We start from the raw sequence: 135,004 nt of genomic DNA, 5'->3' as shown, positions 1-135,004 counted from the left end.
ATTATCTATGCATAGCCACTTTAATAACTCTACTTACATGTACATAATTACCTCGACACCGGTGTCCCCCGCACATTGACTCTGTACCGGTACCCCCTGTATATAGCCCTGCTATTATTATTTACTGCTGCTCTTTAATTATTTGTTATTCTTAGCTCTTCAGTTTTTGGGGATTTTCTGAAAACTGTATTGTTGGTTAAGGGCTTGTAAGTAAACCTTTTACTGTAAAGTCTACACCTGTTATATTCGGCGCATGTGACAAATACAATTTTATTTGAAATTATGTCTGTGTATTGGAGTGAGCCCCTGGCTATCAGTAAATTAATAAAAACAAGAAAATTGTGCTTTATAAGGAATTTGAAATGATTTATACTTTTACTTCTGACACTTAAGTATATTTTAGCAGTTACATTTACTTTTGATACTTAAGTATATTTAAAAGGAAATACTTTTATAATTTTACTCAAGTAGTATTTTACTGGATGACTTTCACTTTTATTTGAGTCATTTTCTATTATGTATCTACTTTGACTCAAGAATTGGGTACTTTTTCCAGCCCTGGTAGTAGGTGCCAGGCACACCGGTTTGTGTCAAGAACTACAACGCTGCTGGGTTTTTCACACTCAACAGTCCCGTGTGTATCAAGAATGGTCCACCACCCAAAGGACATCCAGCCAACTTGACAAAACTGTGGGAAGCATTGGAGTCAACATGGGCCAGCATCCCTGTGGAACGCTTTCGACACCTTGTAGAGTCCATGCCCTGACGAATTGAGGCTGTTTTGAGGGTAAGGGTAACAATATGAGTGAAATAGTTTTCCTTCAAAATAATGGTAATTAAGGTGTGGGTGAGAGAGAAAGAGGCGACGCGAGAGGGTCCACTCCAGTCAAAATCTATCCACATGGGAATAAGGCAATAAGCAGACCAGTAAGCAGACCGCCTGCCTTCCCGCCTTTGGGACAATTACTCCCATTGTTAGGGCGAAGACAAGACCATCTTATTATATACAGCATTTGATGGCATCATCCTCTATGAGGAAATAGCAAGCATTTTTTAAATGTTCTGTTTGAGGTACAAGTCTGAGGTGTGGTTTTAGAAGAGTTTTTTTTCTCTCCAATTTATGCTTTGCCACAAATACAACTATAGGATGAGTCAACAACATTATTTGGGTATGAGTTAACAGAACGTGAGACTTTCTCTGGACAGTTACTTTAACGTTCTATTATTGAAGCTGGACCTAAATAGCACATGGTCTAGGTAAGACGATCCACATGACTTGTAATTGTAAGAAATGTATATTACCTTCATTTTTGACATAAGGAATCAGTCCACACAGACAACATGGAGAAAACACAAAGACACAAGGAGCAGAAGGTGAAATCTCTGTCTGAGAAAGCTATGAACATAATTCACATTTAAAATCACATGTGGATATAAAAAACAAGTTAAGTCAACCATTCAAACCACCACTTTACCTTGAAAAAAGAATGTCCTCCTTGTCTACTACCGCAAACTCAACAAAAATTGTAAAATGGATTAAAAAAAACATCCTCAGCAATCTACACACAACACCCCATAATGACAAAGTGAAAACAGGTTATTAGAAATGTTTGCAAATGTATTAAAAATAAAAAAAACAGAAATAAGTGTTCAAACTATGAGACTCGAAATTGAGCTCAGGTGCTTCCTGTTTCCATTGATCATCCTTGAGATGTTCCTAAAACTTGATTGGAGTCCACCTGTGGTAAATTCAATTGATTAGACAGGATTTGGAACGGCACACACCGGTCTATATAAGGTCCCACAGTTGACAATGCATGTCAGGGAGAACCTTCCAGAAGGACAACCATCTCTGCAGCACTCCACCAATCAGGCCTTTATGGTAGAGTGGCCAGACGGAAGCCACTCCTCAGTAAAAGGCACATGACAGCCCGCTTGAAGTTTGCCAAAAGGCACCTAAAAGGACTCTCAGACTATGAGAAACAAGATTCTCTGGTCTGATGAAACCAAGATTGGAGGAAACCTGGCACGGTGAAGCATGGTGGTGGCAGCATCATGCTGTGGGGATGTCTTTCAGCGGCAGGGACTGTGAGACTGGTCAGGATCGAGGGAAAGATGAACAGAGCAAAGTATAGAGATCCTTGATGAAAACCTGCTCCAGAGCTCTCAGGACCTCAGCCTGGAGTGAAGGTTCACCTTCCAACAGGACAACGACCCTAAGCACACAGCCAAAACAAACCAGGAGTGGCTTTGGGACAAGTCTCTGAAGGTCGTTGAGTGGCTCAGCCAGAGCCCGGACTTGAACCCGATCGAACATCTCTGGAGAGACCTGAAAATAGCTGTGCAGTGACTCTCCCCATCCAACCTGACAGAGCTTGAGAGGATCTGCAAAGAATGCTTGTAGCGTCATACCCAAGAAGACTTGATGTTATAATCTTTGCCCTAAATTGCTTCAACAAAGTACTGAGTAAATGGTCTGAATACTTCTGTAAATGTGATCTTTTTTATTTTTAGTAAGTTAGCAAAAATGTCTAAACCTGTTTTTGCTTTGTCATTATGGGGTATTGTGTGTAGATTGATGAGGGGAAAAAAACAATTGAATCTATTTTAGAATATAGTTGTAACGTAACAAAATGTGAAAAAATGTCAAGGTCTGAATACTTTCCGAAGGCACTGTATGGCCAATATACCACGGCTAAGGACTGTATCCAGGCACACCCTTAGCTGTAGTATATTGGCCATTTACCACACCCCCTCAGGCCTTATTGCTTAAATGTGGAGCCCTCCGCATTGTTACAAAATTTGGGAGGCGCACTGCGATGCAATATGGAGAAAAATTTGGCTTCTGCATGCCTCTGGAGGCTTCGCAATTGCTTCACACCCTCCATAGGGAGCCCCCGACCACATTTTTGGATCAAGAATATATTTCCTTTTAGTAGGAAACAACTTTGCCATCATCTTGTCAAATGTACTTAAGACAGATGGCAATTTCGTCATTAGCTAGCAAAGTTGGTAACAAAAAAAAAATCTAGCAATGCTAATGTTAGCTAGCTGAAATATTAGCTAGGTAGCTAACGTTATACTGTACCGAAAGTTAATGTGGAGAAATCAAAATGACAAAAGGTTTTCCTACTAATTATTGCCTTTAGAAATGTCACAGTATTTTCAAGCCACAGCAATGCACTTTAGACCAAAATCACAGCACAATGAGGATGCATTGAGTGGAATGCTCAGTTGGGCATCAGTCCTAAAACGAATGTTCAAAACAATATTGTGACGCATAGTGCAACTTATTAATAAAATTAAAATGACGCCAATGTACAGTATCCTCTAAACACCAATTGAGGGCATTAACCTTTATACAACAGGTTACCAACATCTTCAAATAATGATTAACATATTTTCATAAACTTTATTTTGATGAATTTATACATTTTATTTCATCCTTCCGCAAGATATTGTCCAGACACAAATCTAGGGTTGCTACCCTTATCTCTTGCTTGCTAGCTAGCCAACTACAGCAAATTTACAGTCAAACAGTGCATCCAGATTAACGGCAAATTAGTGGCATTTGCATTCATTTAAAATGTTTTGAAAACATCCATAACAATGAGCTAATGATGCACGATTTCACCTGGCATAGAAAATGTGCTCTATCTTCAGGACACTGTTCAGAGGAGCTATCCAACTACACAGTTACATTCACAAAAGTAGTGCCATGGGCCTTTAATAGTCTTGTATTAGCAGACCGATATAGACGTCTGCAGCGCAGGCAAAACGTTTTTCCAGATCGAATTTCAATATTGGAAGTATGTTGCAAATGTCGAGAAACAGACAGCAACGTTTGTATACTGAACAAAAATAGATCAGCCTGTCGATTGTTGCCTGTGGAATGTTGTCCCACTCCTCTTCAATGGCTTTGCGAAGTTGCTTGATATTGACGGGAACTGGAACACACTGTCATACACGTCAATCCAGAGCATCTCAAACATGCTCAACGGGTGACATATCTGCGGAGTATGCAGGCCATGGAAGAACTGAGATATTTTCAGCTTCCAGGTATTGTGTACAGATCTTTGCGACACGGGGCCATGTATTATCAGGCTGAAACATGAGGTGATGGCGGTAAATGAATGGCACAACAAGGGGCCTCAGGATCTCGTCACGTTCTCTGTGCATTAAAATTCCATTGATAAAATGAAAGTGTTTATTGTCCGTAGCTTAGGCCTGCCCATACCATAACCCAACCCCCACCATGGGGCACTCCGTTCACAATGTTAACACCAACAAACCGATCACCCACACTATGCCATACACGTGGCCTGGGGTTGTGAGGCCGGTTGTATGTATTACCAAATTCTCTAAAATGATGTTGGAGGCGGTAGAGAAATGAACATTAAATGCTCTGGCAACAGCTCTGGTGGACATTCCTGCAGTCAGCATGCCAATTGCACACTCCCTCAAAAGAGTGGCCTTTTATTGTCCCCAGCACAAGGTGTGGCATGTAATGATCATGCTGTTTAAATCAGGATATGCCACACCTGTCAGGTGGATGGATTATATTGGCAAAGGAGAAATGTTCACTAACAGGGATGTAAACAAATTTGCGCACAACATTTGAGAGAAATAAGCTCTTTGTGCATATGGAACATTTCTGGGATCTTTTATTTCAGCTCATGAACCATGGGACCAACACTTTACATGTTGTGTTTATATTTTTGTTCAGTCTACAAACCCCCATTGTTATAAACCAAATGTTAGGCTAAAAGCAAGGGGAAATAATGTCTAGATGCCTTTTACAGTGGAGATCTTCCCTGTGGCTCAGTTGGTAGAGCATGGTGTTGTGGGGGTTGTGGGTTCGATTCCCACGGGGGGCCAGTACAAAAAAATACAAAATATGCATGAAATGAAATGTATGCATTCACTACTGTAAGTCGCTCTGGATAAGAGCGTCTGCTAAATGACTGTAATGTAATGTAGATCAAGTTAATTCATTGGCTGGCCTGGCTGATGGGACAGTGGATGAGCAGGGATTTCTCAGATGGAACAGAAAACAAGATTCCCATTTTTTGAGTCTTAGGCTTACCCACGCTAAATAGTTTTTTTAGTTTGGGTTAGAACGCGTCTCAACCAATCACAATGCTTGTTTTGACCAACCCATTGTAGAAATATTTTTGGGGCGAGATAGCTGCCAAAAGGTTGAATGTACGTATCATTAGGATCGTAAGAAAATCCATATGTAAATTGTTAGGATCGTAAGAAAAGCCATGCATGAAACGTAAACGTTAAATTAGATCTGTAAACGTACAAACCCTGTTATGACTATGAATGAACATTTACACATTAAGTTCTTACTTTACGTCTCCTTTTACTCGGTTACAGGTATTTTTAATATGTACAAACTTTTGTCAGTAATGTGGCACCTGCAAAGGACATGAACCGAACGAAGCTCGTCAAAGTTAGCTAGTCAATCAAGCAACTCTAGCCCAGACGTTAGAGTTGCTTTACAGCTTCCGGTTTAATTTCCAAAATAAAAGTCTAGAGCTTGTTTTAGAATGGCATACAATAACGACGTTATACCAGCAGATGGCGTAGTATAGGCTTGGGCCTTCAGCAAATGACTTGAATGATACCATAAGAATGATACCATAAAGACACAGAAGAGCCTTGTCTAGAATAACCACCTGAGCTGAAAAATAGAAAGTAAATATGATTTAGGCTAAGCCTATTCCGCTATCTAAATATGCCATGCTGTTGTGTGTTATTTAATGGCCTTATAATTGCATAATTTATTTTTATAGCCGCGTGGGGCTACTCTGCGCATCATGTAACCTAATGAATCACACTTTTTCCCAATATTTGAGAGCACGGACTGCAGGCCTTCTATTACTCATTTTGACTGTTGTATTAGTGAATTCCACTCTTATAGCAATTTGCGTTGCACAACCCCATCACGCAGAGGCTATATCAATATATGAGACAAAACAAAATATTGATTAAGTCTTGGCTATAACCTGTCCTGAGTGAAATAGCCAAGGGGTCCCAAATGGTCAAGACTATCTATAGGCTATTCTTACTGCCAGGTCTGTTTCCCTATCAGCCACTGCACGTGCTTCTTCAACTATTTTGTTTCAAATTATTTAGAGGCTATATAGTCCTGTGAGCTCGGGTCTCTTTTTAAGGGGAGCCCTATGTTAAAAAGTTATAAAACACAAATAGAGTTATATAATGACTATGACTGCATGCCTCCAGAAGGGCATCTCCTGAGGTTGAGGGTCACACCTGTTTAGGAAAAACATGTTATTTTGGCATTAATACATGTCACATATCAGTTTGCAAACAATGTAAAAATATATATATATAATTGAGTTAATAAAGCTGCATACAAACATGGTCTCATTTTTTCTTTCTTGAGTAAGGCAGTTCCAAAACGCAGGTGTTTCAGCCTAGCTCAGTGCTTTTTGTGGTGGTGGGCAGCCAGCGGAAAATACGGAGCGTAGGTGTTGGTAATGTTCTCTAGTTGCACCATGATTGGCTCAATGTCGGGAACACTATGTCACCGCAAAATCTACGGGGAGAGCTCGAAACTTCAAGCCCCTTGGGTGCTGTCATAGATTTACATTAGAAGTGCCCATCCAAGAAGGAAGGAAGGAAGGAATCAGTGGCTAACTGCAAGCATTGCAAACCAAGCCTGCTATTTAGTGGAGTGGATGTGTGGTCCAAGTCTGGGTTTAAGGGTCTCCTTTCCAACCTTAAAAAGATAACCATTCAATATTGGCCATGATGTCAATCCACCATGACTTCTGTATCATTTCAAAACAACTGGAAACTCGGAACTGGGAAATCTCAGACTTCAGTGAGTACAAGACAACTGGGAACCCTGGAAAAAAATCATCTAACTCGGAATTCCAAGTCGGGAACTCTGGCCTCTTTCTAGAGCTCCGACCTGAAGATCACTAATGTCATGATTCAACCTTGTTTTTTGAAAGTTCCCAGCTGTCTTGAAAGTACCATAAATCCAGAGAATGCCAGACTTTGATGATAAAATTTGCAGACGAAGGACCGCCGCACCACCTTCCTTTTCAAGTGAGCAAAACACAACAAGGTGATTCCAAAAATGTATTGTATGCTGCTGCATAAATGATGTAATATGCCAAGGAGACATGTATACTGTAGCTAAAAAAGTAATACTAAGTATGTTGTGTAGTGAGCTGTTATTAGTGCATGTGCCTCACCCTAATAATTTGGTACCTTTTCCTCTCATTTTGCCCACTGTTCTGACTTGGTGGTGCACATGTAGCCTATAGCCTGTTTTAGAGAAATGTCATCATCGAATATTGTAAGAGCTTTCATTATTTATCCTACAGTTCTGTCTTGGTGTACAGGGAGAATACTGTAAGAATGGCCCATGTTCTGAATTCTGTCGCTGTACATTTAAAAAATGCTTAACAAATAGTTATATTGACTACATCCGTCCTAGCTTGCTCATTATTAATGTCTTAATCAAAATTACAGATTGCCTCTTATCCGCTCGTCGTCCCCTTATGTAGTTTCATAGTTTGCACAACTCAATTGTCAGTAGAAACCACATTTGTTTAAGCAAGTCAGCCATATCAGCTTTGTTTTTTTTTAAGTCAGTAAATGAGGCTGAATGAACTGTTTCGCTGCCAGACAAGGCTCTGCTTATAGCCAGGTGTAACAGTGGTAAGGTGTTGGCACTGCTGCTGGGACTCTGCTGTTGGGACAGCTTTATGTAGACCCTAACAGTTTGTGGGCACCGTTTGTCACCGTTGTAGTGCAATTCATATATTGTTTAGTGTGGTGTAGTGGCTTTGCTGGCATGTATCTCAACAATTTACATGCTAAGATCGCCACTGCGTTTAGAACATTTGAGGGCAAGGTGAACTTTGTACAATATGTTGCATATGAGATTACAGAACATGAAAGAGAAGATGTATCAGATGTTGGTGATAACAATGTACATGTTACCATTGGTGTAACTGTGAAAGGTGCACAAGGTATTTACACCTGGGATGGGGCGGGAGACTCAGTTGGCGAGCATGGTGGAACATTGTGATAGAGCAAGTCCTGTTACATACCCAGCAGTCAATACTAGAGGGCCAAGTGTTAGCAGTAGACAACCAGAGAATGATAACAGTGAAGAGTCTCAGAACCCCACAGGGCGGTGAAAATGAAAACCAAACCCAGTTGCGAGTCATAGGAGTTAGCTGTGGAGTCACTCTTCATTTCTTGGTGGTTTTGTGGTACCTATAAAGACCGCTAAATATACTGTTCATTGAAATGACCATTAAACAGAATTAAATATAGCAGATTGTACATCAAAGCAAATGTTATGTCACATGCGGCGAATACAACTGTTACTTACAAGCCCTTAACTCTATTTCTTGAACGGCATTGTTGGTTATGAAAATTGACAAAAAAATAAAATATATTGTAACTTTAGTTTAAGTTAGAATAAACTAACAAGACTATATACAGGGGGTACCGGTACCGAGTCAATGTGTGGGGGTACAGGTTAGTTGAGGTAATTTGTACATGTAGGTAGATGTAAATGTTAATAGTCCAGGTGGCCATTTAATTAATTATTCAGCAGTCTTATGGCTTGGGGGTAGAAGCTGTTAAGGAGCCTTTTGGACCTAGATTTGGCGCTGTGGTACCGCTTGACGTGCAGTAGCAGAGAGAACAGTTTATGACTTGTGTGATGTTCAAGTGCACTTCTTTTAGCCACTGCTATTACTATAGGTTATTGTTATTGCTACCATGGTAATAGTCTCTCTCTCTCTCTCTCGTAGATACCACTTTCACTGTACTGCAATGTTGGTGTGTGGTATGGCAATAAACTTGTGTTTTGTACGTCTTTCTCCTACTGTGTCAACATGCCTCCAACTAAAGACCTCTTTCATCGTCCACTGATTACAAGGTGGAGCTCTTTTCATTAAAGGCCTGTTGCGGACAATTTATGGAATACACCATGGTTCAGCACAGAACACATTTACCAGTAGAGTTTTGATAATACATGTTCACAAGATAGCAAACCCTCTATTTAGCGTGTAAATGTATAATAGCTACAAACCATCTATAACTGGCATTTTGGTCAATACCACCAACATAATCTCACAGTCAATTCTTGCAAATATGTCCAAAAGTAATTAAGCATATTTTGAGTTTTTTAGCATTTTTGTGTGCCTTCATTCGTAGGAAAATACATTTTTGGGGGCAAACTTAGGAACAATATTTTGAAAGTTATTAGAGCAATGGTGTTCTACACTGCCTTTTTCTGTGTCCCACATGTATTTACAGTACCATTCAAAAGTTTGGACAGCTACTCACTCAAGGGTTTTTCTTTATTATTTATACATTGTAGAATAATAGTGAAGACATCAACACTATGAAATAACACATGGAATCATGTAGTAACCACAAAAGTGTTAAACAAATCAAAATATATTTTATATTTGAGATTCTTCAAAGTAGCCGCCTTGATGACAGCTTTGCACACTCTTGGCATTCTCTCAACCAGCTTCACCTGGAATGCTTTTCCAACAGTCATGAATGAGTTCCCACAAATGCGGAGCACTTGTTAGCTGCTTTTCCTTCACTCTGCGGTCCAACTCATCCCAAATCATCTCAATTGGGGTGAGGTCGGGTGATTGTGGAGTCCAGGTCATCTGATGCAGCACTCCAACACTCTCCTTTTTGGTCAAATAGCCCTTACACAGCCTGGAGGTGTGTTGGGTCATTGTCCTGTTGAAAAACAAATGATAGTCCCACTTTGCCCAAACCAGATAGGATGGCATGTCGCTACAGAACGTGTTATTTCACAGCTTTGAGGTCTTCACTATTATTCTACAATGTAGAAAATAGTAAAAATAAAGAATAACCCTTGAATGTGTAGCTGTGTCCAAACTTTTGACTGGGACCGTATATAAAAAATAAAACATGTTGACAACCCAATATTATTTATCAACCAGGTTGTCACCGAAATAATATAATAGTAGACTTTTTTTATTAATGCCAATACTGATTTCTATGCTTGTTTTCCCTTAATACTTTGGGAAACTGGTGCACTTGTAGTCATAAAGGCCCTATTTCGTGTAGGCAACAATAGGCCTACATGATATTCTTCATAAAGTATTTCATATTTCGTGGAGCCTACATTACACAATTTTCTTTCTAATGCATTTAATACAAGGCTCCACTTTTTCGTGTGCATTACACAATTTCTTACATAATGCAGTTTGTACAAGGTTACTTCGAATTTTATGTGGGTTGCCAGATTGTAGAAAATCGATGAAGGTATTTGGATTGGTAATGGGGGAAACATTTTTATGATGGGAAATTATAATACACACCATAATACACTTACACACACACACACACACACACACACACTTTGTTGTACTCATGACTTTTGTATGAATTATTTGTCGTCAAGTATTTATTATCTTTAACTGGTTAAATGTTTGTAGTTTCAGTAATAATTAAACAGTCAGAAATGTCTGCTTGATTTAGCTTTTGGTATATTTGGCACTTTTATACATATTCTGCATTTCCACTGAAGAAAGCAACAATTAAATCAACACTACTGTAAATAAATGGGCACTACAAGTATAAAACAGAACTTGCTCTCTGTAAATAAATGGTGAGAAATGCTCAGTCTGAAGCCATTCGGCTGTGGGTTTCACAGCCCTATAATAATAATGATACAAGTAATATCAGCTTTTAAAAGGTTTATTTACAACCTCTGGGGTATAACATGTTGGGCCTTCCCTGTAGCTCAGTTGGTAGAGCATGGTGTTTGCAACGCCAGGGTTGTGGGTTCGATTCCCACGGGGGGCCAGCACAGAAAAAAAAAAAATGTATGAAATTGTATGAAATGTATGCATTCACTACTGTAAGTCGCTCTGGATAAGAGCGTCTGCTAAATGACTAAAATGTAAAATGAAAAGTGGTATTGGAGAGTCTGACATATAACCCCTAACTTCAGTTCAGTCTTTGCCAATGAGAACCAAGAAGTTCTCCTTCATGACTGGCTTTGTCCTTCATGACTGGCTCCCAGGTGACAACAGTTAGTGCGATTATTCACAAATGGAAGAAACACAAAAGAACTGTCAATCTCCCTCAGCCTGGGGCTCCATGCAAGATCTCCCCCCGTGGAGTTGCAATGATCATGAGAACGGTGAGGAATCAGCCCAGAACTACATGGGAGGATCTTGTCAATGATCTTGTAAAATCTCAAGGCAGCTGGGACCATAGTCACCAAGAAAACAATTGGTAACACACTACACCGTGAAGGACTGAAATCCTGCAGCACCCGCAAGGTCCCCCTGCTCAAGAAAGCACATATACATGCCCGTCTGAAGTTTGCCAATGAACATCTGAATGATTCAGAGGACAACTGGGTGAAAGTGTTGTGGTCAGATGAGACCAAAATTGAGCTCTTTGGCATCAACTCAACTCACCGTGTTTGGACGAGGAGGAATGCTGCCTATGACCCCAAGAACACCATCCCCACCGTCAAACATGGAGGTGGAAACATTATTCTTTGGGGGTGTTTTTCTGCTAAGGGGCAGGACAACTTCACCGCATCAAAGGGATGATGGACGGGGCCATGTACCGTCAAATCTTGGGTGAGAACCTCCTTCCCTCAGCCAGGGCATTGAAAATGAGTCGTGGATGGGTATTCCAGCATGACAATGACCCAAAACACACGGCGAAGGCAACAAAGGAGTGGCTCAAGAAGAAGCACATTAAGGTCCTGGAGTGGCCAGTCTCCAGACCTTAATCCCATAGAAAATCTGTGGAGGGAGCTGAAGGTTCGAGTTGCCAAACGTCAGCCTCGAAACCTTAATGACTTGGAGAAGATCTGCAAAGAGGAGTGGGACAAAATCCTTCCTGAGATGTGTGCAAACCTGGTGGCCAACTACAAGAAACGTCTCACTTCTGTGATTGCCAACAAGGGTTTTGCCAACAAGGGTTTTGCCACCAAGCACTAAGTCATGTTTTGCAGGGGGGTCAAATACTTATTTCCCTCATTAAAATGCAAATCAATTTATAACATTTTTGACATGCGTTTTTCTGGATTTTTGTTGTTGTTATTCTGTCTCTCACTGTTCAAATAAACCTACCATTAAAATTAGAGACTGATCACTTCTTTGTCAGTGGGCAAACGTACAAAATCAGCAGGGGATCAAACACTTTTTTCCCTCACTGTATATACACATAATGAAATTATATCTATCTATATACACACTAAACAAGGCACATTTGTTTTGGAAGCATGGTGTAATTTGTAACCAATTTGAAATGAAACAGATTGAGATTATGATCAAGATGTTTCCTGTTAGGATAATGGCCATGGATACAAAAGGAAACTTTTTCCCATATTTCGTTTTTTAGTGAGGGACATAATTAGCATAGCTTATCAAGTCAAATCTGTAGTCTCAAGGCTGTCAATTTAGTATGGCATAAACACCGTACTATGTAAATTGACAAAGATCTAACAGTCATGTCTGTAGTATTGACCAAAATGTCCGTTGGTTTGTAACTATTTAATATTTCTTACATGGGGGTTTGCTATATTGTGAACATGTATTAATCAAAACTCTCACTGTGCAGTACACATCATATAATTGACCATCAGCCATAGGATAATTAACAGGGCCATATAAGAAGAAAATGAAAGCTCTTACAATATTCAATGATTTCATTTCTCTAAAACAGGGTATAGGCTACCGTTTGCACGTGCACCACCAAGTCAGAACAGTAGGTGAAAAAATATCAAATTATTAGGGTGAGGCACACGGGCTACCAACATTTTACTACACAACATACACTTAGTATTACTTTCTTAGCTACAGTATACATATCTCCCTGGCATATTACATCATTTATGAAGCTGCATACTAGAGATTTTTAGACTCACATTGTTGTGCCATCTTCTTTCCAAACCACTCATTGTTGAATTTGAGATTTCCAACTTGTTGTGTAATGTTAATGTCCAATGGCCGATGAGCACCGATACGTTTTATCTATAATTTCCCTTCATTATTTCTCTTCATATGACAAGGATTGAAAAGGATTTGCCAGTAGATTGTCGACTTGATTCATGATGATAACTGCTAGCTAAGATTTTGAAAGTATGATGTTGACATGATCAGTCCAATCAAAGCTACTGTACATATAACGTGATTTGACGTCATTTTATCTGTGGCCAATGACCTTGAGTCTTCTTGGATGGGCACTTCTAATGTATCTCTATGTCAATACCCAAAGGGCTAGAATTGTTTAGGTCTCCCCTTAGACTTCGCGGTGACATAGTTTCCCCATGAGTGACAGAACACTGAGCCAATCACAGCGCAACGCTCCATATTTTCTGCTGGCTTCCCCCACCACCACATAAAGCACTGAGCTGGGCTGAAACACCAGCATTTTGGAGCTGCCTTCCTCAAGAACAGAAAAAAAGAGACCATGTTCGTGTGCGGTTTTATTAACTCATTGATATGACATGTATTAAATGCCAAAATAAGTATTTTTTTGCAAAAAATGTGGGGCTCAACTGCCCTGAATGACAGGTCACCACTGGCTATGGCCACACTGTGACACTAACACAAAGACATTGTGGTCACAGGATGCAAGTAGACTGAGCTCTGCATCTGCAGCTTTGCATATTTAGGATTTTTGATGAACATCCTTGGGGACCAGAGAGCCTAAGCGTTGCGTATGAGTGATGCCAACGCACATAAACAGTGGTGAAAAAAGTACCCAATTGTCATACTTGAGTAAAAGTAAAGATGCCTTAATAGAAAATGACTCGAGTGAAAGTCACCCACTAAAATACTCCTTGAGTAAAACGTTTAAAAGTATTGTATTTTATATATACTTAAGTATCAAAAGTAAATGTAATTGCGCAAATATACTTAAGTATCAAAAGTAAAAGTACAAATACATTTAAAATTCCTTATATTAAGCAAACCAGACGGCATAATAGTTTTTTTAACCCTTATTTTACCAGGTAAGTTGACTAAGAACACATTGTCATTTACAGCAACGACCTGGGGAATAGTTATAGCGGAGAGGAGGGGGGATGAATGAGCCAAGTGGAAGCTGGGGATGATCAGGTGACAGATTGGGAATTTAGCCAGGACACCGGGGTTAACACCCCTACTCTTACAATAAGTGCCATGGGATCTTTAGTGACCACAGAGTCAGGACACCTGTTTAACGTCCCATCCGAAAGACGGCGCCCTATACAGGGCAATGTACCCAATCACTGCCCTGGGGCATTGGGATATTTTATTTTAGGGGTTCTGTTTTTGTCAAATTCTATATCTGTTTGGGATTCTTGCAGTCAATTTGCAGTGTACAAATGATTTATAACTATTTCACGTCCCCGACCATCGGCCTACGGCTGAATGTAATTGGGGACTTATGCTGTAGGTATTTGACCCAGGTCCATAGTTCATATAAGCTACACTGTGACAAAATGCCATATCATGATACATTGCCTGAATTGATGCAATAATGATAAATACAACATTAAGTTTATAACATGAATGTGCACCACAGTTTAAAATGATCATTTAAACTACTACCACCAACACTACTACCAGCAGTAGTTTGATGGTTGTTGCCATCAATTGTCCCATTAACAATCACCCATACTAGAAAACTTGTTTCATTTCAAACTTCACATTTCTCTAGCATAGGCTACTTATAATGAATGATATCAGCAAAATGCCAGTGATAAGTGACTGTAATTTTCAGTTTATCGTTCCATCTATAGGCTACTACTGTACAGTAGTTAGGTCAAAGGGACTGTGCCAATTCAGACAGTTTCAGCGGCAGATAACAATATACATGATAGGCGCTATCTTCCAGTTGGTTTAGACTTATCCGTCATGAACAGGTCAATATAACTATGTCGCGTGTTATTATCTCTACACTGTGATAAATTACATTTATCAGGAAGGATAAAATGAACAAGGATTAAATTAGCTTTTTCAGTGACCATCCAATCTTGGAAGACTGAAAGAGTATGTTTAAATGCTGTACATAGGACTGTCTTGTTGGCTAAATGAGGAAAGTTGCGAGTGAGAGCAAACATTCCAAGCTGATAGAACGTAGCTCAACGGCAAGCGAAGAAAGGTTCAGAGAAGTTGAACACCGCTGACCCGGCTCGAAAGGGAAGACGAGGACCATGATCTCTCAAGTTAAAACATCATACACACTAATAATTATGGAGACATGGACAATGGTGACAAACACATCTCAGGAAATCCCCTATAATACTGGCAACGACAGCTGGAGTTTCCGCTTTTAAAAACGGCCTTATTACCCAATTTCAGTGTACAGAGCTGGAGGGGATGTTCAATATTATGAGTGCATGGATGATTTTTGTGTTGTGGGGATTTCCTGTACTGAAATCAGCTAATTTAACCAAGTATTGACTTTTCAAATGCACCTATTGCATATAAAATGTTCAGAGCAGAATCTTGATGATTTACACCAAAGATATGGTTTTCCCTTTAATCTTTGTCTACACTGTACTGTATGTCAGCGATCATAAAGTCAGCGATGGGGTGAGAAGAGGGGATATTGTTTATCTACCTATAACCAGTTAATATTGCAGGTGTGAGCGTTATTTATAATAATAACAACGTGGAGAAAATCGGACCTCTCTGAAATGAAAATGGATGGCCCTCCCGCAAAATATATTTTATCTAAACCCTCACCGAACGTTTGAAAAAAAGACCCTCCCCTATACCCAAAATAATAATGACAACTTCTTGGACAGACCAGAGCCTTAGATATACCGTTTTAGAAACTGTTCTCTCTTGTAGGCATTAAATGCAGCGCAGGAATTTGGAGAGCGCAGAGGGGTGTGGCCAGAAGGTTGTGGGTTCACAGACCACCGTGGACAAGAGTAGGGATGGAAAGATCTACTTTATAGTATGAGCATTGCATGCATATATTGTATTTGCAGGTCCGAGAAAAAAAGTGCCTTTTATTTTTTTTAAATCATGCAATTCTAGTAATTTTACATATTAGTAGAATATATTTTAATACCACACACACACACACACACACACACACACACATTACCGAAATTACAGTAATGAGCAGAGAGATGCCTGTGTTCATCTCATATTTCTACAATTCCAAATCTGTGTGTCTTGTTTGCAACGAAACTCCCTGTTTGCAAATAATTACATCTGAGACGTCATTAGGAATCTGAGCATGCTACTTTCAAAAGTTAGGTCTGAGTTTCCACCCCAGACAGAGTAGACCTAACGACGCAGAAAAATGTATGCTGGCTACTCTTCTTCCGTGGCTTAACCTAACGAGAGAAGACCTTCTGTCTGGGTTTAAACATATTTTATTGTACAGAAAGTGAATAGCTTAAATCAATTGATAGACAGAATTAGATTACTTCAAAAGCAAAGTAATTTTTTCTCGGCTATAGAATCTTTTAGCTCAGCCTCTGAATGTTAAAGAAACGAAACAATGATATCTCCACATGCATCGGAGGCACATATTTTTCCCGGTTTATTCTATTTTACAGCTTGTTTGTAGCAGAAAGAATAATGACCAAAGCGCTGTTATAGATCACTTTTTATAAATGGGATCGGTTTTATTTTCTTCAAAATCTTAAACTAACAGGGGGTAGGCATGTGCTTTTTGTTTTGCCATTTTCTTTAACAACAGGAAGGCCTATGGCATACCCTCTCATACCCCCTCAATGTGTATCCTGGTTTTAACTTAACCCTTTACTAACACGGAGGTAGGTTATTTAAAGAGTATATAGCAGCTTATAGCCCAATTTTGTCTGTCAAACTTCTTATTTCTTAAGGAAGAAATAAAGCTCAAAAACAAAGCCCTCTTGTTGTTAGTAAATTCAAATGTGGACGAACTGAATAATGCGTACTCGAATTTGCCCTTTTTCTTTCAGCACCATGAGCTGCCTATTTCTGATTGATTGTGCTGTGGCTTCAAGTTTCAGCACCACAATGCAAGTTAATTAAATCTGGCTTATTGTCAATAACTCTGATAAATACACTGAACAAAAATAAAACGCAACATTCAACAATTTCAAAGGTTGTACGGAGTTGCAGTTCATATAAGGAAATCAGTCAATTGAAATAAATCATTAGGCCCTTATGCATGGATTTGACATGACTGGGAATACAGATATGCATATGTTGGTCACAGATACCTTAAAGAAAAAGGGAGGGACGTGGATCAGTAAAGTAGTCAGTATCTGTTGTGAGCACCATTTTCCTCATGCAGCACAACTTCTCCTTCGCATAGAGTTGATCCAGAGCATCCCAAACTGCTCAATGGGTAACATGTCTGGTGAGTATGCAGGCCATGGAACAACTGGGACATTTTCAGCTTCCAGGAATTATGTACAGATTAGAGGTCGACCGATTATGATTTTTCAACGCCGATGCTGATTATTGGAGGGCCAAAAAAAGCCGATACTGATTAGTCGGTCAATTTTTTTTAAATTGTTTTATTTGTAATAATGACAATTACAACAATACTGAATGAACACTTATTTTAACTTAATATAATACATCAATAAAATCTATTTAGCCTCAAATAAATAATGAAACATGTTCAATTTGGTTTAAATAATGCAAAAACAAAGTGTTGGAGAAGAAAGTAAAAGTGCAATATGTGCCATGTAAGAAAGCTAACGTTTAAGTTCCTTGCTCAGAACATGAGAACATATGAAAGCTGGTGGTTCTTTTTAACATGAGTCTTCAATATTCCCAGGTAAGAAGTTTTAGGTTGTAGTTATTATAGGAATTATAGGACTATTTCTCTCTATACGATTTGTATTTTATATACGTTTGACTATTGGATGTTCTTATAGGCACTTTAGTATTGCCAGTGTAACAGTATAGCTTCCGTCCCTCTCCTCGCTCCTACCTGGGCGCGAACCAGGAACACATCGACAACAGCCACCCTTGAAGCAGCGTTACCCATGCAGAGCAAGGGGAACAACTACTCCAAGTCTCAGAGCGAGTGACGTTTGAAACGCTATTAGTGCGCACCCGCTAACTAGCTACCCATTTCACATCGGTTACACCAGCCTAATCTCGGGAGCTGATAGGCTTGAAGTCATAAACAGCGCAATGCATTGCGAAGGGCTGCTGGCAAAACGCACGAAAGTGCTGTTTTGAATGAATGCTTACGAGCCTGCTGCTGCCTACCACCGCTCAGTCAGACTGCTCTATCAAATCATAGACTTAATTATAATATAATAACACACAGAAATACGAGCCTTAGGTCATTAATATGGTCGAATCCGGAAACTATCACGTTTATTCTTTCAGTGAAATACGGAACCGTTCCGTATTTTACCTAACGGGTGGCATCCATAAGTCTAAATATTCCTGTTACATTACACAACCTTCAATGTTAAGTCATAATTACGTACAATTCTGGCAAATTAGTTCGCAACGAGCCAGGCAGCCCAAACTGTTGCATATACCCTGACTCTGCGTGCAATGAACGGAAGAGAAGTGACAATTTCACCTGGTTAATATTGCCTGCTAACCTGGATTTCTTTTAGCTAAATATGCAGGTTTAAAAATATATACTTCTGTGTATTGATTTTAAGAAAGGCATTGATGTTTATGGTTAGGTACAGTCGTGCAACGATTATGCTTTTTTTTCGCAAATGCGCTTTTGTTAAATCATCCCCCTTTTGGCGAAGTTGGCTGTCTTTGTTAGGAAGAAATAGTCTTCACAGTTCGCAACGAGCCAGGCGGCCCAAACTGCTGCATATACCCTGACTCAGTTGCAGAGGTGACACATTTTCCCTAGTTAAAAGAAATTCATGTTAGCAGGCAATATTAACTATATATGCAGGTTTAAAAATATATACTTGTGTATTGATTTTAAGAAAGACATTGAGATTTATGGTTAGGTACAAGTTGGAGCAACGACCGTCCTTTTTCGCGAATGTGCACCACATCGATTATATGCAACGCAGGACAGGCTAGATAAACTAGTAATATCATCAACCATGTGTAGTTAACTAGTGATTATGATTGATTGCTTGTTTTTTATAAGATAAGTTTAATGCTAGCTAGCAACTTACCTTGGCTTCTTACTGCATTCGCGTAACAGGCAGGCTCCTCGTGGAGTGCAATGTAAAGCACGTGGTTAGAGCGTTGGACTAGTTAACCGTAAGGTTGCAAGATTGAATCCCCGGGCTGACAAGGTAAACATCTGTCGTTCTGCCTCTGAACAAGGCAGTTAACCCACCGTTCCTAGGCCGTCATTGAAAATAAGAATGTGTTTTTAATCTGACTTGCCTAGTTAAATAAAGGTGTAAAAAATAAATAATAATAATAATTTAAAAAAAGAATAATTAAAATCAGCAAATCGGTGGCCAAAAATACCGATTACCGATTGTTATGAAAACTTGAAATCAGCCCTAATTAATCGGCCATTCCGATTAATTGGTCGACCTCTAGTACAGATCCTTGCGACACAGGGCCGTGCATCATCATGCTGAAACATGAGGTGACACAACGGATGAATGGCACAACAATGGGCCTCAGGATCTCTGTGCATTGAAATTGCTATCGATAAAATGCAAATTGTGTTTGTTGTCCGTAGCCTATTCCTGCCCATACCATAACCCCACCATGTTCACAACTTTGACATCAGCAAACTGCTCACCCACACGACGCCATACACGCCGTCTTCCATCTGCCCGTTACAGTTGAAACCGCTATTCATCCGTGAAGAGCACACTTCTCCAACGTGCCAGTGGCCATTGAAGGTGAGCATTTGCCCACTGAAGTCAGTTACGACGCCGAACTGCAGTCAGGTCAAGACCTTGGCGAGGATGACGAGCATGCAGATGAGCTTCCCTGAGATGGTTTTTGACAGTTTATGCAGAAATTCTTTGGTTGTGCATAACCCACATTTCTCTACCATAAGCCGCCTCCAATGTTGTTTTAGAGAATTTGGCAGTATGTCCAACCAGCCTCACAACCACAGACCAGGTGTAAATACACCAGCCTAGGACCTCCACATCCGGCTTCTTCACCTGCGGGATCATTTGAGACCAGCCACCCACACAGCTGATGAAACTGAGGAGTATTTCGGTCTGTAATCTTTAGTGGGGAAAATCTCATTCTAATTGGCTCGGCCTGGCTCCCCAGTGGGTGGGCCTATGCCCTCCCAGGCTCACCCATGTCTGCGCCCCTACCCAGTCATGTGAAATCCATTGATTATTTCCTTATATGAACTGTAACTCAGTAAAAAAAAAAAAATTGTTCAGTATACATTTATCAAGTATGATAAAATTAACAAGGATTAACAGGGATGAGCTTCTTCAGTGACCATCCAATCTTGGAAGACTGAAAGAATATGTTTAAATGCTGTATATAGGAACGTCTTATTGGCTAAATGAGGAAAGTTGAGAGTGAGAGCAAACATTCCAAGCTGATAGAACGTAGCTCAACGGCAAGTGAAGAAAGGTTCAGAGAAGTTGACCACCGGTGACCCGGCAAGAAAGGGAAGACGAGGACCATGATCTCTCAAGTTAAAACATCATACACACTAATAATTATGGAGACATGGACAATGGCGACATACAAACACATCTCAGGAAATTCCCTATAATACTGCCAGACCGCTGGAGTTCTGCTTTTAATACAGCCTCATTCACCAATTTCAGTGTACAGAGCTGGAAGGTATGTTCAATATTATGAGTGCATGGAGGATTTTTGTGTTTTGGGAATTTCCTGTACTGAAATCAGCTGATTTAACCAATAATTGACTTTTCAAATGTTGTGACAGCTAGAGATAATTATAATTAAAAAAACAAACAAAAAAAAACACATGATCTATCGACTGAGTTGGTTAACAACTTCCAGATTGTAATATGATATTATAAGGGGGGGAATATAACAGTAAATTCACAGTTCAGTGTACTGCAGAGAAAGTAACTAAATCTACATGTACGTGATAATGCCAGAGAAGCCACCTACTGGGCACAGAAGTCAGTTCAACATACATTTTTGTCAACTAATGTGAATTCAAAGTGAAATAAACAAACATTTTTACCAGGTCAGTGGATTTAGGTTAAAAGTTGAGTAAAAAAAAAAATGTACAGGAAATCAAATTCCCTTATGTTGATGACTTTTTGCAAATCCAATAAGTTTTCCACGTTGATTCAATGTCATCAGAAGGAATAACATAAAATGGATTTATTTAAATTAAAACGGAAACATTGATTCAACCAGTTTGTGCCTAGTGAGCGGGTTTATAGGATATATTGTCACAGGTGTTGTTAAACCCGAGACAAAGTAAAACGCAATCAGACAACAAACCTTATGCCAAAGCAAATCAATATAACCAACTTAGAGTTGGATAATAACCACAACCTTAGCCAATGTGTCAGGTGAATCCACATATTGGATGTTTGAGTAGCCTACATACAAACTGCTGTCCCTCAGTATCTTTATATGACCCATCTTTATGAGGTGGTACAATGTCCATTGCAGTTACGTTATTGCCTGGTTAGAGTCTGGTAAGGTTCCAGGCATCCCATAATGTAACTTTGTTTGTAATTACTTAATTACTTTTAGTTAGTTTAACCAAATAAAGTGAAACCACAAGTCTTTTGTTAATCTTCACCTTTTCATACATCTGTCCAGTGAGGATGTGTTTGAGCTGAAACATGACATGTAATAATGATAAAAGCATAACAGCAGCTGTGTGACGTGCTTCCTGAGGTTAATTGAGGGACACATTTAGGTGATGCACTGCTCAGGGGTCAGTTATCATACAATCGCAGTTCTTGTAAGTTAACATTTACTGTTCCTGACTGTAAACGTACCCTAGTCTCGAACTTCAGCACTGTGCAATTGAGGTCAACTCTTAAAACACCCTGGCACATATTACACCAATCTCTTTGGTATTACTCTTGCCTTGACAATGTTTCAAAGGGTTAGATACAGTAAATTGTTCTACCAAATATGGCCATGTTTGTACCTAGAAATAATAAAAAGGATATTATAATAACGATAAAACATATTTCATAAAATAAGGATAGGATCAACTTTAATGTCCCTGAAGCATCTTAGAAAACTGGATGAAACTTTAAAAAAAAGTGAGGAACATGATGTTCAAGATGGATATTAGTTCACAAAGTATGCATAATCAATAAAAAAAAAATCCACATTCATTGTCTGGAAACTATAAGCTATATCTCTGAAAATCCTGACACAAATAGCTTGTGTTGTTTTATTAATAAAACAGCCTAAGGATACAGAGCTGGAGCGTGTGAAATATTATGACTGGATGGTTTGTTCTGTTGGACTTTCCTGGCCTAGTGGCCTCATGGGTGGAATGTTATTCCTATTTTTCATAATTAACAAAAAAAAAAAGTATATCTTTTTCATACGTAGGACACGGCTACAGTAACAGGTTGATAGCGACAATTGAATACCTTCCAGAAAATAAAAGTGCCGCATCAGAAGCATCTGTACCTTTTCAGACAGTGGAATTCTGCTTCTGCATAGAATGTTCAGTATTGTTTCCCTGACAACAAATGTTGCTGATTGATGTGCTGTTGTGTTCTTTTTCTGATGTTTTTAAATGGAAGGGTAGATAGATGTGTTGTTTTCTACTAAATGTATTGGTACGCCATTGTATTTAACGAACTTCAAAGTACTTTTCTTAGGAGAGAGTGGTCTGCAAGCAGGCGGCAGGCAGGGTGCGCGTAGGCAGCTCGAGGTCATTTGATTGGCAGTTCTGGTTGCCTGGAGATGGAAGTTAGTCCGGCTTCAGAAGGGGCATTCCTTTACAGACATGTTAAACAACCCTTCAGTGGAGCTTCGAAACTATCTCCTGAGAAGGTTTCGTGGCGACACTTAAAAAGCCGTAGTGTATGTACCCTTTCAGACAAACAAACATGCCATAGCCAAGGGGCCACATACCATGTCTTAAAGTGGTATATGACAAACAGTTTTGTTATGTTTCAATCTTCTATGATGTATATAAAGTGTAATACTGGGATGCAAACTCAAAATTGAATACATTCAACTCTCTCTGACATGGTACAGGTGTCTTTTTTCTAAGCCCACAACCATGTGTGTGAAGTGTATACTTTTGTTTCAAAGTAGATTTGTTTAATAAGACTACCACGAATCACTCTGTGTGACCTTGATTTAGCCAACTTCAGTAAAAGGTTAAGAAACAAATAATGTACACAGATAGCTAATGAACCTGGTCCAAAATATAATGTCCTGTATAGTGTAGGTACTGCTGTGATGGGTTCCAGAAGTTGTAAACTATCTAGATATTATCCCCATGATTGGGTTATCAATCATGGGTCCTTTTTTGACCGCAGGAAGATGTTTGGGGGTGGGGGAGCTGCAATTTTTCCACTGACAGGGAAATACAGGACTAGTAAATGCCCAGTGCACTACTTTGTGTTATTAATATATATTTTTAAAATTCAAATTTTTCAGGGGGTGCTGCAGCACCCTCAGTACCCCTACCTCCCCAGGCTATGCTTACTGAACTTCTGTTCTGCAAAGACTTATGTAAGAACCACCACGTGGTCTAAAGGGTTGTGCTATAGCGACAGCATAAAGCTCTGCCCGTTACACTAAGCGGCACAGAGGAGCTTCACATGAGAAGAGTCCTATCACTTGCACTCCCTTCAAGCAAGACAGCCACAGACATTCTCAATCCTGACAACAATGTCACCTCCAAGCTCTACAGGTAAGTTGCAGTCATACATTGCCTAATGACCTTTCATCTCATCTTTAAAACATAACTATTCAGTTTGTAAAAAAATTCTAGAGAGTAATTTATTGTAGGCCTATTTGTCCCCACAAGCTCCTTTAATACAATTTCTAGTTCTGCTTTGATATTTATCTGCTGTTTTTCTTTGTAGGTCTTCAGGTGTTTTTGAGTAATAATATTGTCTGGACTTTGTCCTTGCAGGTCTGAAAAAGACTAAGAAGAATAAGGATCATCATTACACAGACGTGCACGGCCTGCCATGCATTGAGAAGATCGTGGCCTCTGTGGATGAGACCCCAGAGCCCATCAGCACTAATATCAGTGGAACTATCCCAGAGTGGATTAGTGGCAATTTCCTCAGAAACGGACCAGGAAAGTTTGAGATTGGTAATAATAAGTGAGTATATTTTAAACAAGCTATATATGTTTAACCAGAATCAAATGTGGAGTAAATGACTATTGTTGCATATATGAAATGATTTACTGTACTATATTAACTATTTATTCTACTTCTCAGATTCAACCACTGGTTTGATGGAATGGCCCTCCTGCATCAATTCAAAATCGCGGGAGGCCAGGTGACCTACAAGAGCCGCTTCCTGGGCAGTGACTGCTACACAGCTAACAGTGAGAACAGCCGCATCGTTGTGTCTGAATTCGGGACTGTGGCCATGCCAGACCCCTGCAAGAACTTCTTCCAACGCTTTCTGTCCCGGTTCGAACTGCCAAGTGAGTTTACAGTTCAAGTCTGCAGTTCCAGAGTTTGGAGGTCAAAGAGTGGAGAATATATGACAGACGGAGAATTGATTTACGTTGTGCTAATCACATGAAAACTGTCTTTGGTCCACAGAAGCGTCAGATAATGACAATGTGAGCTTTGTGACGTACAAGGGTGATTACTACGTGAGCACGGAGACAAACTTCATGCACAAGGTGGACCCTGAGACACTTGAGACAAAGGAAAAGGTAGGCCTTGGCTAATAAAATATTGCATCGGATCTGCTAGTGTGTAGCGTTTCCTTGTCTTTTTAAAGGTCTACACAAACACTACCTACAATAGCCTCATACAGTACAAAGAGTTCCATTCAGTATAAACAAATAACCAAATGATTTTGTTGAATTATTTAATAAGAGACCTATTGCTTTATAAACTCATCAAAAAAAGAAACGTCCCTTTTTCAGGACCATGTCTTTCAAAGATAATTCGTAAAAATCCAAATAACTTCACTGTAAAGGGTTTAAACACTATTTCCCATGCTTGTTCAATGAACCATAAACAATTAAAGAACATGCACCTGTGGAACGGTCATTAAGACACTAACAGCTTACAGACGGTAGGCAATTAAGTTCACAGTTATGAAAACGTAGGACACTAAAGAGGCCTTTCTATGGACTCTGAAAAACACCAAAAGAAAGATGCCCAGGGTCCCTGCTCATCTGCGTGAATGTGCCTTAGGCATGCTGCAAGGAGGCATGAGGACTGCAGATGTGGCCAGGGCAATAAGTTGCAATGTCCGTACTGTGAGACACCTAAGACAGCGCTACAGGGAGACAGGACGGACAGCTGATCGTCCTCGCAGTGGCAGACCACGTGTAACAAACACCTGCACAGGATCGGTACATCCGAACATCACACCTGCGGGACAGGTACAAGATGGCAACAACAACTGCCCGAGTTACACCAAGAATGCACAATCCCTCCATCAGTGCTCAGACTGTCCGCAATAGGCTGAGAGAGGCTGGACTGAGGGCTTGTAGGCCTGTTGTAAGGCAGGTCCTCACCAGACATCACCAGCAACAATGTCGTCTATGGGCACAAACCCACTGTCGCTGGACCAGACAGGACTGGCAAAAAGTGCTCTTCACTGACGAGTCGCGGTTTTGTCTCACCTGGGGTGATGGTCGGATTTGCGTTTATCGTTGAAGGAATGAGCGTTACACCAAGGCCTGTACTCTGGAACGGGATAGATTTGGAGGTGGAGGGTCCGTCATGGTCTGGGGCGATGTGCATCATCGGACTGAACTTTTTGTCATTGCAGGCAATATCAACGCTGTGTGTTACAGGGAAGACATCCTCTTCCCTCATGTGGTACCCTTCCTGCAGGCTCATGCTGAGATGATCCTTCAGCATGACAATGCCACCAGCCATGCTGCCCGTTCTGTGTGTGATTTCCTGCAAGACAGGAATGTCAGTGTTCTGCCATGGCCAGCGAAGAGCCCAGATCTCAATCCCATTGAGCAGGTCTGGGACCTATTGGATTGGAGGGTGAGGGCTAGGGTCATTCCCCCCAGAAATGTCCGGGAACTTGCAGGTGCCTTGGTGAAAGAGTGGGGTAACATCTCACAGCAAGTTCTGGCAAATCTGGTGCAGTCCATAAGGAGGAGATGCACTGCAGTACTTTATGCAGCTGGTGGCCACACCAGATACTGACTGTTACTTTGGATTTTGACCCCTCGCCTTTGTTCAGGGACACATTATTACATTTCTGTTAGTCACGTCTGTGGAACTTGTTCAGTTTAAGTCTCAGTTGTTGAATCTGATGTTCATACAAATCTTTATGAAAATAAACGCAGCTGACAGTGAGGACATTTATTTTTTTGCTGAGTTTAGGATAGCATGATTGAAGGCCTATCAAGACATTTCATTTTTGTTGATGCTCTCATCAGGTGGACTGGAGCAAATTCATTGCTGTCAATGGAGCCACTGCCCACCCCCACACAGACCCTGATGGTACAACATACAACATGGGGAATTCTTACTCTGCTAAAGGTAAGTAAGGAACCAGCCCCTGCCCATTCACTAACCACCGTCACTTAAGTCTAACGAATTGCAGATTAAGAATGACAAAACACAAACGTCTTAAACCTGAAATCTGCCTGCAAAAATTGGCCAAAGGTCAATTTTCCAGGTTCCAAATAAAACCAATCGGTCTTTTCTTCAGGTGCAATTTACAATATCATCCGCGTGCCTCCGACAAAGACAACGCCAGAAAACCCAGAGGAAACCCTGGAGGGAGCTACAGTGGTCTGTTCTATTCCTTCAGTGGACAAGGCAAGACCTTCATACTACCACAGCTTTGGTGAGCAGACCACACAAAGCCTCCACAGGCTCCATAGCTAATGACACATTTAACGTAAACAGCCTCTCATCAGTAGATGGCTCACTCCACCAACCATCTTCAAAGCAAAATGGTCATGTTTCATCCTTTTGTTAATCAGAATGCACAGCAATGATCTATCAATACTGACATGATCTGACTCAACTCCAAAAGAGTGCCAATTGATATACTGCTCATTCGATTTCAGCAATGTCGGAGAATTACGTGGTGTTTATTGAGCAGCCTATCAAAATGGACCTCTTGAAGATTGTTACAGGCAAGCTGAGAGGAAAGGGTATCAGCGATGGGGTCTACTGGGACCCTAAACTTGAGACCATCTTTCATTTGATTAACAAGCAGACAGGCAAGGTAAGACCTTGGTCTAGAATGCCCTTGAATTCTTGGGAGTCTCAATTCTTGTTGAAAGTTTTGGTAAATGACAAGCTAGGAACGAGACAAAGGATACCAAGCCTACAGTAGTTGCTTTTAAGTTATACATTTCATTTCTGATGACTGACATCCTTTATTCTGTTTCAGCTCAACTCAGTCAAGTATTATGCCAAAGCGCTGTCCACATTCCACCAGATCAACGCCTGGGAGGAGGATGGCCTCCTGGTTATGGACCTCTGTGCCGCAGACGATGGCAAAGCCATCAACAACTACATTGTTCAGAACATGCGCAAGTCAGGAGAGGCTCTGGACGAGGTCAGTATAAGTCTAAACTGAAGAGTATAAAACTTAACAACTTCAATGAATAATCATTAATAAACTATTTAAAAATACTATTACTAACTACAAATACATATTCCATTATTTGTAAACAGTTATATGCATTATAATTCAGAAGCATTTATACTTTTTTGTATAACTTATAAAGCCTTTGTAATGGCTTGTTCATTACAGTTATACAGTGCCTTCGGAAAGTACTCAGACCCCTTGAAATTTAAATTTTTTTGTTACAGCCTTATTCTAAAATGGATTAAATAAAAATAATTCCTCAGCAATCTACACAAAATACCCCATAATGACAAAGCGAAAACAGTTTTACAGAAATACCTTATTTACATAAGTATTCAGACCCTTTGCTATCAGACTCAAAATTGAGCTCAGGTGCATCCTGTTTCCATTGATCATCCGTGAGATGTTTCTACAACTTGATTGGAGTCCACCTGTGGTAAATTCAATTGATTGGACATGATTTGGAAAGGCACACACCTGTCTATATAAAGGTCCCACAGTTGACAGTGCATGTCAGAGCAAAAACCAAGCCATGAGGTCGAAGGAATTGTCTGTAGAGGTTCGAGACAGGATTGTGTCGAGGCACAGATCTGGGGAAGGGTATCAAAATGTTTCTGCAGCATTGAAGGTCCCCAAGAACCCAGTGGCCTCCATCATTCTTAAATGGAAGAAATGAGCAATCGGGGGAGAAGGGCCTTTGGTCAGGGAGGTGACCAAGAACCCGATGGTCACTGACAGAGCTCTAGAGTTCCTAGAGCTCCTTCTAGAAGGACAATGTTGGGGATGTTTTTCAGTGGGAGGGACTCTAAAACTAGTCAGGATCGAGACAAAGATGAACAGAGCAAAGTACAAAGAGATCCTTAATGAAAACCTGCTCCAGAGCGCTCAGGACCTGACTGGGGTAAAGGCTCACTTCCAACAGGACAACGACCCTAAGCACACAGCCAAGACAACGCAGGAGTGGCTTTGGGACAAGTCTCTGAATGTCCTTGAGTGGCCCAGCCAGAGCCCAGACTTGAACCCGACCGAACATCTTTTGAAGAGACCTGAAAATAGCTGTGCAGCAACGCTCCCCATCCAACCCGACAGAGTTTGAGAGGATCTGCAGAGAAGAATGGGAGAAACTCTCCAAATACAGGTGTGCCAAGCTTGTAGCGTCATACCCAAGAAGACACAAGGCTGTAATCGCTGCCAAATGTGCTTCAACAAAGCACTAAGTAAAGGGTCTGAATACTTATGCAAAAATAAATACAACTGTTTTAGCTTTGTCATTATGGGGTATTTTAGGTAGATTGAGGGAAACATGTTTTTAAATACATTTTAGAATAAGGCTGTAACCTAACAAAATGTGGAAAAAGTGAAGGGGTCTGAATACTTTCCGAAAGCACTAAGTGTAACCAGCTGAAACCACTAGGATCAGGAATCCTACATGTGAACTGCTTGAGGTTGAAAATATGTTTCTTTGTTTAAATTAGGTGTACAACACTATGTGCAGAGTGTTCCCCCGGCGATTTGTCTTGCCTCTCAACGTGGACAAGGAGACACCCTGTGGGCAAAATCTGAACTCACGCCCTGACAGTACCGCCACTGCCACCAAGACTGCTAAGGACAAGGTGTGTGAACAATAATCATGCACAAGTCTTCTGTTATACATCACTGCTGAAATGCATCACTAAGCTAAGCTCCCGAGTGGGGCTGCGGTCTAAGGCACTGCCTCTCAGTGCTAGAGGCGTCACTACAAACCCTGGTTCGATCCCAGGCTGTATCACAACCGGCCGTGAATGGGAGTCCCATAGGGTGGTGCACAATTGGCCCAGCGTCGTCCGGTTTAGGGGAGGATTTGGCCGGGGTAGGCCGTCACTGTAAAATAAGAATGTTCTTAACTGACTTACCTAGTTTAAAAAAAATGTCCAAGTTCATTAAACAAAAGGTTATGCAATTACCCTCCACATGTGAATATTCACCATCAGAGCCTCATTAACTCGCTTTCTGCAGGTGTTCTGTACACATGAGGATCTGCACGATGAGGAACTCCATTCGTATGGTGGTCTCGAGTTCCCACAAATCAACTATGCCAAGTACAACACCAAACCATATCGCTACTTCTACGGTTGCGGTTTCAGACATCTAGTAGGAGACACACTCATCAAGATGGACCTCCAAGGCAAGAAAATGAAGGTTGGTTGTCATATTGATTCCTCCTTTTTAAAAACTCAAGAATATCTGCATCAGTAACAAAGTACTCTATTGCGATGAGTGATGTAGGCCTAGGTAATATTTGATAGGAAATTCAATGCTGATGTTCATACTGCTGTGCTTTAAGGTGTGGGAGCATCCTGGACTGTACCCTTCAGAGCCTGTCTTTGTACCCTTGCCTGGCGCTACAGAAGAGGATGACGGTGTCATTATGTCTGTGGTCATCACTCCAAATAAGGTCAGTTCCCCCTTAAACACCTATGCCCGTTTGTTAACAATTGTTGCTCTCCTAACTCCCAATGTTAGCCTCCGAATGTAAACATGTTCCCTTTCTCCAGGACAAGAGCACGTTCCTGTTGGTTTTGGATGCCAAGACATTCAAAGAGTTGGGCAGAGCGGAGGTGCCTGTGAACATTCCCTATGGTTTCCATGGGACATTCAACTCCACTATGACTCATAGAAGGTATCTATCAGAAAACAAATTGGAGGCCCATTAGAGTAACAAAGGTGTGAATTGTACTGTGTTCGCCATCTTTCATTTCTTGTCAAGTATATCCTTTCTGATTATTGACTGGATAACCATCAAAACACCTTATTGTGAAGTTTACTTTAAAAGCACTGTGAAAAACTTAGTTCCATGCAAACAAAGAAAATGTTTCATGTTCTTAAATAAGTGTATTTTTGTAAGATTTGTCCACTCCTGTTTTGTGAATATCAATCCTCTATATAAACAACTTATAATAAAAAATGTATTAAGAAAAGCCATGGCAATTTTTTTAATAATTTGGTTCACTCACCACCGAAAAGCTCGTAATAAATCTCAAATACTATTGGAAAAAGTGAAATATAGGCTATGATAACGCCACGCAATATTCCATGTGATACACAGATGAATTAGTCCTACAGTCTGAACTGAATCCATTGACTCTTGTAACCGTCTTGTGGTCACTCACAACAGTTACTACCTAAAAGTTAGTTTCCTGTTTGGTAATGGTTAGGCTATATTTCACTGCCTCAAGTAAAAAATAATAGATTTTATACATTTTCAAAAACAAGTGCATAACTTTGGATATTGCAGACACTGAAACGTCAAATGTTACCTATTTATTGTTTACAGTAGGCTACATAGGACTAGATCTACAGTATTCCCAATGCTTCAATGTAATTTATAAAGAAATTAACCACAATGATACTCACATCGTGTTTGCCAGTGTGGGATAAAGAGTGAGGACAGTAAACCTAAAAAGCATATATAGATGTCAAAAGAAAAGTACTGACATGTTACTTATTTAGATCAGTGAGGAAATATTTACAAATGTCTGTAGCACATAGGCCCATGTAGCAAGTCTATCCCTGCAGTTTGTCAGAAATGAGAGCCAAGGTACGCCTCAAGTGATCTTTCTTCTCTTTCAGGTGTGACTCCAAGTTTCTGGCCTCCATCAATATGTCTTCCAACTCCCTAACTTGTGAAGCATCTATTGCAGCCCTCTCACTGTAGGAAACAAAGGCACTATGTATGATCAACATGGTGTGTACAGATTTCAAGAAAAGCATATTCACCTAATGCTTGTTTATCATAATAAAAAATGTGTGTATGCAGTAGAATTGCCTGGGTACTTAACGTAATATGTGGGCAAAGCACTGAAATTTAAACTCAAATGTGGTCTGACATTACAAAGAATGGAATGAAAACCTGTTCAACACGTTTGTCACGTTACCTTTGTTGTACCTACCTTAACACTTCAGAGTATTTGGAAAATAGCATGTTGACCTCTCTATTTGCACCTATCATTTGAAGGAAAATAAAGAGCAGTAATGTCAATTGCTCTGTAGCGAACAAATAAAAACATCGGATATACATGCCATTTACCAGACACTTTTATCCATAGCAAGTGTATGAACTTATGAGAGGCTGATTCCAGGAATTGAACCCACTATCCTGGCGTTGCAAGCGCCATGCTCTACCACCTGAGCTATATTCTATTAATAGATATAAATGGTATCAAATGAGCTAAACAATTATCATTCTGATCTATGAAACAGAAATTATTCCTAATACAAATATGTGCATACCTGCAAGTGCACCTTCAAACAAATCTGAAGAGATTGAAGCTGGTGTTTTACTACTGTGTGTTTTTTTATGTTTTGCTGGAGAACTTTCACAATATGCAGATGTTTGTTCAACCTATTGCAATGAAAGAGAAAAGACAACTCTCAAATTAGCTATCCCAATGGTGGATGGAAGACATGTTTTTCTAATGGCCCTGTGGAGTACTTTTCCAGCAGATAACATCAAAACTGTAGCATTTTCTGACCTCTTGTGCCAATTTTTTGGGGCCTTTGTTGTCCATTCCCCTCCCTGTCGGTGGCATCACTCTGCCTGGCAATGGTCACTTAAATGTTTCTCACTGCTTTCTAAAAAGTTACGTGGAGATATGTGGTGGTTAGCTACAATTGCCGATGAGAGACTACATTTTAACAGTGTAACATGTTAACGTTGAGTAATGTTTATGCGCCTGTCTAACTGAACAATTGCAGCTAACAGTCTACCAGCTGCATAATCAGCACAGCTGACCTCAACTAACAAACACTGCTAACTAGCTAGCTAAAGTTTGGTTATCCAACGGTAGCTGGCAGGGCCTTATCACTAGTTAGCTAACATGTTTAACTTAAACACATCCTTAATTTATTTCAAGGTAATCTCTCGAGGTAATAAAAAAAATGCTGTTATGTAAAATTGATTAGCTAGCTACCTAAAACATTTGAAAAGTATACTTACTTTTGTGTATCCGTTTGGTTTGCCAAATTCGAATTCCGAGTGTTTTGCGCGAGCCAATCAGAACGTTCCATCAATTTCACGTACCAGGACATGCTACAGTTCAAACTATTATGATCTACCGCCACCTACTGTCTCCACACAGCGAAAAATATTACATCATTTTCGCGACAAAATCCAATATCCCAAAATATTAAAATATCTTAATGGCAATGTCTGATTATGCAACGAACCTCTGGTACTTTATGTACAGCAAGTCCTGAATTGTATGACGTTTATACTTGTGTGTTGTCAGTCCATGTGCTGCCTGGCTGCCTTGTCTATAATAAAGGAAGTCTGATTTTTTAAATTTAACTAGGCAAGTCAGTTAGGAACAACTTCTTATTTACAATGAAGGCATACCCAAGCCAAACCTGCCCTATGTGACTCCCAATCACGACCAAATGTGATGCAGCCTGGACATCTCTTACACAGTTGTAAATGAGAACTTGTTCTCAACTGGCCTACCTGGTTAAATAAAGGTGAAATAAAATAATAATAATAACAAATTACACTGAGATGCAGTGTCTTAGACCACTGCGCCACTCAGGAGCCCAAAATTCCCTTATGTTAGCTGTGAATTGATTTAACTACGTCTGTTTTTGAAGATAAGTGTTTTTTATATGTGAAAATGAATTGCCTTTTAAAATGTGTGTCTGCTGTATGAACACAAAGACAATCCTTCTGATCACTGTTTCCAAAAAAAACCTGTGCCTGGTCAGCACTATTGGTATAGGGTAGCTGCACCTCCAGTCATCCTCAATGACACATAACCACAGATAGAACAATGGGCTGTTGCAGACCAACCTGCTATTGTAGAAGCAGCTATAGACCACCAAGTGTTAACAGTCAGTATCTGGATAACATGTGAAAGGCTTGATAATGTATGTGATATCAACAGAGAGGTATATTTGGGTGATTTCAATATTGACTGGCTTTCATCAAGCTGCCCACTCAAGAAAAACTTAAAACTGCAACTAGTGCCTGCAACCTGGTTCAGGTTATCAGTCAACCTACCAGGGTAGTTACAAACAGCACAGGAATAAAATCATCAACATGTATTGATCACATCTTTACTAATGCTGCAGGAATTTGCTTTAAAGCAGTATCCAAATCCATTGGCTGTAGTGATCAGAATATACAGTAGTAACCATATCTAAGAAGTTCCAAAGTCCCAAAGTTCCAAAGGCTGGGCCTAATATAGTGTATAAGAGGTCATACAATACGTTTTGTAGTGATTCCTATGTTGTGGATGTAAAGAATATTTGTTGGTCTGTGGTGTGTAATGAGGAGCAACCAGACACTGAACTTGACACATTTATGAAATTGCTTATTCCATTTTCTAATAAGCATGCACCCATTAAGAAAATGACAGTAAAAACGATGAAATCCCCGTGGATTGATGAGGAATTGAAAAGTTGTATGTGTGAGAGGGATGAGGCAAAAGGAATGGCAAATAAGTCTGGCTGCACAACCGATTGGCAAACGTACTGCAAATTGAGAAATCGTGTGACTAAACTGAATAAAAATAATAAGAAACTATACTATGAAACAAAGATAAATGACATAAAGAATGATAGTAAAAACCTTTGGAGCACCTTAAATTAAATGTGGGGCAAAGAGGCAAACCAAGCACCATTGAATCAGATGGCTCATTCATCACAAAACCCACTGATATTGCCAATAACTTGTTTTTTTACTTTTACCCCTTTTTCGTGATATCCAATTGGTAGTCTTGTCTCATTGCTGCAATCCTGCCAAGCCAAACTGCTCGCTTAACCGGAAACAAGCCGCACAAATGTGTCGGAGGAAACTGGCACCACTGGCAACCAGAGTCAGCCTGTAGGCACCCAGCCCACCACAAGGAGTCGCTAGAGCGCAATGGGACAAAGACATCCCCACCGGCCAAACCCTCTCCTAACCCGGACGACGCAGCCCGGTCACGGCCGGCTCTGACACAGCCCTTGGATCGAACCCGGGTCTGTAGTGACACCTCAAGCACTGCAATGCAGTGCCTTAGACCGCTGCTCCACTCTGGAGGCCATGATATTGTTAATTACTTTAAAGATTTTTTCATTGGCAAGATTAGAAAACTTAGGCATGACATGCCAGCAACAAACGCTGACACTACACATCCAAGTATAACTGATCAAATGATGAAAGACAAGCATTGACATTTTGAATTCCGTAAAGTAAGTATGGAATAAGTGAAATTATTGTTTGCTATCAACGATGACAAGCCACCGGGGTCTGACAACTTGGATGTAAAATTACTGAGGACAATAGCGGACGATATTGCCACGCTTATGTGCCCTCAGACCTGGAGGGAAGCAAAAGTAATTCCACAACCCAATAATAGTAAAGCCCCCTTTGCTGGCTCAAATAGCCAACCAATCAGCCTGTTACCAACCCTTAGTAAACTTTTGGAAAAAATTGTGTTTGACCAGATGCAATGTTATTTTCCTCTAAACAAATTGACAGCAGACATTCAGCACGCTTAAAGGAAGGACATTCAACAAGCACGGCACTTACACAAATGACTGATGATTGGCTGAGAGAAATTGATGATAAAAAGATTGTGGGAGCTGTTTTGTTAGACTTCAGTGCGGCTTTTGACATTATTGATCATAGTCTGCTGATGGAAAAACGTGTGTGTTATGGCTTTACACCCCCTGCTAAGTTGTGGATAAAGAGTTACCTGTCTAACAGAACACAGAGGGTGTTCTTTAAAGGAAGCCTCTCCAACATAATCCAGGTAGAATCAGGAATTCCAGGGCAGCTGTCTAGGCCCCTTACTTTTTTCAATCTTTACTAATGACATGCCACTGGCCTTGAGTAAAGCCAGCGTGTTTATGTATGCGTATGACTCAACACTAGACACGTCAGCTAGTACAGTGAGTGAAATCGCTGCAACACTTAACAAAGAGCTGCAGTTAGTTTCAGAATGGGTGGCAAGGAATAAGTTAGTCCTAAATATTTCAAAAACTAAAAGCATTCACTAAACCTCAACTAAATCTTGTAAAAAATAATGTGGAAATTGAGCACGTTGAGGTGACTAAACTGGATTGTAACCCTGGATTGTAAACTGTCATGGTCAAAACATGTTGATAAAACAGTAGCTAAGATGAGGAGAAGTCTGTCCATAATAAAGTGCTACTGCTCTGCCTTTTTAACAACACTATCAGCAAGGCAGGTCCTACAGGCTCTAGTTTTGTCGCACCTCGACTACTGTTCAGTCGTGTGGTCAGGTGCCACAAGAGAAACCTCGGAAAATTACAATTGGTTCAGAACAACGCAGCACAGCTGGCCCTTAAATGTACACGGAGATCTAACGTTAATAATATGCATGTCAATCTTTCATGGCTCAAAGTGGAGGAGCGATTGATTTCATCACTACTTGTATTTGTAAGAAGTGTTGACATGCTGAATGCACCGAGGTGTTTGTTTAAACTACTAGCACAAAGCTCGGACACCCATGCATACCCCACAAGACATGCCACCAAGGATCTCTTCACAATCCCAAGTCAAGAACAGACTATGGGAGGCGCACAGTACTACATAGAGCCATGGCTACATGGAAATCTATTCCACATCAGGTAACTGATGCAAGCAATAGAATCAGATTTTAAAAAAGGATAAAAATACACCTTAACTGAACAGCGGGGACTGTGAAGAGACACACACACACACACAGGCACAGATACACATACACATACACATGATAAGACACACACTCTAAGCACAAGTACACATGGATGTTGTATTATCAATATGAAATTGTGTAGTAGTGGCCTGAGGGAACACACTAAATGTTTTGGGTAAAGTGTTATGGAATGTAATGTCATGTAATATTTTTAATTGGATATAACTGCCTTAATGTTGCTGGACCCCAGGAAGAGTAACTGCTGCCTTGTCAGCAGCTAAAGGAGCAGCTAAAGCTAGTTAGAACAATATTTGACATACAGTGCTTTCAGAAAGTAATTAGACACCTTGACTTTTTACACATTTCATTATGTTATAGCCTTATTCTAAAATGGATGAAATAAAAAAAATCCTCATCAATCTACCGCATAATGACAAAGCGAAAACAGGTTTTTAGAAATGTTTGCAAATTTATTAAAAAAAAAAGAAAAAAGAAATACACTATTGACATAAGTATTCAGACCCTTTGCTATGAGACACGAAATTGAGCTCAGGTGCATCTTGTTAACATTGATCATCCCTGTGGTTAATTGATTGGCAATTATTTGGAATGACACACACCTGTCTATATAAAGGTTCCACAGTTGACAGTGCATGTCAGAGCAAAAACCAAGTCATGAGGTCAAAGGAATTGTCCGTTGAGCTCCAAGACAGGATTGTGTCGAGGCACAGTTGGAATCACAAAAATTCCTCCTAGAGTGTTCCAGTCAAACATTCCCTGTAAACTGTGATCTCTGAAAGAGGGAGAATCTTGGAACCACCTAAATTCTTCCTAGAGCTGGCCGCCTGGCCACACTGAGCAATCGGGGGAGAAGGGTCTTGGTCAGGGAGGTGACCAAGAACCCGATGGTTACTCCGACAGAGCTCTAGAGTTCCTTTGTGGAGATGGGAGAACCTTCCAGAAGGACAACCATATCTGCAGCACTCCACCGATCAGGCCTTTATGGTAGAGTGGCAAGACGGAAGTCACTCCTCAGTAAAGGCACATGACAGCCCGCTTGGAGTAGCCAAAGACACCTAAAGACTCTCAAACCATGAGAAAAGATTATCTGGTTTGTTGAAAACCAGATCAACTCTTTGGCCTGAATGCCAAGCATTACGTCTGGAGGAAACCTGGCACCATCCCTATGGTGAAGCATGGTGTTGACAGCATCATGCTGTGGGGATGTTGTTCAGCACCAATGACTGGGAGACTAGTCAGGATCGAGGCAAATATGAACGGAGCAAAGTACAGAGGTCCTTAATGAAAACCTGCTCCAGAGCTCTCAGGACCTCAGACTGGGGAGAAAGTTCACCTTGCAGCAGGACAACAACCCTAAGCACACAGCCAAGACAATGCAGGAGTGGCTTTGGGACAAGTCTCTGAATGTCCTTGAGTGGCCCAGCCAGAGCCTGGACTTGAACCCGACCGAACATCTTTGAAGAGACCTGAAAATAGCTTTGCAGCAACGCTCCCCATCCAACCTGACAGCTTGAGAGGATCTAAAAACCTGTTTTTGCTTTGTCATTATGGGTATCATGTGTAGATTGATGACTGGAAAAACAATTTAATCCATTTTATAAAAAGGCTGTATCCTAACAAAATGTGGGAAAAGTCAAGGGGTCTGAATACTTTCTGAAGGCACTGTAACTACTGAAGATCTCCTCCCCTTGCAAGATGTATGTGCAGGCCCTTAGGGATCTCCCATGGCAACGTCTATGTCCCTTTCCACACCTCTCTGTCTGTGGGTAAATAACGAGCAATGTGCAGTAGAACAATCTGCATGTGTAAGGATCTAATTGACTGAGAGTAAATTATTGTAAGTGGCTAGCCTTTTTTCAAGTCAAAAGTCACACACAGGAATTACTGGTGACCTCCAGATCATTTCAGATTTTTCCTAAAGTCTACCTACAATATATCTATGTCACTCCCGTTTTTATAACAATAACCCATATGTAGCTTGTTGTCTCTAAGACACATTTGTTTTACAATCTATTGTGAAAGTGTCTCACCGAATCAATGAAGAAACACAGTGAAAAAGCACCAATATCCACTTTACTTTATATCAAATCCTGTTGCTAATGTACTCAGTTGGAGACAACTGTCATGTTGACTCTGCATGTGATATAAGCACAGGTTCTGTTTTCGTGCATTTACAGTACAATAGGTTATGTTGTGTGATTTGTCATGTCTGCCTATTATCCAGTGGTGGGAGTGAGACCTAAGATACTTGTTTGTGTGAACATAGCTGCTTTATTCCGTTCTGATCTATTCTATTCCCCTTGTAGATAATAATGATAATGGTGAGTTATATACAAGGAAAAGCTTTGCTTTCTGGGGACATATTTATTTAGCGTAGGTTATCAAGACAGTTGTAAATTGAATGCAATTTCAAGTGTTCTTTGCTTAGCTTTTTTTGTTGTTGACAATTTTAAACACAATACACCACACACATGGATACAGCACAAGGGCATTAAAAGCATTGAGGATGACAAAAAAGTGTACAACTTTTTTCCATTGTGGTTCGTTTGAAAATACATAAAAACTAAATATACACAAGATTATAAAATGAAAACAAAATTAATCTCAAATACACCTCATCAAAAGGGAATAAACCGTATAAGGAATAAAATAGATGACCAAATAATGTTAGCTGAAACAATTATACTTTATTTAAGCCAGTATTTTCCAACCAGGGGTACTTGGCCTATCCACAGGGGGTACTTGAAAAGACAAATGAAACCATAACCCTACTGGTAAAATACACGAGGGGTACTTCAGGGGCAGAGCAAAATTCAGTTGGTGGTACAATAACTGAAAAAGGTTGGGAACTACTGCTTTAAGCCTATGCAGTTTTAAAGCATTTTGCCCATAAACTATCTATTCAGGTTTATCTTAAAAATCCCTAGTGTAGGGATGGTTTTATGGTTTGGTGCACCATTCAATTCATCTCCACCAGTGTTAAGAAATAGCTTTTTTCCAGCTATGCTCCTATAGCGCAGCAATCTGATATTGGGAACACTGGCTCTGGTGTGATGGCTAGGAGAGTCTCTAATGAAATTAAAATAACCAGACAGGTAACTGGGGGCAAGTTCTATCATGTACAACAAGATTAAGACCAATGTGCGTCCTACGGCTGAGCTTGAGTAGGCCTATACTTCTCATTAGTTTATTTTGGGCCGTTTGAACTTTGTCCTTCAGACTTTTTAGATTTTCGTCATTCTGATTTTTTTGGGTTGGTACATGTGTAAGGATTTGTCATGTAGTGTTGTATACAATGATTTAGATATACATCATTGGTTGTATATGATGTTGGATATTTTTCAAGTGCATCCATAAATGCAAACTCATTCAATATACCAAAAAGTCGCTAACAATGGGCGAGTTCATTTTCCATTGCCCGGTGCCCGTGATGTCCGGAGTTTATACATTTTAGACATTCCATTGGTCCTTACGTGAAGTCTCCACCCACCCGACGCACCGAGACATGCAAAACGAACTTGCCCAGTGCAACTAGCATACTTTGCTTAGGAGAGGGGGATGATGGGGGTGCCTCCTACGCGTACTCCAATCGCTTCTCGAAGGAGCACTTCTAGTTACCCAAACGAAACATACACAAACATGGCGACAAGACAGACAGTAAAGATGCTGTCCCCTCTTAGATTTACAATATATTTGTTATTTTTCTTCGCTCCTGGTACATTTTCCTCCACCCTTCGTCTTCATCGAGACCAGCGGTTATTGCTACCGCAGGACAGGGGTTTTTCTACGGTGAACGCAAATGAAGAATGTATCCATGGAATAGGCGCCGATGCGAAACGACGAGCTGCACGTAATGCAAGGGAAGACAGAGCTTCGGGCATGTATCAGCATCGCATTCGGCGGAGTGCAGTCCAGCCACCCGTGCCAAAGGTGTATGGACAGGTAATGCATTACTTTTCCAGTGTATCTACAATTCTACTGAAAGCAGCTAGCTAGCTGGTCTCTCGTCACACTCGTAAGGCTATCTACAGTTAGCTACAGTAGCTAGTTAGGTTTAGCAGCTAACGTTAACTACCTAGCTAGTTTAGTAACGGAACTCAGAAACACAATGGCAGGGATCATCAACTATATTCAGCTGCGGGCCAATTTTTTTCTTGTGCGGATGGTCGGGGACCTGAACATAATTACAAATAATTTGGAAACTGCATTGACCGCAAGAATTGACCGCAAGAAGCCCAAACATTATATAATGTTTGACTAAAACATAATTTCAAACCTTGCTTACGTGTGTATACGATCACGTGTATCTCTATTATTCGTGTGAATATTTGAACAGATTTCTTAAATGAAAATCACTTGGAGTATTTTTTAAATTTTTTATTATATTTTTAATAGTGGCCAAATAAAACCACCCGTGGGCCAAATTCGGCCCGCTGGCCGCCAGTTGGGGAACCCTGCTGTATGGCTCTCATTTCACGCACGACCCTTGACGAGGAGAGGTGAAGAGCAAATAGCCAAAGCCAGGCTTTCGAAGTCAGTCTAGTTTATTGCCAAGTGCGTGATTATCAGTACCACCGTAGCTAGGTAGCGAGATAGCTACTCGACTTTTTAACACAGACTGTCCCCTTTCAGCATACGATGCCATGGCGGGCGCTTTTCTACCATAGAAAGCACTGGCATAACCTATTCAATGACGTCAGTCCATCTAGTAAACAAACCCTCCGTTGTACTGTCTACCAACAGACTGTTACACACACATGTATTGCACAAAGTCTTTGAATTCTCTTCTTGACCAAGCTAATGCAGTATTTATGTTTATTTGACCAGTTTTTCTGAAACCCCGTGATCACAGCATGTCACCACAATCACACAGTTGATGACAGTGAACAACAACACAATTCTAATTAGGCACGACTGCCACTAGTCTTCACCATGTGGACATGCATGCCATATTGGAGGGTGGAAATATTGCGAAGAGCCAATAGTGGCAGTCTTTGTATATTACATTTTTGTTATTGATTTCTGTAAGATGTTGGGGCTGTTGTGTATGATGAATCAAATCAAATTTTATTGGTCACACACACATGGTTAGCAGATGTGATTGTGAGTGTAGTGAAATGCTTATGCTTCTAGATCCGACAGTGCAGCAGTATCTAACAGGTCATATCAACAATTCCACCACAAAACCTAATACACACAGTCTAGTAAGGGAATGGGATAAGAATATATAAATATAAAAATATATGGATGAGCAGTGACAGAGCGGCTAAGATGCAATAGATAATAGTGTAGTATACAGTATATACAAATGAGATGAGTTATGCGAGATATGTAAACATTCTTAGTGACTAGTGTTCTATTTATTAAAGTGGCCAATGATATCAAGTCTGTAAGAGTCAGGTTGCATTGCTGAGTGTCTCCATAATGTGATTTGTTATTTATTAAGGTAGTCAGCTCTTCAGTATTCCTTAAAATGAAACTAAAAGTCACTGGTGGTTGCGCCGCATTCCACACAACCTCAAATTGGAACAAACAGGGTTGCTTATGTGATCAACTTTGGAAATAATTCCTCTGCTGGTCAGATGTCATGTTTTGTTCTGAACAGTCAGTGTCTCTTCTGTGACAGTAGAGGAAAGCCAATATCTTCAGGGATTAAATTGTTTTGTTCATTAGACAAGGCACTCATGGGATTCAGCCTAGATGTTTCTAAAGGTGCTGCAGCGACAATGCCCAAAATGTTTGCCAAAAATGCACAAAAAGGTACATACTTTATTTGTTTATAAATAAATACGGTAGGCTATTTGTAGAAACTGTATGGCTGCTATTTTGGCGTTTAAGTAAGCTTTCAGTCCCCCGTCCCTAGCCATATCAAATCAAAACAAATCCAATTTTATTGGTCACATACACATGGTTAGCAGATGTTAATGCAAGTGTAGCGAAATGCTAACCTATATAGATATATAATTCTCCCTTTAAATTTAATTGTTGTACAAATCTGTATCGGATGTTGTCAGTGTGTGTGAAATGTTGATACAATTAATCAGTTTGTTAGTTTAAGTAAGGAATGTGGAATGTTGGTTTAAAGTTCATTCCTAATAATGAGCTCAAAAAAATTAGGAAAGGAAGTAGAAAAAACAAACTCTGAGACAAAGAATGGCACCCAAGGGGATGGCTGCCATTTTACGGTCTCCTAACCAATTGTGCTATTTTGTGTTTTTTCGCATTGTTTGTAACTTATTTTGTACATAATGTTGATGCTACTGTCTCTTATGACCGAAAAGAGCTTCTGGATATCAGAACAGAGATTACTCACCTAATAACTGGATGAAGATTTTTTCATTAATGAGTCTGAAGCGAGGATATAATGCTGCTCCCAGATGAGGACCAAATCCCCATCATTCACATGAAGAAAATAAGGAAATAAAGGGGGCGGAGATCAGGGTGCCTTGTGAGAATTTGTCTGCGAGTGGGTAACCCACCTCTTCCATCCACTATAATGGCCAACGTGCAATTACTGGAGAATAAAGTGGATGAGCTCTGTTCGAGACTATCCTACCAACGAGACATTTAAAACTGTAATATCTTATGTTTCACCGAGTCGTGGCAGAACGACGACACAGATAATATACAGTTGGCTGGGTTTTCCGTGCATCGGCAGGACAGAACAGTTATGTTCTGTAAGAACAGTGGTGGGGGTGTGTGTCTTTTTGTCAATAACAGCTGGTGCGCAATGTCTAATATTAAGGTAGTCTCGAGGTATGGCTCGCCTGAGGTAGAGTACCTCTTGATAAGCTGTAGACTTTCTTCTTCTTGAACTGCACTGTTGGTTAAGGGTTTGTAAGTAAGCATTTCATGGTAAAGTCTACACTTGTTGTATTCGGTGCATGTGGCAAATAAAGTTTGATTTGATTAGACCACACTACCAAGAGAGTTTTTATCTATATTTTTCGTAGCCGTCTATATACCACCACAAACCGACGCTGGCACTAAGACCGCACTCAACAAGCTGAAAAAGGCCATAAACAAACAAGAAAATGCTCATCCAGAAGTGGTGCTCCTAGTGGCCGGGGACTTTAATGCAGGCAAATTTAAATCCGTTTTACCTAATTTCTACCAGCATGTCACATGCAACCAGAAAAAAAACTCTAGACCACCTTTACTTCACTCACAGAGACGTGTACAAAGCTCTCCCTCGTCCTCCATTTGGAAGATTTGACCATAATTCTATCCTCCTGATTCCTGCTTACAAGCAAAAACTAAAGCAGGAAGTACTAGTGACTCGCTCAATATGGAAGTGGTCAGATGACGCGGATGCTACGCAACAGGATTGTTTTGCTAGCACAGACTGGAATATGTTCCGGGAGTCATCCAATGGCATTGAGGAGTATACTACCTCAGTCAGCGTCTTCGTCAACAAGTACATTGACGACATCGTCCCCACAGTGACCGTGCGTACATATCCCAACCAGAAGCCATGGATTACAGGCAACATCCGCACCCAGCTAAAGGATAGAGCGGGACACTAATCCGGACTCTTCTAAGAAATCCCGCTATGCCTTCAGACGAACCATCAAACAGTCAAAGTGTCAATACAGGACTAAGATTGAATCCTACTACACCGGTTTTGATGCTCGTCGGATGTGTCAAGGCTTGCAAACTATTACGGACTACAAAGGGAAACCCAGCTGCAAGCTGCCCAGTGACGCAAGCCTACCAGATGGGCTAAATACCTTTTTTACGCTTGCTTTGAGGCAAGCAACACTGAGGCATGCATGAGAGCACCAGCTGTCCTGGATGACTGTGTTGTCACACTCGCCGTAGCCGATGTGAGCAAGACCTTTAAACTGGTCCACATTCACAAGGCCGCGGGGCCAGACGGATAACCAGGACCTGTACTCAGAGCATGCGTGGACCAACTGGCAAGTGTCTTCACTGACATTTTCAACCTCTCCCCTCCCTGTTTCAAGCAAGCCACCATAGTCCCTGTGCCCAAGAAAGCGAAGGTAACCTGCCTAAATGTCTACAGCCCCATAGCACTCACGTCGATAGCCATGAAGTGCTTTGAAAGGCTGGTGATGGCTCACATCAACATCATCATCCCGGAAACCCAAGACCCACTTTAATTCGCATACTGCCCCAACAGATCCACAGATGACACGATCTCAATCGCACTCCACACTGATTTTCCCACCTGGACAAAAGGAACACCTATTTGAGAATGCTATTCATTGACTACAACTCTGCGTTCAACACCATAGTAACCTCAAAGCTCATCACTAAGCTAAGGTCCCTGGGACTAAACACCTCCCTCTGCAGCTGGATCCTGGACTTCCTGACGGGCTGCCCCCAGGTGGTAAGGGTAGGCAACAACATCTACCACGCTGATCCTCAACACAGGGCCCTTCAGGGGTGCGTGCTTAGTCCCCTCCTGTACTCCCTGTTCACCCACGACTGTGTGGCCAAGCACGATTCCAACATCATCATTGAGTTTGCTGATGACACAATGGTGGTAGACCTGATCACCGACAATGATGAGACAGCCTATAGGGAGGAGGTCAGAGACCTGGCAGTGTGGTGCCAGGACAACAAGCTCTCCCTCAACATGAGCGCACAACAATGCCTTTTCCCCCTCAGGAGACTGAAGAGATTTGGCATGGGTCCCCAGATCCTCAAAAAGTTATACAGCTCCACCATCCAGAGCATCCTGACCGGTTGCATCACCACCTGGTACGGCAACCGCTCGGCATCAGCCCGTAAGGCGCTACAGAGGGTAGTGCGTACAGACAAGTACATCACTGGGGCCAAGCTTCCAGCCATCCAGGACCTATATACTAGGCGGTGTCAGAGGAAGGCCCAAAGAATTGTCAGACTCCAGTCACCCAAGTCATAGACTGTTTTCTCTGCTACCGCACGGCAAGCGGTACCGGAGCGCCAAGTCTAGGTCCAAAAGGCTTCTTAACAGCTTCTACCCTCAAGCCATAAGACTGCTGAACAATTAATCATATGGCAACCCGGACTATTTGCATTGATACCCCCCCTTTGTTTTTACACTGCTGCTACTTGCTGTTTTATTATCTATGCATAGTCACTTTACCCCTACCTACAAGTACAAATTACCTCGACTAACCTGTACCCCTCCACATTGACTCGGTACCGGTTAATCACTGTATATAGCCTCATTATAGTTACTTTATTGTTACTTAAAAAAACTACAAAAATTATACTTTAGTTAGTAAATATTTTCTTTACTTTATTTTCTTAACTGCATTGTTGGTTAAGGGCTTGTAAGTAAGCAGTTCACGTTAAGGTCTACACCTGTTGTATTCGGCACATGAAAAATACGATTTGATTTGACTTGCGGTGTAGGCAGTATCGAGGGGGCTGGATTGTGAAATTCAAGCGTGAAGTGTGACTGAAATCTGTCTTGAGCATCTGCCAGTTGAGATTCTCACTCAAAACAAACAAGAGAGCCAAGCCTCTAGTCTAGCGTCTCGGTTGTGTTCAGCAGAGACAGAACGTCTTGAAACAGAGTGAAACGCGGAAGTCATACCTGAACTTGTCCAATAGTGATTTTGTTTTGCTAGGGCGTGCCTTACTTAACACGCTCCTGAAGTTGCTCAATCTATCCAGTAAATGGTTTCCCACAGTTCACAAACATCTCCAGGGAAATAAGATGACATACTCTGAAGGTGTACTGCAAGCAGGATCTGGTTCCCTGCCACAGGACACATAGTAAACATATCAAACGGGGTTTGTGCATAAGAACACTATTCAAGTGCCATGGTGATGTCTGGCTTGGGGAATGCTTGGCTGTACTAATTTTCCTCATTAAATAGTGGTCATCATGTCACACATAAGGAGCCTTGATGAATACATTTGACTAGACTTGCCTGGTGCCTGGACTTGTTCTGATGCATTTCATCTAGCCTACTTCTATGAGCCTGTGTGAGCAAGGAGGATACATATGTTTGCAGTTATGTGTTGAGTTTCAAGAGATCAGGCCTAATGTAGTAGAACAATTATTGTTTGCTAACTGCAGCAAAGTGAGTGCCGGTGAAAAATAAGTGCTATGGTAAACGATCAGAATCCTGATCATCTTTGATCGTAATGAAGAAATGATGGTTGAATATCTGCAGTTGTATTTGACACCTTGTTGCTCATTCATTATTTCGGCCTATCGGTGTGTGTGTGTGTGTGACAGCGAGCGAGAGAACAAGCATTGGCAAGCTATACCAGCGTGGACCCCTTCATCCATTTCATTGGTTTCTTTTGTGTTTGTATATCATTTACTACAGTCTGACAGATCCGTTCAGGACAAAAAGCATAGACTAGTTTTTGACCCTTAACACTCACTTACAGTTAGGAGTTGGTGTGAATTCACTGCATTTTGCAGTAAAGAAGGTGAACAATACAGATGTGGAAAAGGTATGTCAAAAAGGGCATTTTCAATGCTCGCGTGTGTGTGTGTGTGTGTGTGTGTGTGTGTGTGTGTGTGTGTGTGTGTGTTCATCTGGCCTTGGCTAGTCTGTCAAGGCCAGATGAAGGATGTACAGTTGAAGTGGGAAGTTTACATACACCTTAGCCAAATACATTTAAACTCAGTTTTTCACAATTTCTGACATTTAATCATAGTAACAATTCCCTGTCTTAGGTCAGTTAGGATCACCACTTTCTTTTAAGAATGTGACATGTCAGAATAATAGTAGAGAGAATGATTTATTTCAGCTTTTATTTCTTTCATCACATTCCACGTGGGTCAAAAGCTTACATACACTCAATTAGTATTTGGTAGCATTGCCTTTTAAATTGTTTAACGTTTCAGGTAGCCTTCCACAAGCTTCCCACAATAAGTTGGGTGAATTTTGGCCCATTCCTCCTGACAGAGCTGGTGTAACTGAGTCAGGTTTGTAGACCTCCTTGCTCGCACACACTTTCAGTTCTGCCCACAAATGTTCTGTAGGATTGAGGTCAGGGCTTTGTGATGGCCACTCCAATAGCATGACTTTGTTGTCCTTAAGCCATTTTGCCACAACTTTGGAAGTATTTTTGGGGTCAATGTCCATTTGGAAGACCCATTTGCGACCAAGCTTGAACTTCCTGACTGATGTCTTCAGATGTTGCTTCAATATATCCACGTAATATTCCGTCCTCATGATGCCATCTATTTTGTGATGTGCACCAGTCTCTCCTGCAGCAAAGCACCCCTAAAACATGATGCTGTCACCACCGTGCTTCACGGGATGGTGTTCTTCATCTTGCAAGCGTCTCACTTTTCCCTCCAAACATAATGAGGGTCATTATGACCAAACAGTTCTATTTTTGTTTCATCAGACCAGAGGATATTTCTCCAAAAGGTATGGTCTTTGCTCCCATGTGCAGTTGCAAACTGTAGTCTGGCTTTTTTATGGTGGTTTTGGAGCAGTGGCTTCTTCCTTGCTGAGTGGCCTTTCAGATTATGTTGATATAGGACTCGGTTTACTGTGGATGTAGATACTTTTGTACCTGTTTTCTCCAGCATCTTCACAAGGTCCTTTTGCTGTTGTTCTGGGATTGATTTGCACTTTCCGCACCAAAGTGTGTTCATCTCTAAGAGACAACGCGTCTCCTTCCTGAGCGGTACGATGGCTGCGTGGTCTCATGGTGTTTATACTGGCGTACTATTGTTTGTACAGATGAACGTGGTACCTTCAGGTGTTTGGAAATTGCTCCCAAGGATGAACCAGACTTGTGGAGGTCTACAATTTTTATTCTGAGGTCTTGGCTGATTTTTTTTCTTTTTGATTTTTCCCATGATGTCAAGCAAAGAGGCAGTGAGTTTGAAGGTAGGCCTTGAAATACATCCACAGGTACACCTCCAATTGACTCAAATTATGTAAATTATCCTGTCAGAGGCTTCTAAAGCCATGACATCCTATTCTGGAATTTTCCAAGCGGTTTAAAGGCACAGTCAACTTAGTGTATGTAAACTTCTGACCCAGTGGAATTGTGATACAGTGAATTATAAGTGAAATAATCTGTCTGTAAACAATTGTTTGAAAAATTACTTGTCATGCACATTGTAGATGTCCTAACCGACTTGCAAAAACTATAGTTTGAAGAAATTTGTGGAGTGGTTGAAAAACGAGTTTTAATGCCTCCAAGCTAAGTGTATGTAAACTTCCGACTTCAACTGAACTATAAATCACCTGGAGCTGAATGAATGTTTGCGCTGAACCAACATAACCTCCCGAGGAACGAACACACCAGCAACAGTACCAGTCCAAAGTTTGGACACGCCTACTCATTCCAGGGTTTTTCTTTTGTTTTTACTGTTTTCTACATTGTAGAATAATAGTGAAGACATCACAACTATGAAATAACACATGGAATCATGTGGTAAACAAAAAAGTGTTAAACAAATCAAAATATATTTTTGATTCTTCAAAGTAGCCACCCTTTGCCTTTATGACAGCTTTTCATACTCTTGGCATTCTCTCAACCAGCTTAATGAGGAATACTTTTCCAACAATCTTGAAGAAGTTCCCACGTATGCTGAGCACTTGTTGGCTGCTTTTCGTTCACTCTGCGGTCCAACTCATCCCAAACCATCTTAATTGGGTTGAGGTCGGGTGATTGTGGAGGCCAGGTCATCTGATGCAGCACTCCATCAGTACTCTCCTTGGTCAAATAGCCCTTACACAACCTGGTGGTGGGTTTTGGGTCACTGGCCTGTTGAAAAACAAATGATAGTCCCACTAAGCGCAAACCAGATGGGATGGCGTATCGCTGCAGAATGCACACATCACATCTCCTCCATGCGTCACGGTGGGAACCACACATGCAGAGATAATCCGTTCACCTACTCTGCGTCTCACAAAGATACGGCGGTTGAAACCAAAAATCTCAATTGTGGACTCATCAGACCAAAGGACAGATTTCCACTGGTCTAATGTTCATTTCTTATGTTTCTTGGCCCCAGCAAGTCTCTTTATCTTATTGGTGTCCTTTAGTAGTGGTTTCTTTGCAGCAATTCGACCATGAAGGCCTGATTCACACATTTTCCTCTGAACATTTTGATGTTGTGTCTGTTACTTGAACACTGTGAAGCATTTAACTCTAATGAACTTCTGCAGCAGAGGTAACTCTGGGTCTTCCTTTCCTTTGGCGGTCCTCATGAGAGCCAGCTTCAACATAGCGCTTGATGGATTTTGCGACTGCACTTGAAGAAACTTTAAAAGTTATTGAAATTTTCTGAATTGAATGACTTTCATGTCTTAAAGTAATGATGAACTGTTGTTTCTCTTTGCTTATTTGAGCTGTTCTTGCCATAATATGGACATAGCCCTATTTGGTAGAAGACCATTTACATTTTTTTTCCCTACATTTTAGTCATTTTGCAGACGCTCTTATCCAGAGCGACTTACAGTAGTGAATGCATACATTTCATTTCATGCATTTAAAAAAAAAAAAAATGTACTGGCCCCCCCGTGGGAATCGAACCCACAACCCTGGCGTTGCACACACCATGCTGGCGTTGCACACACCATGCTGGCGTTGCACACACCATGCTGGCGTTGCAAACACCATGCTCTACCAACTGAGCCACCCCCACCCCTACTTTTTTACAACTGATTGGCTCAAACGCATAAAGTTGGAAAGAAATTCTACAAATGTACTTTTAATAAGGCACACCTGTTAATTGAAATGCATTCCAGGTGTCTACCTCGTGAAGATGGTTGAGAGAATGGCAAGAGTGTGCAAAGCGGTCATCAAGGCAAAGGGTGGCTACTTTGAAAATTCTCAAATATAAATAATATTTTTATTTAACACTTCTTTTGGGGGGTTACTACATGATTCCATATGTGCTATTTCATAGTTTTGATTTCTTCACTATTCTACATTGTAGAAAATAGTAAAATAAAGAAAACCCTTTGAATGAGTAGGTGTGTCCAAACTTTTGACTGGTACTGTATATCTTACTTTTTGTGGACCAACAATTGATTCCCATTCAAAATCCTATTTTCCCTGACCCTAACCTTAAACCCTAACCCAAATTCTAACCCTAAACATAACCCATAAGCCTAAAATTGTGGATCTGCAAAATGTCCTCACTTCTCTGAATTTGTGTTGGTTTACTATTCTTGTGAATAGTTCTGGTACTCACAAGTATAGTAAAATGTGTACGTACACACACCAAGTTCACTTCAAGTCTCACTTCAAGCTTGTTTCTCACATTGTACCCCAAAAGAATGTGCCAGGCACTCACTAATGTTTTGCTGGCTGGCTACTCTTCAGCTGGCAACAGCATTGAGACATGCACCATGATCTGCCATGTTAACCCACTTATCATTCAGCCTTGTGAAGAAGGACACTCTAGTCTCTGTCAAGGAGCCCACTTCAGAGATTCCACAGAGCAGGGCAGCCCTTTTATATAACATAGCCGGGCCCAGACTACACTATGGGGAGATAAACAACTAGCCTATAACACATTTATATCAGGTCCTGTCACAGCTAGTTGGCCATCATCCAGTGTGTGTATATATATTTTATTTTTTTAAATAATGTGTGGCATGACTGTCAGAGGACAGTGGCTTGATTGTGCTGCATCCTGCCAAAAATACACGCTGGTAGTTTGAAAATGCTAATGTATCATCGGCAGTTCAGCGCCGCTCCAACAGTGACACTCTTTCAGCAGTGGTTCATTATGCTCTCTTGAATAATGAAGGAGAGCATGATGGGGGAGATGTATACTCACCCTATTTTACTGGATTTTGTTCTTTGCCTGTTGTTGAGGAAACAGATTGACGTAGTAGCACCAGGGTCGCGTTTAGTAGGGCACAAAACCGGTTTTCCACGGTATATGAAAATGAGCGTTTCTTGGACAAGCTCAGGTATTAGCCTACCTCCCTGTTTCACTCGTTTCAAATCAATTTCTCTCCACTGAACACAACCATGCTTCTCAAAGAAGGGAGGGTACGTGAGAAGAGAAAAGGAGAGAATGTTGTTTTTGGTACCACGAAAGCGTCTCCTGGCTTTTGTAAAGCATGGTTTGCATACTTCCTTTTACATTCTGATGATGTTTTGCAACTGTTATTAATCTAGCTTCGTCCGGTTAGTGCAAAAGGGGCATGAGCCGTGAGCTATGGACACATTAATTTACTGTTCCTTCAAGGTTTCCTTCAAGGTTTGGCCGAGTCTATGAAAAATAAGTAAATATATAAAGGAGAAATAGGCCTACGTTCTTCCTGACTTGGTGTTGAATAATTTGGGCTTGTCTGGTGATACCAGAGCTTACGTCAATGCACTAATGCAAAGGAATTTGTATTGTTAGAATCCCTGGGACTTGCTTGATGAAGACTGCTGGTTGCCTTTTGTATGTTCTGGGTCACTTCTTTCTATCTTCTAACTATCATACTAGCAATCATGACTCTATGCTAAAAATCATTTGGCATTTGGTGTTAAACAGGACGCTATTATCGAAGTTAGGCACATTTCCGGGCCCAACATTTACTTCAAGGCCTCTGTGACATCAGAGACTTCTGGGAACGCTTGCGAAACAGAACAAACAGACCAGGCCGGTATTTGGGGTTTGAGAAGTCAATGAGGGAAGTGAAAATGTCTTCCTTACCTGTTAATTTTCTCAATCTAAAGGCAAAACCTAGATCCGAGCCAATGTCTTAAGTAGGTAAATGTTATTACTCCAACCTTATGAAAGTGACACTGACACATTTTAATTTTGTTGAAAACAACTTTATATTGCAGTAGTGCCTTTGATTTGACGGCATGCTCATGCGCAGTTTGGCACGAGACGACCATTCGACCCGTTTACGTGTTTCTACGCATGAGCTTTGCTAGCCAACGTCGCCATGACATCGCTTACAAGTGTGATCAGGGATTTATTTTGGAGAAGCAGTTATAGCCTCTTCATGCTGTACTGTCTTTGGTAATAACGTCAATCACTTCCAAGACCACAAGCAATAGATGTCATTGTGCTCGAAGTAGCCCAAAATGTCTACACACAAAGACTTTAAAAACACAATGATTAGACCTATTATTAATTTATCACAAATCTAAGTAGAAGGCAGTTACAGTCAGTCCCATCTACCCTAAAGGCTGTATTATGAGATTTAGCGAATGGTAGCCAGACCTTTTGGGACCAAACGGACAACAGTGAGTTTGAGGCCCTAACCCCAAGCATAGTCCAATGCTTCATGTAACTGGAGATGGTTTGAGTGACGCTCACGTCATTACCTGTTAATGGTTGATTTGTTATCGAGCTCGGCGAGATGAATAGATTGTGTCTCACGATGCCATTTGCAGCAGTTTACCAGTGCCATCACTCTCCTGATTCAGATGTGTCAGGAGGACCACACCGGCATCCCTTTACATGGTCCGCGGGTAATGAGGCTTAAAAGGCTCTGAGATTTACTGCAGAGTCATCTCAGCCTTGAAGACGGCCTTGCCTTTGACTCAGCTGACCTCCTGGGATGTGTTCAGTAGGGCCCACCATAGTGAAACGTTTTAAAACGTTCTGAATGAGCGTTTCTTATTAGACAAGTCCTGTTAGTAGAAGTGTTGTTCTACTATTTTGGAACTCTGATCTCAGGGAATGAGAATGTTATTACATGGAATGAGTTGCCTTATTACAATGTTCCTGCTGAAATCATGCTTATACACACACAACAAACTCTTGTAGGCTGTTTTGTAGCAATTTGTGGCAGAAATCACATTCCATTACTAAGTCTACAAGACATAGTAACAATAGTTGGTGTAAAGTTACCACTGAAAGAAGAGGAACGTCTGTTCATCATTTAGACAGAAATTAGAGTCTTTGTGTTGTCAACAGTACAAGTCTGTAGAAATACTGTAGTAAAGGGAGAAAAGCAAGCTTTTTAAAGAGCCACAGCCCCCTGCAGAATGATAAATTAAGAATGAGAGAGAGGAGCGCTCAGATGAGAGGCAAAGGCAGTGGGAATTAAAATGACATATTTTTTGTGGACTCACACTTCACAGATCTTAATGTCAGAGCTGCACCAATGGAGCGTTAGTGTTTGTTTGAGCTGTGCCTTCTGCTTTTACACTGCTACATCTACCACAAGCACTTAGTAGCAGCATTGTGTTGTTTCAATGGGTACAGTGAAGGCCTCTGAAAGTGGGCGATGTGAGGTAAAGCTGCTCACTGTCGCTCTCTCTCTCTCTCTCACACACACACAGGTAGGAGCCTTTAGCCAGGTGCTCCTCACAAGGTCATAACAATAAGACCACAAAGTCCGTTGCCATAGTAACGTGCGCCAGTGAGCTTAACTGGTTAGAAGGATGAATAAAGAAAAGCACAACAGCTCTGTTCAATACACCAGACACAGCCAGGCAAGGTACAGCAACCTTTCACTGAGGGAGTTCTACCAGCGAAGCAGGTGCTGCGAACCCAGCAAAATCATTACAATGTCTAGCTGATAATAGCGTTTCATAACAAATTTGATATGGCCCAAGGACGTTTATCAGATATAAAAGCCTCTGTAATTTATCAGATAGTTGCTTAATTGATTGGACTCTGAGTTGAGCTGCATTTTGACCAAACAACAAAAATACAACAGGTCAGTTGAGAGACTGTTCTTTTCTTTGCAGGCCAACCTGAACGATTCCCATAACCAGATGGTGGTGCACTGGGCCGGGGAGAAGAGCAATGTCATCGTGGCGTTGGCCAGAGACAGTGTCGGAGCCGCAGGTCCCAAGACTAGCTCGGTGAGTACACAGTAGTACACTTCCTGCGCATACAGTAGTACACTTCCTGCGCATACAGTAGTACACTTCCTGCGCATACAGTAGTACACTTCCTGCGCAGACAGTAGTACACTTCCTGCGCAGACAGTAGTACACTTCCTGCGCAGACAGTAGTACACTTCCTGCGCAGACAGTAGTACACTTCCTGCGCAGACAGTAGTACACCTCTGTGTACCGGAATACACTTCCTGTGACTACAGTAGAACACTTCCTGCGAGTACAGTAGTACACTTCCCGTGAGTACACTAATGTAGTAGCCTACATTTCCTGTAAGTACAGTAACATACCTTCTGTGTGGGATGGTGATCCACAATCGCATGGAAATAACATCCATGAACCTATCCACCACTACATAGCCTAACGCCTACATGTTGTTTTTAACCACTTTTTAATCGTCTTCCCTCTCAATTCACATTGCCCTCTATTCAGATAACACCCATAGGATTTTGCCATTCAAATTTAGACTCCTTTGTTTGAGTTATCATGGCAGAAATGATAGTACTGTGTTAACCACAGTTTGACTGTGTAATGTCTTTGTGTATCCATGTGTGTTTGTGTGTGTGCGTGCGTGCGTGCGTGCACGCATGTGTGTGTGTGTGCGTGGGTGCCCATCTGGTCAGTGACAGTGACAGGCCACGTGTTGTCAGTGTTGCGGGGCCCGGACCTGTTCCACTGTGCTAAGGAGATGGCGCCATGGCCTGCCAGCCGGCCGTGTGCTTCCTCTCCACTCTTCTCCTCTCACAGATCAGATTCACTGAGCCACGGATGAATCCCTCCATCTGTTACACCACCAAAATAGTTCTCTCTCTACTCTGTCTGCTTTTGATGATATCAGCTCCCTGTCCTGCCTGTTACTCACACTCAGCTTACAGTAATCCAAGCACCTCCCACTGCTTTTGTGCACAGTGTAAGAAGGACCTCCCTCGTTCCTCAAGGGGTTAACTTAAGATGTAATGCCATTTGAAAAAAAAGTGGTTGATACTTAACTGCAGAGATACCACTGGTGAAGGACAGTTTATTTGTACAAAAATTGTTTGTTTTGTGTCTCTCTCCGCTCCCAGTTTATTTCGCTCCTCGACATAACTTCCAGCCAGCATTGTGGATTCAGTGGTCTTTGTGTGCTGTTCTCTGGGGTCTGAACTCCTTCTTCTCTGGCACTCTGATGGGAACCTGAGAGCGCTGACCTCACTCGTGTATTGTCTTTGGTAGAATCTGCAGGACAGGAGGGAACAGAATGGAACACTAAACTCTCTAGTCACTTAACATGGACAAAGCTTTTTCCCAAGTATTGTGTTTCTCTCCGTAGATAGTCTGTAGCTGGAAAGTGTAGCTACTTCCTAAATGCTTTGATTCCTTTTACTGAGTTAGTTAATGGCCCCCCTCCCAATACACCCATTCTAAAATGATTTTGTCCTCTACAAGGATAGGTGTCCTTCATCAAAAAGCATTTTTCCTGTCCAAAAAGCATCACAACAAAAAGTACAGTGATAGTGGATTTAATTTGTTTACCATGTGCCGTGACTTCCATGTTCTCACCTCATTGCTCTCTCCTCTGTCACACGGTAGGTGTACGTGTCTTACAACTATGGAACCAGCTTCTCCCCCATCTCAGAGAGGTTTCAGCTGAGTGGGGAGAAGGAGAAAGACGGGAACAAGCAGGTCATCTCCCAGTTCTACCACAGCCCTGCTGACAATAAGAGGGTAAGTGGCTGAAGACCATAGAGGTACATACACTGAGTGTATGAAGCATTAGGAACACTTTCCTAATATTGAGTTGCATCCTCTCTTGCCCTCAGAACAGCCTCAATTCGTCAGGACATGGACTCTACAAGGTGTCGAGTGTTTCACAGGGATGTTGGCCCATGTTGACTCCAATGCTTCCCACAATTGTCAATTTGGCTGAATGTCCTTTGGGTAGTGGACCATTCTTGATACACACAGGAAACTGTTGAGCATGAAAACCCCAGCAGTGTTGCAGTTCTCAACACAAACCGGTGTGCCTGGCACCTACTACCATACCCCGTTTAAAGGCCCTTAAATGTTTAGTCTTGCCCATTCACCCTCTGAATGGCTCACATACACAATCCACGTCTCAATTGTCTCAAGGCTTAAAATCCTTCTTTAACCTGTCTCCTCCCCTTCATCTACACTGATTTAACAGGTGACATCAATAAGGATCATAGCTTCCACCTGGATTCACCTGGTCAGTCTGTCATGTTTTGTCTACTCAGTGTACAGTATGATAATAAGACATACTGTATTTAGACCTTTCTCTATATCGAAAGACTGCCCTGATAGAGGAGTTTTATTATGTTTTCAAAGTTTGAGTGTATAACTATTTTTCGTATGTTCTCCCATCTCCGCACAACCAGCGCAAGGCACATCACTTTATTGAGCTTGTGGTTTATTAGGGTTGATTTAGCTGTATAGTGGGTGGGTGTGTGTGCTTGTGTACATGCGTAGTTATCAGTCATGAGCTCGAGATTGTTCGATGCAGTGCCTTGAGGTTTGGTGCGGTGCCGTGTTTGATTATGTCTCATTGTGTGCCGGTGAGTCATAGCCCTGGCCCCGCCCCCAGCCGTTCCCCCTGGCACTCAGCCCAGTGGAGGTTATTGCCAGGTGTAAGGGTGCATGGGAAACACAGTTTGTTCCATTAGCAGGCAGGCAGGCATTCGCGTGTGGCGTGCCTTGTGAGCCCTGCAGGCTTGGGCCATCAGTCTGCAGACAGGTGGACTCCAGAGAGCGAGGCAGGGCTGCCTGGTATAACAGCGGATAACAGCCGGAGGATTCCACCCTCTTAGTCTGCAACATGTTCCCAAACATCATGGAGATGGTTACGATGGGAAATGAGTGGTTTCTTCTCATCTGCACGTTGAGCTGTGAGCTTTCCCATTTGAATTCAGGGCCAGTATTTAGCAAGCTTCTCAGAGTAGGAGTACAGATCTAGCATCAGTTCCTCTCTGTCCATAATACCACTTAGGTCTGACTGGTTATGGATCTGCCTATTTAAAAGAAAGATTCACCCATTTTGAACGTTATATATATTTTTTTTGCATTTCTGAGTGATGTTCTATCTATTCCCGGGGTCATTTCATGTTTTCATGTGTAAGTATTCACACCCACTGAGTCAATACATGTTAGAATCACCACTGGCATCGATTACAGCTTTCAGTCTTTCTGTGTAAGTCTCTAAGAGCTTTGCACACCTGGATTGTTCAATATTTGCACATTTATTATTTTTATTTTATTCTTCAAGCTCTGTCAAGTTGGTTGTTGATCATATCTAGACAGCCATTTTCAAGTCTTGCCATATATTTTCAAGCCGATTTTAAGTCAAAGCTGTAACTTGACCACTCATGAACATGCAATGTCCTCTTGGTAAGCAAATCAAGTGTATATTTGGCCTTGTGTGTAAGGTTATTGTCCTTCTGAAAGGTGAATTTGTCTTCCAGTGTCTGGAAAGCAGACTGAACCAGGTTTTCCTCTAGAATTGTGCCTGTGCTTTGCTCTATTCATTTGATTTTTATCCTAAAAAATAATCTATAGTCCTTGCTAATGGCAAGCATACCCATAACATTATGCAGCCACCACCATGCTTGAAAATATGAAGAGCGGTACTCAGTGATGTGTTGTGTTGGATTTACCCCAAACTTAACGCTTTGTATTTAGGACATAAAGTTAATTTATTTGCCACATGTTTTGCAGTTTTACTTTAGTGCCTTATTGCAAACAGGATGCAATATTTTGGAAAATATATTCTGTACAGGCTTCCTTCTTTGTCATTTAGGTTAGTATTGTTGAGTAACTACAATGTTGTTGTTCCATCCTCAGTTTTCTCCTATCACAGCCATTAAAGTCACCATTGGCCTCATGGTGGAATCCATGAGTGGTTTCCTTTCTCTCCGGTAACTGAGTTAGGAAGGATGCCTGTATCTTTGTAGTGACTAGGTGTGTTGATACACCATCCAAAGTGTAATTAACAACTTCACCATGCTCAAAGGGATATTCAATGTCTGCTTTTTTTACCCCTCTACCAATAGGTTTTTGTGAGGCATTGGAAAACCTCTCTGGTATTTTTGTATGAATCTGTGTATTAATGAATTTCATCGACTGAGGGACCTTAAAATTATCTGTATGTGTGGAATACAGAGATGAGGTAGTCATTCAAATATCATGTTATACACCGTAACAAAGGGGTTGAATACTTGTTTTGTTATTTTTTTCTAATTTGTAAAAATGTATTTGTCCCATTTCCAAGTGGAGGCTGTTGAGAATAGAGGAGTTATTGGGAAGGCAATTAAAAAATAGATCAAAGGAAGGATCGACAAAATGGGATTATAGCTCCTGTATAATTACGTAATCTGAATTTGTAATTAGGCATTTCAAATTAAATATCTCTGAATATTTCTTTGAATTTCTGTAGATTTTTTGGGGGGTGTTTGCAAACGGTCTTTTGAAATAGCTAGACAAGAGATATTTGGAGGTGAGATATTAGGCCGGTTCTTATTATTCTAGTTTGTTGAAATCAGTCAGGCTTGACGTTTTAGCAGGTTTATTCAGTTTAGAAAGTTGCAGGTACAAATAGAAATGCTATGTATAGAGCAAGAATGAGTCCCTGTTCTACAGGAAACAATGTCCTATCTATTCTACACAATATATTTCTATCTTAACATTCCTTAACACTCATGAACAGACCCCAGTGGGTATTTAGACTAACCTTGGCCCGTCTTGTCCTTCTCTTGTTCCAGTACCTCTTTGCAGACAGCACCAACAGCTACCTCTGGAACTCCTTTGACTTCTGCAAGACCATCCAGGGGTTCTCCATCCCCTTCAAGCCCACAGATCTGCTGCTGCACAGCAAGAGAGCCAACCTTGTCCTGGGCTATGACAGCTCCCACCCCAACAAACAGGTACTCAACTGACTGCTATTGAAATGCTGCTTCACTGTCTTAAAAAAAGTCTCGGACAGAAATGTAGACGATTAACAACATGCAGAGGTAAGCATGTTTTATGAAATCTATGTTACCAGGAAGTCCTTTGAGATCAACAGTCTTTTTATGATGAGATCTTTGTGCAGGAGGTGTCTATTATGATGATCACTGATTTGCCAGTAGCTCTGTGGCACCATTTTGGTTTGGGGTTAGATGCCTATGTGGACTAATGGCTCTACTCCATATGCTGGATTACCATACTATAGCCCTCAGCATTTGGTTTATAATACAGTGTTCTAGAGAAAAAAGCCAATATTTCTTAATGCAAATAGTAATTAAATGTCACAGCTGCATATACTAAACTGTCTCTCTGAAAAACACAATATGGAGGACATTTTGTGGAATTTTCCACTAACTACTTATTCACGTTTCAGCTTAACAGAAATGATGGAAAACGGTTAACTCTCAAACATTCTGCCAGTTATATGCAGCCTGGAGTCAACATGTGCAAATGAGCCCCTGACCTACATTTACTCCCCACCCCCCGCCTCTGTTATTTTTGCAGCTATGGAAATCTGACGATTTTGGAGAGACATGGGTGTTGATCCAAGAGCACGTGAAGGCCTATTTCTGGTAAGATCAATGCCTCTGTACAGTCATCAGTATAACCAATTGTCGATGTTGAGTGCCAGACTGTCTGAAAAACATTAAAGCATCGGTCTGTGAGAGGGATGGGTGGGATGTGCGTGTGTCTTCATTTCCTGTTTTTCTGTGACTGCCTGCCTCCTCCATCATCTGACCCTCACTAGACCTTAATGTCTTCCGATTGCTGTCTGCTTACCAAGCATGCAGCTCGCCAGCTAACTCCCTGCCTCTCCAAGTTAAATACATAGATTAGATTGGCCCTTGTAATTGAATGACAATGCAAAGAAAATGCCACTACCATCCCTGAGGAAGAGAGAGACTGATTTTCAAGATTTTTATTTGGGGCTCACTATGTGTGAATGGCTTGATGACTCTGGTAACACCTAAAGGATTTTGAACCCTGCTATCAATCAGATCTGGGTTCAAATAGATTTCAAACACTATCAAATACTTTGAACGTTTGCTTGAGCCTGCCTGGAGTGCCAGATGTGCAGAGTTTGCAGAGAAAAGGTCTATCAACTACATCAAAAACAACAAACTTGCTTAAAACAATCTGATAACGATGATGATTGCGACACTTTCAGTGCCGTGTGTCTCTCACCACATAAAGTAGGCCTAGGCAGGAGAGTGGCACATTCAAACATAAAACATATATTTTCCTTTCAAACCCCGTCCATAAAAGATAAAGCCCTGCTTTGGAAGGATTTGACCGATCTGTTAATGATTTAAAGGTGTGGATGTGGAGGGTTAGCTATGGTTAGACGTCAAGACCGTGTTATCTGAGTGGGAAGAACTCCAAGGCCCTTGGCCAATAAATTCTTCCTGTACAGGTCACATGGTCAACAAAGAAAAACATTTGGCCCTACCTATGTCCCACTTACAGCCGTTTTCTGCATCTTTCCAGGGGTGTGGAGCCGTACGACTCCCCCACCACGGTGCTGGTCCAGAGGCACGAGCCCCAGGGGGTGTCCAGCATCCTCAGCAGCACCGACTTCTTCCAGAGCGAGCAGAACCGCCGAGTCGTCCTAGAGAGAGTGGACAACTTCCAGCTCCGGGACAAGTACATGTTCGCCACCACTTCCACAGTAAGTGAGGTTGACCTGCAGGGGAATTATACATGGCAGGCATTCTGTTGCTCTTGCAGTGTTGAGAATGCTCATGTTATTATGGAGAGGAATACCCACATTGATTATTTTAACAACACAAAAATTGGGTGGTCTAACCTTAACTATGTTCTAATACCTCTGCCTTCAGAAAGTATTCACACCCTTGACTTTTTCCACATTTTGTTGTTAAAACCTGAATTGAAAATGGATTAAATAGTGCAATAATAGTGTTTAGCATGTTTTTTTTATGACTACCTCATCTCCGTACACATACAATTATCTTTAAGGTCCCTCAGTCGAGCAGTGAATTTCAACCACTGATTCAACTAAGACCAGATAGGTTTTTCAATACCTCGCAACAAAGGACACCTATTGGTAGATGGGTAAAAAAATTATAAAGAAGCAGACATTTGAATATCCCTTTGGGCACGGTGAAGTTATTAATTATACTTTGGATGGTGTATCAATATACCTAGTCACTACAAAGATACAGGTGTCCTTACTAACTCAGTTGCCGGGGAGGAAGGAAACCGCTCAGGGATTTCACCAATGGTGACTTTAAAACAGTTACAGATGTTGTGACGTGACCTTCGTTAATCTGATGACTGTTATTTATTCAATCCACTAACTATGTTAAATTGTTACCCCATTTAAATGAGTCATGTAACAATTAACTCATTAGGAATTTGGGGCACCACGGAAGAAGTTGTTTAACGAGTTACCATCTCCTGAATTAAACTCTAGATATACTCTAGATATATATAAGTTGTATATCGATAAGTCACTTATTAATCATTACCTCATATCAGTCTCATTTGGAACGTCGCAGACTTCTTGAATCCGCAAGAACCCCAGCCCTTTCTGACTATTCAGTACTACACAAATTGATTTAATTGTTTATTTAATAACTAACTAAATAGTAATACCGAATACACATACAGTCGTGGCCAAAGGTTTTGAGAATGACACAAATATTAATTTCCACAAAGTTTGCTGCTTCAGTGTCTTTAGATAATTTTGTTACTATGGAATACTGAAGTATAATTACAAGCATTTCATAAGTGTCAAAGGCTTTTATTGACATTTACATGAAGTTGATGCAAAGAGTCAATATTTGCAGTGTTGACCCTTCTTTTTCAACACATTCTGACTGATGGCAGCCCATTCTTGCATAATCAATGCTTGGAGTTTGTCAGAATTTGTGAGTTTTTGTTTGTCCACCCGCCTCTTGAGGATTGACCACAAGTTCTCTATGGGATTAAGGTCTGGGGAGTTTCCTGGCCATGGACCCAAAATATTGATGCTTTGTTCCCCGATCCACTTAGTTATCACTTTTGCCTCATGGCAAGGTGCTCCATCATGCTGGAAAAGGCATTGTTCATCACCAAACTGTTCCTGGATGGTTGGGAGAAGTTGCTCTCGGAGGATGTGTTGGTACTATTCTTTATTCATGGCTGTGTTCTAAGGCAAAATTGTGAGTGAGCCCACTCCCTTGGCTGAGAAGCAACCCCACACATGAATGGTCTCAGGATGCTTTACTGTTGTCATGACACAGGACTGATGGGTCTTCTCCGGTCAAGCTGTTTTCCGGATGCCCCAAGCAATCGGAAAGTGTATTCATCAGAGAAAATGACTTTACCCCAGTCCTCAGCAGTCCAATCCCTGTACCTTTTGCAGAATATCAGTCTGTCCCTGATGTTTTTCCTGGAGAGAAGTGGCTTCTTTGCTGCCCTTCTTGACACCAGGCCATCCTCCAAAAGTCTTCACCTCATTGTGTGTGCAGATGCACTCACACCTGCCTGCTGCCATTCCTGGGCAAGCTCTGTACTGGTGGTGCCCCGCAGCTGAATCAACTTTAGGAGACGGTCCTGGCTCTTACTGGACTTTTTATTTATTTTTTTATTTTTATTTTTTCCCCAATTTTGTGGTATCCAATTGGTAGTAGTTAGTCTTGTCTCATCGCTGCAACTCCTGTACGGACTCGGGAGAGGCGAAGGTCAAGAGCCATGCGTCCTCCGAAACACAACCCAACCTAGCCGCACTGCTTCTTGACACAACACACATCCAACCCAGAAGCCAGCCGTACCAATGTGTCGGAGGAAACACCGTACACCTGGCGACCTGGTCAGCGTGCACTGCACCCGGTCCGCCACAGGAGTCGCTAGTGCGCGATGAGACAACGATATCCCTGACGGCCAAACCCTCCCTAACCCGGATGACGCTGGGCCAATTGTGCATCGCCCCATGGACCTCCCGGTCGCGGCCGGCTGCGACAGAGCCTGGGCTCGAACCCAGAATATCTGGTGGCACAGCTAGCCTTAGACCACTGCGCCACCCGGGAGGCCTTGCTGGACTTTCTTGGGCGCCCTGAAGCCTTCTTCACAACAATTGAACCGCTCTCCTTGAAGTTCTTGATGATCCAATAAATGGTTGATTTAGGTGCAATCTTACTGGCAGCAATATCCTTGCCTGTGAAACCCTTTTTGTGCAAAGCAATGATAACGGCACGTGTTTCCTTGCAGGTAAGCATGGATGACAGAGGAAGAACAATGATTTCAAGCACCACCCGCCTTTTGAAGCTTCCCGTATGTTATTCGAACTCAATCAGCATGACAGAGTGATCTCCAACCTTGTCCTCGTCAACACTCACACCTGTGTTAAGAAAGGAATGTGATTTAATCTTCTAATGAGATAATTGTTTTTCATATAAACTTTTGCCCAGTCAGTAGCCACGCCCCAAGTGAGCACAGACATCGTGTCGGCGTGATGGAATGACCCCTTTTTCCCTGAGGATTAAAAGCCTTGGTAACAAAATTTACAACAGACCCGAACATTGCCGGGTTGCTACTGGCATGTAAAGTAGCAACCCGGCTAAACCCTGAATAATCAACCTTGAGACCAGCAGACGTGAAGCGTGAGCTAAACGTTACAAATGGCTGAAAACTCAAAACGAGGTGAAGAAGATAAAAACTAGGCATTAAAATCTCCAGTCTGCAGTTGGGCATGTAAAAGTGGTCCTAGAACTTTGACTAAAGACACGAGGTGGGAAATAAGAAAATTCCATCTCAGACAATCACTAAGTATCTGTTCTGAAGAAACACTCCACTCCAAGCCAGGCCAAGGACATTGGAGGACATTGTGACCTCTGGTGAAAAATCAGAGCCTTACCCCTATCGAGCCATTCCCCATAGAAGGATCGATTGGTTTCAACAGAGAGACAACAAACAAGGACATCTACACATAAATACATTGCATTTCTTACCCAAACGGGTGGCAGTTCGTGTGTAAGGTATACGATTAATGTGAGAACAGTCCTAGAATGTATCCATGATAAAATGTCCCTTTCTCCATCTGTGTAACAAGCCGTCATATCTTGTCAGTCCACTAGGGACTTTTGTCTCATGTAAGTGTGTACAGTCGTGGCCAAAAGTTGAGAACGACACAAATATACATTTTCACAAAGTCTGCTGCCTCAGTTTGTATGATGGCAATTTGCATATACTCCAGAATGTTATGAAGAGTGATCAGATGAATTGCAATTAATTGCAAAGTCTCTTTGCCATGCAAATTAACTAAATCCCCCCAAAAACATTTCCACTGCATTTCAGCCCTGCTACAAAAAGGACCAGCTGACATCCTGTCAGTGATTCTCTTGTTAACTTCTTGGGGCTATGTGGGACGTTAGCGTGCCCCCCGTGGCGCACCCTATCAACAGCAGGTGCATTTCAAGAGCGGCAAATTTGAAACCAAATAAATGTCAAAATTCAAATTTCTCAAACATACAACTAACTTACAGCCTTTGAAAGATAAACATCTCCTTAATCTAACCACGTTTTCCGATTTCAAAAAGGTTTTACGGGGAAAGCATAAAGTTAGGTTATGTTAGGAGAGTACATTGACAATAGCTGTGTGTAGTGTATTGTCGATTCAAAGACAGGCGTCACCAAAACCATAAAATCAGCTAAAATTATGCACTAACCTTTTACAATCTCCATCAGATGACACTCCTAGGACATTATGTTAGACAATGCATGCATTTTTAGTTCTATCAAGTTCATATTTATATCTAAAAACAGCGTTTTACTATGGCGTTGATGTTCAGGAAATCGTTTCCCTCCAATACCGGCAGTCAAGTCATGACAACAAAATAATTAATTAATATTAGAAAACATTGGTAAAATATTATATTGTCATTCAAAGAATTATAGATTTACATCTCTTGAACGCAATGGACTTGCCAGATTTAAAATTAACCTTACTGGGAAATCACACTTTGCAATAATCTGAGCACTGCGCCAGAAAAATACGCATTGCGGTACAGACTAACCGCCATGTTGGAGAGATCTAAAATCGAAAATACTATGTAAATAATCCATTACCTTTGATTCTCTTCATCAGATGTCACTTCCAAAGAATCCCAGGTCCATAACGAATGTAGTTTTGTTCAAAAAAGCTCATCATTTATGTCCAAAAACCTCCGTGTTGTAGCACATGATCTAAGCCAGCCGGACTTCACTTCACATCACGAACGGAAAAAATATATTTACGTTCGTTCAAACATGTCAAACGTTGTATCGCATAAATCATTAGGGCCTTTTTTAACCAGAACATGAATAAAATTCAAGGCGGACCATTGGGTTCTCTTTTAAAACGTTTCGGAATGAGAGTACCCACCATCAAATCGCACGCCAGGTGTCTAATGGGCCATCGCCGTTCCAAAGCTCTTCTTCAGTCAGATCTCACTGTAGAAGACTCAAAACACTTTGTAAAGGCTGGGGACATCTTGTGGAAGCAATAGGAAGTGCCAAAACATTCCTCACCCCCTTTGTTTTTCAATGGTATAGGCTTAAAGTCAATTCAACACATCAGGTATCCACTTCCTGTCAGAATCTGTCTCAGGGTTTTGCCTGCCAAATGAGTTCTGTTATACTCACAGACACCATTCAAACAGTTTTAGAAACTTTAGGGTGTTTTCTATCCAAACCTGAACAATAATATGCATATTCTAGCTTCTGAGTTGGTGTAATAGGCAGTTAAAAATGGGCACATATTTTTTCAAAAAATTATCAATACTGCCCCCTATACCCTAACAGGTTAACAAAAAAAAACTCTCATACTTAATCATATATTTTATACAACATTTAGATGTAAACTTGACAATGTGTCCACTTTCCGAGTTATTTCTTGATACCATCCTTAATGACATCACAAAATAATAAACAATATGACATGATTATTCTTTAACCTCTCTAGGGTAGGTGGCACCAAATCGTCCCACCTACGTAACAGCCAGTGGAATCCTGTGGCGCGTTATTCAAATACCTTAGAAATGCTATTACTTCAATTTCTCAAACATATGACTATTTTACAGCATTTTAAAGACAAGACTCTCGTTAATCTAACCACACTGTCCGGTTTAAAAAAGGCTTTACAACGAAAGCAAAACATTAGATTATGTCAGCAGAGTACCCAGCCAGAAATAATCAGACACCCATTTTTCAAGCTAGCATATAATGTCACAAAAACCCAGAAGACAGCTAAATGCAGCACTAACCTTTGATCTTCATCAGATGACACACCTAGGACATTATGTTATACAATACATGCATGTTTTGTTCAATCAAGTTCATATTTATATCAAAAACCAGCTTTTTACATTAGCATGTGACGTTCAGAACTAGCATACCCCCCGCAAACTTCCGGCGAATTTACTAACAATTTACTAAATTACTCACGATAAACGTTCACAAAAAGCATAACAATTATTTTAAGAATCATAGATACAGAACTCCTCTATGCACTCGATATGTCCGATTTTAAAATAGCTTTTTGGTGAAAGCACATTTTGCAATATTCTAAGTAGATAGCCCGGCATCACAGGGCTAGCTATTTAGACACCCAGCAAGTTTAGCCTTCACCAAACTCCGATTTACTATTAGAAAAGTTTGATTACCTTTGGTGTTCTTCGTCAGAATGCACTCCCAGGACTTCTACTGGAATGACATCATTCAGCTTTTTCCCGGGCTCTGAGAGCCTATGGGAGCCGTAGGAAGTGTCACGTTACAGCGAAGATCCTCAGTCTTTAATAAACAGAGACAAGAAGAACAAGATCTTGTCAGAGAGGGCACTTCCTTTAAGGAATCTTTTCAGGTTTTTGCCTGCCATATGAGTTCTGTTATACTCACAGACACCATTCAAACAGTTTTAGAAACTTTAGGGTGTTTTCTATCCAAAGCCAATAATTATATGCATATTCTAGTTACTGGGTAGGAGTAGTAACCAGATTAAATCGGGTACGTTTTTTATCCGGCCGTGTAAATACTGCCCCCTAGCCCTAACAGGTTTTAAGTCCCCACTGATCATTCCAAACACTCAGATGTTAGAAATAATGTTCCAATGTTCACTTTTTGGCCAAAAAGGTTTTGGCGGCAAAAGTATTCTGGAGACAAAGCACATTTCTTTCCCAATACTGAGGAGCAAAGGGAGAGATTCTCCTCCTGCCTAATTTACGACTGAGTGTTAAGGTGTCAAAACCGGCCCACCCCCTTCCCCTCTTTTGTGGGTAAGAGGGTCTGGTTGTTGTCAGCTATTTACCAAGCTGATCTGAGGCCTTTGATCCTCACCCAGGAGAGTCATGACACAGAGTTTAATGGCTGTGGTAGGAGAGAACTGAGGTTTGATCAACAACATTGTAGTTACTCCACAATACTAACCTAATTGGCAGAGTGAAAAGAAGGCAGCCTGTACAGAATAAAAATATTCCAAAACATGCATCCTGTTTGCAACAAGGCACTACAGTAAAACTGCAAAAAATGTAGCAAAGAAATTAACTTTGTCCTGAAAGCAAAGTGTTATATTTGGGGCAAACACAACACATCACTGAGTACCACTCTTCATATTTTCAAGCATGGTGATGGCTGCATCATGTTATGGGTGTGCTTGTCGTCGGCAAGGACTAGGGAGAAGAGCTAAGCAGAGGCAAAATCATAGAGGAAAACCTGGTTGTCTGCTTTCCAACAGACACTGGGAAAAAAATTCACCATTCAGCAGGACAAAAACCTGAAACACAAGGCCAAATATACACCCTGGTTGCTTACCAAGATGACAGAATGTTCCTAAGTGGCCTAGTTCATGTTTTACTTAAATTGTCTTAAAAATCTATGGCAAAACCTGAAAATGGCTGTCTAGCAATGATCAACAACCAACTTGACAGAGCTTGAAGAATAAAATAATTATGTGCAAATATTGTACAATCCAGGTGTGCAAAGCTCTTAGAGACTTACCCAGAAAGACTCACAGCTGTAATTGCAGCCAAAGGTGATCTTAACATGTTGATTCAGGGGTGGGAATACTTAAGTCAATTTGTTATTTCAGTATTTTCTTTTTCAAAAATTGTGCAACAATGTCTAAAAACATGTTTTCACTTTGTCATTATGGGGTATTGTTTGTAGATGGGTGAGACATTTTCTATTCCGGCTGTGACACAATAAAATGTGGAATAATTTAAGGGGTATGAATACTTTCTGAAGGACTGTAAGTCATTAGTCAAACCCATCATATTGAACTGGTAGGCTTAAATACCTGATAAGTCCACCACATGCATAGAATCGTTCTAAAGGTAGTATCTCTTATCCCTAGCTAAAGAATTTGGCCTCCTATAACCCCAGCAGTGTCTGTTTGCGATAAAGTCACACGTTGTTTGGCATATCTGATCCCAGGCTCCTTCCTTGGCTGTGAATCTGTGTCACAAATATCCAGCGTGCTTTGCCTGGGCGCATGCAGTCCAATAAAGCCTCATACAATGAAAGAGGAACTTTAATTATTGACCCCTCCATAAAAAGAGGAATATATTTTGCTGTGTACGCAATGTGGACTGGAGAGACGGGCCATGTCATGTACTGTGGAACACTGGGGTTAACCCTTTCACGTGTGAGTTCCAAATATCTCTAACGGTCGCCCCTGCGTGAGTTTTTTTATGCACATGATGTTCGAACGTTCTCTCCATTCCAGGATGTGATTGTTACATAAACAACAACACTGAATGCTCAGAGTGGGAGTGAGAGGTTACCGTGATTGACTGCCTGCACGCGCCATTTGTATCAATAAATCACTATCAGAAAATGTTTTGTGTGGTATTATTGATATATTTACTATTTTATTTACGTTTTTCAATTACCCGTGATAAATCATGCGTTCCGATTTTTGCATAAATTGTAAAGGGCGCATAGTATGTGTGTAAAATAATGTTTTGAAGGTTGTACTGATTATGATGAGCTAAGCTAATTCCAGCTTTGTGTATGGAGCCATGTTTGTTGACATACAATGCATTCTGGGTTTCACTTGATCGTCTGTCGGACCAAAGATGCTATAACAAAATGAGGTGAGTAAGGGTTCACTCATTTTTTGAGAACTTCAGGAAGTGAATGTGGGATGTGAATGATGGTAGACCACACCCCTTCAACTCATCTTGTCTTCTCTTATTATCTTCGGTTTCTGTGAGGTAAAAAAGCATGGCTGCGCGCTGAAACTAATCGTCGGATTACTTTCAATTTCTAGAAAGTGTTTTACTCAATTATTTTGATCAACGGTGAGCTCACCCGTGATGTGATTAATTGTACATAGTAATTGCTATTAGCTAATTCGTAGTGTAGTTTATGTCAGCCGAGAGTTAGAAAATATGACCGCTTGTGTTGCGTCAATCTTTCCTCAGCGCTAGGACAAATGTAGCCTACATTTTTCCGGTTAGAATGATTGTGTTATGCTATAGATACTTCTGTGAATATCTGAACATTGCATCCAAAAATAAACTACTCACATTCTGGACATAACTTTGTAAGGACTGTGTTTGTGTAAATAGTTTCTGAAAAAAGTGTGGCCAGCTCAAATGTTGTTTGTTGCGTCATTCGAAACTGGCCGTTCTAAATGAGTGTTCTAATCACACGGGGTGTGATCGTACGCTTCAGGGACAACTGTAGAACGATCACACCCCGTGTGATGGTACGTGTGAAAGGGTTAATGTGGTCTGATGCATACCAATCCCATCAAAACTAGGCTGAAATATTAGTTTGCATTTGATAGCACACATGTCTATTCTGAGCCAATTACGGGTAAGGATTCCTGTCTGTGCAAACTCAGTCCTAGCCTTGAATAACCACGCAGACTCACTGCAGTCAACGCTATGTTAAACAGCCATTGCCAAACACGTATCTGAATCCTGGCGTTACACACACACACACACACACACATAGCGGAAAGGGGAAAGAGAGAGACTGAAAGTACAATTGCAGAGGAGGGCTGTTTGGGGCATTTTCACTATGAGGAAGTGGTGTTTCTGTAAAGAAACTGAATGGAGAGCTGAGGTTCTGCACTGCTGCTTAGCTTGTGCAACCTTGATGAAATATGCATTCTTAAACCCCTATAAATATGCACATTGTGAATGTTTGTACATTGTAACTACCATATCTTTATTCATATCAGTCTCTTACAAATCAATTGACTCAACATTCACAGCTACAAGCATACTTCATAAGGTCATCCCTACCAGAGGTGGGACCAAGTCATTTTTCTTTTACAAGTCACAAGTAAGTCTCAAGTCTTAGCACTCAAGTCCAAAGTCAAGTCCCAAGTCAAGACAGGCAAGTCCGAGACAAGTCTCAAAGTCCTAAACTTCGAGTTTGGAGTCCTAAACAAGTCATAACGTGCTCTTCATCAAATGTAATACCAAGAGTAATAGTTAGTATATTGCATTTACGCAAATCATGAAAATATCTATATTTATTACTTTCCAAATAAACGTTATATTTCCATGGAAATGCATGGGTAGCCATGAGAAAGACCCCCCCCCCCTCTCTGTGACAGCGGGAGAGGCGTGGTAGGCTGGGTCGGGTCGTGTGGGGTGGTTGCTCTCCTGTAGATGAATTAAGCAGCAGAGTATCTGCTGGTCATCCAACATGGCTATTCACATAGAAATACATCACCTACAACAGCCTTTGCCGTGTAGACTAGAGAATCGAGTACAGATCTATATATTGCATTTCTATCTGGAAAATTGTATCTGAATGCGGTGCCTCAGATGAAATAAGCCGCCGTTCTTCATTCATTATCAATGGAGAAAGCTCAAAACTGCAGAGGACAGCAGAGAGAGGGATGGTAGGATTTGTGTGAAGCATAAATATAATCAGAGGTTCACGCACTCGCTGTAATCAGCAGGTTAGGAAGAGTACACAACCATTCTAGAAGGCACTCTGCCACAAATGTGCTCATTTGATCTTTTCCAGCTCCAAACAGCATGGTGGCGAGTCAATCTGCAAATCTAATCTAGGCAAGCAGTGAGGAGCGCGCATAACAATACAGGCTCCAGACATCACAAGCCAGCAAAAAGAAACCCATGAAACAAACAAGTTACACACACTCATGAAGTTGTTAGGTTAGATTACTCGTTGGATATTACTGCATTGTCGGAACTAGAAGCACAAGCATTTCGCTACACTCGCATTAACATCTGCTAACCATGTGTATGTGACAAATACAATTTGATTTGATTTGACAACCTCGTGAGATGGATAGCTGTCGGCTATATTACCCATGACTTACCGTTCTTTGTGCAGCTTCAAATGTCGAACAAAGTTGGAAATTGTTGCGCCTCCGTCTAATTTTCTTCCCGCATGTTTTGCAAGTTGCAGTCCGTTTTTTGTTGATACAGCGTCGTCTTTATATCCAAAAATAATAATTTTGGGTATCATCTTTCCAAGGGCTCCATCTGAATTCACCCGCCGACGTTCCTCTGCGCTGCCACGCACAATTTGATTGGCTGCTGTCCGATTCAAACTGTAATCCGTTAAATGAAGAGTTGATGCACTGCACACTTTTTTTAATAGCATCATTTTTAATATTGGCTTGGGGAGGGTATCAAGTCAGGTCGAGTCATAAGGCTCAAGTCCAAGTCAAGTCACGAGTCATTGGTGTTAAAGTCAGTCGAGTTGCAAGTCATCATATTTGTGACTCGAGTCCAAGTCAGGTGACTCGAGTCCACACCTCTGGTCCCAACTCTCTTTGAGTAAGGCTAGCAGACTTTAACAACACATTTGCATGTGACAGAATGCGCTACTATGACGGTCTCCATAGAGGCGAGCGTATACTAAGGTGGGTCGCTCAGATTGTTAGAACAGCGAAATGGCTTATGTTGTGTCTCGTCTGCTTACCCAACCAACCTGTTGGCCAGCATCACTCCTGTTGGTCGGGGCCAGAGAGTGCAGCTTGTCAGACATGACTGATCTATGTGCTGTTAATGAAGTTGTGGTTTGCTTGTTGCTTGGTGTCACTAACCGCTCATGCACACACTCATCAGGGTTCTGTTGCCCAGTGCTGCCGTATGCTGCAGTCTCAAGTACTGTTGCTATTCCCAATGGGCGGATTTGTTCCATAGCCAAAGGATAGTACGGTGTGTGTTTTTTTTCTGGCTAGAATTGTTCCCAAGCTATATCATTTCACTCTTCCACTCGTAGAAAGTGATATTCCCACTTCCATTGTAGATGTGGATTGTTTTTATAGATGGTAATGAGGCTAAACACAAACGAATGGTTGGAGTGTAGTTTATGTTAATCAACAACACCATTCACATGAATCCAAAATAGGCAAATTTAAAAACAATATGGAAAACTACACTGAGTGTACAAATAATATTGAGTTGCACCCCCTTTTGCCCTCAGAACAACTCAATTCATTGGGGGATGGACTCTACAAGGGATGCTGGCCAATGTTGACTCCAATGCTTCCCACAGTTGTGTCAGGTTGGCTGGATGTCCTTTGGGTGGTGGACCATACACACGGGAAACTGTTGAGCGTGAAAAGCCCAGCAGCATTGCAGTTCTTGACACACTCAAACCAGTGCACCTGGCACCTTCTACCATACCCCATTCAAAAGCACTTAAATATTTTGTCTTGCCCATTCACCCTCTGAATGGCATACAGACACAATCCATGTCTCCATTGTCTCAAGGGTTAAAAATCCTTCTTTAACCTGTCTCCTCCCCTTCACCTACACTGATTGAAGTGGATTTAACAAGTGACATCAATAAGGGATCATAGGGTCACAGGATTCACCTGGTCAGTCTGTCATGGAAAGAGCAGAAGTTCCTAATGTTTTGTACACTCAGTGAATGTGGTTAAATTAATCACCAGAGCCTTACATTTAATAAATAATAAATATAAAGCTATGTTAGTTCCTATCTAAGAGCCTCTGTTGTCATATCTTTGCAGCATTAGCTTAGGCACTCACTTTATTTTATTTTAAACAACTACAGTTGCCCTGTCTGTGACCCCACAGCCTGACCCAACCCACAGAGCAGCCCCCTCCCCCAGATACGGTTGTGCAGTGAGCGTGTGAAACGCTCAGTGACGCAGCCCAGTCCCAGAGCATTAGCAACACCATGTCAACGCTAACTCGTCGCTCTCACTCACTCTCTCCCGTCTCTAGTCATACCAACTACCCAGCCCCTACTAATATCTTCGGCTGGGGCTAATAGGATTACCGTAATGAATATCACGAGCTTTTGGCAGCACAGAGCTTCTTAGGCCAATTAAAAGCCCCAAAAACGCAGAGTTTTATCCCAGGCCTGACAGTATAGATCCCTGAGTAATGATTGATAATCAGACCTTAAGACCTCTACTCCTTTCCATAGTCCTCCGGAAGATAACTGGCTTAATTCATATAAATGGACGTCAATAAGAGGTTTCTTCGGTTTTTCTTTTTGACACATTTCCTTGTTATTTGCAAGGTGTCTCAGTGGCGACGGGAGGAGGGGGAGTGTAACAAGATCAAGGACTTCCTTTTCGAATGGTTGCCTGTGCTTTCCCTGATGCGTCAATACCCCCAACGGGTATAATGTACCCATAACGGCATAGAGCAGACCAACAACCACATTGAACAGGAGATTGCAATGCCTATTTAAGCTGCTGTTTGGACCTTTTGTTTTCCCTGTAAAAGAGATTTAAGTGTTGCGACACCCAGAGAACAAGACGTGGCTTTATTCCTTCGGGCAGCCATATTGGTCGCAATGGCCCTTAATGCTGTAGTGGTCCTTTACTTTCTTCCTTAACGTGTGATGCCTAACCCCACATTTCCCCAGCTCCCACTGCAATGTGTGACGCATCACACACACACACACACACACACACACAAACACACACACACACACACACACACACAAACAAACAACAGGGCACTTCGCTGTAAAAAACGATGTGACATGTCCAGTGTGAGAGAAGGAGGGAGGAGATAAACATGCCACTTAAAAGCAATGGGAGGTCTGGGAAATGGCTCTATGTCTCTCAGATGAACAGCTACCTCCTGTCTGGATAAACAAACCACAACGACAGCTCCCGTAGGCTCGGCTCTGCAGGAGGACTGGGGAGGACAGGGTTTCATGTGCCCCCCCACTACTATTCTTCTAGTTTATCGGTTTAGATATAGAACGTGAAAAGGGAGGGGGGTTATCCAAATATCATCATTTGCATTGGAAGCACAGTGCTTCTGTTCTTAACAGCTAGACTGCTGAAGGTATATACTTGCTATGAATATGTAAAGGTGAATCAATTCAATAAGAATTCTACTCATGATGCTCAGTATCTGTTCCTGGTATTTATATTAACATAATGACACTTCATAATGACTTAACCATCCATCATGAAATTATTATTAAGACACCATACATTTGTTAAAGCAAGGTTTGATTTGAATCCCTGGTGGATAGAATCCATTTTCCACAGATCGTCAGACCTCTCTTCTGTCATGGAAGCCAGTCAAGCTGCTGTGGTTGAAATGACCCCCCTGGCCGGCTGGCATTGAAGCATTGAAGCAGTAGTCTTTTCCGAGAGTAAGTTTCTCTCCCCTTGGTATTTTCCAAGCCCACATTGTGTTGTTGTGGCTGCTTGGCTTTCAGAACACGGCAGACTGGGTCGCGGAGACGGAACGTTAACAGCAACAGTAGATAAATCAATAGGTTGAATGGCTCTCTGAGGACCCAGACTTGCAGACAGACTTGCAGACAGGCAGACAGACGGACTCATGCAGGCAGGCACATTGTGTCTCAGGGAACAGGGAGTCACTTTGTTGCGCCTGCTGGGTCATCAGATAAAAGACAGACTACATGACATGAATGCTTACCTAGATCCATCAGCCATCAGTGGGGGAACTAGGAAAGCTCTCAGTGAGCGTGCACATGTTTTGTTTGTTTTTATTTATTATCTTGGCTACCCTGAGGGCGCTCTCTGTTAATCCAAGATGATGCCATGAACCTGATTGTCGTCCTATGCGGTGAATAATTCTGGAATGTTCTGGTGCTCTTATTTGCTGCCTGCTTTCCAACTGTGCACCACTAGTGTGGCTGTGTTTTGCCCGTCTGTGTGGCCCGTCAGACTGAAATATTATTTCAGTGCATTACTGAAGCCATCTGTTCTCTTCATTGTTAGCATCATCGTGGGATTTCCATGTCTGTGTGACACATCTCTTTTCCACAAACTGTTGGCTGCTCTATGATGTTAACACTGTCCTTTGTACTCTGTGGCTCAGTTGGTAGAGCATGGTGTTTGCAACGCCAGCATGGTGTGTGCAATGCCAGGGTTGTGGGTTCGATTCCCACGGGGGGCCAGTACAAAAAAATATATAATAATAAATGCATGAAATGAAATGTATGCCTTCACTACTGTAAGTCGCTCTGGATAAGAGCGTCTGCTAAATGACTAAAATGTAAAAAATATATATGTACTCATATTTTATACCATTGTTTTGTCCCAGCTCGGTAAAGATATTTGTATTAATCGGGGTGTGTGTGTGTGTGTGTGTGTGTGTGTGCGCCTCAATAACTACAAATATAATCATATTAAACTGTGTATTTGGCCTCCCTAATTAAGTGTACACGCTTGACATTTATTACCTGCAGCTTTTAATGAAGAGAATATTTCTGTTAGTTGTTAATGGAGGGCAGAAGGCCAGACAGGCTGTTAGTGGTCCCATTCTGCTGATGTGAGCCTAGTTTAGCCAATCCCTGGGAGGCAGATCACATGGTGTCGGTGTTGCCAGACTGACACGTAAGAGGAGACACATCACTGGTTGCGTCTCAAATGGCACCCTATTCCCTATATAGTGCACTGCTTTTGACCAGGCTCCATTAGTCTCTGGTCTAAAGTAGTGCACTTTGTAGGGAATAGGGTGCCATTTGGGATGCAAATAGCGTCTCAGGTCTCTCTGGGGATCCAGAGGGCGGCGAGACTCGACGCTTTGGTCTTCCTGCTTGTAATTCATTAAAGATTACAGCTCCTTTCCCCTCCCTTGAACAAAGTGGTCTCGCGGACATAACAATGAGATTTGGCCTTTGATTGTTCTCATTGGCCCACTGAGCTTACAATCCGCCCAACAGTACAGATAGATTCATCACTTGAGTCTTTAAAAGCCCTCAGGCCACACCAGAAGAAATTCACTTTTTCGAGCTGAAAGACAATGGGCAGAGCTTACCCATGATGTTGCACAATTATTTAAGTCAAGAAGTCATAGTTTCCACTTCGTGCAAATCCTTGTGAGTGCGGTGTCTTTTCCTATGATATGAAATTATTTTCAGCCTACGTTTCGTTTCAGGGCTGGGGTTTATTTGAATGTTACCACCTACCAGCATGGCGTTGTTTATTATTCAGAAATAGCTGCAAAGTTGCTCCTCCTCGCGACTGAGATGAGCCAAACAGCCTTGTGTTCACTTGGCTGCCTGAGCAATGGAGGAAATTAAAACGGGGTGCAAGTTTGTTTTTCCACCTTATTTTGGAGCTAGTCTGTGTTAAAAATGTATATACAGTACCAGTCAAAGGTTTGGACAGATCTACTCATTCAAGGGTTTTTCTTTCTTTTTTACTATTTTCTACGTTGTAGAATAATAGTGACGACATCAAAACTATGAAATAACACATATGGAATCATGTAGTAACCAAAAAAGTGTTACCCAAATCAAAATATAGTTTATATTTGAAATTCTTCAAAGTAGCCATCCTTTGCCTTGATTACAGCTTTGCAAACTCTTGGCATTCTCTCAACCAGCTTCATGAGGTTGTCACCTGCAGCTCAGTTGGTAGAGCATGGTGTTTTCAATGCCAGGGTTGTTGGTTCGATTCCAACGGGGGGCCAGCACAGAAAAAAAAATAATGAAATGTATGCATTCACTACTGTAAGTTGCTCTGTATAAGAGCGTCTGCTAAATGACTAAAATGTAATGTAAATGTATATTTCAATTCTTAATGTGTTTGAGCCAATCAGTTGTGTTGTGACAAGGTAGAGGTGGTATATCAATTTCAAGAACTTTGAACGTTTCTTCAAGTGCAGTTGCAAAATCCATCAAGCGCTATGATGAAACTGGCTCTCATGAGGACCGCCACAGGAAATGAAGACCCAGAGTTACCTCTGCTGTAGAGGATAAGTTCATTAGAGTTAATTGCAGCTCAAATAAATGCTTCACAAAGTGCAAGTAACAGACGCATCTCAACATCAACGCATCTCAACATCAGAGGAGACTGCGTGAATTATGCCTTCATGGTCGAATTTCTGCAAAGAAACCACTACTAAAGGACACCAATAAGAAGAAGAGACTACTTGGACCAAGAAACACGAGCAATAGACATTAGACCGGTGGAAATCTGTCCTTTGGTGTGATGAGTCCAAATTTGAGATTTTTGGTTCCAACCGCCATGTCTTTGTGAGACGCAGAGTAGGTGAACGGTTGATCTCTGCATGTGTGGTTCCCACCGTGAAGCATGGAAGAAGAGGTGTGATGGTGTGGGGGTGCTTTGCTGGTGACACTGTCTGTGATTGATTTAGAATTCAAAGCACACTTAACCAGCATGGCTACCACAGCATTCTGCAGCAATACGCCATCCCATCTGGTTTGCGCTTAGTGGGACTTTCATTTACATTTCAACAGGACAATGACCCAAAACACACCTTGAGGCTGTGTAAGGGCTATTTGACCAAGGAGAGTGATGTAGTGCTGCATCAGATGACCTGGCCTCCACAACCCAATTGAAATGGTTTGTGATGAGTTGGACCGCAGAGTGAACGAAAAGCAGCCAACAAGTGCTCAGCATATGTGTGAACTCCTTCAAGACTGTTGGAAAAGCATTATTCACGAAGCTGGTTGAGAGAAAGCCAAGAGTGTGCAAAGCTGTCATCAAGGCAAAGTGTGGTTACTTTGAAGAATCTCAAATATAATTTTGATTTGTTAACTTTTTTTTTTTTGGTTGCTACATGATTCCATATGTGTTATTTCACTGTTTGATGTCTTCACTATTTATTCTACAATGTAGAAAATAGTAAAAATAAAGTAAAACCTTTGAATGAGTAGGTGTGTCCAAACTTTTGTCTGGTACTGTATATAAATGTTATAATTGCTTGATGTGATAGTATTTTGCAATCCCCCGTTGCCCAAAGATGGATAATTTTGACCACTAAAGTTTTGCCTCACTACACACTCCACTGCTTTGATTGGTCTAACATTACCTAGAAACCACACGTGTCTATCCAGATAATGAAAAGGCACTCGTGAAAAAAAAGTTCAAGGAAATTATAGTAACATGTCATTTGCGGCGTTGATGATCATGAGCAAAGTCATTGTTGCCTATCATTTCACTTCCCCTGTGAGAACCATGTACCGCAGCCAAAGCCTGCCAGCGGCCTACCTACTACCAAAGGTTGTCCATTAAAATCTAGAAAAAGGCTTATCAGCTATCTTTCAATAGTTATCCATATTACCTGAGCTTCATCTTATTCTTTATAAGCCTTTCTATGGCGGATTCGCAGTCACAATTTATGGAAGATGCGAAAACTTTGGAGGTAACAATAGATGGTGAAGTCAAAGATAGGCCAGTGGTTTCCATCTGTGAGAAAGTTTTCCCTAAAATCAATGCTTATGACAAATCCAGAACCAGCCATTACTGGCTAATCTTTTGAAAATGCTATAGGCCTAGTAAAAAATAACTGTAACAGAACATTAGCTAGCTAGATAAGGTTAGCATGCTAGCTAGCTACACTGCCAGCTGCCAGTGCCCTATTTGCTGATGTTTAGAAACGCCACGTGGAAATTCCCACACCCAATTTGTGAATATGATTAAGTAGTAAATCTTCGAAGGTGGAACCTGAACGTGCATTTCCTCTCTAGGACAGGAAATTACGTTGACATAGTGTTGTCAACTTTCTCTGGGGGGTCCTTTTAATAATAGCAGATTCTATAATCATTTTGTCACATTAGTCATAATTAGGAGGTAGGCATTAAGCCATCTCCATGGCTCTTTGTTTCTTATTTATTGATTCATTGATTGATTTATTAATTGTACATCTGTTGGTTCCAGACTTTGTTGGGGAGTCATGAACCATCCTCCGTCCAGCTGTGGGTGTCCTACAACCGCCAGCCAATGAAAGCTGCCCAGTTCATGACCCGCCACCCAATCACAGTGAGTCTCCAGGCCTGCTTCGCCACACCAGAACATCCTCTCTGGCTCGTAGTTGACTCCTAGTCTAGAGAACAAACCTGTCACTGTATCGTTGATGAAACTGGGAAAATGTATTTAAGGAAATGCTATAACTATACTATGTAGCAAGTATGTAGTTGACAGCTCAACATGAGCCAGAAATCACAAGACCAATCACAGAAAATACTGTAAGGCGTTACACTCCACTCACAGTAGAAAGATTTTAATTCCATGACACGATCTTAAAAATTAACGTGTTTTTGTGTAATAAAAGTTGAATTACAATCATCAGCTTTTAGTTGTGAGAATCACACCATGCCCTTCAAATAAGGAAAACTGCTCAACGTCGCTCTTCTTCTCCTGCAGGAGTACTACATTGCTGACGCCTCGGAGGACCAGGTGTTTGTTTGCGTCAACCACCTCAACAACGTCACCCACCTGTACATCTCAGACACGCAGGGCCTGTCCTTCTCTTTGTCCCTGGAGAATGTGCTATACTACAGCCCAGAGGGTTCAGGCAGCAACACCCTCATCAGGTAGGCACAATATTCCTAGTGCTTCTCAATACTCTACTGGAGGGGGGGGTGCACAATTCTGCTCCAGGCCAGCACTTACACACCTGCTTCTTCTATTTGACCTAATCAACCAATCTCGGGTTGCTCATTTTTGTTTCAGGCTAGCCCAGCACTAACCCACCTGATTTGATCTATTAACTAATCACAGGTTGCACATTTTTGTTCCAGCCCAGCACTAACCCATTAGATTCAGCTAATCTTTTTATCACCGTGATTAGTGGCTTGTTAGTGCTGGGGTAGGACCAAAATGTGCGCCCCTTTGGTGTATCCCCCCAGGAACAGATTTGGAAACACTGCAGTATTCTACTAAGCAACAATGGATCCGAGGTCTGGGTTCAATTAGTATTGGTATCTTTCAAATACTTAAGCTGCCCTTGATTGAGCTTACCTGACACAACAGAATCAAAAGAAAAGTCCCAAAAGTGCAAACCCTGCCCGTCTGACACTCCAGGCAGGCTCAATCAATCACCCAAAGCATTTCAAAGAAAACAAGTACTATTTGAAGTCTGCAATATTCTGATGTGACTCACAGTTAAGGCAGCCTAATTAGTAGGAAACACTATGAGATCTGTAGTGTCTTGCTAGGAACAAAGTAACAGAACTCACCTTGATCAAATACACCTTCCTTGATCAAGTACACACACCCTCGGATCAATTATACCCACCTTGATCAAGCGCACCCACCCAACTTGATTTATTTTGAAGGAGAGATGAGAGGAGGCTGTTCTATGTCTGATCATCGCAGCACTGGGGGACCTCCTGGTGAGCATTCCTAGTGACGTCGATGAGTCAGCGTGTGTGTGCGTGCGTTTTCTCCTCAGTGTTGGTAAACAACAGCAGGGCATTTGCATGTGTTTATATGTTTAAAATCCCAGGGACCAGGAAGTTGGATGTTTGCTGAGTCCATGTTGTCACGGCGCTGCAGCGTAACGTAATGCGTCCAGGGCCTATAATCAGTCAAATGACTAGGTTCCCAACACGTCTCCAGCTACCTGGAGTTGTTGTGTTGTGAGAGCAGCTTGATTGCTTCTTGATAGTGAGGCGACCTCACGACACGAGCAGAACACGTGTTTCCTTTCACCAACAGCCACAAGATACACTGAACGTGATACTGTGTTGTTGTTGATGCTAATCATGTCTGTGTGTGTATATGTGCATCTGTCTGCATTTGTGTACCTACGCCTGTGTGTGTGTTTTCATCCCAGGTACTTTACCAATGAGCCCTTTGCTGACCTGCACCGTGTGGAGGGTCTGCGTGGCGTCTTCGTGGCCACGCTCATCAACGGCTCACTCAGCAAGGACAACATGCGCTCCGTAATCACCTTCGACAAGGGGGGCACCTGGGAACTGCTGCAGGCCCCCTCCGCTGACAGCCTGGGAGGAACACTGGACTGCCAGGTAGCTAGCTAGCTGTTACAGTAACATCTGACCCTGTATCAGTGGTTAGAGAAAGCGTCCACCTACTCCCTGGTGGGTTTCTCCTAACCACTAATACAGGATACTGAAACACAGACACTAGATTATAGCTGCCTGGCAGACCATTGCTGGCAGCTTCAGCAATGTGCCATCATACACATCGGGGCGACAACAACAGGATTACACGAAGCAGACCATACTCTTTGTTCCTTTAAAAACCTGCTGCAAGTAAAATATTGTGTGCTATATCTTGGAAAAGAAAGAAATAAATGTGAGTCTGGATGACAACGTAATGTTTGTTTCCAACATTAGGGCTGTTTTCCTAAAGAAGTTATATCCACTTCGGGTTTTGTTTCCTTTCCACGATACTAGTATCATCCCAGCCCTAATTAAGATCTGCCCAAGACTAATGTTGGCTCTTGTTAATGTAGGCATGCCTGAAGGGAGGGCAAAAATTGGGAAGAGCCAATAAGTGAGTCTTGGCAGAATGTAATTATTTTCTTGTTGATGTCTGTAAGCAGGAAGTTGCCTCGTTGTGTGTAACACTGTCAAAGTGCTGAGTCTGAGTCTTTTGAGGTAGAGATTGGGGGTGTGATAATATGAACCTACATTAGTGGTTAGGAACAACACCCATGAGGCCACACGGTGTGTGTTTGCATTCTAAAGGGGAAGTGGGTTTGGATGCAAACAGGTATGTTCTGTTTGGTTTTAGAAAGTGGACGTGTCCCTTGAACTAAAATGTATGCACTCACTACTGTAACCCGCTCTGGATAAGAGTGTCTGCTAAATTTACTATAATGTAAATGTAGCTTCACTTCTGAGAAAATAGTTTATTTGTATTTATTTCTTTTTGGTTTTGCCAGATTGTTGTCTCCATTGACCTAACACTTCTCTCTCCATCTCTCCCCTCTCCCTCCACAACGACTCTCCATCCCTCCCTCCCTTCCCCCTACTCGATCTTTCTTCATCTTTCCTATCTATCCCTCCATTTCTTTCTATATCTCCCTCGCTCTCTCCTCTATCCCTCCCTCCCCTCCATCCCTCTTCTATACCCTCTCGGTACTTCTCTATCCCCCCCATCCTGTCCCTTCCTCTCTCTGTAGCTCTCCAAGGGCTGCTCCCTCCACCTGGCCCAGCGCTGGAGCCAGCTTCTCAACATTCAGCTGCGCAGGATGCCCATACTGTCCAAGGAGTCAGCACCAGGGCTCATCATGGCCACAGGTGGGGAGGCTTAGGCTAGCATCATACAACTACAATGACTATTTATTTCAAAATAAGTACAGTACCAGTCCAAAGTTTGGACACACCTACTCATTCAAGGGTTTCTCTTTATTTGTACTATTTTCTACATTGTAAAATAATAGTGAAGACATCAAAACTATGAAATAACACATATGGAATCATGTAGTAACCAAAAAGGTGTTATATATTTTATATTTGAGATTCTTCAAAGTAGCCACCCTTTGCCCTGATGACAGCTTTGCACACACTTGGTATTCTCTGAACCAGCTTCATGAGGTAGTCACCTGGAATGCATTTCAATCAACAGGTGTGCCTTGTTAAAAGTTAATTTGTAGAATTTCTTACCTTAATGCGTTTGAGCCAATCAGTTGTGTGGTGACAAGGTAGGGGTGGTATACAGCCCTATATGGTAAAAAACCAAGTCCATATTATGGCAAGAACAGCTCAAATAAACAAAGAGAAACGACAGTCCATCATTACTTTAAGACATGAAGGTCAGTCAATCCAGAACATTTCAAGAACTTTGAAAGGTTTTTCAGTCAACCATCAAGCGCTATGATGAAACTGGCTCTCATGAGGACCGCCACAGGAAAAGAAAACCCAGAGTTACCTCTGCTGCAGAGGATAACTTCATTAGAGTTACCAGCCTCAGAAATTGCAGCCCAAATAAATGCTTCACAGAGTTCAAGTAACAGACACATCTCAACATCAACTGTTCAGAGGAGACTGTGTGAATCAGGCCTTCAGGGTCGAAATGCTGCAAAGAAACCACTACTAAAGAACACCAATAATAAGAAGAGACTTGCTTGAGCCACGAAACACGAGCAATGGACATTAGACTGGTGGATATCTGTCCTTTGGTCTGAAGTCCAAATTTGAGATTTTTGGTTCCAACCACCATGTCTTTGTGAGACCCAGAGTAGGTGAACAGATGATCTCTGCATGTGTGGTTCCCACCTTGAAGCATGGAGGAGGAGGTGGGATGGTGTGGGGGTGCTTTTCTGCTGACGCTGTCTGTGATTTATTTGGAATTCAAGGCACACTTAACCAGCATGGCAACCACAGCATTTTGCAGCGATACGTCCCATCTGGTTTGCGCTTTTTCAATAGGACAATGACCCAAAACACACCTCCAGGCTGTGTAAGGGCTATTTGACCAAAAAGGAGAGTGATGGAGTGCTGCATCAGATGACATGGCCTCCACAAACACCCGACCTCAACCCAATTTAGATGGTTTAGGATGAGTTGGGCCGCAGAGTGAAGGAAAAGCAGCTAACAAGTGCTCAGCGTATGTGTGAACTCCTTCATGACTGTTGGAAAAGCATTCTAGGTGAAGCTGGTTGACAGTATGCCAAGAGTGTGCAAAGCTGTTATCAAGGCAAAGGGTGGCTTTTTGTTTTAACACCTTTTTTTTGTATATTTGTTTTATTTCATAATTTTGATGTCGTCACTATTATTCTACAATGTAGAAAATAGTACAAATAAAGAAAAACCCTTTAATGAGTGTGTCCAAACTTTTGACTGGTACTGTATATTTTTAAAGATGGAGAGATATGATGACAGTGGGGAAAGAAAGAGGAAGGTTGTGTTAAAGGCAGCCCATACTGCAACGGCATTACCGCTATACAAGCCAGGCCACAGAATAACCATTTCGATGGCGAATACGTGACTTCCCTTATGGTGGTGCAACTTCCGCTGTTGTCTGATCTGATAGAGAGGACCACTTCCTCCATCAGTCAATCACACAGGAAATGAGACTGTGCATAGAGAAGCTGCCGAGTCTCTCCTTCCTGCTTGTTTGGCTGCGTCTGTGTTCATTTTTATTTATTTTTTAACCTTACTTAGAGGTTAACCTTTATTTATTCAGGCAATTCAGTTGAGAGCAAATTCTTATTCACAGCGTGTGTGTGTGTGTGTGTGTGTGTGTGTGTGCAGTTTTCTGAGTGCTCATTTTTGAGTGCTTTTTTCTGTGTGCGTGTGTTCATGGTTTGTGTGTGTGTGTGTGTGTGTGTGTGTGTGTGTGTGTGTGCATCGATGTTTAACTGTGTGTACTCAGGTCAGAGCAGTAGGCTTTGACTGGGGCTACACAAGGAGCAGTTGGACATCCATTGTGTTTAATCCACTAAAATTGTCTCTCTGTCTTTACCTCGTCACGCTTCTGCCTGCTTGGCCGAGTACATTGATTTCCTTTGTAGCTGTGTCTGGAAGGAGGAAGAAGCCTCTACACCCTGCGAGCTGCTAGACCCCTTAATTCAATTATTAGTAGATAATGGCCACGGGGAGAAGTGCAGAAAGGAGCAGGGAGGGAGGGAGGGCTGCGGAAACACTATGCCCCTCTCGTCCATGTTATCGCTCACACACAGATGCACTAATTACTTCTGCCTCACCCAGCGGGTACAAACAAACGCACACACAGACCGTCTCTCTCTTTGTGTGGACCCAGCCAGCCACACGACCAGCATCCCCACACCACCTATCAGGGGGAACGTTTCCACCGAAGTGTTTTGTTTTGTGACTTGTTCCTGTATACAATTAGTTAATTTGTAAAGCACCGTTGATATGGCCTCCGAGAGCGACGGTCATTAGTGGCGATGCAGGGGAGGAGAACATCATTCACATACAGCTCTCAGGATGAGTGTCAAACAGAGAGAGCCGTACACAACTACATCAAATAATAAGGAGTTGGAGTCAGAGCTTTGATACCTGCTGTAATCCATATTGCACTTGTGAATTGTACAACAGGTATCAGATTGCGCACACCGTTAGGTTCAACATGGTAGTCTACATCCACATAGGATATATAGATAAATGATGTTAGACATGAGACTCATTACACTCGTTAGGGCCTTCCCCCTAGAATGACTGCAGACTGATTTTGATATTATTCATGCCTATATGTTCAACACATGGTAAGGACAGAGTATTGACACTGCAGTCTAATGTTGACAATAAAGCACACTGGAGAATAGGAACATTTGGGGAACGTAGTTCTATCGCTTGATCTCAAGCATCCGTTTAAAAACTCTGGCTAGAATCTATCCCTATATAGAGCCCCCCAGCTATAGGGCCATGCTACACTAGCCCCTTTCTCCATGGCGGCGTCTCAAATCACACCCTGTTCCCTGTACAGTGAGCTACTTTTGCTCTGTTGTCGGCTTTCTGTGCTCTGGGCTGGCCGCTGTGCTCGGATGCGTCCCAAATCGCACCCTATGCATGTAGTGCACTGCTTTTGACCAGGGCCCATAGGGCTTTGGTCGAAATTAGTGCACTGTGTAGGGAATAGGGTGCTGTTTGGGACAAAGCCTGCGATACTGCTGGCACTGGAGACCACCTGAAGCTGCAGTAGTGTTCCTACTGAATCACTCTGTGTGTACTGTTTAATTCATCACCTCCTCTCTCACAGCCATTCCACTGATCATCCTGTGTTTGTGTCTGTCTCCCCTGCAGGCTCTGTGGGCAAGAACCTAGCCAACAAGCCCAACGTGTATGTGTCCAGCAGTGCTGGGGCCAGATGGAGAGAGGTCAGTGTCTGTCTGTGCGCACCTTGTTTTTGTGTGTGTGCTCCATAAATGTAACTGTGCACATGATGAGCCTGCTGTAAATCATGATGTTGGTTATTCTTTCCTGCCTATGCCACCCCCTCATGCCAAAGGGTTTCTGTGGAGCGCCTAGCCATAGTGCTGAATGGCCAGCTGAGGACACTTTCTTTGACAGCATATTATTAAGCAACCACAAAGCCACACTCTGTAAGACTGGGGAACTCACAGAAACAATGGAAACGCACCCACAACATTTTCACCTGCTCTTGATGTCATGATGTGACATTCCACAAGAGCAGAATGACTTTTTTTTAACATACTTTTAATCTGAACATAGTATACCTCATTAAGTGTCATGTTTTTTGTAATAATACGGCCTGACAGTTGTACTAGTCTTATTATGCTAGCTATATCAATTGACCAGCAATCTTACGGAGTGTGGCTTTAATGGGTGTTCTTCACATTTCCTCTTCTCAAGGCGCTGGCCGGTCCTCACTTCTACACATGGGGTGACCACGGGGGCATCCTCATGGCCATTGCCCAGGGGGGCTCCAGCACACACCTCAAGTGAGTCTCACAACAGCCCTAAATAAGACCCCTGCTGTATCTCCACTGCTAGAACAGAACAGTGTGCTGTCTACCCCCCCTCCTCATTGCACCCCTCTACTCCCGACTGCAACTCTGCTCTAGGATGTTCACTTTCAGTCTGCTTACCTCGTCAAATAAAGGTTTCAATGAATTATACCCTTTTCAACCCACTGTGTCACTGCCAACCCAAGCAGTACTGTGCTGGCTTGGAAGTATTATTTTCACATTGTCCTTTCCAGCTCGGTCCCAGCTCCTACAGTACATGGGATACGTAACCAGGCTAATGCACTACAGCTTGGCTTGGCTCAGTAGTGTAAAAAGGGTCTAAATATTGTAACCATGCTAATTCTGATCTCCATACTGTCTCTGTCAGCCCCACTATAGACTAGCATCCTGTTCAGATGGTGAATTAGGAGATTTTCCCTACGGGCCATTCTGGCTCAGACAAGGCTACTTATCTACTGTCTCTCTGTGTCTCAGGTTCAGTACCAATGAGGGGGAGACGTGGACAGACTTCCGTTTCTCTGACAGGGAGGTGTATGTCTACCAGCTGCTGACGGAACCAGGGGAGAAGAGCACCATCTTCACCGTCTTCGGCTCCTACGCCGACCAGAGACACAGCTGGCTCATCCTGCAGGTCAACGCCAGCGACGTGCTCGGTGAGTGGACTCTCATAATATCACTACGCTGGGCAGAAGTCATGGCAAGTATGCTCAGCCTGGTGCTTTTGCGTCTGTTTGTCTTCCATTTTCACAACGCCAATGAGAAACATACGTCCATTGACCCAGAGTCTCACTGAGGTGTGTGTTTGTGCGTCCGTGTGTGTCCACTGTCCAGGCATATGTACGCTTCTGTCCCCATGCTACTGTAATAAAATATAATCAATTTCCAAATCAAGTATTTGTGTGTCTCTTCAGGCGTGCCGTGTGCCGAGGGAGACTACAAGCGCTGGTCCCCGTCAGACGAGCGGGGCAACAACTGCCTTCTGGGTAGAGAGATGGTGTACAAGCGACGCACGCCCCACGCCACCTGCTTCAACGGGGAAGACTTCGACCGCCCCGTCACCGTGTCCAACTGCTCCTGCACACGCCAGGACTACGAGTGGTGAGACCAGAGGCACTATTGCCAAGCCCGTGTCCAATCCCAAATCCACCCTTTGCCTCTACCCCTAAACTCTATCTACCCCTAGGCACCTTATATCGATCTGAAAGGATTAGATAGCTGCTGTCTAGAAAGGTAACAGCTCCACCTTTCCTTCTGTTAAGCTAGGACTAGGTGGAATGTTTCTCCCTTACTTACACCTATGCTATCCTTTCAGGGTAGGGGCTAGGGGTTGATTCTATCCTTTCAGGGTAGGGGCTAGGGGTTGATTCTATCCTTTCAGGGTAGGGGCTAGGGGTTGATTCTATCCTTTCAGGGTAGGGGCTAGGGGTTGATTCTATCCTTTCAGGGTAGGGGCTAGGGGTTGATTCTATCCTTTCAGGGTAGGGGCTAGGGGTTGATTCTATCCTTTCAGGGTAGGGGCTAGGGGTTGATGCTATCCTTTCAGGGTAGGGGCTAGGGGTTGATGCTATCCTTTCAGGGTAGGGGCTAGGGGTTGATTCTATCCTTTCAGGGTAGGGGCTAGGGGTTGATTCTATCCTTTCAGGGTAGGGGCTAGGGGTTGATTCTATCCTTTCAGGGTAGGGGCTAGGGGTTGATTCTATCCTTTCAGGGTAGGGGCTAGGGGTTGATTCTATCCTTTCAGGGTAGGGGCTAGGGTTGATTCTATCCTTTCAGGGTAGGGGCTAGGGGTTGATTCTATCCTTTCAGGGTAGGGGCTAGGGGTTGATTCTATCCTTTCAGGGTAGGGGCTAGGGGTTGATTCTATCCTTTCAGGGTAGGGGCTAGGGGTTGATTCTATCCTTTCAGGGTAGGGGCTAGGGGTTGATTCTATCCTTTCAGGGTAGGGGCTAGGGGTTGATTCTATCCTTTCAGGGTAGGGGCTAGGGGTTGATTCTATCCTTTCAGGGTAGGGGCTAGGGGTTGATTCTATCCTTTCAGGGTAGGGGCTAGGGGTTGATTCTATCCTTTCAGGGTAGGGGCTAGGGGTTGATTCTATCCTTTCAGGGTAGGGGCTAGGGGTTGATTCTATCCTTTCAGGGTAGGGGCTAGGGGTTGATTCTATCCTTTCAGGGTAGGGGCTAGGGGTTGATTCTATCCTTTCAGGGTAGGGGCTAGGGGTTGATTCTATCCTTTCAGGGTAGGGGCTAGGGGTTGATTCTATCCTTTCAGGGTAGGGGCTAGGGGTTGATTCTATCCTTTCAGGGTAGGGGCTAGGGGTTGATTCTATCCTTTCAGGGTAGGGGCTAGGGGTTGATTCTATCCTTTCAGGGTAGGGGCTAGGGGTTGATTCTATCCTTTCAGGGTAGGGGCTAGGGGTTGATTCTATCCTTTCAGGGTAGGGGCTAGGGGTTGATTCTATCCTTTCAGGGTAGGGGCTAGGGGTTGATTCTATCCTTTCAGGGTAGGGGCTAGGGGTTGATTCTATCCTTTCAGGGTAGGGGCTAGGGGTTGATTCTATCCTTTCAGGGTAGGGGCTAGGGGTTGATTCTATCCTTTCAGGGTAGGGGCTAGGGGTTGATTCTATCCTTTCAGGGTAGGGGCTAGGGGTTGATTCTATCCTTTCAGGGTAGGGGCTAGGGGTTGATTCTATCCTTTCAGGGTAGGGGCTAGGGGTTGATTCTATCCTTTCAGGGTAGGGGCTAGGGGTTGATTCTATCCTTTCAGGGTAGGGGCTAGGGGTTGATTCTATCCTTTCAGGGTAGGGGCTAGGGGTTGATTCTATCCTTTCAGGGTAGGGGCTAGGGGTTGATTCTATCCTTTCAGGGTAGGGGCTAGGGGTTGATTGGAATTGGGCCACAGTCTTTTTCCACTCATCTCTATCTGTTCATAGTTTCATAGTCAGGTAGGTGAACAGTGGGTCTCTCTCTCTCTCTCTCTCTCCGTTTCTCTCTCTCTCCGTTTCTCTCTCTCTGTTTCTCTCTCTCTCTCCGTTTCTCTCTGTCTCTGTTTCTCTCTCTTTCTGTTTCTCTCTCTCTCTTTCTGTTTCTCTCTTCTGTTTCTGTTTCTCTCTCTTTCTGTCTCTCTCTGTTTCTCTCTCTCTCTGTTTCTCTCTGTTTTTCTCTTTCTGTTTCTCTCTCGTTCTGTTTCTCTCTCGTTCTGTTTCTCTCTCGTTCTGTTTCTCTCTCGTTCTGTTTCTCTCTTTCTGTTTCTCTCTCTTTCTGTTTCTCTCTCTTTCTGTTTCTCTCTCTTTCTGTTTCTCTCTCTTTCTGTTTCTCTCTCTTTCTGTTTCTCTCTCTTTCTGTTTCTCTCTCTTTCTGTTTCTCTCTCTTTCTGTTTCTCTCTCTTTCTGTTTCTCTCTCTTTCTGTTTCTCTCTCTTTCTGTTTCTCTCTTTCTGATTCTCTTTCTCTCTTTCTCTCTCTTTCTGTTTTCTCTCTTTCTCTCTCTTTCTGTTTCTCTCTCTCTGTGTGTCTGTCTCACCCTCCTCTCTGTGTGTCTCTTTCTCTCTCTCAGCGACTATGGCTTCAAGCTGAGCGAGGACCTGTCCCTCCAGGTGTGCCTGCCTGACCCCGAGTTCTCCGGGAACCTCTACGCCCCTCCCGTGCCCTGCCCCGTTGGCACTACCTACCGTCGCAGTACGGGGTGAGTCAATATCCCTTTGGTATTAACATATTGTCACTTCATCAGAAACCAGGCTTTACCCTTCTCATAATTATAGGCTTTTCCCTTTTGTTAAGGTGACTGTTACGACCTTGCAATGTGGATGGGCCAGGATTATATGACCTAGCTGAGCTGAAGGGGTTTGGACTGAATTCATAGTGTGTCCCAAATGGGCCTTGGTAAAACGTAGTGCACTATAAAGGGAATGGGGTGCCATTTGGGATGTACAAATAAAGGTTGAGATACACTTGTCCTTGGTGGCAGACTGGCAGTGACATATGTCTTACAAAAACAAATGGCATTACTGAGCCTACCAGTCTTCACCTCAGTCTTCTATGTTTTTTACTGCCACAAGGAGATGGGAGTTCGATATCAGCATGGTTAATGATGAATATGATATGAACTCTGTGTAATTGGCGTCCTTTGTTGTCAGGGGGGAACTGTCTTCGTTCTTTTTTTGTGCTGTGGGGAAGAGGAAGGAGTGAAGTCATTCCATTACATAGCCCTCGTTTATCATGGAGTACAGCCCCACCTAGTGTCATAAGGAGAGAAATGTCCCAGCAAAATCTTGACATACATTGAGTGTACAAAACATTAAGAACACCTTCCTAATATTGAGTTGCACCCCTCCTTTTGCCCTCAGAACAGCCTCAATTCGTCAGGGCATGGACTCTACAAGGTGTCGAAAGTGTTCCACAGGGATGCTGGCCCATGTCGACTCCAATGCTTCCCAAGGTCAAGTTGGCTGGATGTCATTTGGGTGGTGGACCATTCTTGATACACACTGGAAACTGTTGAATGTGAAAAGCCCAGCAGCGTTGCAATTCTTGAAACAAACCGGTGTGCCTGGCATCTACTACCATACCCCGTTTAAAGGCCCTTAAATGTTTAGTCTTGCCCATTCATTCTGAATGGCTCAGATACACAATCCATGTCTCAAGGGTTAAAAATCCTTCTTTAACCTGTCTCCTCCCCTTCATCTACACTGATTTGAAGTGGATAGAACAATTGACATCAACAAGGGATCATAGCTTTCACCTGGTTAGTCTATGTCATGGAAAGGGCATGTCTTCTTAATGTTTTGTATACTCAGTGTATATAAAATGGGGAACATGTAAACGTTTGTACTCCTCATTTACACAACTACGCACAAGATGCACTTTATGGGTGGTGGGTGTTTGTCTGACCATATTGTTAACCAGTTTGTGTGTGTGTCTCTCTCAGGTACAGGAAGGTGTCTGGGGACAGCTGTAGTGGAGGGGATGTAGAAGCCAGACTGGGTGGAGAGATGCTGCCCTGTCCTGTAGGAGGTAAGCCTCCCCTCTCTCAATTAAGTAACCGTCATTCGAGCTGGACCAATAACCATCATGGTGGATGGGCCAATAAAAGAAACCATCATTAGTGCACAAGTATGCTAGGAGTATGCTGATTTAAGATAAGTTTAGTCTTTCAGATCACAATGAATAAGAGACACCTGAATGAATGAATGAATGAATAAGCGACACCTGAATGAATGAATAAGAGACACCTGAATGAATGAATAAGAGTCACCTGAATGAATGAATAAGAGACACCTGAATGAATGAATGAATAAGAGACACCTGAATGAATGAATAAGAGACACATGAATGAATGAATGAATGAATGAATAAGAGACACCTGAATGAATGAATAAGAGACACCTGAATGAATGAATAAGAGACACCTGAATGAATGAATAAGAGACACCTGAATGAATGAATGAATAAGAGACACCTGAATGAATGAATAAGAGACACCTGAATGAATGAATGAATGAATAAGAGACACATGAATGAATGAATAAGAGACACCTGAATGAATGAATGAATAAGAGACACATGAATGAATGAATAAGAGACACCTGAATGAATGAATGAATAAGAGACACCTGAATGAATGAATAAGAGACACATGAATGACTGAATAAGAGACACATGAATGAATGAATGAATGAATGAATGAATGAATGAATGAATGAGAGACACATGAATGAATGAATGAATGAATAAGACACCTGAATGAATGAATGAATGAATGAGCGACACTTGAATGAATGAATGAATGAATAAGCGACACCTGAATGAATGAATGAATGAGCGACACCTGAATGAATGAATGAATGAGCGACACCTGAATGAATGAATGAATGAGCGACACCTGAATGAATGAATTAATGAGCGACACATGAATGAATGAATGAATGAATGAGCGACACCTGAATGAATGAATGAATGAATGAGCGACACCTGAATGAATGAATAAGAGACACCTGAATGAATGAATAAGAGACACCTGAATGAATGAATGAATAAGAGACACCTGAATGAATGAATAAGAGACACCTGAATGAATGAATGAATAAGAGACACCTGAATGAATGAATAAGAGACACATGAATGAATGAATGAATGAATAAGAGACACCTGAATGAATGAATGAATGAATAAGAGACACATGAATGAATGAATAAGAGACACCTGAATGAATGAATGAATAAGAGACACCTGAATGAATGAATAAGAGACACCTGAATGAATGAATAAGAGACACATGAATGAATGAATGAATGAATAAGAGACACCTGAATGAATGAATGAATAAGAGACACCTGAATGAATGAATGAATAAGACACCTGAATGAATGAATGAATGAGCGACACCTGAATGAATGAATGAATGAATGAATGCGCGACACCTGAATGAATGAATGAATGAGCGACACCTGAATGAATGAATGAATGAGCGACACCTGAATGAATGAATTAATGAGCGACACCTGAATGAATGAATGAATGAATGAATGAGCGACACCTGAATGAATGAATGAATGAATGAATGAGCGACACCTGAATGAATGAATGAATGAATGAATGAGCGACACATGAATGAATGAATGAGCGACACCTGAATGAATGAACGAGCGACACCTGAATGAATGAACGAGCGACACCTGAATGAATGAATGAACGAGAGACACTCTGAGACGCTTGATACTGGGTTCACAATTATTTTACCTGGAAAGGCCACAATGGAAAGGGGAGAACATTATTCCTTATGATTTATTTTTTTTATCTTTTTTTGCCTTTATGAATGTGTTATTCATTGCGTTTCTATGGGCTATAGTGGTAAAGGCCAAATGAAGTATTTTAATATTACCTAAAGGGCCTAAAAATCATAATCAAATAGCTAAATTATCTAAATCAAATTTTATTGGTCACATACACATATTTAGCAGATGTTATTGTGGGTATAGCGAAACGCTTGTGTTTCTAGCTCCAACAGTGCAGTAATATCTAACAAGTAATATCTAACAATTTCGCAACATATACACACAAATCTAAGTAAAGTAATGAATTAAGAATATATAAATATTTGGACGAGCAATGTCAGAGCGGCATAGACTAAGATGCAGTATATACATATGAGATGAGTAATGCAAGATATGTAAACATTATTAATGACTAGTGTTCCATTCATTAAAGTGGCCAGTGATTTCAAGTCTATGTATATAGGCTGCTCCCGAGTGGCACAGCGGTCTAAGGCAATGCGTGTCAGTGCAGTCCCTGGTTCAAATCCAAGCTGCATTACATCCGGCTGTGATTGGTGTGTCCCATAGGGCGGTGCACAATTGGCCCAGTGTCGGCCGGGGTAGTCCGACATTGTAAATAAGAATTTGTTCTTAACTGACTTGCCTAGTTAAATAAAGGTTAAATAAAAATATAGGCAACAGCCTCTAGGTGCTAGTGAGGGCTATTTAACAGTCTGATGGCCTTGAGATAGAAGCTGTTTTTCAGTCTCTCGGTCCCAGCTTTGATGCACCTGAACTGACCTTGCCTTCTGAATGATAGCGGGGTGAACAGGCAGTGGCTCGGGTGGTTGTTGTCCTTGATGATCTTTTTGGCCTTCCTGTAACATTGGGTGGTGTAGGTGTCCTGGAGGGCAGGTAGTTTTCCCCCGGTGATGCGTTGGGCAGACCGCACCACCCTCTGGAGAGCCCTGCGGTTGTGGGTGGCGCAGTTGCCCTACCGTGCAGTGATACAGCCCGACAGGATGCTCTCAATTGTGCATCTGTAAAAGTTTGAGGGTTTTAGGTGCCAAGCCAAATTTCTTCCACGGTATTACTGTCTTAAAACAATTCCATATGTTAGCTTAGTTAGTACCCCCCACCCCCAACAGCTTAGACTTTTAGAGGTTAACCTGTTGAGGACAGACGTTCCGCTAGTGGAACCCCTAGCCAACAGCCAATGGCATCGCATGGCGCGAAATACTAAACCAACTAAAATACCACAATTCAATTTTCTCAAACAATCAACTATTTTACACCATTTTAAAGAAGACTCTCGTTAATCTAACCACATTGCCCGATTTCCTAAAGGCTTTACAGCGAAAGCAAAACATTAGATTATGTTAGGAGAGTATATAGACACAAATAATCACACAGCCATTTTCCAAGCAAGCATATATGTCACATAAACCCAAACCACAGCTAAATGCAGCACTAACCTTTGATGATCTTCATCAGATGACACTCCTAGGACATTATGTTATACAATACATGCATGTTTTGTTCAATCAAGTTCATATTTATATCAAAAACCAGCTTTTTACATTAGCATGTGATGTTCAGAACTAGCATACCCACCAAAAACTTCCAGTGAATTTACTAAATTACTCATGATAAACGTTGACAAAATACATAACAATTATTTAAAGAATTATAGATACAGAACTCCTTTATGCAATCGCGGTGTCAGATAGCTTTCGGCGAAAGCACATTTTGCAATATTCTGAGTACATAGCTCGGCCATCACGGCTAGCTATTTTGACACCCACCAAGTTTGGGGCTCACTAAACTCAGAATTACTATTAGAAAAATTGGATTACCTTTGCTGTTCTTCGTCAGAATGCACTCCCAGGATTTCTACTTCAACAACAAATGTTGTTTTGGTTCCAAATAATCCATAGTTATATTCAAATGGCTCCGTTTTGTTCGTGCGTTCAGGTCACTATCCGAAGGGTGACGCGCGAGCGCATTTCGTAACAAAAGATTTCAAAATATTCCATTACCGTACTTAGAAGCATGTCAAACGCTGTTTAAAATCAATTTTTATGCTATTTTTCTCGTAAAATAGCGATAATATTCCAACCGGGCAACGTTGTATTCATTCAAAGGCTGAAAGAAAAAAATGGAGTTGTCTCGTGAACGCGCATCTCAGTCTCACTGTCCCCAGGCTGACCACTTACAAATTCTGCTGCTGTTCTTTGCCCAGAGACAGTAGACACTCCATTCCACTTTCTGGTGGCTTTAGAGAGCCAATGGAAGCCTTAGAAAATGTCACGTTACAGCACAGATGCTGTATTTTCGATAGAGATGCAACAGAAGGACAACAAATTGTCAGACAAGGCACTTCCTGTATGGAATCTTCTCAGGTTTTGGCCTGCCATATGAGTTCTGTTATACTCACAGACACCATTCAAACCGTTTTAGAAACGTTAGTGTTTTCTATCCAAATCTACTAATTATATGCATATTCTAGTTTCTGGGCAGGAGTAGTAACCAGATTAAATCGGGTACGTGTTTTATCCGGCCGTGAAAATACTGCCCCCTATGCCAAAGAAGTTAACTGATAACCTAACCCCAAGAACAGGGTTGAAAAGTTTGCCACTTTCGCAGTTAGCAGATCAGTGAGATCAGACAAAGAGTCATGGGTCATGACAGGATTATGTGGTATGGGCCTCACCATTTTATATTTATTGCTAGACCTTAAAGAAACTCTGTTGTACAGTTGAGGCAAAAGCTTTCTTAAATTAGCTATAGTCGTGTATTATGGGGTGAATTTAGTTAAAGATACAAAGGTTGGCCCCAGCAGTAGATCATAGGCTACAGCAACAACACATGTAAGTTAGACCTCAGGAACAGTAGCTGCTGTGGCTGGAAAAGGTTGTGGGGATTCAAAAAGCAAATAAATAAATGTATTTGTGAATTCATGAAAAGGGGAATTAGTAAAATGTTATACATAAAATGATAGGATGAACTGTAATGTCCCTGGTGGGAAAATTGTTTTAGACACAAATCAAATCGCATTTGTCACATGCGCTGAATACAACAGGAGTAGACCTTAGTGACATGTTTACTTACAAGCCCTAACCAACAATCCAGTTTTAAGAAAAACATTTAAATAAAAACAGTCATAAAAGTAACCAATAATTATAGAGCAGCAGTAAAATAACAATAGCAAGGCTATATACAGGGTGTTACCTGTACAGAGTCACTGTGCGGGGGCACCGGTTAGTCGAGGTAATTGAGGTAATATGTACATGTAGGAAGCGTTATTAAAGTGAGTATGCATAAATAATAACAGAATAGCAGCAGCGTAAAAGAGGGGGGCAATGCAAATAGTCTGGGTAGCCATTTGATTAGATTACAGTACTGCTGTATACAAAATAAAAGGCTATTTGTTACTATTTTGTTGCCAGTTGTTACTCTTCACATGGATATAGATTAGAATGAATTGTATTAAGTGTTATTTTTCTCCTGTTGTTCTCCAGAGAGTAATGAGTTCATCCTGTACGCTGTGAGGAACTCCATCCATCGCTATGACCTGGCCACAGGGACCGACCAGGCCCTGCCCCTCTCTGGTCTCCACGAGGCGGTGGCCCTGGACTTTGACTACGAAAGGAACTGCCTCTACTGGGCCGACATCTCGCTGGACACCATACAGGTCAGGGCCTTCACACAAGGAACTCAGATGTAACCATGACTTACCCTATTCCCTATATACTACATGACTTGTGTACTATATAGGGAATTAAGTGCTAAGTGCTATATCCTACACACACTTCAGTGACCAAAAGTACATAGTGAATTGTGATTAGTGAAAAGTATATACACACACTTCAGTGACCACATCCCTCCCTGTTCTCCCCCTCCAGAGGCTTTGTCTAAATGGCAGTACGGGACAGGAAGTGATCGTTAGGAAGGACCTGCAGAACGTGGAGGCCCTCACCTTTGACCCCATCAGCAGGCTTCTCTACTGGGTGGACGCCGGAGCGCAGAGGATTGAGGTAAACATGAGGAACAGGGATTTGTCCAATATTTTATATATACTGGGCAAAAATATAAACACAGCATGCAACATTTTCAGTGATTTTACTAAGTTACAGTTCATGTAAGGAAATCAGTCAGTTGAATACATTCATTAGGCCCTAATCTATGGATTTCACATGACTGGGCAGGGCTGCAGCCGTGGGTAGGCCTCGGAGGGCATAGGTCCACCCACTTGGGAGCCAGGCCCACCAACTGGGAAGCCAGGCCCAGCCAATCAGAATTACTTTTTCCCCACAAAAGTACTTTATTACAGACAGAAATACTCCTCAGTATCATCAGCTGTCTGGGTGGCTGCTCTCAGAGGATCCTGTAGCTGAAGAAGCCGGATGTGGAGGTCCTGGGCTGGTGTAGTCACACGTGGTCAGCGGTTGACAGGCCGGTTGGAAGTACTGCCAAATTCTTGAGACATCTGTGGCATTGTGGGACAAAACTGCACATTTTAGAGGGGCCTTTTATTGTCCCCAGCACAAGGTGCACCTGTGTAATTATCATGCTGTTTAATCAGCTTATTGATATGCCACACATGTCAGGTGGATGGATTATCTTGGCAAAGGAGAAATGTTCACTAACAGGGATGTATAAAAAAAAATATGTGCACAACATTTTAGAGAAATAAGCTTTTTGTGCGTATGGAACATTTCTGGCATCTTTTATTTCAGCTCATGAAACATGGGACCAACACTTTACATGTTGCGATTATATTTTTGGTGTGTGTGTGTGTGTTTTATTTATATATATATATATATATATTTATTATTATTATTTTTTATTTATTTATTTATAAATGCATTTATTTATAAATATATATATTTATTTAGATTATTTATAAACTGGGTGGTTCGAGCCCTGAATGCTGATTGGCTAAACGCTGTGGTATATCAGACCGAATACCATGGGTATGACAAAACATTTAATTACGTTGTTAACCAGTTTATAATAATAGCAATAAGGCACCTCAGGAGTTTGTGATATATGGCCAATATACCATGGCTAAGGGCTCCACGTTGCTTCGTGCTTAAGAACAGCCTTTAGCCATGGTGTGTGTATATATATATATATATTTTATTTATTTATTTATTTAACCTTTTATTTAACTAGGCAAGTCAGTTAAGAAAAAAATTGAGTTTACAATGACGGCCAAACCCGGACGACGCTGGGCCAATTGTGCGCCGCCATATGGGACTCCCGATCACGGCCGGATGTGGTACACCCCCTCGGGCCTTATTGCTTAAATATTTTATGGTTTTTTTCCTACATCTTATTGAAGCCTTGTTTGATTTATATTTATATCCTCACCTGATAAATGACATGCTACTGTATAGTGTCAGGCAATACAGTGTGTGATGATGGTGACCGACTCCATGTGTATGTGTTGTGTAGGTGTCTAACCCTGATGGGGACCTACGTCACACCCTGCTCAACTCCTCAGTGCTGGAGCATCCCAGAGCTCTGGTCCTCATGCCAGGAGAGAGGTAGCACAGTCTAGGAACCTTGAATAACCACCATACATTTTTCTATAAAATACATTTCGAACGCTTTTTTTACACAAAAAAAGGTCTCCCTCATGACCGACTGGTAAAGAGGCAATCTGTGATTGCTACATACATTTTTGACTTTACCGCTTTGTTTTTGTTTGAACTGCAGATTGCCCCTTTAACGTAAATAACATCAATGCTAATATCTGTCTGATATACTTCCTTAATCTGTGATGCGTCTCTCCTACCAGCCTGATGTTCTGGACGGATTGGGGCGACCGTGCGGCCGGCGTGTACCGCGGCTACATGGACGGCTCCAACGTGTCATGCATCGTGTCCGAGGGCGTCCGCTGGCCCAACGGCATCACGGCTGATGAAAAATGGCTTTACTGGACCGAGGCCTACGGCGATCGCATCGAGCGGGCCGACTTCGCCGGCGGTCAGCGCAGCGTGGTCATGGAGGGCCTGCCTCACCCCTATGCCATTGCTGTTTTCAAGGTACTTTAAAACGGCCGATGTGTGGTTATGGACTATTCAGGCCCACTGTGATATTTATAGCCATTTTTGATTATTTAAATGAGTGTAAACCCATTGATTCTTGAAGAATATCACTTATAAATGCCTTTACAAGCTAAGTTCATTTGTCTTAACGTCTTTCGATGTAGACTCTGCAGTATGACATCATCGTACACAGCCTGTCAACTTCCTTCTTGCAGATGTCAACAACAACAGATTTAAAATCTGCCCAGGACTGTCACTATTGACTTTTTCCAAATGTGCCCCCTCCCTTGAGGCATATCCACATTGGAATTAGCCAATAGAGGCAGTCTTGGCAAATAAGAATGTTATTGAAGCAAAACATCGGAAAACTGTGAATGATGATGTCATATTGATGTCATATTGCAGAATTCTACCTTCTTAGGTTATTGAGTGTGCAACACTGGGGATAACTCTGGCACATACTGTAGCACTGTCCCATTGTAAAAGATATCCAGGTTTGTTTTCATAATCTCCCAGTTACTGGGCAAATCCTCATTGGCCTGTGTGTGTTTTCAGAATGACTTGTACTGGGATGACTGGTCAAGGAGGGGCATCTTTAAGGCTCCCAAAGCAGGCTCCCAAGACAATGAACTCATAGTGGGTAGACTGACCGGGGTCATGGACCTCAAAATCTTCTACAAAGGCAAGACCAGAGGTGAGAGACAAGCAGCGAAATCATATTTAAGAATCAAAGCCCATTGTAAGTAAACCCTCCAAGAACTTCAATTGTCAACATTAAATAGATATTATCACAATGCTACTCTGGAAGGGACAATACTGGAAGCTTTGTTTGGACAGTCACACTACCTCATTGGATGATTGGATCTAAGTGTACCTAACTGCTCATGACAAACCTGTGTGTGTCTCCACTCTTCCAGGCCATAATGCTTGTGCAGACCAACCCTGCAGCCTACTGTGTCTGCCCCAGCCCGGGCACCGCCACACCTGTGTATGTCCCGACGGCGCGCCCACCACCACCCTAGCCAGCGGGGAGCTCCAGTGCCAGTGTCCCACCGGCTACCAGCTCCACAACAACACCTGCATCAAGACAGGTGAGGCATGGCACACACACACACACACACACACACACACACTAACATATGTGCGCACCGGCTCTCTGACAGACAAACAAGCACACGCACAGTGGTCTCTGTGGGTACAAAATACTACTGATCAAATCACATTTTATTTGTCACATGTGCCGAAAACAACAGTGAAATGCTTCCTTACGAGCACTTAACCAACAATGCAGTTTGAAAAAAGTAGCTAAGAAAAATGTTGTAACTAAACTAAATGAAAAATAGTAACCCAGTAAAATAACAATAATGAGGCTATATACAAGGGGCACCGGTACCGAGTCAATGTGCAGAGGTACGGGTTAGTCCAGGTAATTGAGGTAATATGTGCCTGTATATAGGGGAAAGTTACTATACATAGATAATAAACAAATGCATGATAAAGTATTGAGGTTCTCGACATAGTCCTTCAGACGACCCTATCACAGTACTACAGATCCACAATGATGCAGGCTTTTGTTCCCACCTAGCACTAACACCTGTATCACCTAAGCGATGAGTTGAATCAGGCGTGTTAGTACTGGGCTGGACCAAAAGCCTGCAGAGCATGCAGTGGGCCCGTCGCCAGGAATCGGGATTGAAGATCCCTGCCTCAGTGAATGCAGAACCACTGCCCTCCTCTTCCTGACTGGCCGTGTGACTGGTGGTTGTTCTGCAAGGACCACTTTGGAAAGAAGTGTTTTAATTGACACTTTTATATGCTGTCCTTTAGGATTCAGATGCACTTCTTGATGATGTGTGTTTTATTTGCAATCCAAAATGGAATGAAATTCAACTCCCCCAGAACACACGTGCCTTCCCAACCAGTACCGCTGCTCCAACGGCAAGTGCATCAGCAGCATCTGGAAGTGCGACAGCGACAACGACTGCGGCGACATGAGCGACGAGCAGGAGTGCCGTGAGTGGAGCCAAAATGGCACCCTATTCCCTATATAGTGCACTACTTTGGGTCAGGCCATTTCAGACACACAGCTAGACAGTGGACAACTCACTCAGTTGATTCTGTTTATTAAAAATGATTGGGTGCTGAATCCTTGTTTGTGAAGTACGTAGTGAATAAAATGGACCCAACAGATAATGTTCAATAGAGCTAGACTAGAGTTTGTTGCTGTCACTGTCACAATACACTCTGCTTTGAGTCTCTGCTGCTCTTCTCTCTCTATCCTTCTGGGCTCAACACCCTGCACCCTGTCCGTCCCCCTCCAGCCACAACCTCCTGCGACCCGTCCATCCAGTATCGCTGTGTGGCGTCCGGCTCCTGCATCCCGCTGGCCTTCAAGTGTGACCACGAGGACGACTGTGGGGACAACAGTGATGAGGAACACTGTGGTACGAGGATGAGAGAGTGTGCGTGTGTGTGTGTTTTTTGTATCCATCCATTCAGTCGTGTGTGTGTGTGTGTGTGTGTGTGTGTGTGTGTGTGTGTGTGTGTGTGTGCGCATGCACTTCCAAGCATGTTTTTTACTGACAATGTGTGCTCTAGCCTGTATGGCTTTTGAGATTGTATATAGCCTACGTGATGCTTCCTCTGATTACTGACTGACTGACTGTGTGTGTGTGTGTATCCCAGAGAGTCACCAGTGTGGATCAGGGGAGTTCTCGTGTGCACGGGGTGTGTGTATCCGCGAGGCCTGGCGATGTGACGGAGACAACGACTGCAGGGACTGGTCAGACGAGGCCAACTGTACAGGTGAGATCAGGAACATGTTCAAAAAGAAACCGCTGTGGAACATTGCACAAGTCTCTCTCTCTTACTCCCTCCCTCCCCTCCCTCCCTCTCTCCCTCCCTCCCGGTCTCAGTGGGTCACCATACCTGTGAGGCCAGTAGTTTCCAGTGTCTTACGGGCCACTGTATCCCTAAGCGCTGGGTGTGTGACGGTGATGACGACTGTCAGGACAGCTCTGACGAGGAGCAAGCACATTGCGGTGAGGGGACACACACGCTCAGACACGGCCCTCTCTCTGCTTGACACCAACACCCATGATGTTATGTCATTGTTATGACAATGCTATGACAGTGTTAGGTAGCCTTTATGAAGGACGGTTCAAGCAAAGTGTTACCCAGATTTCTATGCCCTTTGATAGGATGGCTTGGCACTAACAGATGCGGTGTTGTTGTTAACAGTGGGGGATCGCTGTAATGGCTTCCTGTGTTCCAACGGCACCTGTCTGCCTGCCAGCGCCCACTGCAACGGAGTACAGGACTGCCCAGGGGGCGCCGACGAGCAACACTGCGGTGAGTGACCAACTGAAAGTCGAACTAGAACCCCTGCAAACTATAGAAGTAGAATCTCCGGAAAATAGAATCTATTTCTATGCTGCAGACATTGTGTATGCGTACCTTTTTAGTGTTGTTTTTCGCCTGCTACCCCAGATGCACTTTGGTCTTTCGAAAAACGGAAACATTTGAGGGCTGTTATCATAGAAAATGGTTAAAATGAAACGTTTGTTGAGAATATCTCAGACGTATCCCATTGTAATATAGTAGTACTGTGTCTGTGTGTGTCCCCTCCTTGCAGATCCCCTGTGTACGCGCTACATGGATTTTGTGTGTCAGAACCGAGTCCAGTGCCTGTTCCAGTCTCTGGTGTGTGATGGCATCAAACACTGTGAAGACGGATCCGATGAGGACGTGGCCTACGCCGGCTGCTGTGAGTCCTTCTCCACTAACCCCACCTTCACAGAAAACACTACAACTTTGCTGATATCTACAGTCACTAAATAAATCTACATATTTTCCTGTGCACGTGACCGAACCTGGGTCATGTTCATAAGGAAAAATCCAGAGGGAAACATTTAAAAACGTGCTACGGAAAAGGAACAAGCATTCCTTATTTGGTTTCACTCCGTTTTCTCCGTGAACCAGGAACATGTTTTGGTCGGGTCAGGAAAAACTAAATGAATCTGTCAGTCCTAGAAAGGCATTGAAATAAGTTGGCATAATTTGTTGTACTGATTGCAACCCATCTCTCCCTCTAGCCACTCACGCTGAGTTTGAGAAGACGTGTGACGCCTACAACTTCCAGTGTGCCAACGGGTTGTGTGTGAGCCTGGGGTGGAAGTGTGACGGCATGAACGACTGTGGGGACTACTCTGACGAAGCCAACTGTGGTGAGTACACACTGTGTGTGTGTGTGTGTGTGTGTGTGTGTGTGTGTGTGTGTGTGTTTGCGTGTCACATGCATCAGTTGTGTTCACTGCAGCGCTTTATAAATGAAGTGTTTGTATCTAGAAATGAGATTATTCCTGAGTGTGTGTATGTTTCAGGCTCTCCCACTGAGGGGCCAGGCTGCACACGGGACTTCCAATACGAGTGTCGTAACGGGCGCTGTGTGCCCTCCTGGTGGAAGTGTGACGGAGAGAATGACTGTGGAGACTGGTCTGACGAGGCTCAGTGCTCTGGTACACACTCTCTCTCTCTCTCTTTCTCTCTGTGTCCGTCTGTCTCTGTCTCTCTGTGTCCGTCTGTCTCTGTCTCTCTGTCCGTCTGTCTCTGTCTCTCTGTCCGTCTGTCTCTGTGTGTCCGTCTGTCTCTGTCTCTCTGTCCGTCTGTCTCTGTCTCTCTGTGTCCGTCTGTCTCTGTCTCTCTGTCCGTCTGTCTCTGTCTCTCTGTCCGTCTGTCTCTGTCTCTCTCTGTCCGTCTGTCTCTGTCTCTCTGTCCGTCTGTCTCTGTCTCTCTGTCCGTCTGTCTCTGTCTCTCTGTGTCCGTCTGTCTCTGTCTCTCTGTGTCCGTCTGTCTCTCTGTGTCCGTCTGTCTCTGTCTCTCTGTGTCCGTCTGTCTCTGTCTCTCTGTGTCCGTCTGTCTCTCTGTGTCCGTCTGTCTCTGTCTCTCTGTGTCCGTCTGTCTCTGTCTCTCTTTGTCCGTCTGTCTCTGTCTCTCTGTCCGTCTGTCTCTGTCTCTCTGTCCGTCTGTCTCTGTCTCTCTGTGTCCGTCTGTCTCTGTCTCTCTGTCCGTCTGTCTCTGTCTCTCTGTGTCCGTCTGTCTCTGTCTCTCTGTCCGTCTGTCTCTGTCTCTCTGTCCGTCTGTCTCTGTCTCTCTGTCCGTCTGTCTCTGTCTCTCTGTGTCCGTCTGTCTCTGTCTCTCTGTCCGTCTGTCTCTGTCTCTCTGTCCGTCTGTCTCTGTCTCTCTGTCCGTCTGTCTCTGTCTCTCTGTGTCCGTCTGTCTCTGTCTCTCTGTGTCCGTCTGTCTCTCTGTGTCCGTCTGTCTCTGTCTCTCTGTGTCCGTCTGTCTCTGTCTCTCTGTGTCCGTCTGTCTCTCTGTGTCCGTCTGTCTCTCTGTGTCCGTCTGTCTCTGTCTCTCTTTGTCCGTCTGTCTCTGTCTCTCTGTGTCCGTCTGTCTCTGTCTCTCTGTGTCCGTCTGTCTCTGTCTCTCTGTGTCCGTCTGTCTCTCTGTGTCCGTCTGTCTCTCTGTGTCCGTCTGTCTCTGTCTCTCTGTGTCCGTCTGTCTCGCTCTCTCTGTGTCCGTCTGTCTCGCTCTCTCTGTGTCCGTCTGTCTCGCTCTCTCTGTGTCCGTCTGTCTCGCTCTCTCTGTGTCTGTCTGCCTGTCTCGCTCTCTCTCTCTCTCTCTCTCTCGCTCTCTCTCATTTTCTCTCTCTTACTGTCACTCCTGCCAGATCTCTATTACCAAACCATTTGAAGTGCTATGTGTATCTAAACCTCTTCCTCTCTGTATTCTTAGGAGGAGTCACGCCCCACACCCTTGCCCCAGGCCTGTCCTCCTGCGCCCCTAACCGCTTCCACTGTGGCTCGGGAGCCTGTATAGTCAACTCCTGGGTGTGTGACGGCTACGCTGACTGTCCCGATGGCAGTGATGAACTGGGCTGTCCCACAGGTGAACCACCGTCTCCATCTACACCAAAGGGCTTGCCACCTACACAGCTAGTTATACACACTAGTTCTATAGCTGTATATAGGTAGGACCAGGTGGTTATTACTGACCATGTGACTTGGCCAGAAAACACTTTGGAACTACTTGTCTCCTTTCATTCATCTGCAGCGATTGGAAAATACTCATGGTGGAATCTCAACATTAGGCAGGGTAAGGTAAGACAGAGGAGCGCTTGTTTGCTCGCTCGGACGCTCTCTTCTGTGAGATAGTTTCAGACGTATGAATTGAAGGAGAGTTGGCGGCTGCGCTGTTCAGATGTGGGAATGATTTTGGACGAACGTGCGACGGCAACCTACTTTTTGAAGAGATTTGTTTGACAATCAGATGAAAACATCATGGCTGGTAGTGTTCATGCCATATTAAAATGTAATACATTTTTTGCAGTTAAATTACATGTCTTTACTATAAAACCCATAAAAAATGCCTAGGAAGTCCCATGAATAAACCGTGCCCCATTATGGAAATCAAATGCCCATCCAACGGATTTGTTCTGGCCCTGTGGTAATGTTCTGTTTCCATGGCAGCAGCCAACGGCACGGCGACACAGGCTCCGTGGCTCACCCAAGCCCCTCCCCTGCCCCCTGGCCGCTGCAGCAGGGGCCAGTTCCTCTGCCGGAAGCCCCCCACCTGCATCTCTAACTGGCAGCGCTGCGACGGCCACCAGCACTGCCTGGACGGGTCGGACGAAGCCCACTGTCGTAAGTGTTACACACAGTGTGGAGGACCTATGCTCCTCATGGGGCCACAGGTCTAATTCAGCCAGTCAGTCAGTACACAGACTTGAGTGGAGACTTTCAAACTGGCCCAAAAAGTGCATCTGAAACACATATCCAACCCAGTAACGGTGTTCATTCATAAAATACACAAAACACAGTTCCATCTTGAGTCAGTACCACAAAAAACCCCAACACTAAGATACTGGAGCATTGACATTTCACGCTGCGTGCCAAGTAAAACTTGAAAAGGAATGTGGTTCTCACACTCTCCTTTTCTCTCTCCCTTCCTCCCCCTCTCTTCTTTCTCTCGCTCTCTCTGTCTGGTAGCCACGCGAGGGCCTCTGACGTGTGTGAACGGCACGCGCTGCGCTGATGGAGAGGCCTGTCTGCTGGACGGTGAGAAGTGTGACGGCTTCATCGACTGCTCCGACCACAGTGACGAGGACGACTGCACCAGTGAGTCTTCAGTAGCCAGGCTTCTTTCGCACTTAAAGGGAGACTAGGGAATGTACAATCATCACACGCTGCGGGCAACTTCCTGCTTTACAGACGTCAACAACAACAGAATTAAAATCTGCCCAAGAAAGACTGCCCCTATTGGCTCTTGAAACAGACCCACACCGAGCTAATAGAGGCAGTCCTGGCCAATTCTAATGTTATTGTTGTTGTTTATTTCAGGAAGTGGCCCTGCTGTGTATTACAATGTCATATTGCTGAGTCTACTTTTAATGAAAATCATGTCACAGCCCCAATCAATTTACATAAGCAGAGTCTTCAGTCATCCAGGTGAGATGATGGTGTAGTATCTCTCCTCTCTAACGTTTGTACTGGGGGTGGGTTTCTGACCTGTCTGTCTGTAGCCGACTCTCTGGTCTACAAGATCCAGAACCTGCAGTGGACGGCAGACTTCTCTGGCGCCATCACCCTCACCTGGTCCAGACCTAAGAACCTGCCCCTGACTTCCTGCTACTTCCTCATCTACTTCAGGTCAGTCAGTCTGTGGGTTCTGTCTGTCTCTGTGAGAGTGTCTGAGTGTGTATGTGTGTGTGTGTCTCCAGGGCCAGCTCTAGCCTTTTTGGGGCCCTAAGCAAGATTTGGTTTCCCCCCACCTTGCGGAAAACAGTTTTAGTGGCCCCTCTCTTGACAGCGTAGAGAAGAATTTAAGTTTTGAGTTAATTTCCTGCAATTCTACACATTTTGCCATGGGGCATAGAAACATTTAGCATTTTTAAAGCAAGTTTCTGTAATTGTATAAATTGTATAACAATTTTATAACACATTGCAATTCTACTAATTTTTCCATGGGTTGGAGATGTAGTTTTAAAGCTAAATTCCTGTAATATTTCACCATGAGTTATGCCATATTAATATGATGTCTGCGTGAGGATGACTAACAAAATAAATGGGGGGCCCCCTGTTTGTCAGGGCCCTGGTCACATGTCCTGCGTGCCCGGTCAATATTCAGCCATGATTACTACAAGTTTAGATAACTAGCTAGCTAACTAACTACCAATCTAAAAATTGTCAGCTGACATGGCTAATTGAGGTACTCTCAGTGACTGACATAGTGAGAAAAATTGCCGAATGATGCACAACCAATTAAAATTACACCTGGTGTAGTCTACTATTCTTACTCTCAATAGTAAGTTGAGACCCCAAAAAATTAAAAGTTTGAGTTTTTAGGGCTTGGGGGCCCCTAGCAGCCGGGGGCCTCTAAGCAACCGCTTATGTCGCTTATTCGTGTGTGTCTGACTGGGTGTGTCTGACTGTGTTTGTATATCTGTCTGTCTCTGTGCTAGGCTGGTGGGCACCCAGCAGTGGACCGCCATGGACACACACAGCAACAAGAGCAGCTACACGCTGTCGGTGCTGAAGCCAGACACCACGTACCAGGTGAAGGTCCTGACACAGTGTCTCAGCAAGCAGCACAAGACCAACGATGTGTTGACGCTGAGAACGCCCGAGGGATGTGAGTAATGTCCTGTGTAGACTACACGACTTTCAAAATCCTAAGATCGCTGAGCCTCTCATTAAACCACCGTCTGTCTCTCCTGTAGTGGTTTGTCTTTCTAACGTAGTGGTGCGCACGCTGAACGATGCGCACGCTGAACACTACAAGATTCTTGACTTGGTCGCGATGGTTCTCGATACCACGCTGTCTCGCGAAAACAACGATGTGATTAGATTGTTAACGTAGCTGTAGCTAGTCAGACTTGCCGTACAGAGTTGAAATACCTACTCAATAAATTTTTGAGTTGAACGACAATGCTTGTGGCGAGCTCTCATTGGCTAATGCTGATCACTGTTCTTAAAATGAGGGGGGAGAGATGATGAGGGGGGAGAGATGATGAGGGGGGAGAGATGAGGGGGAGTGAAAGGTAGAGGGAGCAAGACACACGATCATTTCACTGTGTCCATTCACAGCAGAGGATTTGTCTGGTTTGATTTCACACGTTGTCCATGTAATTATTGTGGTTGTTTTGCTCACCCTAGTTGAATGCACTACTTGTAAGTTGCTCTGCTAACTGACAGGCAAAATGAGTAACAGAAGGAATAATGCAGGTAGGTTTTTCTGACCCAGATTAAGCCTACCCCCGGACTGATGCTCAATGGAGAATCTCTATCGAAAGGGTCTTGGAAATACCCCTTTAGTGTTTATGTCACTGCTATATTACTTTTGAGGTTTGTGGCCTGCCTGCAACAGTGTTTTTGAATGGAATATTATGGTGGATTGACAGTACTGTTATGTAATGTTTGTTGCAGTGCCCGACCCCCCCAGAAACCTGCAGCTGTCATGTGACAACGGAGAGGACGGCACGGTGGAGGCCTCGTGGAGCGTTCCGGACAAAGCCCACGGCCTGATCCGGGAGTACATTGTGAGTTAGCCTGCCCAGACACTGGATGGTGTTTCCTCTGGTAAACCTAGTAACCGTCTCCGTTAGTGCCATGTCCTGAGCAGTAGGGCTATAAGAAGAGATGGAAACATACGCACAGCCATTGGCTTTGAGCGGGTGCTGGATATCAAAGTAAATGTTCACCAGAGAAATATGATAGACTCCACACATTCCAATGTGGGCTTATGAAAAATGTTTCAACCCTGTTTTTCAACCCTGTTTTGTTTCTCTGACTGTGTGTGTGTGTGTGTGTGTGTGTGTGTGTGTGTGTGTGACAGGTGGAGTACAGTGAAAAAGGTGTGGAGTGGTTCTCTCAGCGAAGCACCGGCAACAGTGTGGAGGTCAAAGACCTACAGCCCAGCACTCTGTACAAGTTTAGAGTAAGAGACCTGTCTTTCAGAGCAGCTTCATAGTGACATTTGGGTTCTTAGCATTAGAACAAGGTAACATGAGCTCTTAGAATTGAGTTCTGAGCCTGTCTGATGTATTCTAAACCTGTGTGTTTTCAGGTGGCAGCAGTGACGGGTCGAGGTATGGGCAACTGGACTGAGGTTAAATCCATCATCCCCAAGAAAGGTATGACAGAATCTCTCATGATCATTGCCCTGACAATTTATAATATGGCAGGATGATAGTTTGATCAATTTGACAAATTCTCTAATCCAGGGTTTCTGTGAGAATTGGGTCGCAGGTTATAAGAATGTATCTGTAATCACACGCTATTTCTTTTTAGTTTGGGTCACCAGAGGATGGCACATTTCTTATTTGGGTCTCCAGCTGTAATCCTTCAGTGCACTTCCTCCACTGGTTGCGTTGTGGAGATTTAGTGTTTTATCGCCCTCTGCTGGCCACCACTCGGTAGTTGTCTTATTTATTGGAGCTGGTGCTTATTGTCTCTCCCTCTTTCTCAGCTCTACCACCTCCCTCAGTTATCACCGACAGCATCACAGAAGACTCGATGAGCCTGTCTTTCAGCTTTAACTCCCAATATGAGGTCAGTTGGTGGCGTCTCTGAGTGAGTTAGTGCTTGTCTATGTATTCTAACTTGCCCTATAATTCTACCGTTGTTCCGTGGGTGTGTGCAGGTGAGGCAGTATGTGGTGGTGCTGTCCTGGGTGTTTGATGCTCACGTGAAGGAGAGCAGGAACTACACCGTGCCAGGCAGCATACTGAAAGGTCGGCCTGTCTGCCTCTAGTGTCCACACATTTTCTGACAACAAAACAAGTGTTTTTCAATATCCTAATCCAACTCTGTCTGTATCTACCTGTACACTTGCAGCTACCAACCTGACCAGGGGGACCATCTACGAGGTGGCTGTGTGGGCCCAGACCAGTGTAGGAGACAGCCCCACAGCCCTGTCCCGCCAGCAGACCACAGGCACCCAGCCGGAGCCTCCGCTCCTGAAAGCCCGGGCCCTCAACCAGAGCTCTGTGGACTGCAGCTGGACTGTAACCGGATCCCCCGCACAGGTAACACGGGCACAGCATGACAGCTACTGTGTTACAGACATGGGTCATGTTCATTTGGTCACGTAACGGAAAACAGCATACAACGTTTTATGACCGAAAACGAAAATGAGCGCTTCTTCTTGGACAAGTTCAGGTAGTCCCTACTCTGTTTTCTTCTATTTGGTGCCTAATGAACATGACCCTGGGTTTAAGTAGTATCTGTAGTATAAGGCCTGTCTCGAGTGCCTGATGGGCGGGGTTTGCACTATTTCATTGGTTCCATTACGCCAGGCAAGAGCAATAAAGCGAGTCCCCACAAACAAAACATAATAAGGAATTACATAAATGAGTCATAACTGATTGGATGTATAAAGTGCTTTTCTAGATGCTCGAAGCTCTTTACATAGTAAGGGGGAACTCACCTCATCCACCTCTACTGTGAAGCACCCTGCTGGAGCATTATGTCTCCCTGTGCAGCCAGTGATGTACTGTGTGGTTGTCTGTCTGTACAGGTGTATGGCATCTTCTTTGCCACCTCCTTCTTGGACCTGTACCGCAGCCCTCACATTGTGAACACCAGCGCTAGCAACCGGACCGTCACTGTGGACAGTGATGAGCAGTACCTGTTCCTCGTGAGTTCACCCCCTATTCCTCTTCACTCTGATTCCTTTCTCAATGACTCATACAGAATCAGAAAACTTCATTGACATGCAACACGATTGGCTAGGGATTTTTCGTTGTTGCCGCTGATTCCATTTTGGTCTTAACTGTGCTGAACTGTAAAATGATCGACTGCAGAAAATCCATTCACAGTTAACCTGTGTGTACATTTTGGTTTCTGAAGAACAATATCTCAATGTGTGTGTGTTTGTTCGTGTGTGTGTGCTTGTTCGTGTGTGTGACAGGTGCGGGCCGTCTCTCCCTACCTGGGTCCTCCCTCGGACTATGCGGTGGTTAAGATGATTCCCAACGAGCGGCTTCCTCCTCGTAACCTGCACAAGGTGCGAGTTGAGAAAACCCAGGCTACGTTGAAGTGGCAGCCTCCCTACGACTCCCCCAGCGCCCCTCTGGTACGGCCGACCTCAAGCGTCAGCGCTTTCAGATACAGTTAAAGTGATGGGTAACTTTTTTTAAAGTGAGTTGAAGCTTAAACTTCAAAACAGACCCAAAGTCTGGATTGCAGTCTCTCCTTGTCCCTTGACTTCTTTCAGTGTAAGGAAACATTATTGTTTGAAACATAACTGGGAATACAGATATGCATCTGTTGGTCACAGATACCTTAAAAAAATGGCCCTCACATTGGGCTTCAGGATCTGGTCACGGAATTTTTGTGCATTCAAATTGCCATCAATAAAATGCTGTTGTGTTCGTTGTCCGTAGCTTATGCCTACCCATACCATAACCCCACTGCCACCATGGGGCACTCTGTTCACAACGTTGACATCAGCAAACTGCTCGCCCACACGATACCATACATGTGGTCTGCGGATGTGAGGCCGATTGGACGTACTGCCAAATTCCCCAAAACAACGTTGGAGGCGGCTTATGGTAGAGAAATTAACATTCAATTCTCTGGCAACAGTTCTGGTGGACATTCCTGCAGTCAGCATGCCAATTGCACGCTCCCTCAACGCTAGCGACCCAACCGCGGTACACACATTATCAACAGCCAGTGGCAAATTCAAAACAACAAAAATCTCATAATTCAAATTTCTCAAACATACAAGTATTATACACCATTTTAAAGATAAGATTCTCCTTAATCCAACCACAGTGTCCGATTTCAAAAAGGCTTTACGGGCGAAAGCATAACATTAGATTATGTTAGGACAGCGCCTAAAGAAAAACCACACAGCCATTTTCCAAGCAAGGAGAGGCCTCACAAAAACCAGAAATACAGCTAAAATGAATCACTAACCTTTGATCTTCATCAGATGACACTCCCAGGACTCAATGTTACACAATACATGTATGTTTTGTTCGATAAAGTTCCTATTTATATCCATAAACCCCATTTTACATTGGCGCGTGATGTTCAGAAAATGTATTCCCTCCAAAACTTCCTTTGAATGACCACATCAATTTACAAAAATACCCATCATAAATGTTGATCAAATTTACAACAGTTATTGAAAGAATTATAGATACACTTCTCCTTAATGCAACCGCTGTGTCAGATTTCAAAATAGCTTTACGGCGTAAGCACATTTTTCAATATTCTGAGTACAGAGCTCAGCCATCAAAGCAAGCTATACAGTTACCCGCCAAGTTCTGGAGTCAACTAAACTCAGAATTAGTATTAAAAATCTTCACTTACCTTTGTTGATCTTCGTCGGAATGCACTCCCAGGACTCCCATTTCCACAAGAAATGTTCGTTTTGTTCGATAAACGACATATTTATGTCCAAATACCTCCGTTTTCGTTGCGCGTTCAGTTCACTAATCCAAAGGCATAGCGCGCGAGCGCAAAACCAGAGACGAAAAGTCAAATAGTTCCATTACTGTTCATAGAAACATGTCAAAAGATGTTTACAATCAATCCTTAGGGTCTTTTTAACATAAGTCTTCGATAATATTCCAACCGGACAATAGCGTATTCATTACAGAGGAAAAAGAAGGAAGGGCCCGCCTGTTTGCCGGCGCAGTAAACAACTCGTTGGTCCCAGGCTTGAGTCAGCTCCTATTCTCTGCCCAGTAACAGTAGAAGCATAAAACAAGATTCTAAAGACTGTTGACATCTAGTGGAAGCCTTAGGAAGTGCAAAATGACCCCACAGACACTGTAGTTTGAATAGGGATTAGATAGAAAAACTACAAGCCACTTCCTGGTTGGATTTTTTTCTCAGGTTTTTGCCTGCCATATGAGTTCTGTTATACTCACAGACATCATTCAAACAGTTTGGAAACTTCAGAGTGTTTTCTATCCAAATCTACTAATAATATGCATATCCTACCTTCTGGGCCCGAGTAGCAGGCAGTTAAATTTGGGCACGTTATTCATCTGAATTTCTTAATACTGCCCCCTGTCACCAAGAAGTTAATTTGCCACACCTGTCAGGTGGATGGATTATCTTGGCAAAGGATAAATGCTCACTACATTTTTACATTTTAGTAATTTAGCAGACGCTCTTATCCAGAGCAACTTACAGTAGTGAATACATTTCATATATTTTTTTCCCGTACTGGTCCCCCGTGGGAATCGAACCCACAACCCTGGCGTTGCAAACACCATGCTCTACCAACTGAGCCACACGAGTCAGGTGGATGGTGAACAACATTTGAGAGAGAAGCTTTTTGAGCATATGGAAAATGTCTACCTTTTTATTTCAGCTGTTGAAACATGGAATCAACACTTTACATGTTGTGTTTATATTTTTGTTTAGTGTAGTACCATGAACAGTTGTCCCACACTACTTTTGACCAGGGCTCTGGTTAGTAGGGTACCATTTTGGATGCCAACACGTCTGTCATTCATTGTTCTTTTGTTGTATTATATTACTGTAAACACTGTTGAGATTGTTAAATGCACTTTCAATAAAGTTTGATTTGCATGTGTCCGTCCCGTGCAGACGTACGCGGTGCACCTGAAGGACGTGGTGCGTAAGACCGAGAGCAGCTACAAGCTGACCACCCAGAACAACACGGTGGAGTACTGCCTCAAGGGCCTGGAGCCCGGCGGACACTACAGCGTCTCCGTCCGCCTGCGCAACATGAGCAAGGAGGCCAGCTACACGCTCAACACAAGTACGGCCCGGCTTATGTCCCGGGGACGGGCGCGTTCTAGGTCATCTTTACTGCAGCCGACCATCAGCTGTTTCTTTTTCCCACAATCCCCCGGGGAAGAGTTAAAACATCTTAGGGGTCATGTTAATGTAATGTAGCGATCTTCTGGCATGTGCAGCCCGACTGCAATATAGATAGACGACTTGGAACGCGCCCACAATCTGTTACATAGTGGCTGGGGGCTAGTCAAGGTGTCTTCAATATTAAAGGACTTCAAGCTAGAGCACCAACAGCTCTGGGGAGACCACATTCAAAACCTAGCGGGGATTGTTCTTGCATGAACGTAGTTGTATGAATGTATGTTGTTAAAGTGTTTTCCTTCTATTCTGTGTGGACATAGTGCCCCTGCCTGCTCCAGAGGCTTTAAAGATCTTGACGGAGAAAGACCATGTGTTCCTCTTCTGGAAGAGTTTGGCCGTGAAGGAGAGGAGCTTCAATGAGAGCAGGGTGAGGGACACACAGCTGTCTCTCCCTGTGAAGGCAGATCTACCCCACTGTCTTTTAGTTCCTCTGATATTCACCATCTCTGTCTGTCTGTGTCTGTCTGCACATCTGTGCTCGGTGTCTCTCCGCAGGGCTACGAGGTGCACGTGTACGACAGCCTGTCCAACTCCACCGTGCTCCTGGGTAACACCACGGAGACCTTCTTCCGGATCAGCAGCCTGCTGGCGGGCCACAACTACACCTTCTCCGTCCAGGCCCGCTGCCTGCTCAACGGACAGCTGTGTGGCGAGCCCGCCCTGCTGCTCTACGACCAGCTGGGACAAGGTGAGGCGGGAAGGGGATACTAGGGAGGATGGGAAGTTTCGCTACAGATTTACTACGAACGTCCATAAATCCTCAACGTCGGTTTCAGTAACAATGTGTGGTGACATTCATACAACAGAGGTATACGAGGTAGGATACTGATATGATGGATATGATGATTGTTTTCCATGTTCATCTTACTTCATCAATCAACTTTGTGAGATAAAAGTATCTCTCATAATGGCTCCTTCATGTGTTGTATATGCAATGTTAACCAGGTCAGTCAGTGAATGTCACTCACCAGGTGTAACTCCTCCCCCCACCTCCCTGCAGGTCCCAGTGACGCGGTGCGGAACTCGGGTCAGTCAGGGGACATGGCGGTAGTGGTGGTGCCGGTGCTGTTCCTGCTGCTGCTGGGGCTGTGTGGGGTCCTGGTGGTCCTGTACCTGAGGCACCGCCGCCTGCAGAACAACTTCACCGCCTTCTCCAACAGCCACTACAACTCCCGCCTGGGCTCGGCCATCTTCTCCTCTGGGGACGAGCTGGGTAAGACTCCTTGGTTAAGTTCTATATCGCTTGATGTTACCGTTGACTTTGCCTGCGTGTGATGGCTGCTAAGGAGCCTTAATGTTATCAGTCTACACCGTGTTGGACTCCGAACCACATTGTCTTTATTTGTGAACTAACACCCATCGGGTATCCCGCTCTGCGTCCATCTGATTGGCATGGCTTTTGGTCAATCATTTGTAGGGTCCGGAGTTTCTCCTGATGGTGTGACCTGACCAGAAAAACTCTGGTCCCCAATTAAAGGCTGTGCTGCTAGGGACCGTAGTTTGTCCTTGTCAGGTCCCATCGTCCGGAGAAACTCCTGGCCCCACTCATTTCTCATGGGTATGACCAGGATCATAAAACACATGTTAGCATGAGCCGTTCTGATGCAACTATCATGTCATTCTTCCCTCCTCCCTTGTTCTCTTGTTTACCCGTCCTCCTTAAAGGTGACGATGACGAAGACACCCCCATGATCAGCGGCTTTTCAGACGACGTTCCCATGGTGATTGCGTAGCAGGACCACCCCTCCTCCTCCTCCTCCTCTCTATCACTCTACTAAAAACTCTGCCCTGCCTGTCCCAACCCGTCACCTACGCGCCCGTGCCCACGTGGTACGACAAAAGGTCAGAGGTCAAGAAAGAAGGTGCGCCAACACTTTCGTCAACCAACCCCTTCCGAGAAAACAGTCTTATACGATTCCGGATCAAAGGAAGAAAAAGTGAAACGCAACGAGAGATATTTTTTAAAAGAAAATTACGATGCACTTTTTTGGGATGCGCAATAACTTATTTTTTTATACATAATATATATATATATATATATATATCGGTCAAAGGATTTTATTGGTCGGGAACTGATGCTAACTGTGAAGGATTAGGAGTCTGTCAGGCAAGTCGAGTGTTAGTCGCTCTGGGAGAATAGACCCAACTACAAACTAACTCCATAAAGAGCAGTTCATTGCTTGAAGCCAAAATAAGTACCTAGCAACTGGAATATCCAATGCAGAAAAAAAACACACCTAAGGAAAGAAAATATACACCAAATCAATATACTGTATGTAAAAGAATATTGTTAAAAAGTTACCGATAAAAGCTTCTTGAAGGGAGTGAGGAAAACAAGCTCTTGACACAGCATAAATTAACAGTCTTTATGGTATTTATTCAGGATTTATGTTACTTTAAAGAGTATACTATTTGCCCATGGTACGTTGTTTACAGTGTCCGTACTGAAACCGATCTGAATATGTTGCTGTCTGTTCGAATGAGATCACTTTAATCTGTTGTCTATATTTGATTTGAAACTGTCCGTTGGCGTGAACACAGCATTCGGCGTCCGCGTAACCAACCAATGAGTAGCGATTAGATGAAATCGATGGCACCAGGCAGTGTCTTTATAGATCCTACCACCAGCACAGGAGTTGCTGTAGTCTACTCAGCAGTAACAATAATACACAGGAGTTGCTGTAGTCTACTCAGCAGTAACAATAATACACAGGAGTTGCTGTAGTCTACTCAGCAGTAACAATAATACACAGGAGTTGCTGTAGTCTACTCAGCAGTAACAATAATACACAGGAGTTGCTGTAGTCTACTCAGCAGTAACAACAATACACAGGAGTTGTTCACATTTATTTACTCCAAAAAGTCAGCTCGATTATTCTGTTGTGTTTCTCTACTCCCAATGCTGCATCGATAGGAAAATAGTTTGATTTTAATTGTTTTTTTTATCAGGACCACCACGTTGTAAATATTATTCTTATTAAAATATTATTATGCCCAACCTGCTGCCGTTAGTTTGTAGTGTTTGGAACGTTTGTCTCTGATGTTCTCAGGGAACTGGGTCTTTGTCTGGTCTGACACTGGCGTGGTACCATCATCTGAGTCTTTAGCCAACACTCAGAACCCTCACGGAGGTACTATAGTAACCCTAGAGACAACATTTGGAGCATGACGTAATTGGACGTAATTTTGTTGTAAACTGGTTTTCTGGTTGAAAATAAGTTATAAAACCAGATGACAAGGAACTGGTCTCTGTTACAGCAAGATATATTTTTCATGACGAGAGCAAGATGTAATGGGAAAGACGTCATATTTTGGTTGTTATCTGGTCAGATAACCAGATTATTGCATTTTGTGGTTGCTGTTTTACTTTTTTGTAAAAAAATTACATTTAAAAAAAGGACACGTCTAATCTGCAACCTGATCATAATTTAATAATATACATAATGATGTCATTGAAACCACTTTTGCTTGCTGGGGTAGCAATATGATGTTTAGGTCACGGTGAAGTGGACTGCATGTCCGGCTCTCACTGTTTAGCAAAACGCTTCACGTCAGTTTGATGCGCCAAGAAATGTTTTTATTTTTACTCTTCCCCCATCCCATCCTATTGTGTAGTCATGAACTGAAACGTGTATTTTAGTCTATGCTAAAGAGCCATTTCAATTGATGTGAGGTATACTTTTATTCATTGACCTGTTTTGGGGTTTTGTTCATGAATGTATTTTGTATCTGTGATTTTATGGCTATGAGATAATGTGCTCCCCCCTCCCTTCCACCTCTCATGTGAAATGGATACACTCGCAGTCCTCTCACTTTGTATAGCCAAGAACACTACTTTGAATGGTTCACCCCTATACTCTTGGAAGAGAGACCTGAAAATGAGTTTTGATAGTGTCTGACTGTAGACTGGTTCAGGGCAGGCATTGCCCCCCCAGGCTCCAGGACCACGTTCCCGCCCCCATCCCCCTACCCCACTGTGGGGGTGACGTCACAGCAGCCCCCCCCATCGCACTCTCCGCCCCCCGGTCACTGCAGGGCTGCTTTCAATACATTGTTTTGACATTCTTTCCGTAAGGTACTTGTGATTTTATCTCCCCCTTTTCTGTTTTCCAGGCCTTAAATAGTCCTGTAAAGATACTGATGGGACTGTTTCTTTTCTGTGGACTTCGATTTGCCACATATGCCTTATTAGAACACATTGAGTTTGTATGTATGTACTGTATTTATGACGACACGAGTGCACACACACACTCAGTCCCCTTACACAATGCTAAAGAGAATGATCTGTACTGAAGAGAGAGCAGTAGAAGTCGTTTGTTGTTGTTATATACAGGTCACTACTCCTGTCTGCATTGGCTGTTTAAACAAGGCACATATCTAAAGCCACCTGATGGATTTTATCTCATGTAGTCCCAAGTTTTGACAATTGTACAAAATATAATTCTTGATTGTGTGACCGTTTCAACCCCCATCCCTTCCAAATGTAAACTTTAAAAAAAAAAATTATTCTGTAAAATTGTATGCTTAAAGTTTTTGCACAGAATATAATGATATTGGACACCGCCATATTTGAATATGTTGATCTTGCTTGCTTATGGGGGTCTCAAGGACGTGATATGTTTGAGGTACAGTGTGCAGTGTTTTAAAAACCACTTATACTGGAATAAACTTACTGGAAATGTGCCGAAGCCTCATTTTCCTCTTCTTTCACAGAGAGGATGGATGGATGGATGGATGGATAGACAAAAACAACACTGAAGATCTCTGCTTTCTAAAATTATTTAATATCTTTTGTTTAATTTACTGCCTTTAGTCAATGTCCTTCCAACTTCCAAATGCTTTTGATAGAAATAAACAAATCCCCTATCGAGTCTCCTCAAAGACCCTTAACAAAGCAACGGCAAACTCAGCCTTGGTTAACCACAATGCTATGAGTAAGTCCTTCAGTTTTTGGCAGCGTGAGACAGGAAGGAGTGCATGTAGACAGTGCCGTGTAGAGGTTGTAGAGTACGGACGTCCTGGAGATGAACTGTGGTCAGTCCTTAATCAGGCCACTCTCACTTGTGGTTTTTGACTCGCGTCTCATCTCCTGGTCTTTTCATTCTCCCTCGTTCCTCCAGTCATGCAGAACGGCCACAGCTCCACTGACGCTCATAGGCTTTTATGACTGTTGAGTGAAGGGCATTGTCCATGCTCTCAGGGGAACTTCTGAGAAAGACAGAGGGCTAGAAACAAACAGTGAGGTCATTACAGCTTTAATGCAGGCTGCACAATTCCCCAGACAGCTCTATGATTAAGTAAAGAGGCAGGTGTGATTAAGTAAAGAGTAGACCGTCAGGCTAGGTGCTTTGAAGGTACAAAGTACAGTTATCAATGGAATAGACATCCATGAAATGAAAAAACAGAACCACACGATAACAGCAAAAGAGAGTAATGTCTTTTGTGTTTTTAATCAAAGTTTTGAAGTGCTACCTTAATCAAGTGTACATATTAATTTGGGGGAGGGAAATAATTGTGTACTTAAATAGTGCTGTTCATGATTTTACTAAGTACATTTTAACAAGGTCATTAGGAAGAGGCTCTTTACACTTCTATACTGTATGTCATGCTTTCAGTATATCAACAGCAGTTCAAACTTTATCAAATAAAATACTATAAGACATAAAGACGAACTATGGAAGTTGGAAGTTGAATATGGAAGTTGAATTGCTCTCTGATTCAGAGGGGTTGAGTTAAATGCAGAAGACACATTTGGGTTAAATGCATTCAGTTGTGCAACTGACTAGGTATCCCCTTTCCCTAATTGTTAGTTACATTTTGACTTGAATGTTGGCTGTATGGTTCATATACAGCACATTATCACACACATAATATTTTTTATCATAACAAGGTGCACTCTTGTCTGCCCAATCAGGACATTTCTAGGTATATTTGTCCACTTAGCCCTTTTGGCTCAAGATTATCCCCAGGGGCAACAGTTCTGTATGGCCTCATCTTTAATCTCTCTCATTCCTTTGCGCCAGCTCATTGTTGTGTTCCACCTGAAAAGAACCCTCTGACATTGCGGAAAGAAACGCTCCCAAACATACTTAATAATCTTGAACTTCAAACACGACTTCAAACAACACTGTTATAGTACAGGGAATTAAATCCTGAAAGGGACATTATCATATATTGCCCAAAGAGTAACCAACTGGGCAGTCTCCCTCAGCAAAAATACCCTGTCGGGAACCGCTATTAGAAATGTTTGCTCCTTCTCAACTGTCTCCACTCTGTTGTTTCTCTGACTAAACTCGTCTGGCTGTATTTATTTTCAGATCTGACTCGTCCTGGTCAACCACAGACAGTGGACCTAGACATGCTGTGCTCGAATGAATCCAAGTATATTTGTTGTGTAGGCTACAGATTCTTTTAAAAGCTCAATGACGATCTACTGTAACAGACTGCTCTCCAGTCTTTCTTTCTCTGCTCTAAAAAGCACTCCACTCTTACGACGTTCTAAATTGAGCTGCTGTACTCCTCTCTTCCTCCCCCCTCTCCTCACCTCTCCATTCTCATCTGTCCATCAGATTCTGAGGGCAGCTCAGACAGAGAGCACTGACACCACAGTGTCAGGATTTCTCTGACGCTGTGATGCATTTAGCCCCCACTGTTGTTCAGAAAACGCATTCCTGCAGTCAGAAAAGCTCCTTCACCGGCCCACTCAACTGTTCACAGTAACTGTGCCGCCATACCAGGGATGCTCTTGTCCTTGGCTTTTTTGTTTTCCTTTTAAGAGTGTAGGGCTCCATTTGGGATCCAGACAAGCTTTTCTTCTTTTGTCGAATAGCTTCGTCGTTCTCAAGGCTACCACTAGAGGTCTCACGTGTTCGGTTTCAGAGCTGTCAGAGAAAGACCTGCTTGTTGAAGAAGTTAATTCCTCCCTATTTCTCTTTTCAAGTCGATAAGTTATTCATCTCTTTCCAAATCACAATCACTGTTTATGTGAGTAACGGATGCCAATGCACTGAGAGAAACTACATTGTTCAAGATTTGAGACCATCAGTTCTAGATTTTGTTATGGAATATTCCACATCATGGTATCACTATCGACCTTTGTAGACAACAATGATTCGCTAAACAGGCCTTAAGAAATGACCCCAAACTTAAGTGTCCAGGCTCTGACCCTCCCTTCAACTGGTGTAATTTCATGTCAGTCACAGATTGGTCTCTCCCTCCCACTCCCCTCTATACAACAGCCAGTTGTTCTGTTGGTGACCTGTCAGTGCATCGGAGGGAGCAGCGTTGAGGTCGGTGCCTCTGATCAGCCCCAGCAGACGCAACAGTGGGCTCCAGTGTGTACTGCAGCCAGGAAACGGCCCGGGCCTTGGGAGGACGATGAGCAGATGCTGGGGAGGAGGGGTTGAGAGGGGTAGTCTGGATAAACAGCCTGTACTGTCATGGCCAGGCAGCGTTCACCGTACACAGCACAGACTGGACCGTGCAGAACACACACACACACACATCTCAAGGCATTGTTAAACCAATAGCTTACCCAGTTCACAAATGTGTGCATGTCACAGTTTCGGATGAACGTCTTCCGATTTTAACAATTGTCAGCCCCATATATAGTAATTTTCCGGCACAATGGTTCTGAGACTCCTACATTGCTTCTGGTAAGTACTCAAACAACCCTGTTACATAGTCCTGTAGCCTACAGTACCCCTCTAGTGGGCCTCAGATTGCTAAGGATTCTCACTGACCAGAGATTTGGGAGGAGGAAACTTGAACAAGTGTTTATTTCTCAGCCTGGAATCTCCTCCAGCAGAGGGCATGCTTGATATAACACCATCTGTGTTGCCTCCTCAACAAGACATTTATTACTACCACATTACAGTGTTCCAAGACCCAATCAAACTGATAAACATCATTAGTCAACTCCCTTGTCGAACCCTCTTGTATAGAGAGGTGAATGACCTCAAAAGCAAAGAGAAAAGTATTGTGTCCTGTATGCTGGGACTTCAGATATGTGTGTAGTTAGTAACTGTATAGATATTTTATTTTTTACCTTTTATTTAACTAGGCAAGTCAGTTTAGAACAAATTCTTATTTTCAATGACGGCCTAGGAACAGTGGGTTAACTGCCTTGTTCAGGGGCAGAACGACAGATTTTACCTCGTCAGCTTGGGGATTCGATCTTGCAACCTTTCGGTTACTAGTCCAACGCTCTAACCACTAGGCTACCTCGAGAGAGAAGGGAGATCTCTTGCTTAGTCATAATTATTTTTTTTATTGTATGATACATGCTATATTAGCCTTTTAATTAACAGAACTTAGACGTTTCCAACTTTTTCACTTTATTAGAATTATACAAAATAGGGACTCCCGAGTGGTGCAGCGGTCTAAGGCACTGCATTGCAGGGGTTTGATCCCAGGCTGTGTCATTACCGGCCGTAACCAGGAGTCCCATAGGGCGGTGCACAATTGGCCCAGCGTCGTCCAGGTTTGGGGAGAGTTTGGCCGGGGGGGCTTTACTTGGCTCATCGCACTCTAGTGACTCCTTGTGGTGGGCCGGGCGCATGCAGGCTGACTTCAGTCGTCAGTTGAACAGTGTTTCCTCCGACACATTGTTGCAGCTGGTTTCCGGGTTAAGCGAGCGGGTGTTAAGAAGCGTGGTTTGGCGGGTCATGTTTCGGAGGACGCTTGACTCGACCTTCGCCTCTCCCGAGCCCGTTGAGGAGTTGCAGCGATGAGACGAGATCGTAATCCCGAAATTGGGGAGAAAAAGAGGGTCAAAAACAAAGTAGTGTGGATATATTTTATACATTGAAGATAACACAAAACTGCGAGACAATAACATTCATGGCATAATTGCACATGAGACAAAATTACCATAATAAAAGTAACAATCCACAGTCTTTATTTTAAGATGTAAATATCATACACATATTAAAACAATATGCCACTGCAGTTACTGAATTTAAAACTACAAATCTAGGCTAACAAGAAGAAATCTGAGTTAAATTCATAAGATGGAAACATGACAACAGAGTTGCTGCTGGCAGTTTGACTGTGTTAGTTTAGCTGTGAAAGATCAGTCGAGGAAAAAGGGAGGGAAACGTCAAGTAAATGGAGGAAGCTATGCTAAGCGCGTTATGATAGCATTACGCCGACAATCCAATTGGCGGGACGAGTGAGCCTCTCATGTATGTCGATGATAACATGTTTATACGCTGCGTGGCTATACGTCCCCATGAACACACACTGAGTCATCATCTATATGACACTGCAATCTATATGACACCATGCCCTTCCTTCATAAAGGAAGGAAGGGCACTCTCCTCGAGTGTTCCTACCATTATCAGACCGTTAGAGCCCACTGTGTGAAGTGTCTATCATGGCCAATCCAATCAGAGGACCATGGAGGCTCCTCAGTACAACTCAGTAGGAGGTTGAAGGTCAGCGACGGGCAGTGAACAGTGTGGGTGCACGTGTGTGTGGTGTGTGGTTTCTACAGCCACTTGACCAGAGGAAGAGAGTCCACCTTTACCACTTCCCAGGGGTCAAGAGGTACCTGACCCACTGATTGGTTGGTAGCTGAAAGGTCAATAGGCTGGTAACTGATGGCTGGTCAAGGACAGGCTTGCGATAGAGAAGGCAGGCCGTTGTGGACAGCAAGCCACAGCCATTGTGGTCTATTGTGAGCACTGGTAGGGGGAACTCATAAGGCTCTTTCTCCCTGAGAAATCTTTGGATGTCCAGGTTGAAAGAGAGTTATCCTTGTGGACATGTCAAGATAATGACATTTTAACTTGCATCATAAGGGTGCCTTGGTATTTGTTTTTTATATGAACATTTCTGTTTCAATAGCTATTTTAGGTTTCCATCCACTTGTCAAAAGATTTTCAAGTGAATACTTTAATATTCACACAAAAAGAGATGCCCATTTTACAGGCAGCGGTGTGTTTCCATCAAAGTGGCTTGTTGCGAATAAAAAGCTGTGCATGATTACGTAGTGCACATCAAAAGCACTTTGTCGTCAGACCACACAATGTAGCATCGTGTGACTGCAAATTTACTGCGACATGATGGCTCTTCTATCAAAAGATGCGAAAAACAAAAATTCACTGCCATTTGTCGCATTATCTATTTCACAGACAAAAAAAGGGTCCACCCTTTCAAATGTATTTTGGTTTTGTCAACATTTAGGGAAGCTTACCTACAATTGCTTTTTTTTTATCCGACAGGTAGCCTACTTTTTACTTACATAAAAAGGGTTGGACGGAAACATGGTTATTCACTAACCTGGCTAAGTAAGAAGGTAACGTTTCTCTGAAGGTGAATGATGCTCAACTTGTATTAAGTTCTTTGCTAAGAAATCGATGAATGTCTTGAGTATCTGTGTACCCTTCCAAGTGGGAAGAATTTGGCACAGGACGTCATAATGATGTTTCTTTGTAAGTCGCTCTGGATACAAGCGTCTTCTAAATGACTACAATTGGAAGATGTCATTTCTGGTTGTAAACTTGTTTTCAATAGATAGCCTCACCATATAAGATGTGTAAAAAAAAAACGTCAGTACCATGATGTCACAAAAAAAAACATCCGCGTAACGTCATTGCAACCATTTCTGCCCACTGGGTAAAGTGTTGGGTGAACATTAACATTTAGCATTAAAAGCAAATGACTGCTGGGACTGTCTAGCAGGATAGGCTGCCGAAAGCCAAGTTCAAACTTTCAATCACTTCCCTCTGCTTTGGGAGACGTGTAGATTGACCTGGTCAGAGAAAGTAGATAGGGCTGGTGGTTTAGGTAGACTACTCTGGGTATTGGTCCGTTCCAACATTCATGCCCTTGAGGTGTCTTTAGTGTGTGCCTGTTTCTCCCCTTCATGAAGTTTCAGAAACTTTGAACATAATTTACCCCGCTCTAGACAGTCACTAGATGCTTGACTGTAAACTTTGTATGTTTGTTTTTTCACCTTCCTTTATGGCCAGGGTTTCATTCAAAGAGTAGTTGGGACTTTTATTGTCATGTAATACTGGTTCTATTATACTAAATCTTGGGAGTTAACGTCTCCTTACTGTGGAACGTCTCCTTACTGTGGAACCACTCCTTACTGTGGAACCACTCCTTACTGTGGAACCACTCCTTACTGTGGAACCACTCCTTAGTGTGGAACCACTCCTTACTGTGGAACCACTCCTTACTGTGGAACCACTCCTTAGTGTGGAACCACTCCTTACTGTGGAACCACTCCTTACTGTGGAACCCTTCCTTAGTTTGGAACCACTCCTTAGTGTGGAACCACTCCTTAGTGTGGAACCACTCCTTAGTGTGGAACCACTCCTTAGTGTGGAACCACTCCTTACTGTGGAACCACTCCTTAGTTTGGAACCACTCCTTAGTGTGGAACCACTCCTTACTGTGAAACCACTCCTTACTGTGAAACCACTCCTTACTGTGGAACCACTCCTTACTGTGGATCCACTCCTTAGTGTGGAACCACTCCTTAGTTTGGAACCACTCCTTACTGTGGAACCACTCCTTAGTGTGGAACCACTCCTTACTGTGGAACCATTCTTTAGTGTGGAACATGTGTGATGACTATGGTTTTCAGGGAATACAAATCAGGAAAATAGCACCTTGCATTCTCAACATTTCTAATAACTCCCATTTACTACCATCTCACACACACACACACACACACACACACACACACACACACACACACACACACACACACACACACACACACACACACACACACACACACACACACACACACACACACACACACACACACACACACACACACAATCAGTCCAATCTTGACCTTTCCAATAAATATACCTTTCAATCCACTTCATCCCCGAACTCGGCTACCATATTAATTGTCTGGATGGCTAGCACTGTCCTGGTGCTGTGTGGGGTTTTATTGGAGGATCATGCAGGTCTTTCTAGCCAATTGGAGAGATTGGTGCTGTTTCTCTCTTAGCAACAAGACTCCCTAGCTGTGCTGTGCTGCCAGCTAACTGACACCCAGCAGAAATGGGTTTTTCTTTCCTTTTCCTTTCAGTCCATCTTTCTTTCATTCTTGTTATCGTTGACGGTTTTATGTCATCAAACATACCGTAGCCGTCCACAAATTGTGAAGCTGCCTCTGGCCACAGTATAAATAACAGCAGACTAGAGTACACAGGTCCTTACTTGGTGTGAGTGTCATAAGATGCATCATTTACCAGTATTTTCTTTGACTTGAGTGAAAAATCTCATGTACAATTCATTTTCATTTTCTGTAATTTCTTTAAAAGCATTTATCATTGATACAAAGGAGAGAATGTGAATTAGAACAGAGAAATTAAGTCAAATCCTCCAAGTCAAAGAAAGAGACGGGTAGATGAAACCATAGTCTGCAGTGCAGTCATATTGTGAGATAAATCATGAGACAGAACATCTTATTTATATCGCCGTAATAATGACAAATCCATTTCTGTCTTAGACTCTTCCTCCAACTCCCATGGCACCATATCCCCTATATACCTATAATGCATGACTTCTGACCAGAGCCCTATGGGTCCTGGTCTAAACCAGTGCACTTTATAGGGCATAGGATACCATTTCAGACTCATTCGAGGTGTGCTACCACGCTGGACAGCGGCCACTATCATATTCTCTCCATGGCGACTGCTGACCCCTTTCAGTGCATACTTCCTAATAATAGCGGGCCTGGTCAGGGTGCTATGTTTAGCTAAGTTTCAGTGAGTCTCCATCAGGACTGGGGCTAGCTGCCTATCTCCTCACAGAGTGGACAAGGTTGAGAAGGCTTACCCCCTCCTAGCTCTTCTGCTGTTTCAGCATCAAGCTCAGGGATCAACCCTCAGCTCAACATACACACACGCACGCACAAACACACGCACAAACACACACACACGGATGTGCGCACACACCAACTTAATGGCAACTTAAGGACACAACTGTGAAGCGTGAGAAAGACAAACTTGACTTTTAAACCCTCTGGCTCAAACATGACCTCTTGTGAGAACATTTTGGAGTAATCCCAGTGTCCTGATATTCCTGCTGCCCCCCCATCAAACAAATTCATGAACTGCATTTAGTCCTTTTCTTAGATGCCGGTTTAAGTTTTATTCAGCTTCCTCCCACTTCCACACTATTGGCCACTTGCCCTGCCCTGGCCATGTTTTAAGACATTAATACAGATTTGTAAAATTATTTGTAAATATTTGTAGAAGGCTGTTGGCACTCTACTGAATCATTTTCACCTCTTTAACACTGTGTCTAAGTACATACTTGTTTGCCAAATACCACAGACTCCCTTACGTACGGTGGCCTACTAAGCACAAACCATATATGCATGTACATATAAATCGTTTTACACATATTGCTCATTGTAGATGTAAATGTCTCTTCCTTAATGTTATTGATGCTTTTTAAAAATTTTACATAGCCTAAAATGTGAGGCTTGTGAGTTTTTATTTTTTGGTCTCCAATGTTAGACATCTCCCCAGCATTGAACAAGGCTGGAGGTGTTCTGTAGCTACAGAGACTCCCTGTGGCTTAAACCAATACAATCCCTTCCATGTGGCGAGAGGGTTATAGTAAGCCCCATAGGCATCTCTGAGGAGGGTACGAGTTTGAAATTAAGACGTTAACAGCACAGGCACAACCTACCGAGTCGATGCTTTGCTTGCATGTGCATTTGATGTTCTTTTCCTGTGAACTCTTGTTCCTTCATTCGTTGTGAGGGTTCTCTGGTCTTCAAGAGTGATTGTCTGTCTGTCCATCCATCCATCTGTCAATGGCGGCGCCTGGAACTGGGTGACTACAGACAGGCACAGTGTAGATATGATCATTTCCTCCAGTGATTGAATAACCCCCAAGCACACGGTATCCTGGCAACATAAAAGCCACGCTTGTTGTTTGACCTGTGTTGCACCGCTGATCACCTATTGTTCTGGCTCATTAATATCCGTTGCAAATCTGCTTATTCTCCAGATTCCATCAATACGACTGGGACAAAGGGATGGTTATTGCAGGGCCCTTCTGAGAACAAAAAACAAACAGAGGTTGCCAACGTGTTTCTTGATTCTCAGGAGCCCCAACAATGGGAGGCTGTGTGGGACAGTAGGGTGATTGATGGGCATCGTGCTCTGCAGTGTGGGATGGCTGCAGTAAGTCCACGTCTCTCTCTCCCTTGCTCTCTGGGGTGAACACAGCAGAGCAGCTGCCATTCAAGCCCTTTTTTAGTCAGTCTCACCCACAATACCTAAAGCTAATGCTACCATGTAGGGTAAGGCTCTCTCCATCTAAGATGGGAAGTTGGGACTAGCAAGATTGCAGAGAGGCACTGAAACGGCCAAAGATGAAAGATGACTTAAGTGTGAACCAAAAATACATGTAATTGCCCCCCTTATAATAGAATGCATCCGAAATTGCCTATTGCCAATAAAGTGCACTAATTTTGGCCAACACACTATGTAGGGAATAGGTTGCCTATGAAATAAAAAAATGTGCACTGTTATAGGGAAACGGTTGACCGTTTAAACCTTCCCCCATCACCTTGATGACTCCTCCGTCCTCATCAGTTTCATTTCTGACACTCTGCCCCAATCTGCCAACTTCCAAAGTTAATGAAAACACAACATTTTCTCTCTCTCTGCTCCCCCCCCCCCTCTTCCCAGCCCTCCGCTACCATTCAATCACTGAGGCCATTACCAAACAGCGTCTGGGGATGTGGCTGCGGCAACGGGCATCCTGGGAGAAAATGTCTCTCTGGTCTGGACACGGTGCCACATTAGACCGTGCCAGCTTCTTTCACATGTCATTACTGGTGAAAAGGAGGAAAACTGGGGCCCCCAGTCCCATGCATAGCCATATCAAGCCAGGAGTGTGTGTTAGTGTGCGCGTGAGAGAGAGAGAACTGACATGTGTGGTCACGTTGTGATATAGATGGAAACCATCTGTTGGCTATTGCAGTGACATTTGAATGGGTATTCTGTGGCTGCCTGTTGAGCGGAGCAAACCTCCCACATTGGCATGGCATTGGCTGGAAGTACAGTATGTGCATTCAGATGGCTACTTGTGACTACTTGACAGGGAAGAGAGACACAGGAAAACATTTTACACAAGATCAATGGAAGACCATTGAACGATCATGAAATCCTAACACAGAGAATCCCACATTCATATCAGGAAATATTTTCGTATCTCTTTATGAATACTTCTGAATTATTACCCGTTCCCACATACGTTTACTGGCCTGAGTTGTGTCTCCAAGTGTTTTTGGCTTGCGGGTTTTGAGAAAGAGCTTTGTTTTCAAACAATGACTTTTCTGTCTACTTGTTAAATGTTTGTAATGTCTTAATGTAAATGTATGGTTTGTAATGTATTTATAGTTCTGTGTTGGACCCCAGGAAGAGTAGCTGACGTTATGGTGTCAGCAAATGGGGATCCTAATAAAAATTTGAATTCAAATTGTAAAGTGTAAAGTAAAGACCTTCAGGACTGAAAGATTCTCTGATTGAATGGAATCCCGTCAATGATGTACAAAAATATCACATTATAGACTACAGCAACTGAATGAGATAGGTGGCAGTAGTATGTTAGGAGGAATGTCAACTTTCATGTACATTTTCTGCTCAAATAAAACATTTTGAGGATTGAAATCAATCCAATCATGTGCATTGAGTATAACCTGAACTGTATAGGTCCGTCTGACCAATGCTGACATCAACACATTATTGATAGCCAACCCAAAGAGGAATGACAGTTCTTTACATTCTAGACCAGGAAAAGAAACAAACCATTTATTTTGACCCTGTCCGAGTACTCCTATAATAGAAAATGCAAGCGTCTAAAAAAAAAGTTAAGCACCTGGACCTACTGTAATTGCGACAGCTCTATTCTGAGCCTGGGTTAAATTATACAGACCCCAGAGACTAGTGGGTCAAGTGGTCTGAAAGATGTGCATTCCTCAGCAGTACACATACGTACTGTACACACACTTCCACCCTCTCTGAACCCCCCTGCAGACAGGCGTAAGCCCCCATTGCTCTCCTAGACTTTCCCAGCTGCAGGAGTTGGAGCCTTTATACCCAACAAGGACTATGCCCCAAATGGCATCTTATTCCCTTTTTAATAGGGCTCTGGTCAAAAGTAGTGCATTATATTAGGAATAGGGAGCCATTTTGGACACAGCCATGATCAGATAGAGGTTCTGCTGCCACTGATCCTCTTCAGCAGTAGCCATTCTGATAAGGAGATCACCGTAATGACACAACCTCCGGAGTCCATTTGTCGCTCACTCCGAAGTTTCGGAACAGCAGGAAGTGGCAAGTAGGAAATGGGGTGTCCGTTTTTTATACTGTTGTGCCAGGATGTCCCCTATAGGCTACAGACAGTAAGACATCTGAAAACAACACGATAGGTCACTGCAACTATGCCAGAAATATGTCAACGTTGTGTGTGTGTTATTGCTGTACTCTGATGGGGCAGCAGTTGGGAGGGAGCAGGCGGGACTGGAGACAAGCTGCCGTCTCCCTAATGTACTGAACTTGTGATTGGCTGGGATTTCTGACCGCATACCTGATACTGACTCACCTCTAATGGCCTTCTTCCTGTAGTCAGGCTCAGACAGGGCTCCTTTCTCCTTTTATCTCTCCCAACCTCCTTGTTACAGAGATCAGGTTGCAAAAAGGAAACGCCGACTGACCGCCTCTGCAACTCTCCTCCCTTACTACTACTCTCTCTCTCTCTCTCTCTCTCTCTCTCTCTCTCTCTCTCTCTCTCTCTCTGCGTGTCTCTCTCTCTCCGTGTCTCTCTCTCTCCGTCTCTCTCTCTCTCTCTCTGCGTGTCTCTCTCTCTCCGTGTCTCTCTCTCTCCATCTCTCTGTCTCTCTCTCCGTCTCTCCTCTCTCTCTCTCTCTCTCTCTCTCTCTCTCTCTCTCTCTCTCTCTCTCTCTCTCTCTCTCTCTCTCTCTCTCTCTCTCTCTCTCTCTCCGTCTCTTTCTCTCTCTCTCTCTCTCTCTCTCTCTCCATGTCTCTCTCTCTCTCTCCATGTCTCTCTCTCTCTCTCTCCGTGTCTCTCTATCTCACTCACACACACACAAAAGATGGCTGCTAGGAAAATTACAGGAGAAGACAAGAGTCTCCTGTATCCTGATTATGAGTATAGAAGTGTAGCCTACCCAATGAACATAGGTGGCATTTTGTTGAAAGTGGAAGGAGAGAAGACGAAAATAAGAAAATAAATGAGAAGAGGTGAGACAAGTTGCACAAAGCCACAGTGTCCTCATCCCCCCTTCCTCTCCTCTCTATACCATAACTCATGAGCTGCATGTGGCCTGCTGGGAGAGAAAGTGCTATCGCTGGTGCCTCTGCTGCGAGGGGCCAGGTGTTGCTGGGTGCCGATTCTCAATGTCATTGGTGATGTGAGAGGACAAAGGCTGTATTGAGGGCCCAGGCAGAGGGCTAGGAGCAGTGGGATAGTCTTACAGAAAAGCCTGTGTTTGTGCCAGGGCTCCCCCTCGTACACAACAGCCACTGTGTTCTGTTCCTCTGCTCCCAGCTTTGTCCTTGTGCTCTTTCTCTTTGTCCCCCGCCTCCCCATTTTTTTGTTTAGAACAGGTACCAACGGAAGCCTCGCATCTAGGGCGTAGATAAGAGGGACAGATAGGCAAGTGTTAAGAACACAGTCCGGGTTCATTCTAGATCGGGCTAATCGCGTTCTGACACAAGGGGCTGGAACAGCTGGGAAACACGGTGCAGTTGCGCCCTGACTCCGTCTCCTCGTGGAAAGGAGCGGCCAACACCTCCCCCCGTGCCCCCAGCCGGCGCTGAATGACCGTTGGCCATTCTGAAGACACCTGGTCTACAGAGCCAGCTACACAGGTATTCCTACGATGTCAAAACAGAGCTCACAGAGACAAACTGTTGCTCAAACCAAGGGATCTAATTGGTCTCTGTTTGTAGCATTTCTTCCTGTGACACAATTTCCCAGCAAATCAAATAACCTCTGTTGTACCAGTTTTTGGCACGAGGATGACCTAAGACAAGTTATATGATATGTAATACACTGGTATCGTCTTATTGAACTGTGAGGACAAAAGAGGTCAAAAGTTGCATTTGTCACAATGTTAGTGAGACCAAGTTCAAGTCACCTGAAAGTAAAAAAAAAAATTGTTTAAAAAAGCTTTGGTTCCTGCAAAACAATTTACAATGCTCCCTTATTTAAAGAAAAGTCCACAACTTCGGTCTATATTCAAAGGCGTGACTGAATTTTAAAGGCGTTAGCGGAGACTGCATTCACTGTAAACGCTGCATATGACGGCTCAGTCGGGAATTACCTTTAAATCTATAACACTTCAGCCCTACCTCCGCATAAACTCATGCCAAAAACTATCATGGATGAAATGTATGAAACAATAGAATATGCACACGCACCGACATGGCCGGCCCCATCTGTATGAGGGCCGGTATGGTCCTCCTCTCGCAGGGGTGTGAGCTGCCTTGTGGATGAAAACAGAGAAAGATGACACTGATGTGATAATGAGGGCCCTTGCCCAGCAGCACAGAAAAACAACCTGTCCTTTGCAAACTGACAAGTCATCAGAAAGCAGGCGCAGCAGCTGGCAACAGTGGCCCCCTCCCAGTCTCCCAGAGACACAGTCACAGTGCCTTTCCATCGTAGCTTTCTCTTTCTCTCTCCCTCTCTCTCCGTCTGCTCTGCCCTCTCTTTATACACTAGCTAATTAACCTGTGTGTGTGTGTGTGTGTGTGTGTGTGTGTGTGTGTGTGTGTGTGTGTGTGTGTGTGTGTGTGTGTGTGTGTGTGTGTGCGTGTCGTTGTGTGAGACATCATCCATGATATGATTGACTCTCCTGATCTCTCTTCCTCTCCTAGTGCTGGAAGCAGTGTCAGCTCTCTCTAAACCAAACTATCCAAACACAACCAGAAACCGTCTGCATCCCAAAGCTGCTTTGCTCAGTAAATAAATCCCAAATCTCTATTCACTCAATGTGCCAACGATGATCTCAGACTGGCTGTGCATCAGGAGAGAGAACATCCTGGGTGGCAGACAGACCGAGGGAAACAGGAAAGTAGACAAAGAAGAAAGGACAGACGTGAACCATCGTATCAGGAGTACACACGTCTGCACACACACATACCAAACATACACACACACACGCAGGAGCGCACGCACACACACACACACGCAGGAGCGCACGCACACACACACACACACACACACACACACACACACACACACACACACACACACACACACACACACACACACACACACACACACACACACACGCAGGAGCGCACGCACACACACACACGCGCAGGAGCGCACGCACACACACACACACACATACACACACACACACACACACACACACACACACACACACGCAGGAGCGCACGCACACACACACACACGCAGGAGCACACACACACACACACACACACACACACACACACACACACACACACACACACACACACACACACACACGCATACACGCATAAACACGATCCAAAGCCATGATTAATCAAAGAATGGATTGCGTGAAGCTGAAGTCAATGCCTTCCTCAGACAGATATTGCATGCAACACATTATTGCAGACAATGCATTTTGGTGAATAAAAGCGATTTGGGTGGTGGGGACAGGGGCGGGAGGTGGTGCAGTAGTGAGAAGGGGTGCGGGACGAGGGGTGTGTGGGATGAGTGGTGTGTTGGACAGGAGCAGAGGGGGGGGGGGAGTCTGGATAATTAACCATCCACAGAACCGTGTCATTCATCCATTGTCTGCCTCTGTAGTCTGTGTAGGACCTTTAGATAAACGGAAATGCTGATTTAGTCTCGCATTAGTCAATTATCTCCTTCTTTTTCTTGATTTGGATGAGATTCTCCTTGAATCTTATCGGTTTTCCTTACTGATAGTGCAACTGCAAACTTCGCTACACGTACACACACATACAAACACATACTGTACGTTTGTTTTACTATCCTTGTGGGGACCAAAGAAAAGATTCCCATTCAAAATCCTATTTTCCCTAACCCCTAAATCTAACCGTAAGCCTTAACCTAACCCTAACTTTAACCCTAACCCCAATCTCTTAACCCCTAATACTAATCCTAAACCTTAACCTAACCCTAAACTTAAACTTAACCATAACCTTAACCCCAAACTCCTAACACTAACCCTAATTGTAACCATAATCCTAAACCTTTTTCCTTGTGGGGACAGGTGAAATGTCAGAATTTTCATTGTTTTACATTCTAAGGATTCTGTCAAGTGGGGACTATCCAAGGATAGTCAAGTCAAACACACACACACACGCACACACAAACGCACTTATAACCGTAAGGATAGCCAGTGGCTAGCCTTTCCTACAGTATAGTGGCCACCAGCAGACTAGTTGCCTTTCCAGAGAATTCTGAGGGTGATGTTTTAATATTCCATGCCGCTTTGCGCCCTCAGATTTTACACTGCAACATTAACACGAGCTGACACAGAGGATTACACGCAGACAGCTGGAATGCCCGGGCCTTTTTGTCTAGCGTGGATCTCAGCCAAAAGCCTTCGGTCGGAGGCCAAGAGAGACCTGGGAAAAAGACTTCTCCTTGGAAATAAACACAAGAG

The 135,004-nt window shown here is 42.9% G+C and overlaps 2 protein-coding genes and 2 long non-coding RNA genes across 5 annotated transcripts; 2 read left to right on the top strand and 2 right to left on the bottom strand.

Moving 5' to 3' along the window:
* The first annotated feature begins 23,561 nt into the window (after nt 1–23,561).
* On the top strand, nt 23,562–31,698 carry LOC115206182 (beta,beta-carotene 9',10'-oxygenase). Its single transcript, XM_029772863.1, has 13 exons — nt 23,562–23,784; nt 24,010–24,205; nt 24,326–24,537; nt 24,659–24,774; nt 26,476–26,578; nt 26,751–26,888; nt 27,115–27,275; nt 27,444–27,611; nt 29,120–29,257; nt 29,640–29,822; nt 29,968–30,078; nt 30,179–30,303; nt 31,254–31,698. The coding sequence occupies exons 1-13, from the start codon at nt 23,763–23,765 to the stop codon at nt 31,336–31,338; spliced, it is 1,758 nt and encodes a 585-aa protein (XP_029628723.1). The 5' UTR covers nt 23,562–23,762; the 3' UTR covers nt 31,339–31,698.
* On the bottom strand, nt 30,602–32,707 carry LOC115206195 (uncharacterized). Its single transcript, XR_003880754.1, has 5 exons — nt 32,620–32,707; nt 32,156–32,255; nt 31,914–32,025; nt 31,574–31,625; nt 30,602–31,332 (listed from the first exon to the last, which is right to left on the bottom strand). It is a non-coding gene; the product is annotated as an uncharacterized LOC115206195 (long non-coding RNA).
* A 7,139-nt stretch (nt 32,708–39,846) lies between these two features.
* On the top strand, nt 39,847–119,037 carry sorl1 (sortilin-related receptor, L(DLR class) A repeats containing). 2 transcript variants are annotated; one of them, XM_029772848.1, is made up of 48 exons: nt 39,847–40,261; nt 53,924–54,040; nt 55,646–55,780; nt 58,828–58,989; nt 59,576–59,643; nt 60,560–60,740; nt 79,143–79,244; nt 79,629–79,798; nt 81,043–81,235; nt 82,357–82,474; nt 85,943–86,016; nt 86,513–86,601; nt 87,103–87,281; nt 87,540–87,726; nt 90,179–90,307; nt 91,550–91,635; nt 96,896–97,068; nt 97,280–97,411; nt 98,835–98,926; nt 99,181–99,427; nt 99,986–100,124; nt 100,348–100,521; nt 101,330–101,443; nt 101,752–101,874; nt 102,116–102,235; nt 102,346–102,471; nt 102,671–102,781; nt 103,065–103,196; nt 103,525–103,656; nt 103,813–103,947; nt 105,224–105,376; nt 105,961–106,131; nt 106,477–106,605; nt 107,010–107,136; nt 107,949–108,118; nt 108,913–109,025; nt 109,322–109,423; nt 109,553–109,619; nt 109,955–110,037; nt 110,129–110,219; nt 110,323–110,513; nt 111,005–111,124; nt 111,398–111,562; nt 114,061–114,235; nt 114,615–114,721; nt 114,850–115,042; nt 115,355–115,567; nt 116,020–119,037. In XM_029772848.1, exons 1-48 carry the CDS (start codon nt 39,878–39,880, stop codon nt 116,085–116,087), a joined length of 6,762 nt encoding a protein of 2,253 aa, XP_029628708.1. In that variant the 5' UTR covers nt 39,847–39,877; the 3' UTR covers nt 116,088–119,037. The 2 variants fall into 2 exon arrangements, with proteins under 2 accessions (XP_029628708.1, XP_029628707.1); XM_029772847.1 differs by having other exon boundaries at nt 105,958–106,131.
* On the bottom strand, nt 118,861–128,575 carry LOC115206199 (uncharacterized). The gene is made up of 2 exons (XR_003880759.1): nt 128,026–128,575; nt 118,861–119,579 (listed from the first exon to the last, which is right to left on the bottom strand). It is a non-coding gene; the product is annotated as an uncharacterized LOC115206199 (long non-coding RNA).
* Between the last annotated feature and the right edge of the window lie 6,429 nt (nt 128,576–135,004).

Source organism: Salmo trutta, chromosome 13 (genome assembly GCF_901001165.1).
Source record: "Salmo trutta chromosome 13, fSalTru1.1, whole genome shotgun sequence".
Classification (NCBI taxonomy): domain Eukaryota; kingdom Metazoa; phylum Chordata; class Actinopteri; order Salmoniformes; family Salmonidae; genus Salmo; species Salmo trutta.
This window is presented reverse-complemented; position numbering and strand designations above follow the sequence as displayed.

Coding starts and splice junctions, on each gene's coding strand:
- LOC115206182 (XM_029772863.1), top strand. CDS start 23,763: ATGTCACCTCCAAGCTCTACAG. Junction 23,785..24,009: donor GTCACCTCCAAGCTCTACAG/GTAAGTTGCAGT, acceptor TTGTCCTTGCAG/GTCTGAAAAAGACTAAGAAG. Junction 27,612..29,119: donor CAGGAGAGGCTCTGGACGAG/GTCAGTATAAGT, acceptor TGTTTAAATTAG/GTGTACAACACTATGTGCAG.
- sorl1 (XM_029772847.1), top strand. CDS start 39,878: ATGATGGGGGTGCCTCCTACGCGTACTCCAATCGCTTCTCGAAGGAGC. Junction 40,262..53,923: donor TGCCAAAGGTGTATGGACAG/GTAATGCATTAC, acceptor TTTTCTTTGCAG/GCCAACCTGAACGATTCCCA. Junction 107,137..107,948: donor TACTTCCTCATCTACTTCAG/GTCAGTCAGTCT, acceptor TCTCTGTGCTAG/GCTGGTGGGCACCCAGCAGT.